This window comes from Taudactylus pleione, unplaced genomic scaffold, assembly GCF_031769625.1.
Source record: "Taudactylus pleione unplaced genomic scaffold, aTauple2 ptg000781l, whole genome shotgun sequence".
NCBI lineage: Eukaryota > Metazoa > Chordata > Amphibia > Anura > Myobatrachidae > Taudactylus > Taudactylus pleione.
The window spans coordinates 3,841,185-3,967,998 of record NW_028285183.1 but is presented as its reverse complement, the minus strand read 5'-3'; the positions used below and the strand labels follow the sequence as shown (position 1 = coordinate 3,967,998).

General features: G+C 47.4%; 1 protein-coding gene across 2 annotated transcripts; it reads right to left on the bottom strand.

Annotated features, from left to right (window-relative positions):
- Window positions 1-17,929: 17,929 nt before the first annotated feature.
- Window positions 17,930-65,761, bottom strand: LOC148475084 (protein mono-ADP-ribosyltransferase PARP14-like). 2 transcript variants are annotated; one of them, XM_088457742.1, is made up of 17 exons: window positions 65,351-65,761; window positions 57,910-58,046; window positions 54,356-54,386; window positions 53,754-53,948; window positions 51,514-51,750; window positions 48,466-50,762; window positions 47,329-47,565; window positions 46,295-46,516; window positions 43,602-43,677; window positions 43,221-43,370; window positions 40,780-40,842; window positions 35,591-35,782; window positions 34,143-34,349; window positions 30,168-30,770; window positions 25,818-25,960; window positions 24,822-24,996; window positions 17,930-20,019 (listed from the first exon to the last, which is right to left on the bottom strand). In XM_088457742.1, the coding sequence occupies exons 1-17, from the start codon at window positions 65,556-65,558 to the stop codon at window positions 19,733-19,735; spliced, it is 5,460 nt and encodes a 1,819-aa protein (XP_088313868.1). In that variant the 5' UTR covers window positions 65,559-65,761; the 3' UTR covers window positions 17,930-19,732. The 2 variants fall into 2 exon arrangements, with proteins under 2 accessions (XP_088313868.1, XP_088313869.1); XM_088457743.1 differs by lacking the exon at window positions 65,351-65,761 and adding an exon at window positions 65,052-65,139.
- Window positions 65,762-126,814: the final 61,053 nt, after the last annotated feature.

Here is a 126,814-nt window from a genome sequence, read left to right as displayed (position 1 = left end):
GCTAAGTGTACCCTCAGTTCTGTGACACCCCCATGCTAGGTGTACCCTCAGTGCTGTGACACCACCACGCTATGTATACCCTCAGTGCTGTGACACCCCCACGCTATGTGTACCCTCAGTGCTGTGACACCCCCAAGCTATGTGTTCCCTCAGTGCTGTGACACCCCCACGCTATGTGTACCCTCAGTGCTGTGACACCACCACGCTAAGTGTACCCTCAGTGCTGTGACACCACCACGCTATGTGTACCCTCAGTGCTGTGACACCCCCACGCTATGTGCACCCTCAGTGCTGTGACACCACCACGCTATGTGCACCCTCAGTGCTGTGACACCCCCACGCTATGTGCACCCTCAGTGCTGTGACACCCCCACGCTATGTGCTCCCTCAGTGCTGTGACACCCCACGCTAAGTGTACCCTCAGTGCTGTGACACCCCCACGCTAAGTGTACCCTCAGTGCTGTGACACCCCCACGCTATGTGTACCCTCAGTGCTGTGACACCCCCACGCTATGTGTACCCTCAGTGCTGTGACACCCCCACGCTAAGTGTACCCTCAGTGCTGTGACACCCCCACGCTATGTGTACCTTCAGTGCTGTGACACCACCACGCTATGTGTACCCTCAGTGCTGTGACTCCCCCACGCTATGTGTACCCTCAGTGCTGTGACACCCCCACGCTATGTGTACCCTCAGTGCTGTGACACCCCCACGCTAAGTGTACCCTCAGTGCTGTGACACCACCACGCTATGTGCACCCTCAGTGCTGTGACACCACCACGCTATGTGCACCCTCAGTGCTGTGACACCACCACGCTATGTGCACCCTCAGTGCTGTGACACCCCCACGCTATGTGCTCCCTCAGTGCTGTGACACCCCCACGCTAAGTGTACCCTCAGTGCTGTGACACCCCCACGCTAAGTGTACCCTCAGTGCTGTGACACCCCCACGCTATGTGTACCCTCAGTGCTGTGACACCCCCACGCTAAGTGTACCCTCAGTGCTGTGACACTCCCACGCTATGTGTACCCTCAGTGCTGTGACACCCCCACGCTAAGTGTACCCTCAGTGCTGTGACACCCCCACGCTAAGTGTACCCTCAGTGCTGTGACACCCCCACGCTATGTGTACCCTCAGTGCTGTGACACCCCCACGCTAAGTGTACCTACCCTCAGTGCTGTGACACCCCCACGCTATGTGTACCCTCAGTGCTGTGACACTTCCACGCTATGTGTACCCTCAGTGCTGTGACACCCCCACGCTAAGTGTACCCTCAGTGCTGTGACACCACCACGCTATGTGTACCCTCAGTGCTGTGACACCCCCATGCTAAGTGTACCCTCAGTGCTGTGACACCACCACGCTATGTGCACCCTCAGTGCTGTGACACCATCACGCTATGTGCACCCTCAGTGCTGTGACACCACCACGCTATGTGCACCCTCAGTGCTGTGACACCGCCACGCTATGTGCTCCCTCAGTGCTGTGACACCCCCACGCTAAGTGTACCCTCAGTGCTGTGACACCCCCATGCTAAGTGTACCCTCAGTGCTGTCACACCCCCACGCTATCTGTACCCTCAGTGCTGTGACACCCCCACGCTAAGTGTACCCTCAGTGCTGTGACACCACCACGCTATGTGCACCCTCAGTGCTGTGACACCATCACGCTATGTGCACCCTCAGTGCTGTGACACCACCACGCTATGTGCACCCTCAGTGCTGTGACACCGCCACGCTATGTGCTCCCTCAGTGCTGTGACACCCCCACGCTTAGTGTACCCTCAGTGCTGTGACACCCCCACGCTAGGTGTACCCTCAGTGCTGTGACACTCCCACGCTATGTGTACCCTCAGTGCTGTGACACCCCCATGCTAAGTGTACCCTCAGTGCTGTGACACCCCCATGCTATGTGTACCCTCATTGCTGTGACACCCCCACGCTAAGTGTACCCTCAGTGCTGTGACACCACCACGCTATGTGTACCCTCAGTGCTGTGACACCCCCATGCTATGTGTACCCTCATTGCTGTGACACCCCCATGCTAAGTGTACCCTCAGTGCTGTGACACCACCATGCTATGTGTACCCTCAGTGCTGTGACAACCCCATGCTATGTGTACCCTCAGTGCTGTGACACCCCCATGCTAAGTGTACCCTCAGTGCTGTGACACCCCCATGCTATGTGCTCCATCAGTGCTGTGACACCCCCATGCTATGTGCTCCCTCAGTGCTTGACACCCCCATGCTAAGTGTACCCTCAGTGCTGTGACACCCCCATGCTATGTGTACCCTCAGTGCTGTGACACTCCCACGCTGTGTACCCTCAGTGCTGTGACACCCCCATGCTAAGTGTACCCTCAGTGCTGTTACACTCCCACGCTATGTGTACCCTCAGTGCTGTGACACCACCATGCTATGTATACCCTCAGTGCTGTGACACCCCCATGTGCTGCAACACCACCACGCTATGTGTACCCTCAGTGCTGTGACACCACCATACTAAGTGTACCCTCAGTGCTGTGACACCACCACGCTATGTGTACCCTCAGTGCTGTGACACCACTACGCTATGTATACCCTCAGTGCTGTGACACCCCCATGCTATGTGTACCCTCAGTGCTGTGACACCCCCATGCTAAGTGTACCCTCAGTGCTGTGACACCCCCATGCTAGGTATTCCCTCAGTGCTGTGACACCCCCATGCTAGGTATTCCCTCAGTGCTGTGAAACCACTACGCTATGTATACCCTCAGTGCTGTGACACCCCCATGCTATGCACCCCCCTCACTATTGCGGTATCCCCATGCTATGTGTACCCTCAGTGTTGTCACACCCGCACCCCACCCCCACGCTAGATGTATATTTTCAGTACTGTAACACACCCATGCTTGGTGTACCCTCAGTGCTGTGTCACACCAAACTCAGCAACACCACCCCTCCACCACTTTGTAGCTATTACTTTGGGGTTACTGTTCTCACTGCAGTGACACATTACTGTCTTCCTGCTTCCAATACATGACACCACCCCCAACAGAGCGGAATGCCCTTGGTGAGCTTTTCCTCACAGCTTTCCTCAAGGGCTATCTTCCCCACCACACACCTGCACCCTCATCCTCCATCACACTCACAGCCTCCCAGTCACATGACTCCCTCCCTCATCTCACACAGGCTTCCCAAGGTGGTGTGAGCTACATGGTGCCCTCTGCCTGAGGCCCTGAGCTGTGGCTCGAGCCTTTCTCTGCCCCCTTCACTGCGTGTCCCTCCTGCATAGCTTGTTCTAGGGAATCCAGACTTGTCGTTTTCTCTTGTCTCCTCAACGGGTGTCCCCCAGTGCAGAGACGACTACATCGGTAAGGAAGTATAATGTTGGTGGCATGGGGCGCTCATTTTTCAATCTTCACTACCCCTACTGCCAGATGCTGGCTAGGCCATTGGAAGGGGGCCAGAGCATTGATGGCATATAAAGAGGCATGAGGTGGCTCTGGCACATTAGTGATAAATAAAGAGGTATGAGCTGTCTCTTATGGCATATGAGGAGGCCGATGCCATATAAAGGGGCATGAGGGGCTCTGGCAAACATAGGGTCATGATTGAGGAGTATCTTATAGCATATGAGCGGGCATTAATGGGTTCTGATGCATATAAAGGGGTATGAGGAGTCTCATGGCATATGAGCGGGCATTAATGGGCTCTTAGGCATATAAAGGGGTATGAGGAGTCTCATGGCATATGAGCGGGCATTAATGGGCTCTGAGGCATATAAAGGGGTATGAGGAGTCTCATGGCATATGAGCGGGCATTAATGGGCTCTGAGGCATATAAAGAGGTAGGAGGAGTCTCATGGCATATAAGCGGGCATTAATGGTCTCTGACGCATATAAAGGGGTATGAGGAGTCTCATAGCATATGAGCGGGCATTAATGGGCTCTTAGGCATATAAAGGGGTACGAGGAGCCTCATGGCATATGAGCGGGCATGAATGGGCTCTGAGGCATATAAAGGGGTATGAGGAGTCTCATGGCATATGAGCGGGCATTAATGGGCTCTGAGGCATATAAAGGGGTACGAGGAGCCTCATGGCATATGAGCGGGCATTAATGGGCTCTGAGGCATATAAAGGGGTACGAGGAGTCTCATGGCATATGAGCGGGCATGAATGGGCTCTGAGGCATATAAAGGGGTACGAGGAGCCTCATGGCATATGAGCGGACATTAATGGGCTCTGAGGCATATAAAGGGGTATGAGGAGTCTCATGTCATATGAGCGGGCATGAATGGGCTCTGAGGCATATAAAGGGGTGTGAGGAGTCTCATGGCATATGAGCGGGCATGAATGGGCTCTGACGCATATAAAAGGGTATGAGGAGTCTCATGGCATATGAGCGGGCATGAATGGGCTCTGAGGCATATAAAGGGGTATGAGGAGCCTCATGGCATATGAGCGGGCATGAATGGACTCTTAGGCATATAAAGGGGTATGAGGAGTCTCATGGCATATGAGCGGGCATTAATGGGCTCTGAGGCATATAAAGGGGTAGGAGGAGTCTCATGGCATATAAGCGGGCATTAATGGTCTCTGACGCATATAAAGGGGTACGAGGAGCCTCATGGCATATGAGCGGGCATTAATGGGCTCTGAGGCATATAAAGGGGTATAAGGAGCCTCATGGCATATGAGCGGGCATTAATGGGCTCTGAGGCATATAAAGGGGTACGAGGAGCCTCATGGCATATGAGCGGACATTAATGGACTCTGAGGCATATAAAGGGGTATAAGGAGCCTCATGGCATATGAGCGGGCATTAATGGGCTCTGAGGCATATAAAGGGGTACGAGGAGCCTCATGGCATATGAGCGGACATTAATGGGCTCTGAGGCATATAAAGGGGTATGAGGAGTCTCATGTCATATGAGCGGGCATTAATGGGCTCTGAGGCATATAAAGGGGTGTGAGGAGTCTCATGGCATATGAGCGGGCATGAATGGGCTCTGACGCATATAAAAGGGTATGAGGAGTCTCATGGCATATGAGCGGGCATGAATGGGCTCTGAGGCATATAAAGGGGTATGAGGAGCCTCATGGCATATGAGCGGGCATGAATGGACTCTTAGGCATATAAAGGGGTATGAGGAGTCTCATGGCATATGAGCGGGCATTAATGGGCTCTGAGGCATTTAAAGGGGTAGGAGGAGTCTCATGGCATATAAGCGGGCATTAATGGTCTCTGACGCATATAAAGGGGTACGAGGAGCCTCATGGCATATGAGCGGGCATTAATGGGCTCTGAGGCATATAAAGGGGTATGAGGAGTCTCATGGCATATGAGCGGGCATGAATGGGCTCTGACGCATTTAAAGGGGTATGAGGATAATATCCAAAATGAAATGGTATGCACTTCCTCAGCCAGGCACTTGTTCAATTCACTACCTGAACCCAGTGACATGTTCTCATCATTTGACCCCACTAATGAAGATGAAGTATCTACATTCTTCTCATCCTCCTACTCTACTACCTCTCCTCTTGATCCTATGCCCTCACAAATCAGTAAAGCTCTGTCTCCTGTGCTCATCCCACGCTTAACTAAAATCTGTAATCTCTCTTTCTCTACTGATATATTTCCATCACTTTTGAAGCATGCAGTGATCACTCCTATTTTGAAAAAAAAAAATTCTGACCCTAACACTCTCTCAAATTACCGTCCTATCTCCCAGCTCCCATGCCCCTCCAAGCTACTGGAGAGACTTGCCTACACTCGCCTCACACACTTTCTTAACACCCACAACTTATTGGAACCACTTCAGTCTTGCTTTCGTTCCCAACACTCCACAGAGACAGCACTGACTAAGGTAGTAAATGATCTGGTCACTGCCAAGGCTAAAGGCCATTATTCACTTCTAATTCTTCTAAATCTCTCTGCTGCCTTTGACACTGTTGACCACTCTCTCCTCATACAAACACTACAATCCCTAGGTCTTCAAGACACAGCCCTTTCTTGGTTCTCTTCATACCTATCTAATCGTTCTTTCACAGTTCGCCTTTCTGATTCTACCTCCACTTCGCTACCTCTATCAGTGGGAGTACCACAAGGCTCAGTATTAGGTCCTCTGCTTTTCTCAATCTATACCACCTCTCTTGGCAAACTAATTAGCTCTTTTGGTTTTCAGTATCATCTGTACGCGGACGATACTCAAATTTACTTACCCTCCCCAGATTTGTCATCATTCATGCTGGTCCGTGTCACTGACTGTCTCTCTGCCATTTCATCTTGGATGTCATCTCACCACCTCAAACTTAATATATCCAAAACAGAATTAATTATATTTCCACCAGCCAATTGTAGTTACCAACCTGATATCTCTATCACTGTTGACAACTGGACAATCAACCCCACCCCACAAGCTCGCTGCCTAGGTGTCATCCTTGACTCTGAACTGTCTTTTGTTCCCCACATTCAATCTGTCTCTAAATCCTGTTGCATACATCTAAAAAACATATCCAAAATTCGACCATATCTTACGCAAGCAACTGCAAAAACTCTAATACATGCACTCATTATTTCCCGCATTGATTATTGCAATAGTCTGCTTATTGGTCTTCCCAAAAACAGGCTCTCCCCACTACAATCCATTTTGAATGCAGCTGCGAGGTTGATCTTTCAAACGTTCAGTGTCTGCTGATCCATTCTGTCAGTCCCTCCATTGGCTGCCGGTCTTCTACCGTATTCAATTTAAAATACTTACACTCACGAATAAAGCTATTAACCAAACCACACCAACATCTCTTCACTTATCTCAAAATATCTTCCAACCCGACATCTCCGCTCTGCACAAGATCTGCGTCTCTCATCCCGCGCATTACTTGTTCCCATGCACGGTTACAGGACTTTTTTCGGGCTGCACCAACCCTGTGGAATGCCTTACCACGCACAATAAGACTTTCCACTAGTTTCCAAACATTCAAGCGTTCTCTAAAAACTCACTTCTTCAGACAAGCTTATCGGATTCCAGAACCGCCCACCTAACCTTTTTATAGCATCCCTATCTAACTCTCTTCTCATAGTAAACACCCATCACATCTTCTCCTTCTTCAATCTTACTTCCTTCTAACCCTAGGCCAACTTTCCAGTGTGATTGGATCATACAGCCCACCAAGAACATCTGCAATCAGGCTGGACCAATTTGCAATATATAGCACCTATCCTTGTGTATCAACACCTATTTCCCTACAGATTGTAAGCTTATGAGCAGTGCCCTCTTACCCTTATGTATGTGTCTTACGTATGTCATGTATGTATGTCTTTTACAACCCAGTAAAATGTTAATGTTGATTCAAATTGTAAAGCACAAAGAAATTTGCTGCGCTATATAAGAAACTGTTAATAAATAAATAAAAATAAATGAGGAGTCGCCTCATGGCATATGAGTGGGCATTAATGGGCTCTGAGGCATATAAAGGGGTATGAGTGTAACACCCAGCTGAGTGTGTAGGGTACTAAGAGTGATGTGTTCTTCCCAAGTTTACCAATTTTATTACTCCTTCGACTGCTTCGGTTCAAGTACAGTAAGAATCAGACACTTAGGTTACCGACTAGTGTTTGAAGAACATTGTGAATTTATTCACAATTTTTTTTAAAAAAAGAGTAATATTACACATTAAGGGCTCAATTTATTAACATTATTTTTACTAAAATAAAGTGAAAAAGGGTGTTTTCACACCCTTTTCACATTATTTTAGTTTCACCTGTAGTTATTACAGGGCAATTGGAGTAGAATTAGTAAAATTCTACTCCAACCCCCAGTATCACTTATTTTTAGTAAAGAAGATCGCATTTCCCATAATTGTAATGGGAAATGTGATCCGACCACAGTTACTAAAAATAAATTGTAAAAAAATACCGGGGGAAGCCCTGTGATAATAACGCCACCTGGAGGTGGCGTTATCCAGGGTCTCCCCCGGTTACCGGGCTCCCACTCTGCTCTAACGGGGAGAGCAGAGGCGGGAGCCGGTACCAGTAATCAGCTATGTGGTCTAAATAGACCGCAAGCTGATTGCTGTAAAAAAAAAATTAAACATTTTTTTTTTACTTACCTGAATCCAGGGACCGGTGATCGGGCCTCCGGTGATGGCTCCTCTCCGGTCAGCTGGTCTCCCATAGTACACTGGGGCCCGGTCATCAGTTGATCGGGCCCCAATGCAGTATGGGAGATCACCTGATCGGGAAGCCCGGAGAAGATCACCGGAGGCCAGGAGGATGCAGGTAAGTGTAATGAAGGGAGGGGGTGTCGCGGGGGTCCACGATCGCAGGGGGCGGGGCTTAGCACCAGGGGCGGGGCTTAGCGTCGGTGGGGGTGTAGTAGCGGTGGTCGGTCGGCGCATGCGCGGGCTCTTAGTCGCGGTATTTTTCCCGAAAATACCGCGACTAGAGTGCGGATGGGATCCGCAGGGACAGAGCTTTATCGCAAGCTCTGTCCCTGCAAGGGATTTATAGTAAATCCCTGTGATATTGCCTGAATTCGCAATGCGAATTCACTCGGTAATATCACACTACAATCCGCATTCAATATGCGGATTGTAGTAAATAGAGCCCTAAGTAACACATCAATAAAATACATTACAGTACATTACATACATGAGAATACAATAAATACACTCTGTTCCTAGCGAGAGTTTATTAATCTGGAACACTTCTGTCTTTAGGCTGAAAAGAAGGTTATTAGATCATACATGTAGAATATCAACTAACAATCTACAAAACATCGGTGGCCAATGAAAATAATTATCTCAATCACTGACTCTGAACCCCGTCAGTGACCAAATATTACTGTATGCAAATAACAGTCTTAGGCATTCTCAGTTTCCATTAAGGTCTGGACAATACCCCTTGCGTTGGTGCACGTTAGTGTAGTAGCTACTTTGTCACTTTTTCTCCCTGATTCCTGAAGGTAAGTATGTAGATTACACTAGCTCAGGTGCTGTTACTGATGTTGACGCTTGTACGTGGCAAGCCCGGGCCTGTTAATTCCTTTGGATATTGTAGGTGGTTGCGGTCCCTGAGACTGTCTGTCATTTACTATTAAGAATAGACTCCTGCAGTTAACACTAGAGATGGCTGACTCAGCCTAGCTTTGGTGTAAAATCCTGACCTGTCTCCCGGCTCTTGTCTTAGTACGTTGAAGCCTGTCTGAAACTCAATTATTTATTTGCAACTTTAAATAATTCCATCCCTTCCAATAGCTGCATGAGGTGTTTAGTCTCACTAAGTCGGCTGGGTTTCCTCCCTGTACTGTCCTTAACTCCAAGCCCTGTTCAGTTAATGTCTATCCTCTGCTCTCTATTATTCCTGGTAACAATGGCCCTGATTCAGAGCCGGACGCAATTAGCGCTCGCTCGTTCAGAAAAAAGGGGTGGCTATTCAAATGACCCATACGCTCGTTGCGGTCTGTTGCCGCCTCCATGTCTGAACGAGCGAGCAAAACATACGCTCGTTTATTTGATAAAAACGCCCCCTGGCCGCTCGCATCATACGTCATGTCCGCTATTTATTAGATTAATCGAGTACATCGAACAGCGTATGAACTGCTCGCTATTCTTGTGGTTGGTTTTTCCTACCGCTATTTTGCGAGCAGTTCAGAGTAAAAAAAAACAAGTGACGTGGTCAATGACGCGGCTGTATTAATTATGCACTCCCTTAAAACGCCCGTTTTGACCTTTAAGCACGCCTGCGTTCTGATCTCCACTCCCCGTTTTCAAGCACCTTCCCCTGTTACCACCCACATACGCCTCATTCTGTCACTCAAAGTAGCAGGCACTCGCTATATAGCGAACAAACGATTTTCGGCCGCACTGACTGGTTCGCGCATGCGTACTAAAAACCGTACGCATGCGCAGATGTGCAAATATCGGTCGGAACGAGCGTACTGCCGCTTACGAGCGGCTCTGAATGAGGGCCAATATCCCTGAGAAATTTCCAACTTGGCTTGGTTGTCAGATATCTAGGTTAATTGTACATGCACTAAGTCTTTATTGGGTTCCTTGCAATGCGTAGATCAAGCTGTTCTATATGAAGGACATATTTGTTTTGTGCTTCCTTAATTATACTGCAGCTCCTAATATACAGTATGTTGTGCACAACAGATTTAAGCATGCAAGTTGTGTACCTTACTAGCGGTTCTAAAGCCTGCTTTAGAAGTTTTCTCAAGGCATGCTGGGTCCTGGTGGAGCTGGGCTGGATATGCAGATGAGCAGCATCAGGGGTACCAAGCAGGTGTCTCTTGAGCAGTCAGTAGTAGGGGGCGGAGTCTCACAACTGAGCTGCGAGAGCTTCCTATAACTGCGGCTGAGCTGCGAGGGCTTCCTATAACTGTGGCTGAGCTGCGAGGGCTTCCTATAACTGCGGCTGAGCTGCGAGGGCTTCCTATAACTGCGGCTGAGCTGCGAGAGCTTCCTATAACTGTGGCTGAGCTGCGAGGGCTTACTATAACTGCGGCTGAGCTGCGAGGGCTTCCTATAACTGCGGCTGAGCTGCGAGGGCTTCCTATAACTGCGGCTGAGCTGCGAGGGCTTCCTATAACTGCGGCTGAGCTGCGAGGGCTTCCTATAACTGCGGCTGAGCTGCGAGGGCTTCCTATAACTGCGGCTGAGCTGCGAGGGCTTCCTATAACTGTGGCTGAGCTGCGAGGGCTTCCTATAACTGTGGCTGAGCTGCGAGGGCTTCCTATAACTGTGGCTGAGCTGCGAGGGCTTCCTATAAACTGCGGCTGAGCTGCGAGGGCTTCCTATAACTGTGGCTGAGCTGCGAGGGCTTCCTATACGTAGTTGTGGCTGAGCTGGATCCTCTGATAGGCAGCAATGATTACGTAGTGGCAGGGATGCAATTGGGGGAATAGTAATCTTATAGAGTAGGGAACCACTTAGGAAAACAAGAGGGACTGGGCTGCTTTTACCTTTCAGCAGTCACTACAAAGACTGCAGGGCAGACTGGGCTTTATTACTTTTATTAGCCAGTAACAGAAGGCTATACCTAGGGGCAAGACTTGTGGAGCAGTCACTTAACCAACAAGGGCTTTGGGGCTGGGCTGACTGATAGGTGGGCAGAAGGGCAATGCGCCGGTATTGGGAATCCTTCCTCACCCAGCTGTTGTCACTGAGATGCGGCTTCACATACACAGGCACAGTCGTCAGCAGCACCGCAGCCAGTCCATTCAGCGGGCACCTCAGAACTTCCCGGTGCTTCAGCTCTAACAGCCGACAAGTCACTGCCCGCACTGCCACCCTGACAGGCGGCACTCTGGCAGCGCAGCTCCTGCTGCTCAGAAGGTCACCTCAGCTCTCCCCTCAGGGTCAGTGAGAGCTACTCTATATAGCCTCTGGCCAGGTGCCAGGATGTTTCCCGCCCACAGCACAAGCAGGTTCAAATTTTCTCTCAGCCCAACTGTCAATGCCCCCCCCCTGCAGAGTATCTCACAGCAACATGTCCCTAATGCAGCTCTCACACTACAGTTTATTCAAAGCAGAGAAAGTACATGTATATATAGGGAAGCCATACAAGTTCCTTTTTCAGTATGAGAGTGGTACCACATTGTATATAAAACAGATAGTCCTGGGTTGGGGTACCACATGAGGAGCCTCATGGCATATGAGCGGGCATTAATGGGCTCTGAGGCATATAAAGGGGTATGAGGAGCCTCATGGCATATGAGCGGGCATTAATGGGCTCTTAGGCATATAAAGAGGTACGAGGACTCTCATGGCATATGAGCGGGCATGAATGGGCTCTGACGCATATAAAGGGGTATGAGGAGTCTCATGGCATATGAGCGGGCATGAATGGGCTCTGAGGCATATAAAGGGGTACGAGGAGTCTCATGGCATATGAGCGGGCATGAATGGACTCTTAGGCATATAAAGGGGTACGAGGAGCCTCATGGCATATGAGCGGGCATTAATGGGCTCTGAGGCATATAAAGGGGTACGAGGAGCCTCATGGCATATGAGCGGGCATGAATGGACTCTGAGGCATATAAAGGGGTACGAGGAAACTATTACAGTGTTAAGAAAATGAAATCTGACAAATAAAATAGGGCCTAATGAGAGTTGTACAGTATTGCAGAGCTGCAGGGAAGCGGCTGTACAATCCAATACAACTAATATGCTCATGCCTGCAGGGAAAACGACGCCTCCTGCTGGCATTGCAGTTCCGAGTGCTGAGTCCTAAAACGCAGAATCGGATCATCTGCGAGACCATCGGCCATCTGAGTAACTCTCAATTGACTCAGATTGGCCCTTGCAGCCCTATAGCTGAGGCCGGGAACGCAGACTGTGGACCCAGCACTGAGGCGCGGTGTCTAATGTAATGGCGGTATTCACCAGGGACCCCGGCAAAGGAGATTTGGAGTTAGCTGCGTCTGGCACGCAGGTCGCGGCCCTCAGACTTGGTTCCCTTATACAGCTGCTGGCGTTCTTCTGGCATACTAGCAGGCGTACTACCAGGGGTGTATTTATAATGGGTGAAGTGTGTGTGGGGCACACAGGCCCCTGGGTCCAGGGGGGACCCGCACCGCACACCCTGCACCCATATTATACTCACCTCTCCAGAGTCCCACATCGTCGCCGGTGTCTGCACATGTGCAGTACAGGGAAAATGGCCGCCGTGGTCATTTTCCCAGTGACCTGCGCATGTGCTATAGAGTCTGGGCACACTCTAGTACCCAGAGTCTATAAGAGCGGTGCTGGCCACGCACCGCTCAGTGAGCTGCCGCCCGCAGGACGGAGAGGAGGGGCTCCGTGTCCAGTCTCTGTCACGGGCCCCCTCCTCAGGGGCTCTCTAGCTGGGTCAGAACGGACAAGACGGTACCAAGGAGAAGACGTAAACAGGTCACAAGGTTGAAACTGGAATACCAAGTACCAGGACGGAGATGAAGTCAGGTCAGGTCACAAACAAAGCCAAAACTCAGCAACCAGTAAATGTATTCACTGGAACGCTGGAGTAAGGTTTGCGAGCCTATAATCTGGCATCTGTCTAGTGCCCAGAGACCCCATTATATAGTGAGTTCGATTCTCATGTCAAACGTGTCTGCGCCTATCTCTTAAAACTCCTTAAAGGTCAGTGCGCGCACCCCTAGGGGGAGCCGCGGCTGCCTGCACACAGTCACCAGGAGGAGAGGAGACGCCGAGACACTGTGAGACCTGGGTTCAGCTGCGCTGTGACAAGTGTTTCCCATCCTGAATCACGGTGCCATAGAGTATCAGCATTTTATTCACGGCACAGTAAATTGTGTTTAAACTCTGTATTAAGATTGTAAGCAATTGTATACAGGGTCTGGTGGCTGCCTGAAATTACCACCTTGTGGCAGCTTGATTCAGGAATTTAAGTAGTAAGCAGGAAAGTGGGTAATATAAACAGGATATTAAGAGACAAATAATAATTTGGCTCCAATGACGGAGCGGTCTGGATTCTTGACACAAGGCTATGGAGGTCTCTCAGCAGCCCAAATCCACCCAGGCTGGCTTCAACCTGTACATCTGCTTCCTGGTGGCCGAAACTTCCGCAGGGAGCAGCCATCTTATTACAGGATCAGATTTGGGATGATTCTCCCTGCCCCCTTCCCCTTTAGGTCAATTATTATGCACTGTGCACGCATACGCATCACAGGGCGCGTGAGCGAACCAGCCTCTGCGATCGGCAGGGCCAGCTCCAGGGGTCGGATCACCCTGTGCCGGCTCTTAAGAGTTACCGAAAATGGGTGTGTGGCCTAATTACCATAGGCCACGCCCCCTACGTGTCATTACTTGTTGACGTGCCCATATGGCACGCCTCCAAATAACGTCAGGCTGGGGGGGAGCCTCACTAGTTGGCCTTCCCCCAGCCCTCTCCCGTCACTGAATGGACGCCGTGTGCATGCGTGCAGCATCCACTCAGACTCCGGGGTCCGGCACTGCCGGGAGTCCCCAACCTCCCAATTTGGCCATCCGCGGCCCACGGCCCACGGGGTGGAACACCCCTGTGCGACCGCACTGGTCGAACACCACTAGAGCCAGCCCTGGTGATAGGGACTGCGATCGCAGAGGCTACATAGACCCATTGCAGAGTGATTGACAGGAAGTGTCATTTGTTGGTGGTGACGGGGGGTGGTCATGCGAATGCAGGCCTGCCAGTGCGTTCCAACGCCGTTACAGGGGCGTGCATAAATTATCCACTGCGGTGCCATATGCAGCCTGAGCTCTTATAGCGTGCAATTCCAGAGTAAGTGTGCGTGAGGCTGCGATGGTACTCGCTGTTACCAATGGTTTCGCTATTCTGCTAAGTATTACGGATGTGTGTATGGTAAAGTGGGCGTCCTTATGTAGCGCTGAGTTTGCATTGCGAGCACAGTGGAGTGGCTTGCTATCGCATTTGAACTGCATGCGCACGCAGGATTGCGATCCGTGGTGAATCAGGTCCAGAGTCATTTATAGAAATGATAAAGGTAGAGCAAGATGTTCCACCAAATACCCCCCTAAATATTACGTTATTACAGTCAGTTTCACACACAGTGAATATAGATTGGAAAAAACACTTTCAGGGGAAATCAGTTTTTTGACACCATCAACTCCATTTTATAGCGTTATTATGGTTGTATATCTTGGGATAAGTAATGTTGCAGCACTTTGTCACACTCTACCTAACACTCCGCTATCACTACAGGTGACAGCTGCATTTAACTGAAAACATTGTGGACATTATTTTGCCTTATAAGATTCACTTTTGACATTAAGGCGATATTTTCAATATTCTGTAACAACTGTATGGTGGTCATTGAAATGCTCTCTGTATTGTATGATCGGCACTAGAATGTCTTCCTTCCTGAATGGTGGCCATTTGGAAGCACTCTGTATTGAATGGCAGCATGTGCATCTATATTCTATGGTGATTACTGGGATGCTATCAGTATGGTATGGCTGTAACCAGGATGCTCGCTGTATGGTATGGCTGTAATTAGATTGCTCCCAGGATTGCAAGGCGGTCTCTGTGAAGCTTCTTGCATTGTATATAAGCCTCTAAATGCCTGTGTGCATTCCCCGTCCAGGGACTCCTCCTCTCTCCCCGGCGGTCGGCAGTGGACTGACCGCAGCAGTAGACTCGGGGCCCAGAGTCTACTGCGCATGTGCAGGTCACGGGGAAAATGGTGCTGCCGCCATTTTCCCAGCGATATACCCACTGCGCATGCGGAAAACACTGGGAAAATGGTGGATGCGGCTATTTTCTCGGCCTTTTTTTGCAGGGTGGCTACAGCCGATGCAGGACTTCAGAGAGGTATTAAAAAATATGGGTGCAGGGTTTGCAGTTTGGGCCCTGCCCGCCATTATTGTAGTTCGTCTCTTCTAGCGCCAATGTGGTTAGAAATACGGGTGTGCAAACCCCAACCACTTTTGTGCTGGCTCTGCCTTCAGTTGGTTTGGTACCCACCTACATGAGGCCATTTAACAGTTATTTTTAGGGGCACTTTATGTTTCCAACGCACCTCTGTATGGGTCTGGACTGCCCTCAGAAGATCTCCAGTCCAGCTTCTCACTGTGCTTTGAATATTTGGGGACTTTGGATTTTTTTAATTGTATTATAACCATTTATATTTGTAATTTAAGTTGTCATAAATGCTACACTACATGACCACTCCCCTTTCCCTGTATTTGAGATACTCAGGCAAAGACTAATTCCTGAGAGGATACACTAATGCATTTGGATGACAGAATAATACAGATAAGCTTGAATTATTATCGAATTGGTTCTATGACATCTGCATTTTATTGAGCAGAATAATTACTTCAATTATGTGAAAATATTACATTACAGTATATGATACCTATATATATATATATATATATATATATATATATATATATATATGTATACATACATACACGGGGCCGTAACTAGGGTAGTGCAACCAGTGCCATGGCACAGGGCACCGCAGGGCAGGGAGTGCTGTTTGGGCCTGTCAGTTTTCCTGTTTATTATCATTCTCACTTGTAGCTTCCTCTTATTTTATCCCCAGCATCTCCTGGCCTACCCTATCTCTTCCCTGGCCCTTCCCCATGAGGCCATGACCCTCTCTCAGGTGCACTATATTATGTCGCTATTTATCCCCAGCATCTCCTGGCCTCTCCTATCTCTTCCCTGGCCCTTCCCCATGAGGCCATGGCCCTCTCTCAGGTGCACTATATTATGTCCCTATTTATCCCCAGCATCTCCTGGCCTCCCCTATCTCTTCCCTGGCCCTTCCCCATGAGGCCATGGCCCTCTCTCAGGTACACTATATTATGTCCCTATTTATCCCCAGCATCTTCTGGCCTCTCCTATCTCTTCCCTGGCCCTTCCCCATGAGGCCATGGCCCTCTCTCAGGTGCACTATATTATGTCCCTATTTATCCCCAGCATCTCCTGGCCTCCCCTATCTCTTCCCTGGCCCTTCCCCATGAGGCCATGGCTCTCTTTCAGGTGCACTATATTATGTCCCTATTTATCCCCAGCATCTCCTGGCCTCCACTCTCTTCCCTGGTCCTTCCCCATGAGACCATGGTCCTCTCTCAGGTGCACTATCTTATGTCCCTATTTAGAAAAATAGGGGGGGACAATGCTCTCTCTGACACACAGGGCACATAAATGTCTAGTTACGGCTCTGTATATATAGGGGAGGTTCAATAAGTGAGGTAACGATACTTCTCATGTGTGTAATGTTTTCTATTTCATTCTAATTTCCCGCTAGGCCAGAGCAGGTAGACCATTACTTCCCCTCACAGCCATTACACTGCACCTCCTATCAGTCATACTGTCCCAGTATCAGATGTAAGATGGCGGGGTTGGCAGGAATATGGTCACACATTGAGGTGCGTAGTGTGATCAGATTTCTGTGTCTAAAGGGCTCATCAGCAGCTGAAATTCATCGCCGACTTGTCACCGTGTTGAACAAGAAAAACAGGTTTGGGTTTGGTGCGCTGCCTTTGATAACAACAGGACAGAAGTTCAAGATGAGCAGTGACCCGGCCGGTCAACACGTCCACCACATATGACAATGTGTGCCGCACTGAAGGTCTGATTCAGGAGGGCAGACGCATTTGTGTTAGTGATATTGCTGACGCACAGAACGTCTCAGTGGGTGCTGTGCACAACGTCGTTCATGAGCAACTGGGGTACAGGAAACAGTGTACACGCTGGGGACCGAAGCAACTCCCAGAAGTGCTCAAACCAATAGGATGGGATCGTCTCTCTCGTGCACGTGACGCGGTACCATGAGGAGGGAGTGCAGATTCTGTAGCGTATTGTTACAGGCGATGAAACGTAGGTGCATCATTTGACACCGAAGATGAAGCCAGCATCCATGACATGGAAACACGCATTGTCCCCACCATCAAAGAAATTCAAAACCACTCCATCAGCGAAGAAGGTCATGGCGACCGTGTTCAGGGACCACAAGGGTGTATTTCTTGTTGATTTCCTCACCAAAGAGAGATACTGTAAATGTTGTCCGCTATTGTGACACATTGAGCTGGTTGCATAGGGCAATTCTTCGAAAACTACCTGGGTTGCTGCGAACAGGCGTCATATTGCTGCATGATAACGCCGGGCCACATTCAGCCAACCGCACACGTGAGTTGAAACGGCGCTACAATTGGGAGGTATTGGACCATCCTCCCTACAGGGCTGACCTGGCACCAAGTGATTTATTTGGACCATTGAAGAAGCACCTGGGTGAAAGGCAACTGAAGGTGAAGGTCAGCAAGACGTCATGTCCTGGCTTCAGGGACTTGACACTGATTTAGTTTTTTAGTATATACATACATATACACACACATTTAATTTAGATACACTAAGATTAATTCTTTCGTTTGCTAATTTGATTTTTTTTTTTTTGCACCTTAATTACTTTAACACAATGAGCTGAAGTAATGATTGCAGAACACGTTATTAGATTTAATGGACATTACATTACAGTGTGATTTACAGTCATTGCAAATTTGCACAAGTCATACCCATTGTTTTAATACAGACATTACAAGTGCTGCTTCTGGCGTACATACTCAGAGTATGTAACTATGTTCGGCCACAAAATAATGTAAGAAAGTGTCATATACACAGGAGAATATTTAACGTGAACTGTCCTTATTGAGAAGTGCAACAAGCGCGCTATTGTGAGTGTAACTGGCCATATTTTGTGCTAGCCATAACTCTATGCTTTGAATGGGGCATAAATCATTGTAATAAAGCTCTGGAACGTGATAAACTGGAGAGTGATAAACTACCAACCAATCAGGTCCTGTCATTTTTCAAACACAGCCAGTAACATGGCAGTTAGGAGCTGAATGGCTGGTCGTTTATCACTTTCCAGAGCTTAGTGCATCTCCCTGTGAACTGGACTCAACATATGCATGTAATGAGTATTTTTTTTTCCCATGCTCGTTCTGAGCGCACAAAATATTCCACGAATGGCGAAAACACACAAGTCCATGAGCTTATCACGGATCCTATGTGTTTTCGTCCATGAATATCCTATTTTTTCATCCAAAATAATTGGATATGGGGAGAAACATCAGCAAAACGGGGATTATCAGCAAAAAATCCCCATTTCTGACCCTGAAAAATATTGGAGGCTAATTGGATACCCCCTTTAGTGTCTAGTGTAGATGTAATAATGGCTTATGATGCCGCCTGGTGATACGGGCATTGGCACCCAGCTTTCAGTGTGGTTCTATGTGGTGCAACTGTAAGAAATAAACACAGGCCTGATTTTGTATAGTATTTTATGTACACATTACACCCATATTGTTACATTGCATCAGCTGGGCAGTGAGTAACATTAGGACTGGCAGTAAGACAATACCTGAGTATTTCAATATAAAATGGCGGCTGTTACCACAGCAACGAGCTCGAGATCTCCTGTCACTTTCTAAACTGCCGAAATAAAAATCACACAATCCGATTGGCTGCTAATTGTAAACAAAGCACAACGGTTTCAAGTAAATCCCTATGGCAGGATCCATACCAGATGCAGCAGTGGATTAGACATGGCGTCCACTTCTGATGCACGCACCGGTTACTATAGTACAGCGTCTGTTTACCTAATTATTAGAGATATTGTACTTGTTACGGTGCCTGTAATCTCTGTGAGATTGTACCAGACACATTAAGATCCGGCCTCTGAGCACTCTGGCCAGATCCTGGAAGGCACAGTTGGCGTAGTGAAGTGATGCTGGGATGCGCGGTCAGATGATGTCACTGCCTGAGCGGATTTACCAGCCGTCCCATCCAATGCTGCAACCAGTCCCCAGTTATAAGCAATGTAATTGGCCGGTAAGACTGCAGCATATACACTATGGTAACCTTTAGTCGCTCAGTCTGAGACGCCGCTTGGCGTAACCAGTCAGACCTTTGTGTAAGTTGACGTTGCGCGATCTGACAAAGGATGGACACTAAAAGTTTACAAATTGTACTAAAACAACTAAATGACTAATGGATAATTTCCTCGTAGCATTTTCTATTGCCATTATATTGTGATTCAATGTGACAAGTTGAAGTGTGGGTTCATATATATACTGCACTTTAGGTGATAGAGAACCAATAAAATAGTTGCAACGTAAGTATATAATCTCTGTGTGGGATATAATAATAATAATAATAATTTATACACAGACTGATCCTTTCCTCACCTATTAGGCTGGGCTATTTGGCAGAGTTACAGAGTTAAACAGCAGATGATTAACTAAAAGTGATGTGATATTCGGGATAAGCCTGAATGTCATTAAATATCACGAACATTGAAGGGCCGGCAGGGTTATCGGTTACGCTGTCATACAGGTCGGTGGGGTTTGCTGGGTTCTTGGCTGGAGGGGCCACCATTCCTGCGCGCCCATTGCAGAAGGCTCCAGTAAGGACGAGGGCCAAGTACATATGCTTCTGTCCACTTGGGTCAGGTTTGGCATAAGCTGCGTTAGCAGAGTAATTTGCATTTACCGCAAAATATGTTCCGTTTCCATACATAGCAGCTGTGTAAAAAGTAACATGGAAAATGTTAGATGTATCTAATGCAAATACAATGACCAGGCTGAGACAGGGAACTAAAATATAGATGTCATAGCTGTAATACATTGACACGTAGGACTCTACATCCAATAAGTCTCCTGAACATGAAAATGTGGGTGAAAGAAATGGGTAAGTCGTGTTGTCCAGCAGACTGGGACGTGAATGCAGTTATTTGCGCTGACACTGTCTACAGCAGGGATGGGCAAAAACACGCCGATGGGGTGGGGGCACTGTCCCTACACAGCTTGTATGTGGCCCACTGAACTACACTGCACAGCGCAGTCATCTGAGGACCTGCGCTGTGGGCACATTATTAACATGACCTCTTCCTCTACACAACACAGTGAGTCAGGGCCAGTGGGGAGTGTTATTCTCTAGTGTGGGACACAGGTAGAATATTTGCTGTTCCATCTTTCTGCATGGGCTACCGCAGCAAAGCTAAATGGGGGGGGGAGTGGGTATATTTCAACTAGAAAGACCATCCAAAGGTTGCCGATTCCCTTTAAGGGCTTGTAGAGGAAATAGGATTTTGGTACTTACCGTTATATCTGTTTCTCCAAATTCACAGGGGACACTGGAGTTACACTGGGGTATAGACGTTGATCCGTGGAGCCTGGCACTTTAATTTTCTTAAGAAGAAAGTTGGCTCCTCCCCCTCTATACCCCACAGGACTCAGTTAAGATTAAACAAGAGCTACTGAGAGAAACCAGTAGAGAAAAGGACAGAACACCGGAGGAGGAACCAACGGTGGTGAGAGGGGTTGTCTCTCACCTGAATTACCCACATTCTGGTGGATTCAGCTCCCTCCAAGGGAGGCTGGAGTGAAACCTGTGCGTTCTGCATTAGCAGTGGAGGTGTGGAATTCCAGGGTTTCACATTTACACAGACCCAGCTGGAATAATCACTGGAGCACAGGAAGGGTTTAAAACTCTCACAAACCTGATGGTCGTTGCCCTGATGCTGAGTAGCAGCCAGGAAGTAGGGACACAGTGTTGTAGTGCCAGGGCCCAAGGGCTATGCTGGGAGAGCATGCCCAAATTGTGGCTGCAAGCCACTGCTGACTGATTAGCACAAGGAGTGCTGAGACTTTTATGTTTGTTTATATTTGTGTTATGTTCCTGTATGTGTGCAGGCCTAAACCTCACGTATGCTAAGGTGCAGTGTTTGCTGCTACTAAAAAGCTACTGCTTTACAAAAAAATACCTGCCTGTGTGGAATACTCATTTCAATACCGTGTGTAATACTACCGAAATAACGGTGTAAGAACCGAAAAACACACAAACTGCAACAACATGCAGACAACAGAAAACCATGGCAAAACAACAGCGAAGGCAGGGTGTCCAGTGTCCCCTATGGATTCTGAGAAACAGATTTAACTGTAAGTAACAAAATCCCATTTTCTCCTTCATCCACCAGGGGACTCTGGAGTACACTAGGGATGTCCCAAAGCTCCCCCCCCCCGGTGGGAGAGCGCTGAGGCTCCTGCAAAACCCTGCGACAAAACTGGACTCAGAGAATGCAAAAGGTATCAAAACAATAAAAACAAAAAAGTGGTAACCCTGGACCAATTGGCTGCACGGCAAAGCTGCGACGCAGCAGTACCTCTGCAAGCAACCCAGGAAGCACCAACAGAGCGCGTGGAATGCCCCGAGATGAAAGAAGACGAAGGTCTGCCGCTAGCCACATACGCCTGACGCATGACCAAACGAATCCACCTAGCCAAGGTCTGTTTGGAAGCAGGCCATCCCCGTCGGACGGCATCATAAAGCGCAAAAAAAAAAAAAGGAGTTCAATATCCGCAGTTTCTTGGTCCGGGCCACATAGATTCGAAGAGCTTACACCACATCCAGGGATGCAGAAGAACCATCGACCTCCGACAAAACTGGCACCACCAGACGTTGGTTTATGTGAACGGCGGAAACCAGCTTTGGCAAGAAAGATGGCCTCGTCTGAAGCTCCGCCCTGTCATCATGGAAGATAAGATATTGGGAGCGACAGGATAACGCTCCCAGCTACGAGACAGGTCGTGCAGACGCCAGACCTAACAAAAGCACAGTCTTCCAAGACAGAAACTTGAGATCCACCTCCTCTAGGTGCTCAAATACTGACGACTGAAGAAAGGTCAACACCAAGTTGAGATCCCTAGTCTGAGTAGGAGGCACGAAAGGAGGCTGAACACGAAGAACCCCCTGTAAGAAAGTTTTCATTTCTGGAAGCAAGGCAAAACGTTGCTGAAAAAAAATGGATAAGGCAGAGACCTGTACCTTTCTCTAATCTTAACCCTGCCTCCAATTGTAACAAGAGAAGTAGAAGGGACAGTCGGATGGAAACCAAGTCACAAAAGACCTCCAGATTCAATGATAATGAGCCTCCGTAACTGGCTTCCTGGCCCGAAGAATGGTGGGAATAACCTCTGCCGGAATACCCCTGCATTTTAAGATCCCGGCTTCGACAGCCACATGCAGAGGCGGTAACCCGAGGTGAAAGAATGGACCCTGTTGAAGAAGGTTCCGGTCTGAGTGGTAGGGGCCACGGGTCGTCTGCGAGGAGACGTAGAATGTCGGAACACAAGGGGCAGGCGCGGCCAATTTGGGGCCACCAGGATGACTGACGGATTTGTGCTTGAGGCGTTTTAGCAGCCGCGAGAGAAAAAGAAAGGGTAGAAAAAGGTAAACCAGACTGTATAGTCACGGAGCGGAAACGTGTCCACTAACTCCGCTGCTGGATCCCTCGTCCGGGAACAGTACTGTGGGAGCTGGTGGTTCAGATGAGAGGCCATGAAGCCAATCTAAGGTCTGCCCCACCGCTGCAGAAAAACCTCTGGATTAGGGGCCCATTCTCCGTGATTGAGATCCTAGCAATTGAGGTAGTCTGCTTCCCAGTTTTCAATGCCGGCAATGAACACGACAGAAATAGCGCTGGTGTGGTGTTCGCCCACAGCAGTACGCGCCTGAACTCCTGCATGGCCAACAGACAGAGTTCCGCCCTGACGATTTATATATGCTACAGCTGTGGCGTTGTCTGATTGCACACGGACTGGTTGTCCCTGTAGAAGATAGGACGCCGCTCAAAAGGCATTTACAGTCAGGTGCATAAATATTGGGACATTGACAGCATTTTCATATTTTGGCCTCTATTCACCACCACAATGGTTTTGAAATGAAACAAACAAGATGTGCTTTAACTGCAGACTTTCAGATTTAATTTGAGGGTAATTACATCCAAATCACGTGAACGGTGTAGGAATTACAATGGTTTCTATATGTGCTCTCCACTTTTTAAGGGGCCAAAAGTAATGGGACTATCAACTCAAAAGCTATTTCATGGACAGGTGTGGGCTATTCCCTCATTATTTCATTATCAATTAAGCAGGTAAAAGGTCTGGAGTTGATTCTAGGTTGAATCAGTTGCCGTCGACTCTCAATATGAGATCCAAAGAGCTGTCACTATCAGTGAAGCAAGCCATCATTAGGCTGAAAAATCAAAACAAACCCATCAGAGAGATAGCAAAAACATTAGGTGTGGCCAAATCAACTGTTTGGAACATTCTTAAAAAGAAAGAACGCAGCACCTGACTGTATACAGCTCTGAGCTCCAATACATTGATAGGAAGGAGCACCTCCTGGCGTGACCAGCAACCTTGAAATTGAGTGTTCAGTACCACCGGCCCCAAGCCCTGAAGGCTGGCATTCGTGGTCAGAAGAATCCAATCCCAGATTCCGAATCCGCGACCCACTGTGAGATGATCCGTCTGGGGCCACCAGAGCAGAGACACCGGGATTCGAGAGGACAGCCGAACCATTCTGTGCATTTGAAGATGTGATCCCGACCACTGGAATAGAAAATCCAGCTGGAAAATCCGGGAGGAATTTGCCAAACTGAATGGCCTCGAAAGAGGCCACCATCTTTCCCAGCAGGCAAATGCAGAAATGAACAGACACTTTCTTCGGTTTGAGAACCATGTAATGTGCTCAGCTAGGGAAAATAGTTAAGGACATGGATCATTTTACTTAATGGCTTCCACCACCTGCTCCACCCACTTCTCCACAGCCTTGTTCACCCATGCCCCGACTAAAGCCGGTTTGAGGGACATACCTGCTGCTGCATAGATGTATTTTAAGGTGTTATGGACAAGACCCCTGGAACAGGGAGCGCTGTCTTCCTGGATAGTCGAGATATAGATGGGTCCACCTGAGGACTTGTCTCCCATTTAGCCCTGTCAGAAGAAGAACGTCAACAGGGAAGGGAAAAGTAAACCTGAGCCCAGCAGGCTATATAGAGAGAGTTCCCAGGGTAACTCACTGTCCCTGGGAAGGAATACCTCTGTGGTGTAGCTGGCTGTTGCTGCTCTTGCTGCCGCTGGCGTCTACTGCAGAGAGAAGATGGCTCAGCCGTGTGCAGAGCGCTTTAACAGAGGAGGAGGGGAAGGTCTCCATTGCTGAGAAGACCTGTTACCAATGGGATGTTTATATAGAAACATCTCAGCAGGTCTTCCACTGGCTGCGGGATTGGATGGATCACTGTCAAGCCCCGCCCCCAGCCCGTCAGAGCCAAAATGAGCACTTCCGAAGTGCTACCCGACCGGCCTTTAATGGTGTGGTGCGTGCGAAAACTGCCATCTCTTTATTCAACGCATGCGCAATCTACTGATAATTGCGCAGTGCGGCTGCTTTTGAACTCAGAACCAGGTCCATAGGATATAGCAAACAGATTAATATTCCCGGAATCAGAGGGGGCTGTGCTTATTACAGGCTGAATTCTCACCGTTTCGCCCAGCGTAGCTCCTGTTGAATCCGTTATGAATCACGTTTTGTACGGAAGTAAAGTCGGTCCCGTGGAAGAGCTGCCGCTCGTTGTTAGTGGATGGGTTCTTAGTGTTGATGCTCTGTTTCTTTATCTCATAATTCATCCACAGATCCTTGTTCTGTATCCTCTCAATCTGTGAGGACGGAGCACAAAGAGAAAGGGAACAGCTGCTCCCATCACAATATTTACCCCATAACAGCCAGACATTAAACCTTCAACATATAAATCTGTGTCTATAATTACACAAAGGGAATCGGACAAAACAGCCAATTACACCAGTACAAACAGATGCAAAACAATTCCACAGCTTTACACCATTACATAGTTACAGTGCCAATGGTATAATTAGGTAGAGGAGACATCGGGGAGGGGACCCTGCTTGCAGGAGCTTACAAACTGGTGGACAGAGACTGCAGAGTCAGGAGGAGGAGTGGTAAGCTAGGGCACAACATTGGAAAGCTGGATGGCATGTGGGAGGGCATTCCAGAGGTTGGGAGTATCCCCAGGAACAATCCTGAGGGCGAGATTGGGATGTGGAGATCAGGGAGGTACACATTGGTGTAGTAGTTACTCTTCATCAAGCAACCTGAGCGGGCTTACTCTGCCACTCCTGGGGTATAGGCTTTACCTTCTCACCGTCACTATCCGCCTCTTACTGACTCCTCCCACTGCGTCATGAATAGGGAACCCACTACCACCACCAGGCGTCTACACCGGCACCTGGAACTGATGGTTCCCAGAGGTTCCAGCCCAGGTTTCTACAGTGGGACCTGGAACCACTTATTTCTGGGTGGCATCGGCTAATTCCCCACTAGCTACTTCCCAAAGACCATTGCTGCGCTTGGTAGTGGTAATGGGAATACTGGTCTCACCCAAGAGAAATCCTTTCACAAACTGCAGTATTGCCTGAAAATGTGGCCTAGATACTGGGTCAGACTATACTGGAACCATTACCTTCAGTATTGTGTTTCTGCAGGTTTGTGCAAATTTCTGCTGAACACCTGAATATTCAGCAGATCCGGCAGGAACATCCACCACCGTCACAAGACTCTTACCCATCGGCTGCCAATGTTTTGGTAATCCGAGTGATGATTGTTCTAAAGAAAACAAAAAAAAAGTGTTATTGGTAATCTTATAATGTCCATCCCAGCCTGTATCACACTCGTCACCAGATTTAGAGGAGCCGGTTATAACTTGGAAAAACCGCAATTTGGTTGTTTTGGGTGACATTATTTCCTTTTTGCCTGGGCCAGTTAAGTTCATTCACTGAATCTCATTGCGTGTGGCCTTCACAAGTGAGAGAACCTGTAGGTGCGGGGCACTAAGGGGCACATTTATTAATTATCGGGGTTTTTGACCCAATAATTATAATTTATTTTGGGCGTTATTTGGCACACTAACAAATAATCTTCCATCCAGATGTGCTATTGTATACAGTATATGAAGTTACTGGGGCTCCAATCAGTTTACCTTTAGTTTTCTGGGGCCACCGCACTACTGCGCATAAGTGGTCTGCTGCTGAGTACGCACAAGTGGTGAGAGCCGGGGAGGGATCCTACAAATCCCTCACCCAGTATTATCTGTGATCTGTAGCCTGTAGGCTACAATGGCTATCTGCTGCGGTTCCCTACTGAATATACATTTGGGGGATATCCCACAAATAATTGATAAAAAGACACCCAAATCTGTAAAACGCAATAAAGGACAAATGTTTGGCTTCCCCAAGAGTACCGTATATACTCGAGTATAAGCCGACCCGAATATAAGCCGAGGTACCTACTTTTACCACAGAAAACTGGGAAAACTTATTGACTCGAGTATAAGCCTAGTGTGGGAAATGGCAGCAGCTGGTAGTGCCCCCAGTAGTAATTCCCCCTGGTTGTGCCCCCAGTAGTAATCCCTCCTGGTAGTGCCCCCAGTGGTAATCCCCCCTTTCAGTGCCTCCAGTAGTAATCCCCCCCTGGTAGGTACCCCCAGTGGTAATCCCCCCTTTTAGTGCCCCCTGTAGTAATCCCCCACTGGTAGTGCCCCCTGTAGTAATCCTCCCCTGGTAGTTCCCCCAGTGGTAATCCCCCCCTGTAGTAATCCCCCCCTGGTAGTGCTCCCTGTAGTAATCCCCCCCTGGTAGTTCCCCCAGTGGTAATGCCCCCTTTCAGTGCCCCCTGTAGTAATCACCCCCTGGTAGTGCCCCCTGTAGTCCCCCCCCCCAGTAGAGAGAGACGTGATAAGAATAATAAAAAAAAAAATTACTTACCTGAAACTCCCGCTCCTGGTCCCGCCGCTATCCGCTCCTCCGGCCGCTTTGCATGGGAGAGATGTCGTCATGACGACGTGTCTCCCATCACCCACTGCGGGAGCCGGAAGATGGCTCCCGCAGTGGGAGCAGCAGCAGCCGCTGAGAGTCTGACAGACTCTCAGCGGCTGCTGATTACACCAAACACGCAGCTGCCGGCTCCGGCGGCTGTGTGTTTGGCAGTGTGTAGCGCTGACCGAACTCCGTCCGGTCAGCGCTACACTTGACTCGAGTATAAGCCGAGGGGGTACTTTTTCAGCACATTTTTTGTGCTGAAAAACTCGGCTTATACTCGAGTATATACGGTAACTACTTTCCTAACCACTATTCAACCACTTATTTAGTCCTCCAACCAATGATGATGGGGGCGTGGTATAAGAGATAGACAGTAAAAAGATAGACACCAGATATCAGACTGTCAATAGGTAGACTTTGACAAAAGGTCGACACGTACAAAAGGTCGACACAAAAATGGTCGGCACATTTTTTTAGTTTTCTAGCCCTAATCTTCACCCTAACCCTCCCCATGGCATCTAACCTTAACCCTTCCTCCTGGTGCCTAACCCTAACCGTCGGGGTAGGTGCCTGACCCTAACCATCCCTTCTAGTGCCTAACCCCAGGGCCATAACTAGGGTGGGGCGGCCGGTGCGCCCACACAAAGCGTACATGATCTGTGGGTGGAACTGGCTGCCTCCACCCACGATTTCCCCCTCTAATGCACCGACAGCAGCTGCCCGCTGCAATGTATAATAGTAACTGTGTGCCCGGCTACTATTGCACATAAGTGGGCAGCGCTGCAGCTGCCTGCCCCCTCAGCTCCGCCCCCTCCCAGTCTTGTGTAGCAGCTTCAAGGAATGGGAGAGACTTCATGACGTCTCTCCCACTACAGCCCCATAATCCCCTGTGCCGAGGAGGGACGGAGACTGCGGCTTCCCCCAGCTCCCACAGTGATGCAGGTAAGTGCTGTGAGACCCGGGGGGCTTTATACTGTGTGGCACAATGTGCAAAGGAGAGAGTGGGGTGAAGTTGTACTTTGTGTGGGATAATGTGTAGGGGGAAGGGGAGGGGTTGTACTGTGTGGTATAAAGTGTAAGGAGGAGTTGTACTGTGTGGCATAATGTGTAAGGGAGGAGAGGGGTGAAGTTGTACTGTGTGGCATATTGTGTCAGGGAGGAGTTGTACTGTGTAACAATGTGTAATGGGGGAATTTGTATTGTGTGGTATAATGTGTAATGGGGGGTTATGTACTGTGTGGCATAATGTGTAATGGGGGAATTTGTACTGTGTGGCATAATGTGTAATGGGGGAATTTGTACTGTGTAACAATGTGTAATGGGGGAATTTGTACAGTGTGGTATAATGTGTAATGGGGGAATTTGTACTGTGTAACAATGTGTAATTGGGGAATTTGTACTGTGTGGCATAATGTGTAATGGGGGATATGTACTGTGTGTCATAATGTGTATTGGGGGAATTTGTACTGTGTGGCATAATGTGTAATGGGGGGATATGTACTGTGTGGCATAATGTGTAATGGGGGAATTTGTACTGTGTGGTTTAATGTGTAATGGGGAATATTTACTGTGTGGTTTAATGTGTAATGGGGGATATGTACTGTGTGGTATAATGTGTAATGGGGGAATTTGTACTGTGTAACAATGTGTAATGGGGGAATTTGTACTGTGTGGCATAATGTGTATTGGGGGAATTTGTACGGTGTCATAATGTGTAATGGGGGAATTTGTACTGTGTGGTATAATGTGTAATGGGGGGATTTGTATTGTGTGGTATAATGTGTAATGGGGGAATTTGTACTGTGTGGTATAATGTGTAATGGGGGGAATTTGTACTGTGTGGTATAATGTGTAATTTGGGGGAATTTGTACTGTGTGGTATAATGTGTAAGGGGGTAATTTGTACTGTGAGGTATAATGTGTAATGGGGGTAATTTGTACTGTGTGGCATAATGTGTATTGGGGGAATTTGTACTGTGTGTCATAATGTGTAATGGGGGAATTTGTACTGTGTCTCATAATGTGTAATGGGGAATTTGTACTGTGTGTCATACTGTGTAATGGGGGAATTCGTACTGTGTGTCATACTGTGTAATGGGGGAAATTGTACTGTATGTCATAATGTGTATTGGGGGAATTTATACTATGTGGCATAATGTGTATTGGGGGAATTTGTACTGTGTGGTGTAATGGGGCAATTTGTACTGTGGGCATAATGTGTAAGGGGCACTACTACAATTTAGCATAATGTGTATAAGGGGCACTACTATAGGTATGTAGTGTAATGTAAATAAGGGGCACTACTGTGTGGCATAATGTGTATAAAGGGCACTACTGCAGGTATGTATTGTAATGTAAATAAGGGGCACTACTGTGTGGCATAATATGTATAAGGGGCACTACTGCAGGCATGTAGTGTAATGTAAATAAGGGGCACTACTGTGTTGCATAATGTGTATAAAGGGCACTACTGCAGGTATGTATTATAATGTAAATAAGGGGCACTACTGTGTGGCATAATATGTATAAGGGGCACTACTGCAGGCATGTAGTGTAATGTAAATAAGGGGCACTACTGTGTGGCATAATGTGTATAAAGGGCACTACTGCAGGTATGTATTGTAATGTAAATAAGGGGCACTACTGTGTGGCATAATATGTATAAGGGGCGCTACTGCAGGCATGTAGTGTAATGTAAATAAGGGGCACTACTGTGAGGCGTAATGTTAATTAGTGTGGCCACACCCTTTCCCTACGAGACTATGCCCTTTTTTTGGCCTGCGCGCCTGTGGTGCGCTCTATCCCCATTTACGATTGGGAAAAGCACGTGACAACCATTTTTGTGTCGACCTTTTGACCATAGTACATGTCGACCTTTAGTGTGTCGACCTTTTGACTAACATCTGGTGTTTACCTAGACATTGTCGACCTTTTTACTGTCTATCTACAGTCCGGAACCTGATGGAGGGAGAGCTCAGGCAAGAAAGTGTCATTACCGTGTTTCATGACTCGCTGGATCTTCACTGTCTTCCCATGTTTGTCGCTAGCGGTCTCCTTTTGTAAGTTCACCGTGAATTCCTTTCCTTGGGTCTGGACTGTAATTTGTGATTTATTCCCATTTTTCGCCTCTTCCAGTTCCAGATTTGCCATCTTGTCAAACGAACTCATATTAGAGCCACTCTCGTACCTCCACTCCACCAGATTCCCCGTGAGCTCCGCCGCCCTCTCTCTGGTTTTACGGTCCCTTACGCCATTTATGATCTTTTGGATTTCAGTAGACGCATTCATGACATCCCTAGTGAGGCCGGAAATATAAATGGACGGGTCGGGCGGTTTGTAAGTCACGGAGACCTGGAACTTTTTCTGGAGATCTGATATTTTGTGCTCCTCGGTAGCCTCCAGCTCTGAGATCCACTCCTCGGTGAGAACCGTCTCAGCCTGCTCAGATTCTATGTGTTGTTGGAGCCAAGTCTTCGTCCTCTCCACATTTCTCTTTTCTTCAGCACAGAAACTGAAAGTCACCGGCTCAATGTTGTCCATTAACTGAAAGGCCGTCAGCTTCTGAACCTGCTTCTTAGGTTTCAGAGGAAAAATAAAGTCTAGGAAAGAAAAGTCAAACGTTATTTCGCAGGAACTTTACATTTCGGAAGAACTTTTAATTTTATAAAATGGTTATAAATTTATTTCTGGATTGTAACACTCCTGAGTGTCTTTGTGCCATGTGGCGCGAGACACCCGGTGTAACTGAGATGCTAGGCTGCGACTTTACTCGCACCGGAATTGGTATAATACACGCACAAAAGTATGTAATTTTGTCATTTCTGCTTGTTTTAATTATGCTATTTAAATTGCACATTTTGAGCATATAGAAAAATGCGCTGGGCGCGGCCACACCGCATAGAGCCTGGTGCGCTGGAGGGGCAATTTGGTGCAACTTCAGCCACAGTGTACGAGAACACATATGTTGCAGCATGAACTCCATATTCTATGTGTAATATTACATGTTTGGCCAATGAGATTATACCAGCCGTGGTACAAGGAAATCAGGTGCTCGCTTCAGGGGGCCCAGTGGCTGGATGTCTTCATTCCGCCACACAGCTCATGCCCCAGGTGGCCTCATGTGTTGGCCTGGCATTTCATGTCCTACTCTCAGCATATAGATGGAGTACTGATCTACAGTTGTGATAAGACACGTTTTGCACCATTAAGAGAAATTTACAACTGAAAAAGCAGCAAAACAGCGTATTTTCACTAGGGGTGTGCAGGCTCGGATTAGTTCGGATTTTCCCGCCAAAAATCGGATCTCAGAAAGAGGCAAAACGTCATCTTTCATGGACAAACATCATCATACCTGGACAAAAGTCCATGAAAGATGATGTTTGTCCATGAAAGATGACGTTTTGCCTCTTTCCGAGACCCGATTTTTGTCGGGAAAAATCTGAATTTAGCGGGAAAATCCGACCTACTCCGAGCCTGCACATCCCTAATTTTCACCCATATGTAAAGTTTGAGGTGCATTCCGGTTGACAAAAGTAGTATAAATGTCTGCTTAAAGCATGATAGGAAGGCAATCACCAATCAGTGTCAGCTAGCATGGCAAACAGCCAACCACAAGCAGTTCAGAAGCGCGGGCAATCACCATAACCATCGGCTATTTCTACATGCCTCTGACTGCGTGCACTAAATATGGCTCTGCGTCTGCTCACAATAGCGGAGACAACCCCTCCACTACTGTTACCCTCCAGTCTACTCAGCTGTCGAAGCCGGATGATTGGCTGAGACCAAATCTTTAAATATCTGGCGACGCCATTTTGCTTCCTCAGTACGATACCATTGGTACGATGCTATATTTGATTATTAGCGTTGTGCGTCTGTTTTGCTACCGCATAATGTTGAAAGTCCAATCAAAACCTATACGCACATTAGATAATACATATATAACATACAAGGCGCACAACGCATAGTTGCGCTGTACATCAAAACAGATGAGCACAAAACACATAGACGCACAACACATACTAGCGAATTTACACAATATTCTCATGCCATCACTTATAACAAGGTTCCTTCATATTAAGCTTAATATTAGAGGTTTTATTAGCAAATACTTATGTTGTGAAATGTAATGTATATGATATTTAGGGTACATAGCTAGTAGACATGTCATGTTTGGTACCATTCTAAAATCACTGTTTATTTGCAGATCTCTGGTTCTATCGGCAAGGAGATCGCATCATGTGTCTGCAAGTTATGGAGTATAGGAAATTAGTGGTTAGAATGTAAAGCTGTATGTAGTGTCTTTTGACTAGTTTAAACCAGTTCTTCGGCGGGAAAACCACACAAAGCAACATCTGAGAAAACAAGAGATATGGTAAGAACTTACCTTTGTTATCTCTGTTGCTACGAAGTCCATAGGGTCCACAGGGTGACCTTTGGGGTATAGCTGGATCCTGGATCCTCGGGCACCACGGAGTTAAAGCTTTCAGTTGCTCCCAGGATGCACTTGGGTCCATCCTCCTCTATACCCCGTCCCCGAGCCACAGGCACCTCAGTTTAAGCGTCTCCGGCAGCAGTCCCGGGGGAAACCAGAGTCCGGCTAGTACAGACTCTGGCTTCCCCCGCCGCGATCCCCAGTGCAGTACTGGCGTCGCGGCGCCAGCAGGGAGAAAGGGCGGCAGCGTGGGCGTCTGTACAGACAGCCCATCGCTGCCGCTCTGGAGAAAAAAACTGTAGTAAAAAAAATAAATAAAATTAACTAAGTTAAAAAATAAAAAGCCCCCCCCTGCAGGGTGACCCGACTCCGGCCGGGCACCAGCTTAAACAGAGGTGCCTGTGGCTCGGGGGCGGGTATAGAGGAGGATGGACCCAAGTGCATCCTGGGAGCAGCTGAAAGCTTTAACTCCGTGGTGCCCGAGGATCCAGCTATACCCCAAAGGTCACCCTGTGGACCCCTATGGACCCTGAAGTAGAAACTGGGACATACCCCCAGTGATGCTGTATGAACTGTCCAATGACCTGCATCGTACCAGAATGTCCAGGAGCAAGACCCAATAGAAATCTGTCAACTAGTTTCTTTGTCCTGTAAGGTATATAACCGGAGTACTGATTATACTATGCAGCCATTCTTCTTGGATGACCACAGACTTCTGGACTGATGACTGTATACTGGGACCAGTGCGCACGCGTATGTATCGGCTTGTACCTTTGTATTTACTTGCTTTTTGCGCTAATTGTCTAGATCACAGCCCGTTATACTTTTCAGTGAACAATATAACTTTTTGTGCTTTGGAACCACAATTGGATTGGAAAGCGATTATTTCTTTTGCGACTTGTAGCGCTAAATAGCGACATTTGGGTACAGAGATTTAGGGGCATTAATACAGCCTTCATGAGAACGCCAGCATACATCGCCTCGCCCAGTACAAGTAGGTGTAAATAGTAGAGTCATGCATTATTATAATGTTCCTTAATTTATAGTGTACCACAAAGGGGACGCAGCGTTGTACACAGGGCCTGGTTCAGCTGCAGACGGATTGCAGAGCCGCACACAAGCAGCTAATGCTAACGCTGCAGGAGGCGGCTAAGGAGAAGAGACGCCTCCTGTCAGCATCTGCTATCCCAGCGGTGCCACCGAGTGATCTAATGGTGATGGTGAAGACAGGTCGCAGACTGGGTTCACCATCACCATTGCATCCACTCACAGCATCTTAAGGCAATGCATTACCGCAACGTTACGCCCGCAATAAGATGCAACATCTGCGTGCGCCGGACTTGCCACCCCATTACCTCCCAGGAACGCTCCATACACTACCTACATACATCTTTGTCAGTGCACTGGAATCTGTATAACACGTCTCTGTGCGCAGGGAGACTCCGATGCACGCACAAACGGAAAACATTGAGCGTTTCCCCGAATATCGGCAAAGCGCGCAATTGTGAATCGGGCCCACATGGTCATGCACAGAACTCACCGGTGAGCTTAGTGAGGAATGATTTGGGCCCAGACAAGGCCGTCCCTTCTTTCTTCTTCATGCTCATATAGAAATCATTCAACATATTTTGCTGGAAAATAACCACTTTCACCTTCCGAAGTGATTTTGCCGATTTGGAGCTGATAAAATTCACCACCGCATCTAGAATTGCATCAGCCACCACCGTAGCGGATAATCTACCTGCACCTGCGTGACGGGAACAGAAACAATTAGACTTAATATGAAGCCGCAAATTAGTGCAAGAAACGATCAGAATTCTTTAGAAATATATTTACAGTAGAGTCATGTAATAGCAGAAAGTATGGAATCACATTGATACACTTTTATTGGCTATTATAATTGATCTGAAATTCTGGCTCTCAGGACAACTTAACATTTTGCATCAGGCAACTCTCAGTCTGTGGCCTCCTGCTGCCTCCATTCCTCTCCTCACATCATGTCACTGCCCCTGTCACATGCAGCCCTGTGCTCACTAACACATCACTCATCTCCTGATATACTCTGTGCTGCTGGGGACCCTGCTCCTCCCACTATATAACTATCAGTCTCTCTCCGTCTGTGGCCTCCTGCTGCCTCCATTCCCCTCCTCACTCATGTCACTGCCCCGAACCCTGCTCCTCCCACTATATAACTCTCAGTCTGTAGCTTCCTTCTGGCTCCATTCCCCTCCTCACATCATGACGCATGCAGCCCTGTCCTCACTAACAGATCACTCATCTCCTGATATACTCTGTGCCGTAGGGACCCTGCTCCTCCCACTATATAACTCTCAGTCTGTGGCTTCCTGCCGCCTCCATTCCCCTCCTCACATCATGACGCATGCAGCCCTGTCCTCACTAACACATCACTCATCTCCTGATATACTCTGTGCTGCTGGGGACCCTGCTCCTCTCACTATATAACTCTCAGTCTGTGACTTCCTGCTGCCTCCATTCCCCTCCTCACATCATGTCACTGCCCCTGTCACATGCAGCCCTGTCCTTACTAACACAATCACACGAATGGACAATCCATTGCCTCAATCAAGATCAGTGAATTCAGCCCCTAAAACACTCTGTGCTGATGTGAGCATTCTGATAATTTCTTTGGCTACAATGGTGTTCTATGTCCGCTCACTTCTCCATACTGGAGGAAAAGATGTTGCATATTATGTACATATGGTGGCCGGACCCTTGTATAAATCACTTTGTAAATGAGGACACTGATTGAATACCTCCATGTACGAGACAGCTATTCCCATGTATGAAAGTGATCACCAGGTACGGCCCTCGCAGTACTACCAGCAAATTGTGGATAGAGGACTGCAGTTAAAGTTAAGGGGATAGTTGATAAGGAGATGCCGCAAGAAGGGGGCAGTATCCTGTTACAAGCCCTTAGCTGTCATGTGACATCACCCTCAAAGCTGACATCCGCTGTCCCCTTTATACCTGTTCCCAGGGCGGGGAAAGCCACCGAAGACGCCTTATTCTTCTCACATTCCTGCAGACAGTCCAGGACGCTTTTTGTGATATCTGCTGGCTGCTTTGGGCCAACCACATGGAAGATCCACTTACAGAGGCTGTTATGCAGTACCAGGTTTCCAGGTGGCGTGAGAATATAACCATTGTGGGGCTGGGAGCCTGGAAAGAGAAATAGACAGTAATACATTGGGGTCAATACAACTAGGTATGAATCGCGAGGTGCTATTTTCTCTTCAAATTCACATAGCAAATTCATTTTGCAATCCAATTAGCAACTCGCACTGAACCAGTCAGACTGAATTCGCATCTTTCCATTCGCACCTCCCTGACGGTGAGAGATGGAAAGGAAAATCTTTATTTTAAGGTTAAAATGTCGGAACACGGCCCTTTTTTACCTTTATGTGTTTTCCTACAGTCCTCCTTTCCCTTTCTTGATTTGTTTTATTTTTTATTTCTTTATGTCATTTTCGAAAAATTTATTCACAATGTGTTTGATTTTATGTTTTATATAATTATTATTTGATTGTCTTTGTGACTGTTAATAAACATTGAATACACAAACGAAAAAAAAAAAATGTTGGGACACTGTGCTGAACCCCTTGGACTCCCCTCAAATTACTAAATTAGGCAATTGGAAGTTTCCAATTAGCTTAATTAGTCCAATAATTACGTCATTTTTTGGGGGTAAAAAAAAAAAATTGTCCTCAAATTACCCCAAAATCAACTTTTTCGCTAGTTTAGGCACCACAAATGTAATTGCCTTCAAAGTACTCCAAAATCACCGTTTTTTCCCCAATTTTTTTTTTTGTGCATTTTTCGTTTAATTCGTTTGAGATTAAATGAAAAAGTTTTTTTTTAAAAAAAACAAAAACAAAAAAAAAACCATACAAATCTGCCATTTGACACCATTTAAAAACCTACAGTACCTTCCTAATGCCCACAAACAGTCTTCTATACGGTCCTGCTAAGCAAATTATCAATTTTGTGGGGTCCAAGATGGTCTTCCGACTTTTTCATGCGCTGCTCTCAAATCTCATTTGGCAGTCAATTCGCATCCCTACGCTGCAGGGATGCAGTCATAAAGCAGATGGTTGAAATGCAGACCGCTGGCTGCCCGACTGTCTAATCCTGGCAGGGGTCTAATGCCAGGCGTCGAAAGTCCGACGCCTGTCATTTTACCTACACCGGAAGCCTGACGGCCGTCATACCGATCGAAGGTAAGCCGGGCGCGGACAGCCGCGGGGATTAGGTTAGGCACCCCCGGGGGAAACTTAGGGTTAGGCACCCCCCCCAGGAGGATTAGGCTACGGTAAGGGGGGGGGTTAGGGTTAGGCACCCCCTGGAGACTTAGGTTTGGGCCGCGGGGAATGGAGGTGTTAGGTTTAGGTGCTTACAGGGGGGATTAGGCACCCCTAAGGGAGGGTTAGGGGGGGGTAGGTTAGGAATAGTTTACATACTCACCTGTCGGGATCTTCACTGCCGGTCTTGCGGCGTCTGGATTTGAACCGCTGGACATGCATCCGGCGCTATTTCATACCGATCCCACGCTGCAAGTAGTGCGAATAGACATTTTTCATTGGATTGGAGAATTCTCTGGAGCGCGCTTCAATGCTAAGTGTGCGAGTTTCAAGAAACAAACTCGCTGCTCGCAATTCGCACCTAGTAAGATTGACCCCATTGTGTTCTCGGCAGCTCTGTGTATTGTCACGTTCTGCTCAACGTCCTCAGCCAGTAAATATCGCACAACGTAACAGCTGCGCAGGTTCCACGTCCAGGACCTCTGGGTCCACTCTGTACACAGGGCCTGATTCAGCAAGGATCGCAACTGCGATTACCCACGCAATCGGCCAATTGTTGCACTCTGTGCATGGATAGCAGTGTGCGTGCGCGAACCAGCCGCTGCGATTGGGACTGTGATCGCAGTGACTACACAGACCCATGGCAGAGTGATTGACAGGAAGTGCTGTTTGCGATGGGTGGTGAAGGGGGGGGGGGGGTTGGTGAAAACACAGGCGTGCCAGTGTGTTTGAACGCCGTTGCAGGGGGCGTGCATAAGCTATTCACTGTGATGCCATACACAGCTTGGGCTTTCACTGCGTGTGAGGAGGTTAGTAATTCCTGAGTAAGGTCAGAGCCTGTGTAAGTGTGTGTGAGGATGTGATGGTACTCCATGTTACTGATGGTATCTCAGTCTTGTGTAATCACTGTGTGTGATGAGGTTAGTAATTCCTGAGTAAGGTCAGAGCCTGTGTAAGTGTGTGTGAGGCTGCGATGGTACTCCATGTTACTGATGGTTTCTCAGTCTTGTGTAATCACTGTGTGTTATGAGGTTAGTAATTCCTGAGTAAGGTCAGAGCCTGTGTGTTTGTGATGCTATTATGGTACTCCATGTTACTGATGGTATCTCAGTCTTGTGTAGTCACTGTGTGTTATGAGGTTAGTAATTCCTGAGTAAGGTCAGAGCCTGTGTAAGTGTGTGTGAGGCTGTGATGGTACTCCATGTTACTGATGGTCTCTCAGTCTTGTGTAGTCACTGTGTGCGCTGAGGTTAGTAATTCCTGAGTAAGGTCAGACCCTGTGTAAGTGTGTGTGAGGATGTGATGGTACTCCATGTTACTGATGGTTTCTCAGTCTTGTGTAGTCACTGTGTGTTATGAGGTTAGTAATTCCTGAGTAAGGTCAGAGCCTGTGTAAGTGTGTGTGAGGCTGTGATGTTACTCCATGTTACTGATGGTCTCTCAGTCTTGTGTAGTCACTGTGTGTGATGAGGTTAGTAATTCCTGAGTAAGGTCAGAGCCTGTGTAAGTGTGTGTGAGGCTGTGATGGTACTCCCTGTTACTGATGGTCTCTCAGTCTTGTGTAATCACTGCGTGTGATGAGGTTAGTAATTACCGAGTAAGGTCAGAGCCTGTGTAAGTGTGTGTGAGGCTGCGATGGTACTCCATGTTACTGATGGCATCTCAGTCTTGTGTAATCACTGCGTGTGATGAGGTTAGTAATTCCTGAGTAAGGTCAGAGCCTGTGTAAATGTGTGTGAGGCTGTGATGGTACTCCATGTTACTGATGGTGTCTCAGTCTTGTGTAATCACTGCGTGTGATGAGGTTAGTAATTCCTGAGTAAGGTCAGAGCCTGTGTAAGTGTGTGTGAGGATGTGATGGTACTCCATGTTACTGATGGTCTCTCAGTCTTGTGTAATCACTGCGCGTGATGAGGTTAGTAATTCCTGAGTAAGGTCAGAGCCTGTGTAAGTGTGTGTGAGGCTGTGATGGTACTCCATGTTACTGATGGTCTCTCAGTCTTGTGTAATCACTGCGTGTGATGAGGTTAGTAATTCCTGATTAAGGTCAGAGCTTATGTAAGTGTGTGTGAGGCTGCGATGGTACTCCATGTTACTGATGGTTTCACAGTCTTGCAAAGTATTACGGATGTGTGTAAGGTAAGGTGGGCGTCCTTATGTTGTGCTGCGACGGCATAGTAATATGATTGCAGTTGCCATCCGTACTGAATCGGTCAGTGTCTCCAGAAGCTGCCCCCCGTCCGCTCTCATTCAGTAACACTGAGCAGGCAAAGGGGCTCCCTGAGAATTCTTATCACCAATCAGTTAAGCTAGTTACAGGATCCAGTCGCAGTAATAGAATAATAGATTATGGGGCGTTTCTAGTCTTAAAAGCCACATTTTATACAGTATTTTGTCTTTAAATGGAGTATTGGGGGCTATTCTTCTAGATCTCCCCTTATCTCCTCATGCAGCAGTGATACAAGGACTAATGCTGCCCATCCATTACACGATGCGAGGACGACGGCACGATTACGACGCCATTGTCTCCCGCGGGGTGAAGTGCATACACTGAACGTTCAGTGTATGCAGATCAATCATCCCCAAACATGGCAACCTGACGGCGGTCGTCAGGTTGACTGTCATGTTCGGGCGATGATTGATGTTAAAAACGTCCAGCGGGCTCGCGCATCGCTGGTCGTTTTTAACCTTTTACTGCCCGACCGTCATTATCGCTCCATCGTTAGGTTTAATCGCCTAGTGGATGGGCAGCATAAGCTTTGGGGATGACCTCCCTGCAGCTTCTCTCTACATTCAGAGCTTGGGTGTATGATATAATAATAATAATCCCATTTTCTCCAAAAGGACAGAAAGAATTCTATATTAACAGGAAATAAAGCCATATTACAAAGCAGGCAGCCATCTTGGGCGCACCAACAATGGTTACAGTGGTCGTATACAACATATGAATTACAAAGTACAGGGCCCCCAAGGAATCATTCGTTCTGTTGACTGTTCAATCACCCGTCAGCCATCTTGGGTGCACTACATAGGTTACAATGGGCGGGGATAAGCTTAAACGTTGGTGAAACTGCAGAAGGGGGGGGGGGGGGGGAATCAAATGTAACAACATTCGGCAAATTCCAACTGTGTATTATTATGGGAGCTCACTGCTTGTAGCACTTAGGACCTCATTCAGAGGCGGTCCACCCAAAGTGATCGACAATATGCAAAACGAGCGCTCAGTCGCAACGTACATCGTAAGCGCGGAAACACCCACAACAATGAAAGGACACCTCCTATCTCTACGGCCTAATTCAGAGTCGGTCGCAGGCGGCAACCTACGTCAGCACGATTAACACCTGTTACATTGTTAATTGCCTACAAACATCGGTTGAGGCAGAAACCATCGCCTGCACTCGCAATGCTTAAGGTGAACCCTGGGCTACCCTTAGCACTGCGAGCAGTAGCGTCGTTATTGCAACGAGATGACGTGTGTGATGACTCGCTCAGTAATATATGCACGCACTTAAAACGCCCTTTTTAAGGTCACCCACGCCTGCGTGCGCACCACCACACCCCCGTTCACGAGCACCTTCCCCTGGAACCACCCACAAACGGCACGAAATGTCAATCGCAGCTACGACCTCGTAGTGACTAGCGAGCAAGAGGATTGTGGTCGGAAAGACAGGCTTGTGCATGCACACTGCCAGGAACACGCATGCGCAGTTGAAAAAAACATCGCTCGCTACGACCAATCGCTCCGTGCGACCGCCTCTGAATGAGGTCCTTAGTGTGGACACGGGGAACATATACATAATGTAGCACTGACAGATGAGAGGGGAACTGGAACGGAGATTAAAACATCCTGAATTTTACCTAATGTGTTGGCGGTGGCTTCAATGGCCGATCCAGCTGCTTCCAGAATTGCTTTAGAAACTCCTACAAATGACAAGATGGTACAGTGTGAGAGCAGTAGGGGAATATCTATATTTACTGCACCTAATGCTGTACGTGGCATTACTCAGTTCATAGGAGAACATCCTCCCTCCCTCCCTCCCCCCACCCCAAATGTAGAATTTATGTTTTCCGTGATCCCTACCTGCTGACTCAGTGGTCTTCCCCTATGTGATGTGCTATAAGTGATTATAGAGTAACCTAGCACGGTCCTATATAGCACAGTACACTTTGTAGTATGCCGGGGAGGCAGTGAAGCAACATGTAAGCATAAATAGCAAACCCATACAATGATGAATTGAGCAATCAGAGAGCTGCAGAGAGCTGAGAGGTTCCCGATGCTGTGCGTTACAGAGAACGTGCTTACAGAAGGCTGCAGCCAAGAGGAGAGCCGCGAGGTTCCCGATGCTGTGCATTACAGAGAACGTGCTTAGAGGGCTGCAGCCAAGCAGAGAGCTGAGAGGTTCCTGATGCTGTGCGTTACATAGAACGTGCTTACAGAAGGCTGCAGCCAAGAGGAGAGCTGAGAGGTTCCCGATGCTGTGCGTTACATAGAACGTGCTTACAGAAGGCTGCAGCCAAGAGGAGAGCTGAGAGGTTCCCGATGCTGTGCGTTACATAGAACGTGCTTACAGAGGGCTGCAGCCAAGCAGAGAGCCGGGTGGTTCCCGATGCTGTGCGTTACATAGAACGTGCTTACAGAAGGCTGCAGCCAAGAGGAGAGCTGAGAGGTTCCCGATGCTGTGCGTTACATAGAACGTGCTTACAGAAGGCTGCAGCCAAGAGGAGAGCTGTATGGTTCCCGATGCTGTGCGTTACATAGAACGTGCTTACAGAAGGCTGCAGTCAAGCAGAGAGCTGTATGGTTCCCGATGCTGTGCGTTACATAGAACGTGCTTACAGAAGGCTGCAGCCAAGAGGAGAGCCGCGAGGTTCCCGATGCTGTGCGTTACATAGAATGTGCTTACAGAAGGCTGCAGCCAAGAGGAGAGCTGAGAGGTTCCCGATGCTGTGCGTTACATAGAACGTGCTTACAGAGGGCTGCAGCCAAGCAGAGAGCCGGGTGGTTCCCGATGCTGTGCGTTACATAGAACGTGCTTACAGAAGGCTGCAGCCAAGAGGAGAGCCGCGAGGTTCCCGATGCTGTGCGTTACAGAGAACGTGCTTAGAGGGCTGCAGCCAAGAGGAGAGCTGAGAGGTTCCCGATGCTGTGCGTTACATAGAACGTGCTTACAGAAGGCTGCAGCCAAGAGGAGAGCTGAGAGGTTCCCGATGCTGTGCGTTACATAGAACGTGCTTACAGAAGGCTGCAGCCAAGAGGAGAGCTGAGAGGTTCCCGATGCTGTGCGTTACATAGAACGTGCTTACAGAGGGCTGCAGCCAAGAGGAGAGCCGCGAGGTTCCCGATGCTGTGCGTTACATAGAACGTGCTTACAGAAGGCTGCAGCCAAGAGGAGAGCTGAGAGGTTCCCGATGCTGTGCGTTACATAGAACGTGCTTACAGAGGGCCGCAGCCAAGCAGAGAGCCGGGTGGTTCCCGATGCTGTGCGTTACATAGAACGTGCTTACAGAAGGCTGCAGCCAAGAGGAGAGCCGCGAGGTTCCCGATGCTGTGCGTTACAGAGAACGTGCTTACAGAAGGCTGCAGCCAAGCAGAGAGCCGGGTGGTTCCCGATGCTGTGCGTTACAGAGAACGTGCTTACAGAAGGCTGCAGCCAAGAGGAGAGCTGAGAGGTTCCCGATGCTGTGCGTTACAGAGAACGTGCTTAGAGGGCTGCAGCCAAGAGGAGAGCCGCGAGGTTCCCGATGCTGTGCGTTACAGAGAACGTGCTTAGAGGGCTGCAGCCAAGAGGAGAGCTGAGAGGTTCCCGATGCTGTGCGTTACAGAGAACGTGCTTACAGAAGGCTGCAGCCAAGCAGAGAGCCGGGTGGTTCCCGATGCTGTGCGTTACAGAGAACGTGCTTACAGAAGGCTGCAGCCAAGCAGAGAGCCGGGTGGTTCCCGATGCTGTGCGTTACAGAGAACGTGCTTACAGAGGGCTACAGCCAAGAGGAGAGCCGCGAGGTTCCCGAGGCTGTGCGTTACAGAGAAAGATTAGCGACAGCCAGAACAGGGAACATGCCTGCATGCTGGGAGGGGCTGTGGATCTGCAGAGTCCAGTTAGACCCCCGCTCCCTACATCCCAGTTATGTAGGACCCCCGCTCCCTACATCCCAGCTACGTAGGACCCCCGCTCCCTACATCCCCAGTGTAAAGCAGATTAGTCAAGTTGGGTTATTTGCTGTGCATGACACAGAATATACCAGAAAACAAGATGATAACAGACAACTTAAACATTTTGGAACTAAAGCGATTGAGTCACCTGTACGGAGAGTAAAGTCCTGGTTTGAGGAATTGACAACGACTTGAGCCTGTTCCTTGGTTATATCTCCTGTTTTCACCTTGTAACAGACAGGTCCGATTGTCATTTTATGAACCCCGAGAGATGGGTTTGTGACAGTCCCACAGAAAACTGCATAATAGAGACAATAAATAGGAAATTAAAGCAGCGCTCTCATTAGAACATTATTCCTCTATATCTGGCCATTATGCAGAAATACGTCTGACTGCTGCAATGGCTGGTTTTGGTCTAGCGGTTTATATGGAGTCTGCAGTAACTAATAAGAGCCACATGTGGTAAGTTTTGGAGATTTTCAAACAGAATCATACTAATGAGGAGCCTCTTATATACTGTTAAACCTACTTGAGCCGGTCCCGGATGGGTGTCTGGTGCTTGCCGCAGTTAGATTAGTGCAGGTTGCCAGCTGACTTGAAAACGCCTGGTAACAAATGACGGAAAGTGAATTACATGGAGGATAAAGGCGACAGAAAACTACAATAACCTGAAATGAAGCACATGCTTAATAATATTGCACTAAAGAAATTATATTAGTACTGGGGTCTATAAGATATCTGCTTTATGCATCCCTACGTGTGTAGGATATGCAGAGCTGTCTGCATGGGTGCGTGTAGGATATGCAGAGCTGTCTGCATGGGTGCGTGTAGGATATGCAGAGCTGTCTGCATGGGTGCGTGTAGGATATGCAGAGCTGTCTGCATGGGTGCGTGTAGGATATGCAGAGCTGTCTGCATGGGTGCGTGTAGGATATGCAGAGCTGTCTGCATGGGTGCGTGTAGGATATGCAGAGCTGTCTGCATGGGTGCGTGTAGGATATGCAGAGCTGTCTGCATCGGTGCGTGTAGGATATGCAGAGCTGTCTGCATCGGTGTGTGTAGGATATGCAGAGCTGTCTGCATCGGTGTGTGTAGGATATGCAGAGTTGTATGTATCACTACGTGTGTAGGATATGCAGAGCTGTATTCATCTGTGTGTGTAGGATATGCAGAGCTGTATGCATCTGTGTGTGTAGGATATGCAGAGCTGTATGCATCTGTGTGTGTAGGCTATGCAGAGCTGTATGCATCTGTGTGTGTAGGATATGCAGAGCTGTATGCATCGCTATGTGTAGGATATGCAGAGCTGTATGCATCGCTATGTGTAGGATATGCAGAGCTGTATTCATCTCTACGCATGTGGGATATGCACCTGGTTTGTTACGTCATCATCCTCAGTGCGCACCTGCATTGTACGTGGTGCAAAAGATGCGCCTCCTAACAGGAGTATTTTCGCTAACTTGCTGAATAAGACGCATTTGTGTGAATAAGCCCTTCCTGATCTTCACGTACATGACAGCGCCTCTTCACATCCCTGTTCTGTGTACTTACAGGTGTAAGTGTAAGATGAGATCAAAATGCGTATGGCTCAGAGTATGGCTCAGATACTGCACCTGCATGCCCGTATATTCTGAGAATGCGCACAACACGCTCTGCAAATAGACATAGATACAATTCTGCACCAGTGAGGGCGCGTGCAGCCGCAACACCGCATTCAGAAGGGTAATAGACACACAGGACCTGAGGGCCTGATTCAGAGCCGGACGCTCTGACAAGAGCGCTCGCTCTGAATCAGGGCCGTCCTAGCTCAAATTGGAGCGGCCTCCTGGCCGCTCGCATAGCTGTGGGTGACCACCCACAGCTTATGCGAGCGGCCAAAAAGATGGACCATCGGGCTTGCGACGAGACCCTTGCAGTAGGGTCTCGTCTGCCGCAAGCCCGGAGTGCTTTTGGCTCTATCAGAGCCAAAATCACTCCCACTGACATCACTAGTGATGTCAGTGGGGCCGGATCCAGACGGTAGGCGTTCCCATGGGAACGCCTCCGTCTGGGCAGCCACGCCCCCGGCACGCCCACCAAAGGGGGCGTGCTGTCAATCACCATTGACAGCACGCCCCCTTTGGTGCGAGACCCCGAGCAACGGCTTCCCCGTCGCTCGCCGGGTCTCGCGTATGCGCACGACGGAGCAGCCTCCGTCGTGTGCATGCCCATTTGGGAAACATCGACCCGCTTGCGAGCGTACAGCGCTCGCGAGCGAGTCTGAATGAGACCCTGAGTCGGATGCAGACGCGTCTTTCTCTGCATCGCTTACCTATGCTAATACCGCGGCCGATGTTCAGTGTTGGACATACATGTAAATAATACGCAGTTCGTATAGGCTGCACCTAGCCTAGGCGGTATCTAGTGTAGGTATGAGGGCACCTAATATAGGTTATAGGGACACCTACTGTAGTATAGGTATAGGGGTATCTAGTATAGGGATAGGGGGCACCTAACATTCTCATTGGGGGCATCTAGCCCACGGATAGGGCCACCTAGTATAGGGATAGGGGCCACCTAGTATAGGGATAGAGGCCACCTAGCATAGGGATAGAGGCCACCTAGCATAGGAATAGGACACACCTAGTACAGGGATAGGGGGCACCTAACATTCTCATTGGGGGCATCTAGCCCACGGATAGGGCCACCTAGTATAGGGATAGGGGACACCTAGTATAGGGATAGAGGCCACCTAGCATAGGAATAGGACACACCTAGTACAGGGATAGGGGGCACTTAACATTCTCATTGGGGCATCCAGCACACAGATAGGGGCCACGTAGTATAGGAATAGGATAAGTACAGGGATAGGACATGCCTAGCCCAGGGGACACGACACGCCTAGCATAGGGATAGGGGGCACCTAACATTCTCATTGGGGGTATCTAGCATATGCATTGGTGGTACCTAGTATAGGGCTAGACGGCACCTACTATAGGGGCACCTAGTATAGGTATAGGGGACACAGAGCATACGGAAAGATGTGTACAACCCTGCATATGGGGAGGATAACCGGGAGCACCTATGGGCGACTATTATTCAACTCAATACCGCCTCACAGTATAAGTACCCCCTTATATCTGCTTCACAAGATCACCAACCCGCTGGTCATTACCCCCAGACTCATGGCACAAATTGCCGCCGGGTGGTTACCTGCCATAGTTACGAGATTGCTGCTCTTACCTTGATTGTGTCTTTGTCCTTCGGGTGTAGAACCAAGTTTATTTCTTTCAGGTTTTGCATTTTGTGTGCAGCGCTAAACTGGAAAATCTCATCTAACATCACAGACGCTACCACATCCTTAGGATAACTAAGGTTGCCAGTCCCGATGGCCGGGAACGATATGGATTTCCACCCGTGTTGTTCCGTCAACGTCAGGCAATCTTTAATGATTCCCCGAAATGCCTATTCACAGAAACAGAAGACTTGTAAGAGACAACGATGTATGCCAGTATAGTGGTGGGCACGGATTACTTTGATGACCATTTTCTTAAAATAGAATATAACTGTGTGATATTTGTAGGACATTTTTACAGTTCATATAGATATGACAGTTTTATTTTTAGCATTACCGTTATGAATCTTCTGTTCAGAGCCGTAACTAGACTATTTGGTGCTCTGTGCCAGAAAGAGCGCTGGCGCCCCCTCATTTTTCAAAGGGACATAATGCACCCAAAAAAGGGGAATGGCCTAATGGGTAAGGGCCAGGGAAGAGATAGGGGAGGCCAGGAGATGCTGGGGATAAATAGAGACATAATATAGTGCACCTGAGAGAGGGCCATGGCCTCATGGGGAAGGGCCAGGGAAGAGATAGGGGAGGCCAGGAGATGCTGGGGATAAATAGGGACATAATATAGTGCACCTGAGAGAGGGCCATGGCCTCATGGGGAAGGGCCAGGGAAGAGATAGGGGAGGCCAGGAGATGCTGGGGATAAATAGGGACATAATATAGTGTACATGAGAGAGGGCCATGGCCTCATAGGGAAGGGCCAGGGAAGAGATAGGAGAGGCCAGGAGATGCTGGGGATGAAATAAGAGGAAACTACAAGCAAGAATGATAATAAACAGAAATTTGACAGGCCCAAATAGCGCCCCCTGACCTGTGGTGCCCTGTGCGATGGCACCGGCTGCACTACCCTAGCTACGGCCCTGCTTCTGTTCATTTACTAATTATAATTAATATCGCACCGCTTACTTCGTATCAGGTCAGGAATTACCGTTTCTGTAGCCCCTTGTCCTTTGTCCCACTGTGGGGTCACAACGTGAAGAACCTTCTTACAGCGGAGATTGCAGCCGTCAGTTTTATACACGGACCCTTCCGCCACCTGCGTGCCCACACTCTCCATGTTCAGAAGCTGCTGGAGTTCAGCGCCAGCCCGGGCGCACAACGCCTTGGAAACGCCACCGCTTAGAAGGTTCAGGTCACCTCCTACACTGTTCACTATCACGTCGGCCTGCGAGGGTGAGGGGCACAACGGTGAGGCAGAACAACAAGGCGCCATGATACATTTTAGCGCAGACAATAATAAGACAGGAATTGTGCGTCACTGAACATCACGATAACGTAAAAATAAGATTCCTTGTTGATTTAATTCAGAAATAGATACAAAGTATCATGAAAGGGCTGTGATTGCCAGAGTACACTTAATACATTTCGGAGCTTGATTCTGAGTCAGGGGCAGCAGCGATTTTTTGTATGCGCGCGCATCTGAGCTGCACCGACCATGCTTCCCGATTTTGCACGTACATAGACGCAGTACAGATTTGAACGCACGATAGCAGAGACATGAGGGGCGTCCCTGGGAGGTGACTGGATGGCGGAGGTGGCTAAATAGATGCACGGATATATTGCGTCTAATGGGAGTGTCGCTGGAAGCGGTTGCATACAAAGCCTCTGAATCGTGCACATAGGAGGCCATACTCAGAGAGAATGCACCTGCCATGGGGCTGGTGCACGTTTCGATGGCGCAACCGATGATGGTGTCTTAGCCGCACCAAGCGGTATTTCAGTGTCTACGAACGCAGACAGTGGGCATCTCAGTCGGGGCATATTCACACGCACAAATTTACAGCAGGGAAGGACTTTGTTGCGGAATTAGCATAAAGACGCAAATGCCCCAATAGATGCAGCCACGGCCGTATCTGCGCCTGATCCAGAAGCAAACCCTTTAACGTTATAGCGATTCCGATGATTTAGCCCATCCTAAATTCGCCTTTTAAATAATTGCCAATTTAGGCTAAATTGCCGGAATCATATTACATATATCGGAGAGGTTGTGATATGCGCTATTAGTAAGAACTGATTATTTCCCCTCCTGGTAGGTAGTGTTACATTTCTGATTAAAGATACATACCGTGGCGTCTTCGATATTCTTCTGAACCAGTGTGACGATCACCCCTTCTTTAGTCATCACGGTTTCCTTGTTAACGCTGCCCGAGCTGGCGGAAGGCTGGGGCCCAGCAGCAGAAGCAGAGCTGCTTTGGCCTCCAACGCTGCCCGAACTGGTGGAACGTGGGGTCTCAGCAGCCGAAGCAGCGCTGCTTTGGCCTCCAAATGTGGCTTTTGCCACTTCAGAGAAATTCTTAACGGTCTCCAAATTCGTATCAACAAGATGTATCCTCTGCAAACTGCTCCGCTCTCCCTGGGTCTCCACATAGTCTTTTATGGCTTCCATTATAGTTTCAACACAAGGTTTTAGAGGATATCCAAAAACCCCAGAGCTGACGGCTGGAATGGCCACTGAACTGTGAGCGTTCCCTGCAGCCAGCTCTAAACTGCTCCTTATCGCTTTCCGTAGAAGTTGTCCACATCTAGATCCTGAGTTTTGGTTCCAGCGGGGTCCCACTGTATGTATAATCTGTTTGCAAGGCAGGTTACCGGCGTCTGTAACGACTGCATGACCGACCGACAACTGACCCTCCTTCCTGACAATGCGGTCACAATCATCTTGGAGTTTGGATCCAGCCGCATTCAGAATGGCCAGTGCCAGACCCCCGATGTGCTTCAAGTCCTCATTGGCTGCGTTAATGATCACGTCTACATTGTGGTGACACAGGTCATCTTTATATACCGCGATGGTCATCCCATTTCTCAGTTTTATTTGGAATTGGTGGTTACCTGTTGGTGTGTCATCTCCACCCATCTCTAAATGAATGACACAATCGAATTTGGTCTTTGCTGTAGTGGCATGCATCTCCTGGTTGTTCCTACAGAATTTATTGGCCCCGGGCTTAACGATGCGCAGCGTGTCGCAATGGAGCAAGGACAGAACATTACGGGTGAGGGTCGCTGCTTCCTCAACCTGCTTCCTTGGACCAGACAGGGATACCTTCTTCTGATTCAACCCCACTTTTACATTTTTCGTTTTAAGAATTTCCCAAAACGGCTTCTTTTCCTCCACCAGGAACTGCATCATCGCACTGGATCCGACTGGAATATTTACTTCTATGGGACAGTTTGTCTCCAGAAATTCATGGACTGTTTGGTAAATCTCGTGTACAGGAGTAGAAAGACCAGCGATAACCACTTCACTCTCCGCACCGGTAGGGAATTCCTGTATCAGAACTGTGCGTCTCTCGGCATTAAATGACTTGGACAGGTGCTGAGAGAGGCTCCTCCAGTCCGGAATTTGTAGGACGCTCTTCTCTTCAACGGCAACTTGCCTACAAATTATTGCTTGTCGGATTTGTTTTTCTGCCTCTGTCAAATCTTTTGTTGTGTAGCCAATCAGTTTAACAGTGTTGTCTTCAATTTCAACCAGAGCGTTAATATTGTTACGTACAAAGAGCAGACAGGACAGTTCTTCATTATCAGAGCACATCATGAACTGGAAGACGTGTGGGTTCATCTCAATGGTTTTCGATTTCAGTTGTTGCTTAATATCGAGTATTTCACATTTGGCACATAGAACCTCCTCTCGCAGTCCAGTGAGCCTTAGATACCCTGCCGACGTGTCATATTCCATCTTCAGCTCTGGGACACCTTCCAGTATCTTTTTCTCCAGACCACTGTTGCGTATAATCTGGTAGAGGGCCGAGGACACGGATACAGTCATGGACGAGCTTTGTCTTTTTCTTTCGACCTGTCTTGTTGTTTCTTCTACCAGTTTTCTGAATGTCGTCTCAATCTTAGTAACATCCTTCGATGTGCCGGCCAGGAAGACCTTCTCCTCTTCCGAGTCTGGTTTGATCAACACTCCTTCATAGGTGGGGCTGGAGACATGTCCTCTGATGGCTTCCCAGACTGGGGGATTTATTTTACAGTCTATGACTTTGTACTTGGAAATAATAAGGGAGAACTCAGCAGAGACCTCCTCATTCCAAGTCCGAATGACCTTGGCCAGTGTCCTGAGATGTGTGGTCAGGGCTCTGGAAAGCCCAAGTTTTATGACGGGGTTTGGGCAGTTTTTACCTGGCCATGTGACCTCACAATTCCTATCCACCATCCTGATGCTTATTTCATCTTGTATCTGTTTATTATTCAAAATATATTCCAATATGTATGGGCTAATAGGGAACTCCAATGGATTGGGTATTTTTACGTCAGGTGGTATTTTCCCGTATAGAGTTATATCTTGTGATGGGTAGTATGGATACACAGTTACTGGTGTCTTATCCAGCTCATGACTCCTCTTCAAAATGGTCTTTGCAACTAGAAGAGAGAAACAGACTTCAGTTACTTCAGAGGGTGATTAAGAGAACGTCTTTATAGTATGCAGAAAGAGCAATAAATGGCAATAAACAAAGAGACCCCTATTATTCCGTCCCAGAAGATCGGTCTCTGGGGCTATTTAAACACTTTCATTAAGCTACACTGGAACACTCACTGTGCCCTAATGTAGGACACACAAGGCCTGATTCAGAAGAGGAAGACGTCAAGACTGCGACTTTATGCAAATGGCGCTACAGAGGCCTTGCGTGGTGTACATCCGTACCGCCTGCTGTCAGCGTCTATAAGCGCTTTAAGACCGCTTGGTGCGTCTTTAGATGCCATCATCGGTCGTACAATCAAACACCGTCTCATTTATGTGCCGTAGGAGATTTTAGGGATTTTCACATGCGCACAGCAGCACAAAAAACCCCCCAAAACGCTCAACTACGGGAACGTGGGAATTGCACGACGCGCTGAATCAGGCCCATAATCTAAATATAGGTCTTTCCGCCACACGAGTGACCATGGTACCGTCCCTTCCACTCGTTTAATACTAGAACCTGTCTAGAAGGTAATTCTATAATATACCGACATAGCACGTAGGGTGTAACGTATTCTCTCTGCCTGGGTTGGGCGCTAAGACTGAAGCAGTACCATGGCCAAAACATTACGCCGACACAATGTAAATTCTACACTGTGATAACAAATTCATAATGTGGCGTTACTGCATCTACCCCGATCCCCGACCTACTTTTTGCACTATGAAATGTAATCAGCGCGGCCCCTTCCTCAGGCACCATCACAGCTTCCTGAACTTTTCCTCCTCCATGTCTGGAGCTCTCGAAGTAAACGATGAGGAAGTCCTCAATTATATTTTGTGGCAAATTTTCAACCCTGATACTTCTGGTTTCCTCCAGGGGTTTCGCTACCAGTTTGTGTTGGTTCACTCTGAGGCTGGTGGAGAAGCTCCTAATAAAACTCGGGATGTCTGCAGAAGAATCAAAGTATAATATCATTACACCACGGGACTCTTGGCATCATAATGTCAAATAACTGTGGGACATAGAGCCATCATATCACATATCACACGTACGTTTTCTATTGCTCTACAGAGTGCTGAAGGCTCTAACAGTGTAGAGGGGTGTGGTATATGTTGTCGACATGGGAATGTCAACATAATCATACTGTTGACATTGACCCCGTCGAGATTAATCATGTCGACATGATTAGAATGTCGACAAAACCTCCTTGGTGGTCTAGTGGTTCGGCTGGTCCAGCTGTGTCTTCCGGGTCCGGCGATGATGAATTCTTGGGGATCCTGTGGCGCATCGGGCGGTATTGCCAAGCATAACTCCTAACCATCCCCCTAGTGCCTAACCTCCCCTTCCTCAGCCTAACCTTTAACCTCCCCCCATAGCCTAACCTTCCCCCTGGTGCCTAACCCTAACCTCCAGTTAAAAGGTCGACAATGTCTAGATAGACACCAGATGTTAGACAGGCAATAGGTAGACAGGGACGAAAGGTTGACACACTAAAAGGTCAACAGGTACACATGGTCAAAATATCAACACAAAAATGGTCAACACTTTTTTTTTTTCTAATCTTCACCCTAACCCTCCCACCTGGTGCTTAATCCGAACCATCGGGGTAGGTGCCTGACCCTAGCCATCCTTTCTAGTGCCTAACCCTAACTCCTGGTGCCTAAACCCCCACCCCTCTCAAAAATCAAATTAAAAAAAAAGTGTCGACCATTCTTGTGTCGACTTTTTGGCAATGCCAACCATTTGTACCTGTCGACCTTCTTCTATGTCGACCTCTTGCTTGCCTAACATCTGGTGTCTATCTAAACATTGTTGACCTTTTAAATAAAATAAAGGATAGCGCCACAGTGCCCATCCCGGACCTAAGAGATACACAACAATTAAAGTAAATATATAGAAAACAATTTATTATACTAGGTATGTAAATAAGTACCACATGATATAATTGGCATGATAAACAATAAATAATGAATAAGCAGCTCAATGACATCTATAATCTGCAAACATAAGAAAAAACTCTTACAAACAGACACATATAATAAATGGAAATCTCAATGAGGAGCACCAGCTGTATGCTCCAATCTTACGCAGTTTGCGCTGTTTCTTAATACAGCAGTTGCGGCATTAACAGAATCTCTCTGTTCCTCTGCGTACAGCCGCGACGGGATTTGCATCCACCGATGAACCCGGTCCACTCTCCAAACACTGTGACATTTCACTACATCACTGCTGCGCACACAGAGGACAGCGCGACTATAGCAGTTACTACCAACGCTGCCACGTCTCATCTCTACGCTATACGGGTGCAGAATTATACTGATGTGTTACATCTGACGTAACCCTGGCACATATGACGCTGCTGTACAGCGAGAACCAGCGTATCTATAATTGGTGCACGTTGTACCGCGGCCCCTGGGCCCATGTGGGCACACACCCTACACCCATGTTTAATACTTCTCTCTCTCTCCGGAGTCCTGTGTCGGCGGCGCGGCACAAATCACTGGGAAAACAACGCAGTGAACGTTTTCCCAGCAATTTGCGCACGCATAGTAGAGAAATCGCAGAGAAGATCCCAGAGACCGGCGCACAGTGCCAGAGAAGAGGGGCTCACAGGGAGACTGCAGACAAGCCCCCTCCTCTCTTAATACGCCCCTTATGGAAGCGCGTCTTTTCCTGATTATATTTGGGAGGCATAATGCATCCAATTCTACTTGAGCACCATAATTTGTGACCTTTATGCCCATAGGTGCGCACTCCAGTTACCCCCCATCGGATGAAGTAATACTTTGTACCGCGCCGTCACGGCTGTCTTGCCGCACAAAGCCATTTGCTGACCTGTAAGTAGAAATGCAGCAGAAACAGGCAGGTCGCAAAACTGTAAAAAAAATAATAGGAAACGCATTTTGCACATAAATTAGCAGATCCGCACAGGATACAGAGTTCTGCTCACCGATGTCGCAGGTGAAGGTGATGGCGGCGGAGCTGATCTCAGGAATCCTCTCCACGTAAAAGTCTCCGTCCTCGCTCCTCTCACTGATATTCCCCACCAAGAGGTCTAACATCTGAGTTGAGCAGTTTTCCTGGACGTTCTGGATCAGAACGACGGCGGCTGGAGGGTCCTCGGTCTCGTCATCGTCACACGTGCCTGTAACAATGGTAAAGACGGATAAATGCACCGGAGCCTACACTGAATGATAGGAGTACGGTACATTCATATAAAAGAACTGAGCACTATATGCAATGTGCAAAGCCATCAAATGTCACCTGCTCTTCATATTTCTGTAGGAGTTCATGCATTAACAATATGCACACTATATACTGTATATGGTGTATTGGAGATATACAGTATATATCAGTTCCCGTCGCAGACTGGGCAGATTAATGTGCAGTTCTCCAGGGTCCCACACGCTAAGGAACTTCATGACTACAGCAAGTGCGTCCTGGACGATGACTGGACAGACCGGCACAAGCAGCGTCCTCAGTGCACATTTGCAAAGTTCTCCTTAGTGTCAATTATAGCTACTGTATATACATACGAGTAATACTTCTTACCTGCCCCCGCGCTGGGTCTTGATGTTGAAGCCTAAAACAAGATGAATAGTTATGAGTCTCAATGTTCACTTGTTCCTGTCCGGTTAAATCTACAATGTTATCATTAGGGCCAGACCTTTCTGATGTAGAGGTTTACAGGTATATAGTGCTGAAAAATGAATTTAGGAAATTCAGTATGTCCAGTATTCAATAATGCAAATGTGGATTTTTTGTAATTTTTTTTTTTTTTATTAGTTGGGAATTCTTAACACATGTAATTCACATCTAATTTTATCACTAAAAGAAACAAAAAGGTGAAATTTGTGCAAATCAGGATTTAGATAATTGGCAGAAACTACTCGGAGACTTAAGCTGGGTACACACTAGACCAGTGATTCCCAACCTCAAGGCACACTAACAGTCCTGGTTTTAGTGATATCCTTGCTAAAGCACAGATGGTTAAATCAAAATAACTGAGGTACTAATTAAGTCACCTGTGCTCAAGTATGGCTATCCTTAAAACCTGGACTGTTAGTTTGCCTTGAGGACCGTGGTTGGGAACCCCTGCACTAGAAGATATATTAGACCAGAGGTTCTCAAACACGGTCCTCAGGTCAGGTTTTCCAGGTCACCCAGCAGGAGAACAGGTGTATTCATTACTCACTGACACATTTTATACGATCCACAGGTGGTGCTAATTATTTCACTTGTGATTCTGTGAGGAGACCTGGAAAACATGCACTGTTTGGTGTCCAGAGGACCGAGCTTGAGAACCTGTGTATTAGACGATTTGTCGTTTTGAGGCGAATCGGAATGTCAAATCGTCCGAATCGGGCGGTCGCTGGGTACACACTTCGTCTAGTAGTGTGTACCCAGCTGTACAGACCAAACAACTACAAAGACAGAGGTTCTAAATTAAAGAGATAGAACAGTTTTGTCAACATTCGATCACGTCAACGTTTCATCAGTATCGACAGGATGAATGTCGACCTGGTCGATGTCGACAGGCCAAGCAAAGTATAAAAATATACCATCTGAAAATGTATAGTTCATAGATCAATATTGACACTAGAGAACCTTTGTAACTCATGAGCGCCCGGTTTAAAGGGATAGTATAGTAAGCCTACTGTAGTGCCATCTACATCCACTGCTGTTGTATTCAGTACTGTAGTGTTCATCAATGGAGCACTGGCCACCCAGTGGTTAAGCTGCGTATTGCATGCCGTTGACTCTTCAGCGCCTTAATATGCCGACCCACAATATTTTCATGCCACAACTGAGACGCCTGTATGGCGTGACCAGAACAAGGACACATCTGTAGTTGGCATTTACAGCCGATGACCCATTTATTTGTGACACCGAGCTGCCATTGACTTTCTCCTCCATGTCATCCAATCTGCAGCCTTTTTCCTAATTGTCTGTTTTAGGTCTGGGGAAGACGTTTCAGTCACACGTGTTCAATTAGTGGCAAAAACGGACCTTTTTTTTTTGCCATTGGCGAAAACCGTTTTCGACAATAAAAAGGTGAAAACAGCAACAGGCGAAAAAAAACTGTAGAAAGTTTTCTCAATCCCAGACCAGGCGAAAAAAAAAAAGCAAAATCCCTATTTTTGGCTAAAAATGTGGGGATTTCTTTCAGAACCCTTTGGACAGCCCCCTAATGATAAATGACCAGAAAAAAAATAATTAAGTGGTGTACTTCGGCAAACAACGACCGTGCAAATTTTGGGAGGAAAAACCCCCCCTTGAAAATGGTTTTAACGTATTGGGTCTGATTTTCGATGGGTGGTATGCGTCGTCTTTTAAATATTGCACGCGGTCGCAGCAGGCGTTTTTTTTAACGGTTTTTAAAATTGTGTTTTTACGACAAGAAAATATACCTGCACCCATTTTAACGTACCCCCAATTTATGTGGAGTAGTACATTTTCTGGAAAAAAAAAAAAAAACTTTCAATCTTTTTTCAACTTTTTTTTCTTTTTTGTGTTGTCGTTTTTCACCAAGAAACGCAACTTACGATTTTTCTCCCTGTAATTTATAATGGGGGGGGGGGGGTCCAAAGGGTTCTGATAGAAATCCCCACATTTTTAGCGCAAAATAGGGATTTTGCATTTTTTTTCTTCGCCTGGTCTGGGATGGAGAAAACCTTCTCCAGTTTCCTTTCGCCTATTTTTTTAGCAAAAATGTCGTCGTTTGGCAAGGGTGAAAAAAACAGCCATTTTTCGACGCTAATTGAATATGGCCCACAAGTGTATAAGTCATCTAGAAGGGTTCCGGTTATGGGGCGAGCAGGAGTCTCGTCGTGTTATCATGTTTGCGTACACATTACGTGTGACATGTGTGCTGTGATAACGGGACAGTATAGGATTGGGAAGAGGAGAGGAAGTATAATAATCAGTAGTCATACATATAATTACAATAAGTACATATACAAGGTTGTTGAAAACTATACAGAAGTGAGACAGGAAGTAGAGAGTCTTCTGTTTGTCAGAGCTTATTATCTACAGAAGCTGAGGCACTTTCTCAGGTACGTGACCCCTGGGTCTGTGCCAGTCATACTGGAGCCTGTCATGTGATCGTAGACAGGCGGCACTGGGATAAACCTTTGTTTCATCCGCTTCAACAACTGGATATACCCTTCAATCTAGCACAGTCTTTGAAATGACAGCTAAGGCTCCCATACATCAGCAATCTGAAAACCACAATTGAACAATTTGAAGATTTGTTGCCCGATTTTAGGATTTCCCAATCTGTGCCCATACACTACAGATCATTTTCAGTGATTTGCAGATCGATTGCAGCAAACACAGATCTGTCAATCTTGAAAGGCTCCATCAAATTACTGGTAACGGTCTGCAAATCTGCCGATCATCTCCATACACTAGCAATCTACAGCCCCAATCCATCTGTGACATCCAACATGTTGGACAATCTGATTTAACAATTCCAATCACTTTTTGGTTGCAATCTGCGATCTGTGAAGCCCATACATGGCAGATTTTTATACACAATCGATTGCAAATTGCAGAATTGTGCCACAATCGATTGCTGATGCATGGGGGCCTTCAGAAGCTGATTATTTGCTTTGGGCAACTTCTCTACTTTATCTCTCTCCACATCTCCCCTTTAGAGATTCAATTTAAACCCTTATGTTTAAACCCTCCAAGCGTCTCGCGCCATATGGCGAACAAATGTTAGGTATGAGGACACATCCGTAGTTTATTTGTCTGGACGCTACCTTCTATAGTCACGTGCTAGTAATGTATGACAAACTGATATGCTAGATTTCCATTGTTCAATGGACTCGCTCTTTTCTTCTGATAAAAAAACCAAGGTAGAATTTGTGGGGGTACGGCATAGAACAAATTGTGATGTTCAAATTGAAATGTGACCAGCTCAGTCGTGAAAAAAAGTGGGCTCAGCAATGGGCTGAGAAGACTTCTCAGCCACGAAGGGATTAAGAGAGAGAAGTCGGCTTGGAGGAGGCTATCGCCCCGACGCCAGCTGGCACACATGCCCCGGGTTCATTGCTGCTCAGTGGAGACAATATTATATTTATATACATACACACACTCACAGTTGGTGATTCCGCTTCAGCTGAGTCCATGTTTTCCTCTGGAGTCCCGGAGTTTGGCAGTGAGATGTCCAGCTTTAACTTCTTCCCATTTGGAAGATCCATCTCATGGATTTCCTTTTGGAGAACGCGATCCCGGACTGTAGAGAAGAGACAAAATATTACCTGTTAGGAAAGTTCCTCATTTTCAGGAGAGAATTCCAGTCTCGAGACCCAGAGTAAGAAATCCCAACATCCCCGGTAACTGGAAACGAACCTCATCCATTTCCTCCAGCTGGACCCAACGCAAAAGCTGCACAATATCCCACTCATTTTCTTTTTACTTTTACTGCGGTAACCTGGGCTACACGGAACATTTTGGACAACATTTTGGTGGGGTTTCTTGTACACAATATCCTCCGGGTCCTTCCCCCTGATAATACATGCTCACACACATCGGTATCAAAAGTTCTCCATAAATGTAACTTAAAGTGGTCAGTACGAAGGGCAAAGACCAGCGTGGTTGTGTTCACGCAACTGCAATCCAATTAGACTGGACACATAAGTATATGCCCCTGTTTGGACAGGTATCACTTGCAGATGTTGATGACAATGGGTAGCATTACCTAGCTGCTTCTGATTGGCTGATTACATACTGGCACAGTGTCTCCTCTGCCCTAGGGGAGAGATGAGGTGGGGGGAGGGGAGAGGGGTGGCATACAGAAACTGCCCCAGGCTTTTTATTTATTTTTTGTAGCCATATTTCCCCTGGTATATTCTGTGCATGTATTTGTCCACATCTCTGCGAGCCCCTTAATGCTAATAAGCACCTTTTAATACCAATTATTTAATTCAGACAGATGAAAAATAATTGCGACACATTCACAAAGAAAAACCACGTGTCCACGTGCATTAAACGGTTCCTATTTTCGCTGAGTCGTCGCACATATATCGGCGCCTGCCCCAATTTGGCACTGCCAATCAGAGCAAATACTTGGACAATACGGTGGCCCGGAGCCATGCACATTTCTAGACAAATCTGCCGACGGCCGCAAAAAGCGGCGCTCCTTCATTGTGCGACATCATCAGCGCTCCCATCACGTGGTAATATCCCAGATTGAGGAACAGCATATTTGTCCTAGGTGACCTCCCCACTTTCTGGGTCATATGAGTTCATGTAGTAGGTGCGCATCACTGAAAGGGCCCCATCTTACCGCGCTTTTTAACGCATACAGCTTCATCTGAAAAGGTAGCAATAAAAAACCATAATAAAGTAATAATAGTATCGCACTTATGGGCCTTAAGCTGGCCACACAGTAGACCAACTTACATCCAACCAGCCAACTAGTTGATAGGTTGGAATGAAAATCTGGTAACGTATGGGAGCAAATGACAATCAGCAATTTGCTCCCAAACGCCAGAAAATGGACAAAAACTGTTGTTTGAACAAATTATTTAGATCAAACATTTAACAAACTTGTCTGACGCCATTTTCATCTGTTTTCTGGCATTTAGGAGCAAATTGCTGATCATCAGTTACTCCCATACGTTACCAGGTTTTCATTCCAACCAATCATCTAGTTGGCTGTTTGGATGTAAGTTGGTCTAGTGTGTGGCCAGCTTTACTCTCTCCAGTTATAAATGATCCCCAGTGCGCCCCATTTGGAGGCTCATACAAGGCCAGTCCAGAGCTACTTTTGCACTGCGGAGTGGGTGAGTTAATGAGAAAGTTTACGGTACACAGGGCTGGGACTTTGTATCACAAGACAGAGATTTACATAAAGAGCTGACGTGCACAGATCACAACTTTCACTCTGCGCTGACTGGTACATGGCGATGATCGCATTAGCGGAGGAGTACAGAAAATAAACCACCTGTAAGATATATAATGGCCCAGAATACCAGTGCAGGGCGTGTGCGCGGGACCACAGCACAAATACAGAAATATTTTTAAAGCTCAGGGACGTCTGTCTGCTCTTAAAGGTGATATAATATGTGATATACTGTATTTATAGGTGAGCAAGATTGGGAGCTACACACAGTACAATATGTCCCTGTATATAGGATTCTCACCCCATCTATGGGCCTGACTCACCACGGATCGCAACTGCGATTGCGCACACAGTTCAACTGCGATAGTATGCTAATCCATTGCGATCGTTATGCCGTTGCAGCACTACACAAGGACGCCCACCTTACCTTACACACATCCGTAATACTTAGCAAGACGGCGAAACCATCGGTACCATCGCAGCCTCACGCACACTTGCACAAGCTCTGACCTTGCTCAGAAATTGCTAACTTCAGCGCACGCCATGAGTAATCAGGCTGCGTATGGCATTGCAGTGGATAATTTATGCACACCCATGCAGCAGCGTTCAAACGCACTCGCTTGCCTGCGTTTCGCCGACCATCCACCCGTCACCACCCCCAAACGGTAATTCTTGTCAATCACGCTACGATGGGTCTGTGTAGTCACAGTCCCCCATCGCAGTGGCTAGTTTGTGCATGCGCAGATCGCAACAATCGCCCGATTCAGTGCGTAATCACAGTTGCGATCGGTAGTGAATCGGGCCCTCTGTACACAGGATTTGCACCTCATTTATGAATATAGAAGGCAACGCACCCCATATCTGTACATAGGCTTATCACCCCCATATCTTTATATAGAAGGAATCTCACCCCATATCTGTACATAGGCTTATCACCCCCATATCTTTATATAGAAGGAATCTCACCCCATATCTGTACATAGGTTTATCACCCCCATATCTGCAAATAGAAGGTGTCTCACACCATCACCCCAGCTGAACAAAACGCTCTCTATCCCCGGCTGAACGCTCTCTTTCCATGGTTGAACGCTGTCTTTCCATGGCTGATTGTTCTCTCACCCCGGCTGAACGCTCTCTTTCCATGGCTGATTGTTCTCTCACCCTGGCTGAACACTCTCTTTCCATGGCTGATTGTTCTCTCACCCCGGCTGAACGCTCTCTTTCCATGGCTGATTGTTCTCTCACCCCGGCTGAATGCTCTCTTTCCATGGCTGATTGTTCTCTCACCCTGGCTGAACACTCTCTTTCCATGGCTGATTGTTCTCTCACCCCGGCTGAACGCTCTCTTTCCATGGCTGATTTGTTCTCTCACCCCGGCTGAATGCTCTCTTTCCATGGCTGATTGTTCTCTCACCCCGGCTGAACGCTCTCTTTCCATGGCTGATTGTTCTCTCACCCTGGCTGAACGCTCTCTTTCCATGGCTGATTGTTCTCTCACCCCGGCTGAACGCTCTCTTTCCATGGCTGATTGTTCTCTCACCCCGGCCGAACGCTCTCTTTCCATGGCCGATCGTTCTCTAACCCCGTCTGAACGCTCTCTTTCCATGGCCGATTGTTCTCTAACTCCGGCTGAACGCTCTTTCCTCTTTCCATGGCCGATTGTTCTCGCACCCTGGCTGAACGCTCTCTTTCCATGGTTGATTGGTCTCTCACCCCGGCTGAACGCTCTCTGGGCCCAATTCTGAAACTTACGCAATGCTGATGTTTTCTCAGATGGAAAGATTGTTTGCTATTACGAATGCGCGAAAGCCATCCTCAGCATGCACAGTGATTGCAATGCAATTACGGCCGCAGAGAGGAACCACCCGCAAAGTAAGATAGTCAGCGTTTGGAGGTGGTAACAGGTTGTTAGAAAAACGCAGACGTGTCTAACTAAATTAGTTATTGTGATCTCCTTCACAGTATGAGAGCGCTCTGCGTGCCAAGAGAGGTACAGCGTTTGCGGCTGGTCAGACCTGACTTACATGCTGTGTGACTGGCCGATGTTTACATTGTTGCGCGTCGTCAGACTGATATGCTCGGCTGTGTTTTTCAAAGACATTATCATATTTTAGCTACTACGATGCGTGAAAGAACGCTGTACACAGTCCTGGGTGTCCCTCTCTGTGGATTTGCATCCTCTCAGCCCACTCTTGTCACAGTCCCCTTTTTCAGCGCCTCTCTTGCACCACATGAAAATGGCGACCAGAGGGCACATACACAGACATAATGTACCCTAGTGCCCACTTAAGCTGGCCACACACTAGACCAACTTACATCCAACCATCCAACTATTTGATTGGTTGGAATGAAAACCTGGCAAGGTATGAAAGCAAATGACAATCAGCAATTTGCTCCCAAACGCCGGAAAATGGACAAAAACTGTTGTTTGAACAAATTGTTTAGATCAAACATTTAACAAACTTGTCTGACGCCATTTTCATCTGTTTTCTGGCATTTAGGAGCAAATTGCTGATCATCAGTTACTCCCATACGTTACCAGATTTTCATTCCAACCAATCAACAAGTTGGCTGGTTGGATGTAAGTTGGTCTAGTGTGTGGCCAGCTTAAGAAGTCCTACAGCCCCCACACACCCCCTCCTACTGTCTGATGTGTAATCACCAACACCCCCCAGTACTCACCCGGTTACCTGCTGTCACCCCACACACCCCCTCCTACTGTCTGATGTGTGATCACTGACACCCCCCAGTACTCAGCCTGTTACCTGCTGTCATCCCACAGCCCCCCACACCCCCTCCTACTGTCTGATGTGTAATCACCAACACCCCTCAGTACTCACCCGGTTACCTGCTGTCACCCCACACACCCCCTCCTACTGTCTGATGTGTGATCACTGACACCCCCCAGTACTCAGCCTGTTACCTGCTGTCATCCCACAGCCCCCCACACCCCCTCCTACTGTCTGATGTGTAATCACCAACACCCCTCAGTACTCACCCGGTTACCTGCTGTCACCCCACACACCCCCTCCTACTGTCTGATGTGTGATCACTGACACCCCCCAGTACTCAGCCTGTTACCTGCTGTCACCCCACACACCCCCTCCTACTGTCTGATGTGTGATCACTGACACCCCCCAGTACTCAGCCTGTTACCTGCTGTCACCCCACACACCCCCTCCTACTGTCTGATGTGTGATCACTGACACCCCCCAGTACTCAGCCTGTTACCTGCTGTCACCCCACACCCCCTCCTACTGTCTGATGTGTGATCACTGACACCCCCCAGTACTCACCCGGTTACCTGCTGTCACCCCACACACCCGCTCCTACTGTCTGATGTGTGATCACTGACACCCCCCCAGTACTCAGCCTGTTACCTGCTGTCATCCTACAGCCCCCACACCCCCTCCTACTGTCTGATGTGTGATCACTGACACACCCAGTACTCGGCCTGTTACCTGCTGTCACCCCACACACCCCCTCCTACTGTCTGATGTGTGATCACTGACACCTCCAGTACTCAGCCTGTTACCTGCTGTCATCCTACAGCCCCCCACACTCCCTCCTACTGTCTGATGTGTGATCACTGACACCCCCCAGTACTCAGCCTGTTACCTGCTGTCATCCCACAGCCCCCCATACCCCCTCCTACTGTCTGATGTGTGATCACTGACACCCCCAGTACTCAACCGGTTACCTGCTGTCACCCCACACACCCCCTCCTACTGTCTGATGTGTGATCACTGACACCTCCAGTACTCAGCCTGTTACCTGCTGTCATCCTACAGCCCCCACACCCCCTCCTACTGTCTGATGTGTGATCACTGACACCCCCAGTACTCAGCCTGTTACCTGCTGTCACCCCACAGCCCCCACACCCCCTCCTACTGTCTGATGTGTGATCACTGACACACCCAGTACTCAGCCTGTTACCTGCTGTCACCCCACACACCCCCTCCTACTGTCTGATGTGTGATCACTGACACCCCCCAGTACTCAGCCTGTTACCTGCTGTCACCCCACACACCCCCTCCTACTGTCTGATGTGTGATCACTGACACCCCCCAGTACTCAGCCTGTTACCTGCTGTCATCCCACAGCCCCCCACACCCCCTCCTACTGTCTGATGTGTAATCACCAACACCCCTCAGTACTCACCCGGTTACCTGCTGTCACCCCACACACCCCCTCCTACTGTCTGATGTGTGATCACTGACACCCCCCAGTACTCAGCCTGTTACCTGCTGTCACCCCACACACCCCCTCCTACTGTCTGATGTGTGATCACTGACACCCCCCAGTACTCAGCCTGTTACCTGCTGTCACCCCACACACCCCCTCCTACTGTCTGATGTGTGATCACTGACACCCCCCAGTACTCAGCCTGTTACCTGCTGTCACCCCACACCCCCTCCTACTGTCTGATGTGTGATCACTGACACCCCCCAGTACTCACCCGGTTACCTGCTGTCACCCCACACACCCGCTCCTACTGTCTGATGTGTGATCACTGACACCCCCCCAGTACTCAGCCTGTTACCTGCTGTCATCCTACAGCCCCCACACCCCCTCCTACTGTCTGATGTGTGATCACTGACACACCCAGTACTCGGCCTGTTACCTGCTGTCACCCCACACACCCCCTCCTACTGTCTGATGTGTGATCACTGACACCTCCAGTACTCAGCCTGTTACCTGCTGTCATCCTACAGCCCCCCACACTCCCTCCTACTGTCTGATGTGTGATCACTGACACCCCCCAGTACTCAGCCTGTTACCTGCTGTCATCCCACAGCCCCCCATACCCCCTCCTACTGTCTGATGTGTGATCACTGACACCACCAGTACTCAACCGGTTACCTGCTGTCACCCCACACACCCCCTCCTACTGTCTGATGTGTGATCACTGACACCTCCAGTACTCAGCCTGTTACCTGCTGTCATCCTACAGCCCCCACACCCCCTCCTACTGTCTGATGTGTGATCACTGACACCCCCAGTACTCAGCCTGTTACCTGCTGTCACCCCACAGCCCCCACACCCCCTCCTACTGTCTGATGTGTGATCACTGACACACCCAGTACTCAGCCTGTTACCTGCTGTCACCCCACACACCCCCTCCTACTGTCTGATGTGTGATCACTGACACCCCCCAGTACTCAGCCTGTTACCTGCTGTCACCCCACACACCCCCTCCTACTGTCTGATGTGTGATCACTGACACCTCCAGTACTCAGCCTGTTACCTGCTGTCACCCCACACACCCTCCTACTGTCTGATGTGTGATCACTGACACCTCCAGTACTCAGCCTGTTACCTGCTGTCATCCCACATCACCCCCCTTCTGTCTCACGTGTAATCATTGACACCCCCCAGTACTCAGTTTCTTACCTGCTGCCATCCTACAGCCCCCCAACCCCCTCCTGTGTTATCACTGACACCTCCAGAGAGGAATTGGGTCACAGTCTGATACGTGCTGTCATCCCACAGCCCCCTCCTATCACACCCCCTCTGTATGAAGGGTCTGCTGATTTGTCCCCCTCCTCAAGCATCACCATCTGAAGTGTTTCCTGGAACAACATCCCCCCCAGGCCCCACCCCTCCCCACGAGTGTTTCCCTGATCCCCCCCTCCTGTATGAGAGGTAATCTCTGACAGTCCCCCCTCCCCAGTCCTCCTCAGTATACTCACCCTCCTCCTGCTTGAAGTGTATGAGGACGTTCCCCTGGCTGCACCCCGGCTCCCGGTTCCGGTCCTGCTCCCGGATCTCACACTCTCCCCCCTGAGACCTCTTCTTGCTCTGGAAATACAGCAGAAGTTTGTTCCTCAGCTGTCTCAGTCTCTCTGGCCCCTCGTCCCACCTGAGGGCCACAGGGAACTGGTAGTTGCTGTCCCCCATGCTGAGGGCCGGAGTGTGAGTGTGAGTGTGAGTGAGGCTGGAGCCCCATACAAGTCACCCGCAGCCTGTAATGTCTGACAATAAACACACAGGGAGGAGGGAGCAGCTGCCTGTAATTCACTTTCTGTTTCGTTTCTGTCTTACAAATAATTCTCCTCACTTCTAGGAAAGTCCCAGTGACCTCACTGAGGCCTCACCCATTCTCCCCCCCCCACACAGCTGGGCACAGGAGCTTACACTCAGTTACTTTCATAGTGACCACGCCTGTGTAATTAGTGTGTAAGCACAGGTACAGATCTATACATACACTATAAATATATATATATATATATATATATATATACACACACACTAAGAAAATTTCCTATAGCGACTCCCATGAATTACACAGGTTCTGTGACTGGCTGACTTTAAGGGCCGTATTCAATTAGTTCCGAAAAGTCAGTTTCTGTGGAAAAGTATCACCGGTGACGTCATTTCGCCAGGCAAAAATTTATCCCCGTATTCAATTCCAAAGACTTTTCGCCGTTGCGGAAAATCTGCGCATAGGAATCAGCAGAAAAGATTCGCCTATGAAAGCAGGCGAAAAAAAAAGTGCAGAATCTGAGTTTTGGGATGCAAGCGTCAGGAAACCACTCTGCACCCTTGGGACAGCCCCCCCAAAGCATAACTGCGTCAAAAAAAATCCTAAAAAAAAAAAATGATTAACGGACTCGAAAAATAACTTAGAAAAAGGCATGCGCTAAAGTACAAAGCTGGGGTACAAACTTAAAAACTAGCGAAATAAGCTTTTTGGGGGGGTCTGCAAGTATGGGGGAGTTGTTTTTTTTATTGCAGGTGCTTGCTGAAGGTGCGTTTTCTGGTGGCGGAGTTGGTGTCTGGCGGGGGGCTTTGGCTGCGCGTTGTGCGGCCCTGTTGTCACTCTGCGCTGGTGAGGCCTGGCGGCGTCTCCGTTCCGTTTGGCATGGGCGTCGCCATCTTGCCTTCTGGCCATGTGATGCGGCTGGCCAATCCTGGTGAGTCACATGTTCCCTCCGGCCAGTAACAGCACTGCATGGGGTATTTAAGAAGGGTCAGTGCCTTCCTTCTTTGCCAGTGCAACGTGTATCTCAGCCTAGCTGAGAGGGAGTTCTCTGTGCTTTCCTGTTCCTGTGAAACCAGTCTGCCTGTCAGCTCCTAGCTCCCACTGGACTACCCCGCTTCCTCCATCACCCTTGCCCATACCTGAGTGCCTGAGCCTGCTGACATCCTGCGCTTCAGTTCACTACCTGCAAACCGGGCTTGATTATTTTCAGTTCACTACCTGCAAACCTGGCTTGATTATTTTCAGTTTCACTACCTGCACACCTGGACAGCTCTAATTGATTCTACTTGGACATTAACCCTTTTGCTCCCACCACAGAACTCTTGTGCACATTTATATTTTCCTGGACTTTTATTTACTGCCACATTATATGTCTACTCAAGCACTTATTAAAAATCCTAGTTTTATTTTCAAATCTGCTTCTGTGATCGCTCCTGCTACCACCCCGGGTCCACAAACAACCCAGAACATAACAGTTTGCACTGGCCCCATGGAGCCGGCCACGGATCAGGAGTCAGGAGTGGATTTGTTCCGGTGCATTTCTGGTCGTTTAGAAAATCTGGAAAACATGCAGCATCAGATGGCTCAATTTCTGCAAGAGATGTCCAAGCGACAGGATAGTTTGCAAACTTCCTTTTCTACCCCTGAAGTACCAGCATCTACATCCGCATCAGCGTCTGGGAATACAGGAGGCAGATCATCTCCCCGCTTACATCTTCCTTTACCAAGTAAATTTGATGGCAATCCTAAACTCTGCCGAGGATTCCTAAATCAGTGTGACATACATTTTACCCTGCAGCCTGACAACTTTCCAACTGCAAGAACTAAAGTGGCTTATATAGTCTCTCTGTTATCCGGCCAGGCCTTGGAATGGGCTTCCCCACTCTGGGAGCGCTCAGATCCGCTGCTGGATAATTACGCAGGCTTTGTGTCATCCTTCAGGAGGATTTTCGATGAACCTGGGCGTGCTGTATCAGCATCATCAAACATCATGACACTGAGACAAGGGGTCCGTCCTGTCAGTCAATATGCCGTGCAATTTCAAATTTTAGCATCAGAGCTCAAATGGAATGAGGAAGCCCTCACCTCGGCCTTCTGGCATGGGTTGTCAGACCGACTAAAGGATGATCTTGTCACTCGAGAGCTTCCTACTAATCTGAACGACATGATTTCGTTGTGTATCAAAGTTGACCTATGCTTCAGGGAACGTCAGGCTGAAAAAAATAGAACTGACCGGCAAAGGTCACTTACCCCCCTCCATTTCTTCCCGACCCATTCCTTCTCCTACTGAAGAGGAGCCCTGCATACACACCTCTCCAAAGAAGAACTTCAGAGAAGAATGCAAAAGAACCTCTGTATGTACTGCGGAGAGTCCGGTCACCTGCTGATCTCCTGCCCCCGTAAACCGGGAAATGCCAAATCCTAACTGACCCTGGAGACATCAAGTTAGGAGTTATGAACCCGTCTCCAAAAATTTAAGATTTCACGATTACCCTAGCCTTTGATCTTAAACCCAAACCTGTCTTTGCTACTGCTCTACTTGACTCAGGAGCAGCCAGAAATTTCATAACGTCTAGTTTCATTAGATAAATTTCAGATTCCTTGTTTGTCTCTCAACCATGCCATCTCTCTGACCTCTATAGACGGACGCCCTCTAACTAACGGGATAGTCACCAAAGAGACTCAACCAGTATTGGTTCGAATTGGAGCACTTCATTCTGAGTCCTTAAAATTCCTGGTGATATCAGAGGCCTCTCAAGAAGTGGTTCTTGGTCTACCCTGGCTACGTCAACATAATCCCAGGATTGATTGGAGTTCTATGCAGATTCTGTCATGGGGTATGGACTGTCAGAAATCCTGTCTTCTAAAAATTCGACCTGTGAAAAAGACAGTTCCATTAGTTTCTTCTGCCATTCCCAAGGAATATCAGATGTTCGCCGACATGTTCTCTGAGCAACAAGCAAATATCTTACCCCCTCATAGGGAATGGGACTGTCCAATTGAATTGATACCTGATAAGATACCACCTCGTGGTCGTACCTATCCGCTGTCCTTGCCTGAGACTCAAGCCATGACCGAGTACATCCGGGACAACCTGGCAAAGGGGTTCATTCGCCCCTCTACTTCACCTGCCAGAGCTGGGTTTTTCTTCGTTGGCAAGAAGGACGGTGGTCTAAGACCATGTATCGATTATCGAGGCGTTAATGACATTACTGTAAAGAATCGATACCCTCTTCCCCTGATTACTGAGTTGTTTGATAGGGTCAAGGGCTCTGTAATTTTTTCTAAATTAGATCTGAGAGGGGCTTACAACCTCATTCGTATCCGAGCTGGCGATGAATGGAAGACCGCTTTTAATACCAGAGATGGACATTTCGAGTATTTAGTAATGCCTTTTGGATTGTGTAACACCCCTGCTGTCTTTCAAAGTTTCGTTAATGAGATTTTCCGGGATCTGTTATATGTTTCGGTTGTTGTCTATCTGGATGACATACTGATTTTTTCACCCTCTGTGGCTAAACATCAAGAACATGTTAAAGAAGTTCTGACCCATTTGAGAGAAAACCACCTTTACTGCAAACTGGAGAAGTGCGTCTTTGGAGTGCCCAGTGTACCTTTTCTCGGCTATGTAATATCTGGCTCCAGTTTAGAAATGGACCCCAAGAAGGTACAAGCAATTCTGGATTGGACCCGACCTCAGACATTGAAGGCCATCCAGAGATTGTTGGGCTTCGCCAATTATTATAGACGCTTCATTAAGGGATTTTCTACACTGCTGGCTCCCATTACAGCCTTGACCCGCAAAGGTGCTAATCCTGCCCCATGGTCACCTGAGGCAGAGTCTGCCTTTCATCTTCTAAAACAGGCCTTTATCTCAGCACCAGTTCTTCGACAACCAGATCTGGACAGGCCTTTTTTGTTGGAAGTGGATGCATCATCTGAAGCTGTGGGAGCAGTCTTGTCTCAACGTTATGAGGACAACCGAGTCCATCCGTGTGGGTTCTTTTCTAAAAAATTCTCACCTGCCGAAAGGAACTACGCCATAGGTGAGCAAGAACTACTAGCTGTAGAGTTGGCGTTGAAGGAATGGAGATATTTGCTAGAAGGCGCCAAGTTTCCATTTACTGTATTTACGGACCATAGAAATCTCCTATTTCTCAAAAACCTCCAATGTGTGAGTCCTCGTTTGGCCCGCTGGGCAATATTCTTTGCCAGATTTCAGTTCACCCTGACCTTCCGGTCTGGAGCACTTAATCAGAAGGCTGATGCCCTATCGAGATCTCTCTGTGATGATCAATCTGAAAATCAAAGCAATACCCCTGTCTTGGAATCAAGAGTTTTTGCCGCATTACAAGTTCAGCCTCCTACGGGAAAATCATTTGTGGCCCCGGAATTAAGGAAGCAGCTTCTCACTTGGGCACATTCCTCTCGCTTCGCAGGGCACTCGGAAGACCTTGGAGTTCCTGAAAAGACACTATTGGTGGCCTTCTATGAAGGCAGATATAATGGAGTTTATCTCTTCCTGCTCCTCCTGTGCCCAGCATAAATCATCACGACAAGCTCCAGCTGGGGAATTGCTTCCATTGCCTACTCCATCACGTCCTTGGATGCATCTCTCCATGGATTTCGTCACAGACCTGCCAGTCTCTCAAGGTTTCAACACTATCTGGGTTGTAATAGACCGATTTTCTAAGATGGTCCACTATATACCGTTGAAGTTACCTTCTGCCCCTGACCTAGCACAGTTGTTTGTCCAACACATATTTCGTCTACATGGCCTTCCTGCTGAAATTGTCTCTGACCGTGGTGTGCAATTTACTGCAAAATTCTGGAGGGCTTTGTGTTCTGTTCTTCAAGTGAAGTTAAACTTTTCCACGGCCTACCATCTGCAAAGCAACGGCTCCACCGAGAGAGTTAATCAAGATCTAGAGACTTTCTTAAGAATTTTTATGTCATCTTCCCAGGACAATTGGGCTGCCGTGGGCTTAGTTTGCACATAATGCTTCCTACCACTCGTCAACTAACCAAACACCATTTCAGGTTGTATATGGCCTTCATCCTCGTGTTCCCGAATTTCGAAGCCTGCCTGTTTTCAATGTTCTGGCCGTGGAGGACACGGTGCGGAATTGTGCTGCCATCTGGACTCAAGTACGGTCTGATTTGTTGAAGGCATCCTCTCGCTATAAGACCCAGGCCGATAGAAAGCGTAGAATAGTTCCACGCATGCAAGTAGGAAACCAGGTCTGGTTGTCTACTCGGAACCTTTGTCTAAGAGTTCCGTCTATAAAATTCGCACCCCTCTTCATCGGTCCCTTCACCATAACAGAAGTCATTAATCCAGTGGCCTACCATTTACAGTTACCCCCATACCTAAAAATTCCCAATTCCTTCCATGTTCCCTTATTAAAGCCCCTAGTCCTGAATAAGTTCCATAATGCTCCACCTGCTTCTCCTCGAGTCCAGACGGAGAGAGGAGTTGAGTTTGAAGTCGCCCAGATCTTGGACTCTCGTCTGCGCAGAGGTCATCTTCAGTATTTGTTGGACTGGAAAGGTTACGGTCCAGAGGAACGTTGCTGGACCGATGCTCGTGATGTCCACGCTCCCACGCTCATCAGGAGATTACATTCTGCCCATCCGGAGAAGCCTGGTGAGTGTCCTGAGGCCACCCCAAAAGGTGGGGTATTGTCACGGCCAGGGTATTTCAGCATGGCTCTAGGCGGGTGTTACCTGTGAGGTCGTTGTGGCGCGGGCTGTCTGGTGGCGGAGTTGGTGTCTGGCGGGGGGCTTTGGCTGCGCGCGTTGTGCGGCCTTGTCACTCTGCGCTGGTGAGACCTGGCGGCGTCTCCGTTCCGTTTGGCATGGGCGCCGCCATCTTGCCTTCTGGCCATGTGATGCGGCTGGCCAATCCTGGTGAGTCACATGTTCCCTCCGGCCAGTAACAGCATGGCATGGGGTATTTAGGAAGGGTCAGTGCCTTCCTTCTTTGCCAGTGCAACGTGTATCTCAGCCTAGCTGAGAGGGAGTTCTCTGTGCTTTCCTGTTCCTGTGAATCCGCTGTCTGCCAGTCTGCCTGTCAGCTCCTAGCTCCCACTGGACTACCCCGCTTCGTCCATCATCCTTGCCCATACCTGAGTGCCTGAGCCTGCTGACATCCTGCGCTTCAGTTCACTACCTGCAAACTTGGCTTGATTATTTTCAGTTCACTACCTGCAAACCTGGCTTGATTATTTTCAGTTTCACTACCTGCACACCTGGACAGCTCTAATTGATTCTACTTGGACATTAACCCTTTTGCTCCCACCACAGAACTCTTGTGCACATTTATATATTCCTGGACTTTTATTTACTGCCACATTATGTCTACTCAAGCACTTATTAAAAATCCTAGTTTGATTTTCAAATCTGCTTCTGTGATCGCTCCTGCTACCACCCCGGGTCCACAAACAACCCAGAACATAACAGCTCTAGCGTCTCAGTCCAGGTGCCCATGCTGCGTGACCATAGGGTTAGTCACATGGGCGATTATCAGAGAACCTGCGTATGGGCTGGCAATGTGTATGGCAGATTCCGGGCTTAGGCTTTTTTGTCAAAGTGATATTGACCAGGTGTCCCATCATATTTATGTAAGATAGCTATGTCATTTTCTGTAGACACAGGTGGACAGGACAGAGACTCCTTGAACATTGTCAGGGATAGCTATTGGTGGGTTAACCACTGATGTCATGAAACCATCAACGGAAACCATTGATGGTTTCGCCCATCAATAGACTTCCCTGCTCTGTTACTCACCAGACACCGCGCCAATCAGGGGATTCAAGAGTCAAGACATGCTGGGCAGTGGCCAATCAGAAGTGGCGTTGAGGCTTTACGGATCACATTGGGGGTGGGGCTTATTTGTTGTCCTGATGGCAGGGGAAAAGAGAAAAAAAACATGCCCGGGCTCTTCTTCATTGATGGCAAAACCATCAATGGTTTTTAAGCATTGATGGTCGATGGCCGTCCCTATCATCGGGTATCTGGTATCTAGGGCAAACTTTGTTAGGCTTAACTTTAACACAAATATACGGAGGACTGTTTCCCCTGAAGACCAATGTACTGCTTGGTACTTTGTGAAAGTTTTCCAAATTAATAATGATCACTCCAAAGTTATTGTAATTAATGGTTGAGGATGGAGAGCCTTGTGTCGACATTAACCCGATAGTCTAGAGAACACCTCCCAGATACTCCCGTGCCGTACTTCTTGCCCCGTGAAAACACCCTGGGCAACGGTAATTAGTGCTACCACCCAGCTTACAGACTAGCCAGATGCTGCAGTCTAGTGACTTTAACCCCAAGCAGGATATCCCCTATATTTTCTACAATCTACCAATCAGTTATCAGTTGTTTTTTTTGGTTGTATCAACAAGACCTGCTCATTCATTTATTATTATTTTTTAATATTTTTACTCTTTTAGTAAGGGGACTGTGTTCATCTTTATTCCCCCTTTTTCTTTTCCCCATATTCTGCAATTTAGTTTGCCCGTTTGGTTACATAACTTTCACTCTAGGTATATATATACTGTGTCATCTGACCCAACAACGTACACAATAGCCATTTTGTTCACAGTCAAATCTAATATATGGACATTTTTGTGCAAAATCAATCATGCTTATTTTGAATCTGCTGTTTTCTTTGTCAAGTCCACAATTTATATTGTACACTTTGGCAATTTCATTTCATTGATTAGTAAAGTAGTTATTTATTACATCCTTGTTTTTCTACTGCTTATTTACATACACAGGAGGGTTTTTTTGAGCAAATGTATTCCTCATTATTTTTTACAAAAGTAGGCAAGTATGGCACATTGTAGTGCTGCCAGTACACTCTATGCCACACAGTGCCTTCAGCTCACATTATGCCACACAGAGGGTGGGAACCAACCAGCTCCTTCCTGAGGGGATACTTCCTAATGCAGCAAATTCCACTTTGTGTGGAGAACTTCGTAATTCAGGCACATTGTACCTTTCTTGGACAGTCCTAATCCCGTAGCTCAATCCCCACCCACCAGCTGTACAAAGGCTGTAGAGAAGCCTCCTCTCCGGCAGTGTGGGCCTTACTGATTAGCTCAACTGTGCCTGTGGGATTGAGACAGGAGTGTGGGAGATGGGTCATATCAGTGTGGAGTGGGTCATATCAGTGTGGGAGATGGATCATATGAGTGTGGGAGATGGGTCATATCAGTGTGGGAGATGGGTCATATCAGTGTGGGAAAGGGTCATATCAGTGTGGGGGAGATGGGTCACATCAGTGTGGGGGAGATGGGTCACCAGTGTGGGGGAGATGGGTCACATCAGTGTGGGGGAGATGGGTCACATCAGTGTGGGGGAGATGGGTCACATCAGTGTGGGAGATGGGTCACATCAGTGTGGGAGATGGGTCACATTAGTGTGGGAGATGGATCACATCAGTGTGGGAGATGGATCATATCAGTGTTGAGTGGGTCATATCAGTGTGGGAGATGGATCATAGTGTGGAGTGGATCACATCAGTGTGGGAGATGGATCATATAAGTGTGGAGTGGGTCATATCAGTGTGGGAGATGGATCATATCAGTGTGGAGTGGGTCATATCAGTGTGGGAGATGGATCATAGTGTGGGAGATGGATCATATCAGTGTAGGAGAAGGATCATATCAGTGTAGGAGATGGATCACAACAGTGTTGGAGATGGATCACATCAGTGTGGGAGATGGATCTTATCAGTGTGGAGATGGATCATATCAGTGTGGGAGATGGATCATATCAGTGTGGGAGATGGATCATATCAGTGTGGAGTGGGTCATATTAGTATGGGAGATGGATCATATAAGTGTGGAGTGGGTGATATCAGTGTGGGAGATGGATCATATCAGTGTGGAGTGGGTCATATCAGTGTGGGAGATGGATCATATCAGTGTGGGAGATGGATCATATCAGTGTGGGAGATGGATCATATCAGTGTGGAGTGGGTCATATCAATGTGGGAGATGGATCATATCAGTGGAGTGGATCATATTAGTGTGGGAGATGGATCACATCAGTGTGGGAGATGGATCATATCAGTGTGGTAAAAGGGTCATATCAGTGTGGGAGATGGGTCATATCAGTGTGGGAGAAGGATCATATCAATGTGGGAGATGGGTCATGTCAGTGTGGGAGATGGATCAAGTCAGTGTGGGAGATGGGTCATATCAGTGTGGGAGATGGGTCATATCAGTGTGGAGTGGATCATAGTGTGGGAGATGGATCATATCAGTGTAGGAGATGGATCACATCAGTGTGGGAGATGGTTCATATCAGTGTGGAGATGGATCATATCAGTGTGGGAGATGGATCATATCAGTGTGGGAGATGGATCATATCAGTGTGGAGTGGGTCATATTAGTATGGGAGATGGATCATATCAGTGTGGAGTGGATCATATCAGTGTGGGAGATGGATCATATCAGTGTGGGAGATGGGTCATATCAGTCTGGGAAAAGGGTCATATCAGTGTGGAGTGGGTCATATCAGTGTGGGAGATGGGTCACATCAGTGTGGAAGATGGGTCACATCATTGTGGAGATGGGTCACATCAGTGTGGGAGATGGGTCACATCAGTGTGGGAGAAGGGTCACATCAGTGTGGGAGAAGGACCATATCAGTGTGGAGTGGGTCATATCAGTGTGGGAGATGGATCATATCAGTGTGGGAGATGGATCATATCAGTGTGGGAGATGGATCATATCAGTGTGGGAAAAGGGTCATATCAGTGTGGGAGATGGGTCTTATCAGTGTGGGAAAAGGGTCACATCAGTGTGGGAAATGGGTCACATCAGTGTGGGAAATGGGTCACATCAGTGTGGGAGATGGATCATATCAGTGTGGGAGATGGAGCATATCAGTGTGAGAGATGGATCATATCAGTGTGGGAGATGGATCATATCAGTGTGGAGTGGGTCATATCAGTGTGAGAGATTGATCATATCAGTGTGGGAGATGGGTCATATCAGTGTGAGAGATGGATCATATCAGTGTGGGAGATGGATCATATCAGTGTGGAGTGGGTCATATCAGTGGGGGAAAAGAGTCATATCAGTGTGGAGTGAGCCATATCAGTGTGGGAGATGGGTCATATCAGTGTGGAGATGGGTCATATCAGTGTGGGAGTTGGGTCATATCAGTGTGGGAGATGGGTCATATCAGTGGGGGAAAAGAGTCATATCAGTGTGGAGATGGGTCATATCAGTGTGGGAGATGGGTCATATCAGTGTGGGAGATGGGTCATATCAGTGTGGGAGATGGATCATATCAGTGTGGGAGATGGGTCATATCAGTGTGGGAGAAGAATCATATCAGTATCGGAGATGGATCATATCAGTGTGGAGTGGGTAATATCAGTGTGGGAGATGGATCATATCAGTGTAAAGTGGATCATATCAGTGTGGGAGATGGATCATATCAGTGTGGAGTGGATCATATCAGTGTGGAGTGGATCATATCAGTGTGGGAGATGGATCATATCAGTGTGGAGTGGGTAATATCAGTGTGGGAGATGGATCATATCAGTGTGGAGTGGATCATATCAGTGTGGGAGATGGATCATATCAGTGTGGGAGATGGATCATATCAGTGTGTAGTGGATCATATTAGTGTGGGAGATGGATCATATAAGTGTGGTAAAAGGGTCATATCAGTGTGGGAGATGGGTCACATCAGTGTGGGAGATGGGTCACATCAGTGTGGGAGATGGGTCACATCAGTGTGGGAGATGGATCACATCAGTGTGGGAGATGGGTCACATCAGTGTGGGAGAAATGGGTCACATCAGTGTGGGAGATGGATCATATCAGTGTGGAGTGGGTTATATCAGTGTGGAGTGGGTCATATCAGTGTGGGAGATGGATCATATCAGTGTGGAGTGGGTCATATCAGTGTGGAGTGGGTCATATCAGTGGGGGAAAAGAGTCATATCAGTGTGGAGATAGGTCATATCAGTGTGTTAGATGGGTCATATCAGTGTGGGAGATGGGTGATATCAGTGTGGGAGATGGAATATATCAGTGTGGGAGATGGGTCATATCAGTGTGGGAGATGGATCATATCAGTGTGGGAGATGGGTCATATCAGTGTGGGAGATGAATCATATCAGTGTCGGAGATGGATCATATCAGTGTGGAGTGGGTAATATCAGTGTGGGAGATGGATCATATCAGTGTGAAGTGGATCATATCAGTGTGGGAGATGGATCATATCAGTGTGGAGTGGATCATATCAGTGTGGGAGATGGATCATATCAGTGTGGGAGATGGATCATATCAGTGTGGAGTGGATCATATCAGTGTGGGAGATGGATCATATCAGTGTGGAGTGGATCATATCAGTGTGGGAGATGGATCATATCAGTGTGGAGTGGGTAATATCAGTGTGGGAGATGGATCATATCAGTGTGGAGTGGATCATATCAGTGTGGGAGATGGATCATATCAGTGTGGGAGATGGATCATATCAGTGTGGAGTGGATCATATTAGTGTGGGAGATGGATCATAAAAGTGTGGTAAAAGGGTCACATCAGTGTGGGAGATGGGTCACATCAGTGTGGGAAATGGGTCACATCAGTGTGGGAGAGATGGGTCACATCAGTGTGGGAGATGGGTCACATCACTGTGGGAGATGGATCATATCAGTGTGGAGTGGGTCATATCAGTGTGGAGTGGGTCATATCAGTGTGGGAGATGGATCATATCAGTGTGGAGTGGGTCATATCAGTGTGGGAGATGGATCATATCAGTGTGGAGTGGATCATTTCAGTGTGGGAAATGGATCATATCAGTGTGGAGTGGGTCATATCAATGTGGGAGATGGATCATATCAATGTGGGAGATGGATCATATCAGAGTGGAGTGGATCATATTAGTGTGGGAGATGGATCATATCAGTGTGGTAAAAGGGTCATATCAGTGTGGGAGATGGATCATATCAGTGTGGGAGATGGGTCAAATCAATCAGTGTGGGAGATGGGTCATATCAGTGTGGAGTGGATCATAGTGTGGGAGATTGATCATATCAGTGTAGGAGATTGATCATATCAGTGTAGGAGATAGATCACAAAAGTGTGGGAGATTGATCACATCAGTGTGGGAGATGGATCATATTAGTGTGGAGATGGGTCATATCAGTGTGGGAGATGGATCATATCAGTGTGGGAGATGGATCAAATCAGTGTGGGAGATGGGTCATATCAGTGTGGGAGATGGGTCATATCAGTGTGGAGTGGATCATAGTGTGGGAGATTGATCATATCAGTGTAGGAGATGGATCACAACAGTGTGGGAGATGGATCACATCAGTGTGGGAGATGGATCATTTCAGTGTGGAGATGGATCATATCAGTGTGGGAGATGGATCACATCAGTGTGGGAGATGGATCATATCAGTGTGGAGTGGTTCATAATAGTATGGGAGATGGATCATATCAGTGTGGTAGATGGGTCATATCAGTGGTAGATGGGTCACATCAGTGTGGGAGATGGGTCACATCATTGTGGGAGATGGGTCACATCAGTGTGGGAGATGGATGACATCAGTGTGGGAGATGGATCACATCAGTGTGGGAGATGGGTCACATCAGTGTGGGAGATGGATCATATCAGTGTGGAGTGGGTCATATCAGTGTGGAGTGGGTCATATCAGTGTGGGAGATGGATCATATCAGTGTGGAGTGGATCATTTCAGTGTGGGAAATGGATCATAGTGTGGAGTGTGTCATATCAATGTGGGAGATGGATCATGTCAGTGTGGAGTGGATCATATCAGTGTGGGAGATGGATCATATCAGTGTGGGAAAAGGGTCATATCAGTGTGGGACATGGGTCATATCAGTGTGGGAAAAGGGTCACGTCAGTGTGGGAAATGGGTCACATCAGTGTGGGAGATGGATCATATCAGTGTGGGAGATGGGTCATATCAGTGTGGGAGATGGAGCATATCAGTGTGGGAGATGGAGCATATCAGTGTGGGAGATGGATCATATCAGTGTGGGAGATGGGTCATATCAGTGTGGAGTGGGTCATAGTGTGGGAGATGGGTCATATCAGTGTGGGAGATGGATCATATCAGTGTGGGAGATGGATCATATCAGTGTGGGAGATGGGTCATATTAGTGGGGGAAAAGAGTCATATCAGTGTGGAGATGGGTCATGTCAGTGTGGGAGATGGATCATATCAGTGTTGGAGATGGGTCATATCAGTGTGGGAGATGGGTCATATCAGTGTGGGAGATGGAATATATCTGTGTGGGAGATGGGTCATATCAGTGTGGGAGATGGATCATATCAGTGTGGGAGATGGGTCATATCAGTGTGGGAGATGAATCATATCAGTGTCGGAGATGGATCATATCAGTGTGGAGTGGGTAACATCAGTGTGGGAGATGGATCATATCAGTGTGAAGTGGATCATATCAGTGTGGGAGATGGATCATATCAGTGTGGGAGATGGATCATATCAGTGTGGAGTGGATCATATTAGTGTGGGAGATGGATCATATCAGTGTGGAGTGGATCATATCAGTGTGGGAGATGGATCATATCAGTGTGGAGTGGGTAATATCAGTGTGGAGTGGATCATATCAGTGTGGGAGATGGATCATATCAGTGTGGGAGATGGATCAAATCAGTGTGGGAGATGGGTCATATCAGTGTGGGAGATGGGTCATATCAGTGTGGAGTGGATCATAGTGTGGGAGATTGATCATATCAGTGTAGGAGATGGATCACAACAGTGTGGGAGATGGATCACATCAGTGTGGGAGATGGATCATATAAGTGTGGAGATGGATCATATCAGTGTGGGAGATGGATCATATCAGTGTGGGAGATGGATCATATCAGTGTGGAGTGGGTCATAATAGTATGGGAGATGGATCATATCAGTGTGGTAGATGGGTCATATCAGTGGTAGATGGGTCACATCAGTGTGGGAGATGGGTCACATCATTGTGGGAGATGGGTCACATCAGTGAGGGAGATGGATGACATCAGTGTGGGAGACGGATCACATCAGTGTGGGAGATGGGTCACATCAGTGTGGGAGATGGATCATATCAGTGTGGAGTGGGTCATATCAGTGTGGAGTGGGTCATATCAGTGTGGAGTGGGTCATATCAGTGTGGGAGATGGATCATATCAGTGTGGAGTGGATCATTTCAGTGTGGGAAATGGATCATAGTGTGGAGTGTGTCATATCAATGTGGGAGATGGATCATGTCAGTGTGGAGTGGATCATATCAGTGTGGGAGATGGATCATATCAGTGTGGGAAAAGGGTCATATCAGTGTGGGAAAAGGGTCATGTCAGTGTGGTAAATGGGTCACATCAGTGTGGGAGATGGATCATATCAGTGTGGGAGATGGGTCATATCAGTGTGGGAGATGGAGCATATCAGTGTGGGAGATGGATCATATCAGTGTGGGAGATGGATCATATCAGTGTGGGAGATGGGTCATATCAGTGTGGAGTGGGTCATAGTGTGGGAGATGGGTCATATCAGTGTGGGAGATGGATCATATCAGTGTGGGAGATGGATCATATCAGTGTGGGAGATGGGTCATATTAGTGGGGGAAAAGAGTCATATCAGTGTGGAGATGGGTCATGTCAGTGTGGGAGATGGATGATATCAGTGTGGGAGATGGATCATATCAGTGTGGGAGATGGGTCATATCAGTGTGGGAGATGGGTCATATCAGTGTGGGAGATGGAATATATCAGTGTGGGAGATGGAATATATCAGTGTGGGAGATGGGTCATATCAGTGTGGGAGATGGATCATATCAGTGTGGGAGATGGGTCATATCAGTGTGGGAGATGAATCATATCAGTGTCGGAGATGGATCATATCAGTGTGGAGTGGGTAACATCAGTGTGGGAGATGGATCATATCAGTGTGAAGTGGATCATATCAGTGTGGGAGATGGATCATATCAGTGTGGGAGATGGATCATATCAGTGTGGAGTGGATCATATTAGTGTGGGAGATGGATCATATCAGTGTGGAGTGGATCATATCAGTGTGGGAGATGGATCATATCAGTGTGGAGTGGGTAATATCAGTGTGGAGTGGATCATATCAGTGTGGGAGATGGGTCATATCAGTGTGGAGTGGATCATAGTGTGGGAGATTGATCATATCAGTGTGGGAGATGGGTCATATCAGTGTGGAGTGGATCATAGTGTGGGAGATTGATCATATCAGTGTAGGAGATGGATCACAACAGTGTGGGAGATGGATCACATCCGTGTGGGAGATGGCTCATATTAGTGTGGAGTTGGATCATATCAGTGTGGGAGATGGATCATATCAGTGTGGAGTGGGTCATATTAGTATGGGAGATGGATCATATCAGTGTGGAGTGGATCATATCAGTGTGGGAGATGGATCATATCAGTTTGGAAGATGGGTCATATCAGTGTGGGAAAAGGGTCACATCAGTGTGGGAGATGGGTCACATCAGTATGGGAGATGAGTCACATCAGTGTGGGAGATGGATCATATTGTAGTGCTGCCAGTACACTTTATGCCACGCAGTGGGTGGGAACCCACCAGCTCCTTCCTGAGGGGATACTTCGTAATGAAGAAAATTCCACTTTGTGTGGAGAACTTCTTAATTCTGGCACATTGTACCTTTCTTGGACAGTCCTAATCCCGTAGCTCAATCCCCACCCATCAGCTGTACAAAGGCTGTAGAGAAGCCTTCTCTCCGGCAGTGTGGGACTTACTGATTACCTCAGCTGTGCCTGTGGGATTGAGACAGGAGTGTGGGAGATGGGTCCTATCAGTGTGGAGTGGATCATACTGTGGGAGATGGATCATATCAGTGTAGGAGATGGATCATATCTGTGTAGGAGATGGATCATATCAGTGTGGGAGATGGATCTTACCAGTGTGGGAGATGGATCTTACCAGTGTGGGAGATGGGTCATATCAGTGTGGGAGATGGGTCATATCAGTGTGGAGTGGATCATAGTGTGGGAGATTGATCATTTCAGTGTAGGAGATGGATCTCATCAGTGTGGGAGATGGATCATATTAGTGTGGAGATGGGTCATATCAGTGTGAGAGATGGATCATATCAGTGTGGAAGATGGATCAAATCAGTGTGGGAGATGGGTCATGTCAGTGTGGGAGATGGGTCATATCAGTGTGGAGTGGATCTCAGTGTGGGAGATGGATCATATTAGTGTGGAGATGGGTCATATCAGTGTGAGAGATGGATCATATCAGTGTGGGAGATGGATCAAATCAGTGTGGGAGATGGGTCATGTCAGTGTGGGAGATGGGTCATATCAGTGTGAAGTGGATCATAGTGTGGGAGATTGATCATATCAGTGTAGGAGATGGATCATATCAGTGTAGTAGATGGATCACAACAGTGTGGGAGATGGATCACAACAGTGTGGGAGATGGATCACATCAGTGTGGGAGATGGATCACATCAGTGTGGGAGATGGATCATATCAGTGTGGGAGATGGATCATATCAGTGTGGGAGATGGATCATATCAGTGTTGAGTGGGTCATAACAGTGTGGGAGATGGATTATTTCAGTGTGGAGTGGATCATATCAGTGTTGGAGATGGGTCATATCAGTGTGGGAAAAGGGTCATATCAGTGTGGGAGATGGGTCATATCAGTGTGAGAGATTGATCATATCAATGTGGGAGATGGATCATATCAGTGTGGAGTGGATCATATCAGTGTGGGAGATGGACCATATCAGTGTGGGAGATGGATCATATCAGTGTGGAGTGGATCATATTAGTGTTGGAGATGGATCATATAAGTGTGGTAAAAGGGTCATATCAGTGTGGGAGATGGGTCATATCAGTGTGGGAGATGGATCATATCAGTGTGCGAGATGGGTCATATCAGTGTGGGAGATTTGGTCATATAACTGTGGAGATAGATCATATCAGTGTGGGAGATGGATCATATCAGTGTGGGAGATGGATCATATCAGTGTGGAGGGGGTCATATTAGTATGGGAGATGGATCATATCAGTGTGGAGTGGATCATATCTGTGTGAGATGGATCATATCAGTGTGGTAGATGGGTCATATCAGTGTGGGAAAAGGGTCATATCAGTGTGAAGTGGGTCATATCAGTGCGGGAGATGGATCATATCAATGTGGAGTGGATCATATCAGTGTGGGAGATGGGTCATATCAGTGTGGGAGATGGGTCATATCAGTGTGGGAAAAGGGTCATATCAGTGTGTGAGATGGGTCATATCAGGGTGGGAGATGGGTCACATTAGTGTGGAGATGGGTCACATCAGTGTGGGAGATGGATCACATCAGTGTGGGAGAGGGGTCACATCAGTGTGGGAGAGAAGGGTCACATCAGTGTGGGAGATGGGTCACATCAGTGTGGGAGATGGATCATATCAGTGTGGAGTGGTTCATATCAGTGTGGAGTGGGTCATATCAGTGTGGGAGATGGATCATATCAGTGTGGAGTATGTCATATCAGTGTGGGAGATGGATCATATCAGTGTGGAGTGGATCATATCAGTGTGGGAAATGGATCATATCAGTGTGGAGTGGGTCATATCAATGTGGGAGATGGATCATATCAGTTTGGAGTGGATCATATTAGTGTGGGAGATGGATCATATCAGTGTGGTGAAAGGGTCATATCAGTGTGGGAGATGGGTCATATCAGTGTGGGAGATGGATCATATCAGTGTGGGAGATGGGTCATATCAGTGTGGGAGATGGATCAAATCAGTGTGGGAGATGGGTCATATCAGTGTGGGAGATGGGTCATATCAGTGTGGAGTGGATCATAGTGTGGGAGATTGATCATATCAGTGTAGGAGATGGATCATATCAGTGTAGGAGATGGATCACAACAGTGTGGGAGATGGATCACATCAGTGTGGGAGATGGATCATATTAGTGTGGAGATGGATCATATCAGTGTGGGAGATGGATCATATCAGTGTGGAGTGGGTCATATTAGTATGGGAGATGGATCATATCAGTGTGGAGTCGATCATATCAGTGTGGGAGATGGATCATATCAGTGTGGTAGATGGGTCATATCAGTGTGGGAAAAGGGTCATATCAGTGTGGAGTGGGTCATATCAGTGTGGGGGATGGGTCACTTCAGTGTGGGAGATAGGTCACATCAGTGTGGGAGATGGGTCACATCAGTGTGGGAGATGAGTCACATCAGTGTGGGAGATGGATCATATTGTCATGCTGCCAGTACACTTTATGCCACACAGTGCCTTCAGCTCACATTATGCCACACAGAGGGTGGGAACCAGCCAGCTCCTTCCTGAGGGGATACTTCCTAATGCAGAAAATTCCACTTTGTGTGGAGAACTTCTTAATTCAGGCACATTGTACCTTTCTTGGACAGTCCTAATCCTGTAGCTCAATCCCCACCCACCAGCTGTACAAAGGCTGTAGAGAAGCCTTCTCTCCGGCAGTGTGGGCCTTACTGATTAGCTCAGCTGTGCCTGTGGGATTGAGACAGGAGTGTGGGAGATGGGTCATATCAGTGTGGAGTGGATCATGCTGTGGGAGATGGATCATATCAGTGTAGGAGATGGATCATATCAGTGTGGGAGATGGATCATATCAGAGTGGGAGATGGCTCATATCAGTGTGGGAGATGGATCACATCAGTGTGGGAGATGGATCATCAGTGTGGGAAAAAGGTCATATCAGTGGGGAGATGGGTCATATCAGTGTGGGAGATGGATCATATCAGTGTGGGAGATGGGTCACATCAGTGTGGGAGAGATGGGTCACATCAGTGTGGGAGATGTATCATATAAGTGTGGAGTGGGTCATATCAGTGTGGAGTGGGTCATATCAGTGTGGAGTGGATTACATCAGTGTGAGAGATGGATCGCATCAGTGTGGGAGATGGATCATATAAGTGTGGAGTGGGTCATAACAGTGTGGGAGATGGATCATATCAGTGTGGAGTGGGTCATATCAGTGTGGGAGATGGATCATATCAGTGTGGAATGGATCATATCAGTGTGGAGTGGGTCATATCAATGTGGGAGATGGATCATATCAGTGTGGAGTGGATCATATTAGTGTGGGAGATGGATCACATCAGTGTGGGAGATGGATCATATCTGTGTTGTAAAAGGGTCATATCAGTGTGGGAGATGGGTCATATCAGTGTGGGAGATGGGTCATATCAGTGTGGGAGATGGGTCATATCAGTGTGGGAGATGGGTCATATCAGTGTGGGAGATGGATCATATCAGTGTAGGAGATGGATCATATCAGTGTAGGAGATGGATCACAACAGTGTGGGACATAGATCATATCAGTGTGGAGTGGGTCATATCAGTATGGGAGATGGATCATATCAGTGTGGAGTGGATCATATCAGTGTGGGAGATGGATCATATCAGTATGGTAGATGGGTCATATCAGTGTGGGAAAAGGGTATTATCAGTGTGGAGTGGGTCATATCAGTGTGGGAGATGGGTCATATTAGTGTGGAAGATGGGTCACATCAGTGTGGGAGATGGGTCATATCAGTGTGGGAGATGGGTCACATCAGTGTGGGAGATGGGTCACATCAGTGTGGGAGATGGATCATATCAGTGTGGAGTGGGTCATATCAGTGTGGGAGATGGATCATATCAGTGTGGAGTGGATCATATCAGTGTGGGAGATGGATCATATCAGTGTGGGAGATGGATCATATCAGTGTGGGAGATGGATCATATCAGTGTGGGAAAAGGGTCATATCAGTGTGGGAGATGGGTCATATCAGTGTGGGAAAAGGGTCATATCAGTGTGGGAGATGGGTCATATCAGTGTGGGAGATGGAGCATATCAGTGTGAGAGATGGGTCTTATCAGTGTGGGAGATGGATCATATCAGTGTGGAGTGGGTCATATCAGTGTGAGAGATTGATCATATCAGTGTGGGAGATGGGTCATATCAGTGTGGGAGATGGATCATATCAGTGTGGGAGATGGATCATATCAGTGTGGAGTGGGTCATATCAGTGTGAGAGATGGATCACCTCAGTCTGGGAGATGGATCATCTCAGTGTGGAGTGGGTCATAGTGTGGGAGATGGGTCATATCATTGTGGGAGATGGATCATATCAGTGTGGGAGATGGATGATATCAGTGTGGGAGATGGGTCATATCAGTGTGGGAAAAGAGTCATATCAGTGTGGGAGACGGGTCATATCAGTGTGGGAGACGGGTCATATCAGTGTGGGAGATGGGTCATATCAGTGTGGGAGATGGGTCATATCAGTGTGGGAGATGGATCATATCAGTGTGGGAGATGGCTCATATCAGTGAGGGAGATGAGTCATATCAGTGTCGGAGATGGATCATATCAGTGCGGGAGATGGATCATATCAGTGTGGAGTGGGTAATATCAGTGTGGGAGATGTATCATATCAGTGTGGAGTGGATCATATCAGTGTGGGAGATGGATCATATCAGTGTGGGAGATGAATCATATCAGTGTGGAGTGGATCATATTAGTGTGGGAGATGGATCATATCAGTGTGGTAAAAGGGTCATATCAGTGTAGGAGATGGGTCATATCAGTGTGGGAGATGGATCAAATCAGTGTGGGAGATGGGTCATATCAGTGTGGGAGATGGGTCATATAAGTGTGGAGTGGATCATAGTGTGGGAGATGGATCACATCAGTGTGGGAGAGATGGGTCACATCAGTGTGGGAGATGGATCATATCAGTGTGGAGTGGATCAAATCAGTGTGGGAGATGGATCATATCAGTGTGGAGTGGGTCATATCAATGTGGGAGATGGATCATATCAGTGTGGAGTGGATCATATTAGTGTGGGAGATGGATCATATCAGTGTGGTAAAAGGGTCATATCAGTGTGGGAGATGGGTCATATCAGTGTCGGAGATGGATCAAATCAGTGTGGGAGATGGGTCATATCAGTGTGGAGTGGATCATAGTGTGGGAGATTGATCATATCAGTGTAGGAGATGGATCACATCAGTGTAGGAGATGGATCACAACAGTGTGGGAGATGGATCACAACAGTGTGGGAGATGGATCACAACAGTGTGGGAGATGGATCACATCAGTGTGGGAGATGGATCATATCAGTGTGGAGTGGGTAATATCAGTGTGGGAGATGGATCATTTCAGTGTGGAGTGGATCATATCAGTGTGGGAGATGGATCATATCAGTGAGGGAGATGGATCATATCAGTGTGGGAGATGGATCATATCAGTGTGGGAGATGGATCACAACAGTGTGGGAGATGGATCACATCAGTGTGGGAGATGGATCATATCAGTGTGGGAGATGGATCATATCAGTGTGGGAGATGGCTCATATCAGTGTCGGAGATGGATCATATCAGTGCGGGAGATGGATCATATCAGTGTGGAGTGGGTAATATCAGTGTGGGAGATGGATCATATCAGTGTGGAGTAGGTCATATCAGTGTGAGAGATGGATCACCTCAGTGTGGGAGATGGATCATCTCAGTATGGAGTGGGTCATAGTGTGGGAGATGGGTCATATCAGTGTGGGAGATGGGTCATATCAGTGTGGGAGATGGATCACAACAGTGTGGGAGATGGATCACATCAGTGTGGGAGATGGATCATATCAGTGTGGAGATGGATCATATCAGTGTGGGAGATGGATCATATCAGTGTGGAGTGGGTCATATCAGTATGGGAGTTGGATCATATCAGTGTGGGAGATGGATCATATCAGTGTGGGAGATGGATCATATCAGTGAGGGAGATGAGTCATATCAGTGTCGGAGATGGATCATATCAGTGTGGGAGATGGATCATATCAGTGTGGAGTGGGTAATATCAGTGTGGGAGATGGATCATATCAGTGTGGAGTGGATCATATCAGTGTGGGAGATGGATCATATCAGTGTGGGAGATGGATCATATCAGTGTGGAGTGGATCATATTAGTGTGGGAGATGGATCATATCAGTGTCGTAAAAGGGTCATATCAGTGTGGGAGATGGGTCATATCAGTGTGGGAGATGGTTCGTATCAGTTTGGAGATGGGTCATATCAGTGTGGGAGATGGATCTAATCATTGTGGGAGATGGGTCATATCAGTGTGAGAGATGGGTCATATCAGTGTGGAGTGCATCATAGTGTGGGAGATTGATCATATCAGTGTAGGAGATGGATCACAACAGTGTGGGAGATGGATCACATCAGTGTGGGAGATGGATCATATAAGTGTGGAGATGGATCATATCAGTGTGGGAGATGGATCATATCAGTGTGGAGTGGGTCAAATTAGTATGGGAGATGGATCGTATCAGTGTGGAGTGGATCATATCAGTGTGGGAGATGGATCATCAGTGTGGGAAAAAGGTCATATCAGTGGGGAGATGGGTCATATCAGTGTGGGAGATGGATCATATCAGTATGGGAGATGGGTCACATCAGTGTGGGAGAGATGGGTCACATCAGTGTGAGAGATGGATCACATCAGTGTGGAAGATGTATCATATAAGTGTGGAGTGGGTAATATCAGTGCGGGAGATGGATCATATCAGTGTGGAGTGGGTAATATCAGTGTGGGAGATGTATCATATCAGTGTGGAGTGGATCATATCAGTGTGGGAGATGGATCATATCAGTGTGGGAGATGAATCATATCAGTGTGGAGTGGATCATATCAGTGTGGGAGATGGATCATATCAGTGTGGAAAAAAAGGGTCATATCAGTGTGGGAGATGGGTCATATCAGTGTGGGAGATGGATCAAATCAGTGTGGGAGATGGGTCATATCAGTGTGGGAGATGGGTCATATAAGTGTGGAGTGGATCATAGTGTGGGAGATGGATCACATCAGTGTGGGAGAGATGGGTCACATCAGTGTGGGAGATGGATCATATCAGTGTGGAGTGGATCAAATCACTGTGGGAGATGGATCATATCAGTATGGTAGATGGGTCATATCAGTGTGGGAAAAGGGTATTATCAGTGTGGAGTGGGTCATATCAGTGTGGGAGATGGGTCATATTAGTGTGGAAGATGGGTCACATCATTGTGGGAGATGGGTCATATCAGTGTGGGAGATGGGTCACATCAGTGTGGGAGATGGGTCACATCAGTGTGGGAGATGGATCATATCAGTGTGGAGTGGGTCATATCAGTGTGGGAGATGGATCATATCAGTGTGGAGTGGATCATATCAGTGTGGGAGATGGATCATATCAGTGTGGGAGATGGATCATATCAGTGTGGGAGATGGATCATATCAGTGTGGGAAAAGGGTCATATCAGTGTGGGAGATGGGTCATATCAGTGTGGGAAAAGGGTCATATCAGTGTGGGAGATGGGTCATATCAGTGTGGGAGATGGAGCACATCAGTGTGAGAGATGGGTCTTATCAGTGTGGGAGATGGATCATATCAGTGTGGAGTGGGTCATATCAGTGTGAGAGATTGATCATATCAGTGTGGGAGATGGGTCATATCAGTGTGGGAGATGGATCATATCAGTGTGGGAGATGGATCATATCAGTGTGGAGTGGGTCATATCAGTGTGAGAGATGGATCACCTCAGTCTGGGAGATGGATCATCTCAGTGTGGAGTGGGTCATAGTGTGGGAGATGGGTCATATCAGTGTGGGAGATGGATCATATCAGTGTGGGAGATGGATGATATCAGTGTGGGAGATGGGTCATATCAGTGTGGGAAAAGAGTCATATCAGTGTGGAGTGAGTCATATCAGTGTGGGAGATGGGTCATATCAGTGTGGGAGACGGGTCATATCAGTGTGGGAGATGGGTCATATCAGTGAGGGAGATGGGTCATATCAGTGTGGGAGATGGATCATATCAGTGTGGGAGATGGCTCATATCAGTGAGGGAGATGAGTCATATCAGTGTCGGAGATGGATCATATCAGTGCGGGAGATGGATCATATCAGTGTGGAGTGGGTAATATCAGTGTGGGAGATGTATCATATCAGTGTGGAGTGGATCATATCAGTGTGGGAGATGGATCATATCAGTGTGGGAGATGAATCATATCAGTGTGGAGTGGATCATATTAGTGTGGGAGATGGATCATATCAGTGTGGTAAAAGGGTCATATCAGTGTGGGAGATGGGTCATATCAGTGTGGGAGATGGATCAAATCAGTGTGGGAGATGGGTCATATCAGTGTGGGAGATGGGTCATATAAGTGTGGAGTGGATCATAGTGTGGGAGATGGATCACATCAGTGTGGGAGAGATGGGTCACATCAGTGTGGGAGATGGATCATATCAGTGTGGAGTGGATCAAATCACTGTGGGAGATGGATCATATCAGTGTGGAGTGGGTCATATCAATGTGGGAGATGGATCATATCAGTGTGGAGTGGATCATATTAGTGTGGGAGATGGATCATATCAGTGTGGTAAAAGGGTCATATCAGTGTGGGAGATGGGTCATATCAGTGTCGGAGATGGATCAAATCAGTGTGGGAGATGGGTCATATCAGTGTGGGAGATGGGTCATATCAGTGTGGAGTGGATCATAGTGTGGGAGATTGATCATATCAGTGTAGGAGATGGATCATATCAGTGTAGGAGATGGATCACAACAGTGTGGGAGATGGATCACAACAGTGTGGGAGATGGATCACAACAGTGTGGGAGATGGATCACATCAGTGTGGGAGATGGATCATATCAGTGTGGAGTGGGTAATATCAGTGTGGGAGATGGATCATTTCAGTGTGGAGTGGATCATATCAGTGTGGGAGATGGATCATATCAGTGTGGGAGATGGATCATATCAGTGAGGGAGATGGATCATATCAGTGTGGGAGATGGATCATATCAGTGTGGGAGATGGATCACAACAGTGTGGGAGATAGATCACATCAGTGTGGGAGATGGATCATATCAGTGTGGGAGATGGATCATATCAGTGTGGGAGATGGCTCATATCAGTGAGGGAGATGAGTCATATCAGTGTCGGAGATGGATCATATCAGTGCGGGAGATGGATCATATCAGTGTGGAGTGGGTAATATCAGTGTGGGAGATGGATCATATCAGTGTGGAGTGGGTCATATCAGTGTGAGAGATGGATCACCTCAGTGTGGGAGATGGATCATCTCAGTATGGAGTGGGTCATAGTGTGGGAGATGGGTCATATCAGTGTGGGAGATGGGTCATATCAGTGTGGGAGATGGATCACAACAGTGTGGGAGATGGATCACATCAGTGTGGGAGATGGATCATATCAGTGTGGAGATGGATCATATCAGTGTGGGAGATGGATCATATCAGTGTGGAGTGGGTCATATCAGTATGGGAGTTGGATCATATCAGTGTGGGAGATGGATCATATCAGTGAGGGAGATGAGTCATATCAGTGTCGGAGATGGATCATATCAGTGTGGGAGATGGATCATATCAGTGTGGAGTGGGTAATATCAGTGTGGGAGATGGATCATATCAGTGTGGAGTGGATCATATCAGTGTGGGAGATGGATCATATCAGTGTGGGAGATGGATCATATCAGTGTGGAGTGGATCATATTAGTGTGGGAGATGGATCATATCAGTGTGGTAAAAGGGTCATATCAGTGTGGGAGATGGGTCATATCAGTGTGGGAGATGGTTCGTATCAGTTTGGAGATGGGTCGTATCAGTGTGGGAGATGGATCTAATCATTGTGGGAGATGGGTCATATCAGTGTGAGAGATGGGTCATATCAGTGTGGAGTGGATCATAGTGTGGGAAATTGATCATATCAGTGTAGGAGATGGATCACAACAGTGTGGGAAATGGATCACATCAGTGTGGGAGATGGATCATATAAGTGTGGAGATGGATCATATCAGTGTGGGAGATGGATCATATCAGTGTGGAGTGGGTCATATTAGTATGGGAGATGGATCATATCAGTGTGGAGTGGATCATATCAGTGTGGGAGATGGATCATATCAGTGTGAGAGATTGATCATATCAGTGTGGGAGATGGGTCATATCAGTGTGGGAGATGGATCATATCAGTGTGGAGTGGATCATATCAGTGTGGGAGATGGATCATATCAGTGTGGGAGATGGATCATCTCAGTGTGGAGTGGGTTATAGTGTGGGAGATGGATCATATCAGTGTGGGAGATGGATCATATCAGTGTGAAGTGGATCATATCAGTGTGGGAGATGGGTCATATCAGTGTGGGAGATGGATCATCAGTGTGGGAAAAAGGTCATATCAGTGGGGAGATGGGTCATATCAGTGTGGGAGATGGATCATATCAGTGTGGGAGATGGGTCACATCAGTGTGGGAGAGATGGGTCACATCAGTGTGAGAGATGGATCACATCAGTGTGGGAGATGTATCATATAAGTGTGGAGTGGGTAATATCAGTGCGGGAGATGGATCATATCAGTGTGGAGTGGGTAATATCAGTGTGGGAGATGTATCATATCAGTGTGGAGTGGATCATATCAGTGTGGGAGATGGATCATATCAGTGTGGGAGATGAATCATATCAGTGTGGAGTGGATCATATCAGTGTGGGAGATGGATCATATCAGTGTGGAAAAAAAGGGTCATATCAGTGTGGGAGATGGGTCATATCAGTGTGGGAGATGGATCAAATCAGTGTGGGAGATGGGTCATATCAGTGTGGGAGATGGGTCATATAAGTGTGGAGTGGATCATAGTGTGGGAGATGGATCACATCAGTGTGGGAGAGATGGGTCACATCAGTGTGGGAGATGGATCATATCAGTGTGGAGTGGATCAAATCACTGTGGGAGATGGATCATATCAGTATGGTAGATGGGTCATATCAGTGTGGGAAAAGGGTATTATCAGTGTGGAGTGGGTCATATCAGTGTGGGAGATGGGTCATATTAGTGTGGAAGATGGGTCACATCAGTGTGGGAGATGGGTCATATCAGTGTGGGAGATGGGTCACATCAGTGTGGGAGATGGGTCACATCAGTGTGGGAGATGGATCATATCAGTGTGGAGTGGGTCATATCAGTGTGGGAGATGGATCATATCAGTGTGGAGTGGATCATATCAGTGTGGGAGATGGATCATATCAGTGTGGGAGATGGATCATATCAGTGTGGGAGATGGATCATATCAGTGTGGGAAAAGGGTCATATCAGTGTGGGAGATGGGTCATATCAGTGTGGGAAAAGGGTCATATCAGTGTGGGAGATGGGTCATATCAGTGTGGGAGATGGAGCACATCAGTGTGAGAGATGGGTCTTATCAGTGTGGGAGATGGATCATATCAGTGTGGAGTGGGTCATATCAGTGTGAGAGATTGATCATATCAGTGTGGGAGATGGGTCATATCAGTGTGGGAGATGGATCATATCAGTGTGGGAGATGGATCATATCAGTGTGGAGTGGGTCATATCAGTGTGAGAGATGGATCACCTCAGTCTGGGAGATGGATCATCTCAGTGTGGAGTGGGTCATAGTGTGGGAGATGGGTCATATCAGTGTGGGAGATGGATCATATCAGTGTGGGAGATGGATGATATCAGTGTGGGAGATGGGTCATATCAGTGTGGGAAAAGAGTCATATCAGTGTGGAGTGAGTCATATCAGTGTGGGAGATGGGTCATATCAGTGTGGGAGACGGGTCATATCAGTGTGGGAGATGGGTCATATCAGTGAGGGAGATGGGTCATATCAGTGTGGGAGATGGATCATATCAGTGTGGGAGATGGCTCATATCAGTGAGGGAGATGAGTCATATCAGTGTCGGAGATGGATCATATCAGTGCGGGAGATGGATCATATCAGTGTGGAGTGGGTAATATCAGTGTGGGAGATGTATCATATCAGTGTGGAGTGGATCATATCAGTGTGGGAGATGGATCATATCAGTGTGGGAGATGAATCATATCAGTGTGGAGTGGATCATATTAGTGTGGGAGATGGATCATATCAGTGTGGTAAAAGGGTCATATCAGTGTGGGAGATGGGTCATATCAGTGTGGGAGATGGATCAAATCAGTGTGGGAGATGGGTCATATCAGTGTGGGAGATGGGTCATATAAGTGTGGAGTGGATCATAGTGTGGGAGATGGATCACATCAGTGTGGGAGAGATGGGTCACATCAGTGTGGGAGATGGATCATATCAGTGTGGAGTGGATCAAATCACTGTGGGAGATGGATCATATCAGTGTGGAGTGGGTCATATCAATGTGGGAGATGGATCATATCAGTGTGGAGTGGATCATATTAGTGTGGGAGATGGATCATATCAGTGTGGTAAAAGGGTCATATCAGTGTGGGAGATGGGTCATATCAGTGTCGGAGATGGATCAAATCAGTGTGGGAGATGGGTCATATCAGTGTGGGAGATGGGTCATATCAGTGTGGAGTGGATCATAGTGTGGGAGATTGATCATATCAGTGTAGGAGATGGATCATATCAGTGTAGGAGATGGATCACAACAGTGTGGGAGATGGATCACAACAGTGTGGGAGATGGATCACAACAGTGTGGGAGATGGATCACATCAGTGTGGGAGATGGATCATATCAGTGTGGAGTGGGTAATATCAGTGTGGGAGATGGATCATTTCAGTGTGGAGTGGATCATATCAGTGTGGGAGATGGATCATATCAGTGTGGGAGATGGATCATATCAGTGAGGGAGATGGATCATATCAGTGTGGGAGATGGATCATATCAGTGTGGGAGATGGATCACAACAGTGTGGGAGATAGATCACATCAGTGTGGGAGATGGATCATATCAGTGTGGGAGATGGATCATATCAGTGTGGGAGATGGCTCATATCAGTGAGGGAGATGAGTCATATCAGTGTCGGAGATGGATCATATCAGTGCGGGAGATGGATCATATCAGTGTGGAGTGGGTAATATCAGTGTGGGAGATGGATCATATCAGTGTGGAGTGGGTCATATCAGTGTGAGAGATGGATCACCTCAGTGTGGGAGATGGATCATCTCAGTATGGAGTGGGTCATAGTGTGGGAGATGGGTCATATCAGTGTGGGAGATGGGTCATATCAGTGTGGGAGATGGATCACAACAGTGTGGGAGATGGATCACATCAGTGTGGGAGATGGATCATATCAGTGTGGAGATGGATCATATCAGTGTGGGAGATGGATCATATCAGTGTGGAGTGGGTCATATCAGTATGGGAGTTGGATCATATCAGTGTGGGAGAAGGATCATATCAGTGTGGGAGATGGATCATATCAGTGAGGGAGATGAGTCATATCAGTGTCGGAGATGGATCATATCAGTGTGGGAGATGGATCATATCAGTGTGGAGTGGGTAATATCAGTGTGGGAGATGGATCATATCAGTGTGGAGTGGATCATATCAGTGTGGGAGATGGATCATATCAGTGTGGGAGATGGATCATATCAGTGTGGAGTGGATCATATTAGTGTGGGAGATGGATCATATCAGTGTGGTAAAAGGGTCATATCAGTGTGGGAGATGGGTCATATCAGTGTGGGAGATGGTTCGTATCAGTTTGGAGATGGGTCGTATCAGTGTGGGAGATGGATCTAATCATTGTGGGAGATGGGTCATATCAGTGTGAGAGATGGGTCATATCAGTGTGGAGTGGATCATAGTGTGGGAAATTGATCATATCAGTGTAGGAGATGGATCACAACAGTGTGGGAAATGGATCACATCAGTGTGGGAGATGGATCATATAAGTGTGGAGATGGATCATATCAGTGTGGGAGATGGATCATATCAGTGTGGAGTGGGTCATATTAGTATGGGAGATGGATCATATCAGTGTGGAGTGGATCATATCAGTGTGGGAGATGGATCATATCAGTGTGAGAGATTGATCATATCAGTGTGGGAGATGGGTCATATCAGTGTGGGAGATGGATCATATCAGTGTGGAGTGGATCATATCAGTGTGGGAGATGGATCATATCAGTGTGGGAGATGGATCATCTCAGTGTGGAGTGGGTCATAGTGTGGGAGATGGATCATATCAGTGTGGGAGATGGATCATATCAGTGTGAAGTGGATCATATCAGTGTGGGAGATGGGTCATATCAGTGTGGGAGATGGGTCATATCAGTGTGGGACAATGGTCATATCAGTGTGGGAAATGGGTCACATTAGTGTAGAGATGGGTCACATCAGTGTGGGAGATGGATCACATCAGTGTGGGAGATGGGTCACATCAGTGTGGGAGAGATGGGTCACATCAGTGTGGGAGATGGATGATATCAGTGTGGAGTGGATCATATCAGTGTGGGAGATGGATCATATCAGTGTGGAGTGGGTCATATCAGTGTGGGAGATGGATCATATCAGTGTGGTAGATGGGTCATATCAGTGTGGGAAAAGGGTCATATCAGTGTGGAGTGGGTCATATCAGTGTGGGAGATGGATCATATCAGTGTGAAGTGGATCATATCAGAGAGGGAGATGGGTCATGTCAGTGTGGGAGATGGGTCATATCAGTGTGGGAAAATGGTCATATCAGTGTGGGAGATGGGTCATATCAGTGTGGGAAATGTGTCACATTAGTGTGGAGATGGGTCACATCAGTGTGGGAGATGGATCACATCAGTGTGGGAGATGGGTCACATCAGTGTGGGAGAGATGGGACACATCAGTGTGGGAGATGGATCATATCAGTGTGGAGTGGATCACATCAGTGTGGGAGATGGATCATATCAGTGTGGAGTGGGTCATATCAATGTGGGAGATGGATCATATCAGTGTGGAGTGGATCATATTAGTGTGGGAGATGGATCATATCAGTGTGGTAAAAGGGTCATATCAGTGTGGGAGATGGGTCATATCAGTGTGGGAGATGGATCATATCAGTGTGGGAGATGGATCATATCAGTTTGGAGTGGGTCATATCAGTGTGAGAGATGGATCTCCTCAGTGTGGGAGATGGATCATCTCAGTGTGGAGAGGGTCATAGTGTGGGAGATGGGTCATATCAGTGTGGGAGATGGATCATATTAGTGTGGGAGATGGATCATATCAGTGTGAAGTGGATCATATCAGTGTGGGAGATGGGTCATATCAGTGTGGGAGATGGGTCATATCAGTGTGGGAAAATGGTCATATCAGTGTGGGAGATGGGTCATATCAGTGTGGGAAATGGGTCACATTAGTGTAGAGATGGGTCACATCAGTGTGGGAGATGGATCACATCAGTGTGGGAGATGGGTCACATCAGTGTGGGAGATGGATGATATCAGTGTGGAGTGGATCATATCAGTGTGGGAGATGGATCATATCAGTGTGGAGTGGGTCATATCAGTGTGGGAGATGGATCATATCAGTGTGGGAGATGGGTCATATCAGTGTGGGAAAAGGGTCATATCAGTGTGGAGTGGGTCATATCAGTGTGGGAGATGGATCATATCAGTGTGAAGTGGATCATATCAGTGTGGGAGATGGGTCATGTCAGTGTGGGAGATGGGTCATATCAGTGTGTGAAAATGGTCATATCAGTGTGGGAGATGGGTCATATCAGTGTGGGAAATGTGTCACATTAGTGTGGAGATGGGTCACATCAGTGTGGGAGATGGATCACATCAGTGTGGGAGATGGGTCACATCAGTGTGGGAGAGATGGGACACATCAGTGTGGGAGATGGATCATATCAGTGTGGAGTGGATCATATCAGTGTGGGAGATGGATCATATCAGTGTGGAGTGGATCATATTAGTGTGGGAGATGGATCATATCAGTGTGGTAAAAGGGTCATATCAGTGTGGGAGATGGGTCATATCAGTGTGGGAGATGGATCATATCAGTGTGGGAGATAGATCAAGTCAGTGTGGGAGATGGGTCTTATCAGTGTGGGAGATGGGTCATATCAGTGTGGAGTGGATCATAGTGTGGGAGATTGATCTTATCAGTGTAGGAGACGGATCATATCAGTGTAGGAGATGGATCACAACAGTGTGGGAGATGGATCACAACAGTGTGGGAGATGGATCATATCAGTCTGGAGATGGATCATATCAGTGTGGGAGATGGATCATATCAGTGTGGGAGATGGATCATATCAGTGTGGAGTGGATCATATCAGTGTGGTAGATGGGTCTGATCAGTGTGGGAGATGGGTAACCTCAGTGTGGGAGATGGGTCACATCAGTGTGGTAGATGGATCACATCAGTTTGGGAGATGGATCACATCAGTGTGGGAGATGGATCACATCAGTGTGGGAGATGGATCATATCAGTGTGGAGTGGGTCATATCAGTGTGCGAGATGGATCATTTCAGTGTGGAGTGGATCATATCAGTGTGGGAGATGGGTCATATCAGTGTGAGAGATGGGTCATATCAGTGTGGGAAGAGGGTCATATCAGTGTGGAAGATGGGTCATATCAGTGTGGAGATGGGTCACATCAGTGTGGTAGATGGGTCAGATCAGTGTGGGAGATGGGTCACATCAGTGTGGTACATGGATCACATCAGTTTGGGAGATGGATCACATCAGTGTGTGAGATGGATCATATCAGTGTGGAGAGGGTCATATCAGTGTGCGAGATGGATCATTTCAGTGTGGAGTGGATCATATCAGTGTGGTAGATGGGTCAGATCAGTGTGGGAGATGGGTCACATCAGTGTGGTACATGGATCACATCAGTTTGGGAGATGGATCACATCAGTGTGTGAGATGGATCATATCAGTGTGGAGAGGGTCATATCAGTGTGCGAGATGGATCATTTCAGTGTGGAGTGGATCATATCAGTGTGGGAGATGGGTCATATCAGTGTGGGAGATGGGTCATATCAGTGTGGGAAGAGGGTCATATCAGTGTGGGAGATGGGTCATATCAGTGTGGAGATGGGTCACATCAGTGTGGGAGATGGATCACATCAGTGTGGGAGATGGATCACATCAGTTTGGGAGATGTATCATATAAGTGTGGAGTGGGTCATATCAATGTGGAGTCGGTCATATCAGTGTGGGAGATGGATCATATCAGTGTGGAGTGGATCACATCAGTGTGGGAGATGGATAACATCAGTGTGGGAGATGGATCATATCAGTGTGGAGTGGGTCATATCAGTGTGGGAGATGGATCATATCAGTGTGGAGTGGATCATAGTGTGGGAGATTGATCATGTCAGTGTAGGAGATGGATCACGTCAGTGTAGGAGATGGATCACATGAGTGTGGGAGATGGATCATATCAGTGTGGGAGATGGATCATATCAATGTGGGAGATGGATCATATCAGTGTGGAGTGGGTCATATTATATGGGTGATGGATCATATAAGTGTGGAGTGGATCATTTCAGTGTGGGAAATGGATCATAGTGTGGAGTGTGTCATATCAATGTGGGAGATGGATCATGTCAGTGTGGAGTGGATCATATCAGTGTGGGAGATGGATCATATCAGTGTGGGAAAAGGGTCATATCAGTGTGGGACATGGGTCATATCAGTGTGGGAAAAGGGTCACGTCAGTGTGGGAAATGGGTCACATCAGTGTGGGAGATGGATCATATCAGTGTGGGAGATGGGTCATATCAGTGTGGGAGATGGAGCATATCAGTGTGGGAGATGGAGCATATCAGTGAGGGAGATGGATCATATCAGTGTGGGAGATGGGTCATATCAGTGTGGAGTGGGTCATAGTGTGGGAGATGGGTCATATCAGTGTGGGAGATGGATCATATCAGTGTGGGAGATGGATCATATCAGTGTGGGAGATGGGTCATATTAGTGGGGGAAAAGAGTCATATCAGTGTGGAGATGGGTCATGTCAGTGTGGGAGATGGATCATATCAGTGTGGGAGATGGATCATATCAGTGTGGGAGATGGGTCATATCAGTGTGGGAGATGGAATATATCAGTGTGGGAGATGGAATATATCTGTGTGGGAGATGGGTCATATCAGTGTGGGAGATGGATCATATCAGTGTGGGAGATGGGTCATATCAGTGTGGGAGATGAATCATATCAGTGTCGGAGATGGATCATATCAGTGTGGAGTGGGTAACATCAGTGTGGGAGATGGATCATATCAGTGTGAAGTGGATCATATCAGTGTGGGAGATGGATCATATCAGTGTGGGAGATGGATCATATCAGTGTGGAGTGGATCATATTAGTGTGGGAGATGGATCATATCAGTGTGGAGTGGATCATATCAGTGTGGGAGATGGATCATATCAGTGTGGAGTGGGTAATATCAGTGTGGAGTGGATCATATCAGTGTGGGAGATGGATCATATCAGTGTGGGAGATGGATCAAATCAGTGTGGGAGATGGGTCATATCAGTGTGGGAGATGGGTCATATCAGTGTGGAGTGGATCATAGTGTGGGAGATTGATCATATCAGTGTAGGAGATGGATCACAACAGTGTGGGAGATGGATCACATCAGTGTGGGAGATGGATCATATAAGTGTGGAGATGGATCATATCAGTGTGGGAGATGGATCATATCAGTGTGGGAGATGGATCATATCAGTGTGGAGTGGGTCATAATAGTATGGGAGATGGATCATATCAGTGTGGTAGATGGGTCATATCAGTGGTAGATGGGTCACATCAGTGTGGGAGATGGGTCACATCATTGTGGGAGATGGGTCACATCAGCGAGGGAGATGGATGACATCAGTGTGGGAGACGGATCACATCAGTGTGGGAGATGGGTCACATCAGTGTGGGAGATGGATCATATCAGTGTGGAGTGGGTCATATCAGTGTGGAGTGGGTCATATCAGTGTGGAGTGGGTCATATCAGTGTGGGAGATGGATCATATCAGTGTGGAGTGGATCATTTCAGTGTGGGAAATGGATCATAGTGTGGAGTGTGTCATATCAATGTGGGAGATGGATCATGTCAGTGTGGAGTGGATCATATCAGTGTGGGAGATGGATCATATCAGTGTGGGAAAAGGGTCATATCAGTGTGGGAGATGGGTCATATCAGTGTGGGAAAAGGGTCATGTCAGTGTGGGAAATGGGTCACATCAGTGTGGGAGATGGATCATATCAGTGTGGGAGATGGGTCATATCAGTGTGGGAGATGGAGCATATCAGTGTGGGAGATGGATCATATCAGTGTGGGAGATGGATCATATCAGTGTGGGAGATGGGTCATATCAGTGTGGAGTGGGTCATAGTGTGGGAGATGGGTCATATCAGTGTGGGAGATGGATCATATCAGTGTGGGAGATGGATCATATCAGTGTGGGAGATGGGTCATATTAGTGGGGGAAAAGAGTCATATCAGTGTGGAGATGGGTCATGTCAGTGTGGGAGATGGATGATATCAGTGTGGGAGATGGATCATATCAGTGTGGGAGATGGGTCATATCAGTGTGGGAGATGGGTCATATCAGTGTGGGAGATGGAATATATCAGTGTGGGAGATGGAATATATCAGTGTGGGAGATGGGTCATATCAGTGTGGGAGATGGATCATATCAGTGTGGGAGATGGGTCATATCAGTGTGGGAGATGAATCATATCAGTGTCGGAGATGGATCATATCAGTGTGGAGTGGGTAACATCAGTGTGGGAGATGGATCATATCAGTGTGAAGTGGATCATATCAGTGTGGGAGATGGATCATATTAGTGTGGGAGATGGATCATATCAGTGTGGAGTGGATCATATTAGTGTGGGAGATGGATCATATCAGTGTGGAGTGGATCATATCAGTGTGGGAGATGGATCATATCAGTGTGGAGTGGGTAATATCAGTGTGGAGTGGATCATATCAGTGTGGGAGATGGGTCATATCAGTGTGGAGTGGATCATAGTGTGGGAGATTGATCATATCAGTGTGGGAGATGGGTCATATCAGTGTGGAGTGGATCATAGTGTGGGAGATTGATCATATCAGTGTAGGAGATGGATCACAACAGTGTGGGAGATGGATCACATCCGTGTGGGAGATGGCTCATATTAGTGTGGAGTTGGATCATATCAGTGTGGGAGATGGATCATATCAGTGTGGAGTGGGTCATATTAGTATGGGAGATGGATCATATCAGTGTGGAGTGGATCATATCAGTGTGGGAGATGGATCATATCAGTTTGGAAGATGGGTCATATCAGTGTGGGAAAAGGGTCACATCAGTGTGGGAGATGGGTCACATCAGTATGGGAGATGAGTCACATCAGTGTGGGAGATGGATCATATTGTAGTGCTGCCAGTACACTTTATGCCACGCAGTGGGTGGGAACCCACCAGCTCCTTCCTGAGGGGATACTTCCTAATGAAGAAAATTCCACTTTGTGTGGAGAACTTCTTAATTCTGGCACATTGTACCTTTCTTGGACAGTCCTAATCCCGTAGCTCAATCCCCACCCATCAGCTGTACAAAGGCTGTAGAGAAGCCTTCTCTCCGGCAGTGTGGGACTTACTGATTACCTCAGCTGTGCCTGTGGGATTGAGACAGGAGTGTGGGAGATGGGTCCTATCAGTGTGGAGTGGATCATACTGTGGGAGATGGATCATATCAGTGTAGGAGATGGATCATATCTGTGTAGGAGATGGATCATATCAGTGTGGGAGATGGATCTTACCAGTGTGGGAGATGGATCTTACCAGTGTGGGAGATGGGTCATATCAGTGTGGGAGATGGGTCATATCAGTGTGGAGTGGATCATAGTGTGGGAGATTGATCATTTCAGTGTAGGAGATGGATCTCATCAGTGTGGGAGATGGATCATATTAGTGTGGAGATGGGTCATATCAGTGTGAGAGATGGATCATATCAGTGTGGAAGATGGATCAAATCAGTGTGGGAGATGGGTCATGTCAGTGTGGGAGATGGGTCATATCAGTGTGGAGTGGATCTCAGTGTGGGAGATGGATCATATTAGTGTGGAGATGGGTCATATCAGTGTGAGAGATGGATCATATCAGTGTGGGAGATGGATCAAATCAGTGTGGGAGATGGGTCATGTCAGTGTGGGAGATGGGTCATATCAGTGTGAAGTGGATCATAGTGTGGGAGATTGATCATATCAGTGTAGGAGATGGATCATATCAGTGTAGTAGATGGATCACAACAGTGTGGGAGATGGATCACAACAGTGTGGGAGATGGATCACATCAGTGTGGGAGATGGATCACATCAGTGTGGGAGATGGATCATATCAGTGTGGGAGATGGATCATATCAGTGTGGGAGATGGATCATATCAGTGTGGGAGATGGATCATATCAGTGTTGAGTGGGTCATAACAGTGTGGGAGATGGATTATTTCAGTGTGGAGTGGATCATATCAGTGTTGGAGATGGGTCATATCAGTGTGGGAAAAGGGTCATATCAGTGTGGGAGATGGGTCATATCAGTGTGAGAGATTGATCATATCAATGTGGGAGATGGATCATATCAGTGTGGAGTGGATCATATCAGTGTGGGAGATGGACCATATCAGTGTGGGAGATGGATCATATCAGTGTGGAGTGGATCATATTAGTGTTGGAGATGGATCATATAAGTGTGGTAAAAGGGTCATATCAGTGTGGGAGATGGGTCATATCAGTGTGGGAGATGGATCATATCAGTGTGCGAGATGGGTCATATCAGTGTGGGAGATTTGGTCATATAACTGTGGAGATAGATCATATCAGTGTGGGAGATGGATCATATCAGTGTGGGAGATGGATCATATCAGTGTGGAGGGGGTCATATTAGTATGGGAGATGGATCATATCAGTGTGGAGTGGATCATATCTGTGTGAGATGGATCATATCAGTGTGGTAGATGGGTCATATCAGTGTGGGAAAAGGGTCATATCAGTGTGAAGTGGGTCATATCAGTGCGGGAGATGGATCATATCAATGTGGAGTGGATCATATCAGTGTGGGAGATGGGTCATATCAGTGTGGGAGATGGGTCATATCAGTGTGGGAAAAGGGTCATATCAGTGTGTGAGATGGGTCATATCAGTGTGGGAGATGGGTCATATCAGTGTGGGAGATGAATCATATCAGTGTCGGAGATGGATCATATCAGTGTGGAGTGGGTAACATCAGTGTGGGAGATGGATCATATCAGTGTGAAGTGGATCATATCAGTGTGGGAGATGGATCATATTAGTGTGGGAGATGGATCATATCAGTGTGGAGTGGATCATATTAGTGTGGGAGATGGATCATATCAGTGTGGAGTGGATCATATCAGTGTGGGAGATGGATCATATCAGTGTGGAGTGGGTAATATCAGTGTGGAGTGGATCATATCAGTGTGGGAGATGGGTCATATCAGTGTGGAGTGGATCATAGTGTGGGAGATTGATCATATCAGTGTGGGAGATGGGTCATATCAGTGTGGAGTGGATCATAGTGTGGGAGATTGATCATATCAGTGTAGGAGATGGATCACAACAGTGTGGGAGATGGATCACATCCGTGTGGGAGATGGCTCATATTAGTGTGGAGTTGGATCATATCAGTGTGGGAGATGGATCATATCAGTGTGGAGTGGGTCATATTAGTATGGGAGATTGATCATATCAGTGTGGAGTGGATCATATCAGTGTGGGAGATGGATCATATCAGTTTGGAAGATGGGTCATATCAGTGTGGGAAAAGGGTCACATCAGTGTGGGAGATGGGTCACATCAGTATGGGAGATGAGTCACATCAGTGTGGGAGATGGATCATATTGTAGTGCTGCCAGTACACTTTATGCCACGCAGTGGGTGGGAACCCACCAGCTCCTTCCTGAGGGGATACTTCCTAATGAAGAAAATTCCACTTTGTGTGGAGAACTTCTTAATTCTGGCACATTGTACCTTTCTTGGACAGTCCTAATCCCGTAGCTCAATCCCCACCCATCAGCTGTACAAAGGCTGTAGAGAAGCCTTCTCTCCGGCAGTGTGGGACTTACTGATTACCTCAGCTGTGCCTGTGGGATTGAGACAGGAGTGTGGGAGATGGGTCCTATCAGTGTGGAGTGGATCATACTGTGGGAGATGGATCATATCAGTGTAGGAGATGGATCATATCTGTGTAGGAGATGGATCATATCAGTGTGGGAGATGGATCTTACCAGTGTGGGAGATGGATCTTACCAGTGTGGGAGATGGGTCATATCAGTGTGGGAGATGGGTCATATCAGTGTGGAGTGGATCATAGTGTGGGAGATTGATCATTTCAGTGTAGGAGATGGATCTCATCAGTGTGGGAGATGGATCATATTAGTGTGGAGATGGGTCATATCAGTGTGAGAGATGGATCATATCAGTGTGGAAGATGGATCAAATCAGTGTGGGAGATGGGTCATGTCAGTGTGGGAGATGGGTCATATCAGTGTGGAGTGGATCTCAGTGTGGGAGATGGATCATATTAGTGTGGAGATGGGTCATATCAGTGTGAGAGATGGATCATATCAGTGTGGGAGATGGATCAAATCAGTGTGGGAGATGGGTCATGTCAGTGTGGGAGATGGGTCATATCAGTGTGAAGTGGATCATAGTGTGGGAGATTGATCATATCAGTGTAGGAGATGGATCATATCAGTGTAGTAGATGGATCACAACAGTGTGGGAGATGGATCACAACAGTGTGGGAGATGGATCACATCAGTGTGGGAGATGGATCACATCAGTGTGGGAGATGGATCATATCAGTGTGGGAGATGGATCATATCAGTGTGGGAGATGGATCATATCAGTGTGGGAGATGGATCATATCAGTGTTGAGTGGGTCATAACAGTGTGGGAGATGGATTATTTCAGTGTGGAGTGGATCATATCAGTGTTGGAGATGGGTCATATCAGTGTGGGAAAAGGGTCATATCAGTGTGGGAGATGGGTCATATCAGTGTGAGAGATTGATCATATCAATGTGGGAGATGGATCATATCAGTGTGGAGTGGATCATATCAGTGTGGGAGATGGACCATATCAGTGTGGGAGATGGATCATATCAGTGTGGAGTGGATCATATTAGTGTTGGAGATGGATCATATAAGTGTGGTAAAAGGGTCATATCAGTGTGGGAGATGGGTCATATCAGTGTGGGAGATGGATCATATCAGTGTGCGAGATGGGTCATATCAGTGTGGGAGATTTGGTCATATAACTGTGGAGATAGATCATATCAGTGTGGGAGATGGATCATATCAATGTGGGAGATGGATCATATCAGTGTGGAGGGGGTCATATTAGTATGGGAGATGGATCATATCAGTGTGGAGTGGATCATATCTGTGTGAGATGGATCATATCAGTGTGGTAGATGGGTCATATCAGTGTGGGAAAAGGGTCATATCAGTGTGAAGTGGGTCATATCAGTGCGGGAGATGGATCATATCAATGTGGAGTGGATCATATCAGTGTGGGAGATGGGTCATATCAGTGTGGGAGATGGGTCATATCAGTGTGGGAAAAGGGTCATATCAGTGTGTGAGATGGGTCATATCAGGGTGGGAGATGGGTCACATTAGTGTGGAGATGGGTCACATCAGTGTGGGAGATGGATCACATCAGTGTGGGAGAGGGGTCACATCAGTGTGGGAGAGATGGGTCACATCAGTGTGGGAGATGGGTCACATCAGTGTGGGAGATGGATCATATCAGTGTGGAGTGGTTCATATCAGTGTGGAGTGGGTCATATCAGTGTGGGAGATGGATCATATCAGTGTGGAGTATGTCATATCAGTGTGGGAGATGGATCATATCAGTGTGGAGTGGATCATATCAGTGTGGGAAATGGATCATATCAGTGTGGAGTGGGTCATATCAATGTGGGAGATGGATCATATCAGTTTGGAGTGGATCATATTAGTGTGGGAGATGGATCATATCAGTGTGGTGAAAGGGTCATATCAGTGTGGGAGATGGGTCATATCAGTGTGGGAGATGGATCATATCAGTGTGGGAGATGGGTCATATCAGTGTGGGAGATGGGTCATATCAGTGTGGGAGATGGATCATATCAGTGTGGGAGATGGGTCATATCAGTGTGGGAGATGAATCATATCAGTGTCGGAGATGGATCATATCAGTGTGGAGTGGGTAACATCAGTGTGGGAGATGGATCATATCAGTGTGAAGTGGATCATATCAGTGTGGGAGATGGATCATATCAGTGTGGGAGATGGATCATATCAGTGTGGAGTGGATCATATTAGTGTGGGAGATGGATCATATCAGTGTGGAGTGGATCATATCAGTGTGGGAGATGGATCATATCAGTGTGGAGTGGGTAATATCAGTGTGGAGTGGATCATATCAGTGTGGGAGATGGGTCATATCAGTGTGGAGTGGATCATAGTGTGGGAGATTGATCATATCAGTGTGGGAGATGGGTCATATCAGTGTGGAGTGGATAATAGTGTGGGAGATTGATCATATCAGTGTAGGAGATGGATCACAACAGTGTGGGAGATGGATCACATCCGTGTGGGAGATGGCTCATATTAGTGTGGAGTTGGATCATATCAGTGTGGGAGATGGATCATATCAGTGTGGAGTGGGTCATATTAGTATGGGAGATGGATCATATCAGTGTGGAGTGGATCATATCAGTGTGGGAGATGGATCATATCAGTTTGGAAGATGGGTCATATCAGTGTGGGAAAAGGGTCACATCAGTGTGGGAGATGGGTCACATCAGTATGGGAGATGAGTCACATCAGTGTGGGAGATGGATCATATTGTAGTGCTGCCAGTACACTTTATGCCACGCAGTGGGTGGGAACCCACCAGCTCCTTCCTGAGGGGATACTTCCTAATGAAGAAAATTCCACTTTGTGTGGAGAACTTCTTAATTCTGGCACATTGTACCTTTCTTGGACAGTCCTAATCCCGTAGCTCAATCCCCACCCATCAGCTGTACAAAGGCTGTAGAGAAGCCTTCTCTCCGGCAGTCTGGGACTTACTGATTACCTCAGCTGTGCCTGTGGGATTGAGACAGGAGTGTGGGAGATGGGTCCTATCAGTGTGGAGTGGATCATACTGTGGGAGATGGATCATATCAGTGTAGGAGATGGATCATATCTGTGTAGGAGATGGATCATATCAGTGTGGGAGATGGATCTTACCAGTGTGGGAGATGGATCTTACCAGTGTGGGAGATGGGTCATATCAGTGTGGGAGATGGGTCATATCAGTGTGGAGTGGATCATAGTGTGGGAGATTGATCATTTCAGTGTAGGAGATGGATCTCTTCAGTGTGGGAGATGGATCATATTAGTGTGGAGATGGGTCAAATCAGTGTGAGAGATGGATCATATCAGTGTGGAAGATGGATCAAATCAGTGTGGGAGATGGGTCATGTCAGTGTGGGAGATGGGTCATATGAGTGTGGAGTGGATCTCAGTGTGGTAGATGGATCATATTAGTGTGGAGATGGGTCATATCAGTGTGAGAGATGGATCATATCAGTGTGGGAGATGGATCAAATCAGTGTGGGAGATGGGTCATGTCAGTGTGGGAGATGGGTCATATCAGTGTGAAGTGGATCATAGTGTGGGAGATTGATCATATCAGTGTAGGAGATGGATCATATCAGTGTAGTAGATGGATCACAACAATGTGGGAGATGGATCACAACAGTGTGGGAGATGGATCACATCAGTGTGGGAGATGGATCACATCAGTGTGGGAGATGGATCATATCAGTGTGGGAGATGGATCATATCAGTGTGGGAGATGGATCATATCAGTGTGGGAGATGGATCATATCAGTGTTGAGTGGGTCATAACAGTGTGGGAGATGGATTATTTCAGTGTGGAGTGGATCATATCAGTGTTGGAGATGGGTCATATCAGTGTGGGAAAAGGGTCATATCAGTGTGGGAGATGGGTCATATCAGTGTGAGAGATTGATCATATCAATGTGGGAGATGGATCATATCAGTGTGGAGTGGATCATATCAGTGTGGGAGATGGACCATATCAGTGTGGGAGATGAATCATATCAGTGTGGAGTGGATCATATTAGTGTTGGAGATGGATCATATAAGTGTGGTAAAAGGGTCATATCAGTGTGGGAGATGGGTCATATCAGTGTGTGAGATGGATCATATCAGTGTGCGAGATGGGTCATATCAGTGTGGGAGATTTGGTCATATAACTGTGGAGATAGATCATATCAGTGTGGGAGATGGATCATATCAGTGTGGGAGATGGATCATATCAGTGTGGAGGGGGTCATATTAGTATGGGAGATGGATCATATCAGTGTGGAGTGGATCATATCTGTGTGAGATGGATCATATCAGTGTGGTAGATGGGTCATATCAGTGTGGGAAAAGGGTCATATCAGTGTGAAGTGGGTCATATCAGTGCGGGAGATGGATCATATCAATGTGGAGTGGATCATATCAGTGTGGGAGATGGGTCATATCAGTGTGGGAGATGGGTCATATCAGTGTGGGAAAAGGGTCATATCAGTGTGTGAGATGGGTCATATCAGGGTGGGAGATGGGTCACATTAGTGTGGAGATGGGTCACATCAGTGTGGGAGATGGATCACATCAGTGTGGGAGAGGGGTCACATCAGTGTGGGAGAGATGGGTCACATCAGTGTGGGAGATGGGTCACATCAGTGTGGGAGATGGATCATATCAGTGTGGAGTGGTTCATATCAGTGTGGAGTGGGTCATATCAGTGTGGGAGATGGATCATATCAGTGTGGAGTATGTCATATCAGTGTGGGAGATGGATCATATCAGTGTGGAGTGGATCATATCAGTGTGGGAAATGGATCATATCAGTGTGGAGTGGGTCATATCAATGTGGGAGATGGATCATATCAGTTTGGAGTGGATCATATTAGTGTGGGAGATGGATCATATCAGTGTGGTGAAAGGGTCATATCAGTGTGGGAGATGGGTCATATCAGTGTGGGAGATGGATCATATCAGTGTGGGAGTTGGGTCATATCAGTGTGGGAGATGGATCAAATCAGTGTGGGAGATGGGTCATATCAGTGTGGGAGATGGGTCATATCAGTGTGGAGTGGATCATAGTGTGGGAGATTGATCATATCAGTGTAGGAGATGGATCATATCAGTGTAGGAGATGGATCACAACAGTGTGTTAGATTGATCACATCAGTGTGGGAGATGGATCATATTAGTGTGGAGATGGATCATATCAGTGTGGGAGATGGATCATATCAGTGTGGAGTGGGTCATATTAGTATGGGAGATGGATCATATCAGTGTGGAGTCGATCATATCAGTGTGGGAGATGGATCATATCAGTGTGGTAGATGGGTCATATCAGTGTGGGAAAAGGGTCATATCAGTGTGGAGTGGGTCATATCAGTGTGGGGGATGGGTCACTTCAGTGTGGGAGATAGGTCACATCAGTGTGGGAGATGGGTCACATCAGTGTGGGAGATGAGTCACATCAGTGTGGGAGATGGATCATATTGTCATGCTGCCAGTACACTTTATGCCACACAGTGCCTTCAGCTCACATTATGCCACACAGAGGGTGGGAACCAGCCAGCTCCTTCCTGAGGGGATACTTCCTAATGCAGAAAATTCCACTTTGTGTGGAGAACTTCTTAATTCAGGCACATTGTACCTTTCTTGGACAGTCCTAATCCCGTAGCTCAATCCCCACCCACCAGCTGTACAAAGGCTGTAGAGAAGCCTTCTCTCCGGCAGTGTGGGCCTTACTGATTAGCTCAGCTGTGCCTGTGGGATTGAGACAGGAGTGTGGGAGATGGGTCATATCAGTGTGGAGTGGATCATGCTGTGGGAGATGGATCATATCAGTGTAGGAGATGGATCATATCAGTGTGGGAGATGGATCATATCAGAGTGGGAGATGGCTCATATCAGTGTGGGAGATGGATCACATCAGTGTGGGAGATGGATCATCAGTGTGGGAAAAAGGTCATATCAGTGGGGAGATGGGTCATATCAGTGTGGGAGATGGATCATATCAGTGTGGGAGATGGGTCACATCAGTGTGGGAGAGATGGGTCACATCAGTGTGAGAGATGGATCACATCAGTGTGGGAGATGTATCATATAAGTGTGGAGTGGGTCATATCAGTGTGGAGTGGGTCATATCAGTGTGGAGTGGATTACATCAGTGTGAGAGATGGATCGCATCAGTGTGGGAGATGGATCATATAAGTGTGGAGTGGGTCATATCAGTGTGGGAGATGGATCATATCAGTGTGGAGTGGGTCATATCAGTGTGGGAGATGGATCATATCAGTGTGGAATGGATCATATCAGTGTGGGAGATGGATCATATCAGTGTGGAGTGGGTCATATCAATGTGGGAGATGGATCATATCAGTGTGGAGTGGATCATATTAGTGTGGGAGATGGATCACATCAGTGTGGGAGATGGATCATATCTGTGTTGTAAAAGGGTCATATCAGTGTGGGAGATGGGTCATATCAGTGTGGGAGATGGGTCATATCAGTGTGGGAGATGGGTCATATCAGTGTGGGAGATGGGTCATATCAGTGTGGGAGATGGATCATATCAGTGTAGGAGATGGATCATATCAGTGTAGGAGATGGATCACAACAGTGTGGGAGATAGATCATATCAGTGTGGAGTGGGTCATATCAGTATGGGAGATGGATCATATCAGTGTGGAGTGGATCATATCAGTGTGGGAGATGGATCATATCAGTATGGTAGATGGGTCATATCAGTGTGGGAAAAGGGTATTATCAGTGTGGAGTGGGTCATATCAGTGTGGGAGATGGGTCATATTAGTGTGGAAGATGGGTCACATCAGTGTGGGAGATGGGTCATATCAGTGTGGGAGATGGGTCACATCAGTGTGGGAGATGGGTCACATCAGTGTGGGAGATGGATCATATCAGTGTGGAGTGGGTCATATCAGTGTGGGAGATGGATCATATCAGTGTGGAGTGGATCATATCAGTGTGGGAGATGGATCATATCAGTGTGGGAGACGGGTCATATCAGTGTGGGAGACGGGTCATATCAGTGTGGGAGATGGGTCATATCAGTGTGGGAGATGGGTCATATCAGTGTGGGAGATGGATCATATCAGTGAGGGAGATGAGTCATATCAGTGTCGGAGATGGATCATATCAGTGCGGGAGATGGATCATATCAGTGTGGAGTGGGTAATATCAGTGTGGGAGATGTATCATATCAGTGTGGAGTGGATCATATCAGTGTGGGAGATGGATCATATCAGTGTGGGAGATGAATCATATCAGTGTGGAGTGGATCATATTAGTGTGGGAGATGGATCATATCAGTGTGGTAAAAGGGTCATATCAGTGTAGGAGATGGGTCATATCAGTGTGGGAGATGGATCAAATCAGTGTGGGAGATGGGTCATATCAGTGTGGGAGATGGGTCATATAAGTGTGGAGTGGATCATAGTGTGGGAGATGGATCACATCAGTGTGGGAGAGATGGGTCACATCAGTGTGGGAGATGGATCATATCAGTGTGGAGTGGATCAAATCAGTGTGGGAGATGGATCATATCAGTGTGGAGTGGGTCATATCAATGTGGCAGATGGATCATATCAGTGTGGAGTGGATCATATTAGTGTGGGAGATGGATCATATCAGTGTGGTAAAAGGGTCATATCAGTGTGGGAGATGGGTCATATCAGTGTCGGAGATGGATCAAATCAGTGTGGGAGATGGGTCATATCAGTGTGGAGTGGATCATAGTGTGGGAGATTGATCATATCAGTGTAGGAGATGGATCACATCAGTGTAGGAGATGGATCACAACAGTGTGGGAGATGGATCACAACAGTGTGGGAGATGGATCACAACAGTGTGGGAGATGGATCACATCAGTGTGGGAGATGGATCATATCAGTGTGGAGTGGGTAATATCAGTGTGGGAGATGGATCATTTCAGTGTGGAGTGGATCATATCAGTGTGGGAGATGGATCATATCAGTGAGGGAGATGGATCATATCAGTGTGGGAGATGGATCATATCAGTGTGGGAGATGGATCACAACAGTGTGGGAGATGGATCACATCAGTGTGGGAGATGGATCATATCAGTGTGGGAGATGGATCATATCAGTGTGGGAGATGGCTCATATCAGTGTCGGAGATGGATCATATCAGTGCGGGAGATGGATCATATCAGTGTGGAGTGGGTAATATCAGTGTGGGAGATGGATCATATCAGTGTGGAGTGGGTCATATCAGTGTGAGAGATGGATCACCTCAGTGTGGGAGATGGATCATCTCAGTATGGAGTGGGTCATAGTGTGGGAGATGGGTCATATCAGTGTGGGAGATGGGTCATATCAGTGTGGGAGATGGATCACAACAGTGTGGGAGATGGATCACATCAGTGTGGGAGATGGATCATATCAGTGTGGAGATGGATCATATCAGTGTGGGAGATGGATCATATCAGTGTGGAGTGGGTCATATCAGTATGGGAGTTGGATCATATCAGTGTGGGAGATGGATCATATCAGTGTGGGAGATGGATCATATCAGTGAGGGAGATGAGTCATATCAGTGTCGGAGATGGATCATATCAGTGTGGGAGATGGATCATATCAGTGTGGAGTGGGTAATATCAGTGTGGGAGATGGATCATATCAGTGTGGAGTGGATCATATCAGTGTGGGAGATGGATCATATCAGTGTGGGAGATGGATCATATCAGTGTGGACTGGATCATATTAGTGTGGGAGATGGATCATATCAGTGTCGTAAAAGGGTCATATCAGTGTGGGAGATGGGTCATATCAGTGTGGGAGATGGTTCGTATCAGTTTGGAGATGGGTCATATCAGTGTGGGAGATGGATCTAATCATTGTGGGAGATGGGTCATATCAGTGTGAGAGATGGGTCATATCAGTGTGGAGTGCATCATAGTGTGGGAGATTGATCATATCAGTGTAGGAGATGGATCACAACAGTGTGGGAGATGGATCACATCAGTGTGGGAGATGGATCATATAAGTGTGGAGATGGATCATATCAGTGTGGGAGATGGATCATATCAGTGTGGAGTGGGTCATATTAGTATGGGAGATGGATCGTATCAGTGTGGAGTGGATCATATCAGTGTGGGAGATGGATCATCAGTGTGGGAAAAAGGTCATATCAGTGGGGAGATGGGTCATATCAGTGTGGGAGATGGATCATATCAGTGTGGGAGATGGGTCACATCAGTGTGGGAGAGATGGGTCACATCAGTGTGAGAGATGGATCACATCAGTGTGGGAGATGTATCATATAAGTGTGGAGTGGGTAATATCAGTGCGGGAGATGGATCATATCAGTGTGGAGTGGGTAATATCAGTGTGGGAGATGTATCATATCAGTGTGGAGTGGATCATATCAGTGTGGGAGATGGATCATATCAGTGTGGGAGATGAATCATATCAGTGTGGAGTGGATCATATCAGTGTGGGAGATGGATCATATCAGTGTGGAAAAAAAGGGTCATATCAGTGTGGGAGATGGGTCATATCAGTGTGGGAGATGGATCAAATCAGTGTGGGAGATGGGTCATATCAGTGTGGGAGATGGGTCATATAAGTGTGGAGTGGATCATAGTGTGGGAGATGGATCACATCAGTGTGGGAGAGATGGGTCACATCAGTGTGGGAGATGGATCATATCAGTGTGGAGTGGATCAAATCACTGTGGGAGATGGATCATATCAGTATGGTAGATGGGTCATATCAGTGTGGGAAAAGGGTATTATCACTGTGGAGTGGGTCATATCAGTGTGGGAGATGGGTCATATTAGTGTGGAAGATGGGTCACATCAGTGTGGAGATGGGTCACATCAGTGTGGGAGATGGGTCATATGAGTGTGGGAGATGGGTCACATCAGTGTGGGAGATGGGTCACATCAGTGTGGGAGATGGATCATATCAGTGTGGAGTGGGTCATATCAGTGTGGGAGATGGATCATATCAGTGTGGAGTGGATCATATCAGTGTGGGAGATGGATCATATCAGTGTGGGAGATGGATCATATCAGTGTGGGAGATGGATCATATCAGTGTGGGAAAAGGGTCATATCAGTGTGGGAGATGGGTCATATCAGTGAGGGAAAAGGGTCATATCAGTGTGGGAGATGGGTCATATCAGTGTGGGAGATGGAGCATATCAGTGTGAGAGATGGGTCTTATCAGTGTGGGAGATGGATCATATCAGTGTGGAGTGGGTCATATCAGTGTGAGAGATTGATCATATCAGTGTGGGAGATGGGTCATATCAGTGTGGGAGATGGATCATATCAGTGTGGGAGATGGATCATATCAGTGTGGAGTGGGTCATATCAGTGTGAGAGATGGATCACCTCAGTCTGGGAGATGGATCATCTCAGTGTGGAGTGGGTCATAATGTGGGAGATGGGTCATATCAGTGTGGGAGATGGATCATATCAGTGTGGGAGATGGATGATATCAGTGTGGGAGATGGGTCATATCAGTGTGGGAAAAGAGTCATATCAGTGTGGAGTGAGTCATATCAGTGTGGGAGATGGGTCATATCAGTGTGGGAGACGGGTCATATCAGTGTGGGAGATGGGTCATATCAGTGAGGGAGATGGGTCATATCAGTGTGGGAGATGGATCATATCAGTGTGGGAGATGGCTCATATCAGTGAGGGAGATGAGTCATATCAGTGTCGGAGATGGATCATATCAGTGCGGGAGATGGATCATATCAGTGTGGAGTGGGTAATATCAGTGTGGGAGATGTATCATATCAGTGTGGAGTGGATCATATCAGTGTGGGAGATGGATCATATCAGTGTGGGAGATGAATCATATCAGTGTGGAGTGGATCATATTAGTGTGGGAGATGGATCATATCAGTGTGGTAAAAGGGTCATATCAGTGTGGGAGATGGGTCATATCAGTGTGGGAGATGGATCAAATCAGTGTGGGAGATGGGTCATATCAGTGTGGGAGATGGGTCATATAAGTGTGGAGTGGATCATAGTGTGGGAGATGGATCACATCAGTGTGGGAGAGATGGGTCACATCAGTGTGGGAGATGGATCATATCAGTGTGGAGTGGATCAAATCACTGTGGGAGATGGATCATATCAGTGTGGAGTGGGTCATATCAATGTGGGAGATGGATCATATCAGTGTGGAGTGGATCATATTAGTGTGGGAGATGGATCATATCAGTGTGGGAGATGGGTCATATCAGTGTCGGAGATGGATCAAATCAGTGTGGGAGATGGGTCATATCAGTGTGGGAGATGGGTCATATCAGTGTGGAGTGGATCATAGTGTGGGAGATTGATCATATCAGTGTAGGAGATGGATCATATCAGTGTAGGAGATGGATCACAACAGTGTGGGAGATGGATCACAACAGTGTGGGAGATGGATCACAACAGTGTGGGAGATGGATCACATCAGTGTGGGAGATGGATCATATCAGTGTGGAGTGGGTAATATCAGTGTGGGAGATGGATCATTTCAGTGTGGAGTGGATCATATCAGTGTAGGAGATGGATCATATCAGTGTGGGAGATGGATCATATCAGTGAGGGAGATGGATCATATCAGTGTGGGAGATGGATCATATCAGTGTGGGAGATGGATCACAACAGTGTGGGAGATAGATCACATCAGTGTGGGAGATGGATCATATCAGTGTGGGAGATGGATCATATCAGTGTGGGAGATGGCTCATATCAGTGAGGGAGATGAGTCATATCAGTGTCGGAGATGGATCTTATCAGTGCGGGAGATGGATCATATCAGTGTGGAGTGGGTAATATCAGTGTGGGAGATGGATCATATCAGTGTGGAGTGGGTCATATCAGTGTGAGAGATGGATCACCTCAGTGTGGGAGATGGATCATCTCAGTATGGAGTGGGTCATAGTGTGGGAGATGGGTCATATCAGTGTGGGAGATGGGTCATATCAGTGTGGGAGATGGATCACAACAGTGTGGGAGATGGATCACATCAGTGTGGGAGATGGATCATATCAGTGTGGAGATGGATCATATCAGTGTGGGAGATGGATCATATCAGTGTGGAGTGGGTCATATCAGTATGGGAGTTGGATCATATCAGTGTGGGAGAAGGATCATATCAGTGTGGGAGATGGATCATATCAGTGAGGGAGATGAGTCATATCAGTGTCGGAGATGGATCATATCAGTGTGGGAGATGGATCATATCAGTGTGGAGTGGGTAATATCAGTGTGGGAGATGGATCATATCAGTGTGGAGTGGATCATATCAGTGTGGGAGATGGATCATATCAGTGTGGGAGATGGATCATATCAGTGTGGAGTGGATCATATTAGTGTGGGAGATGGATCATATCAGTGTGGTAAAAGGGTCATATCAGTGTGGGAGATGGGTCATATCAGTGTGGGAGATGGTTCGTATCAGTTTGGAGATGGGTCGTATCAGTGTGGGAGATGGATCTAATCATTGTGGGAGATGGGTCATATCAGTGTGAGAGATGGGTCATATCAGTGTGGAGTGGATCATAGTGTGGGAGATTGATCATATCAGTGTAGGAGATGGATCACAACAGTGTGGGAAATGGATCACATCAGTGTGGGAGATGGATCATATAAGTGTGGAGATGGATCATATCAGTGTGGGAGATGGATCATATCAGTGTGGAGTGGGTCATATTAGTATGGGAGATGGATCATATCAGTGTGGAGTGGATCATATCAGTGTGGGAGATGGATCATATCAGTGTGGGAGATGGATCATATCAGTGTGGTAGATGGGTCATATCAGTGTGAGAGATTGATCATATCAGTGTGGGAGATGGGTCATATCAGTGTGGGAGATGGATCATATCAGTGTGGAGTGGGTCATATCAGTGTGAGAGATGGATCACCTCAGTGTGGGAGATGGATCATCTCAGTGTGGAGTGGGTCATAGTGTGGGAGATGGATCATATCAGTGTGGGAGATGGATCATATCAGTGTGAAGTGGATCATATCAGTGTGGGAGATGGGTCATATCAGTGTGGGAGATGGGTCATATCAGTGTGGGACAATGGTCATATCAGTGTGGGAAATGGGTCACATTAGTGTAGAGATGGGTCACATCAGTGTGGGAGATGGATCACATCAGTGTGGGAGATGGGTCACATCAGTGTGGGAGAGATGGGTCACATCAGTGTGGGAGATGGATGATATCAGTGTGGAGTGGATCATATCAGTGTGGGAGATGGATCATATCAGTGTGGAGTGGGTCATATCAGTGTGGGAGATGGATCATATCAGTGTGGTAGATGGGTCATATCAGTGTGGGAAAAGGGTCATATCAGTGTGGAGTGGGTCATATCAGTGTGGGAGATGGATCATATCAGTGTGAAGTGGATCATATCAGAGAGGGAGATGGGTCATGTCAGTGTGGGAGATGGGTCATATCAGTGTGGGAAAATGGTCATATCAGTGTGGGAGATGGGTCATATCAGTGTGGGAAATGTGTCACATTAGTGTGGAGATGGGTCACATCAGTGTGGGAGATGGATCACATCAGTGTGGGAGATGGGTCACATCAGTGTGGGAGAGATGGGACACATCAGTGTGGGAGATGGATCATATCAGTGTGGAGTGGATCACATCAGTGTGGGAGATGGATCATATCAGTGTGGAGTGGGTCATATCAATGTGGGAGATGGATCATATCAGTGTGGAGTGGATCATATTAGTGTGGGAGATGGATCATATCAGTGTGGTAAAAGGGTCATATCAGTGTGGGAGATGGGTCATATCAGTGTGGGAGATGGATCATATCAGTGTGGGAGATGGATCATATCAGTTTGGAGTGGGTCATATCAGTGTGAGAGATGGATCTCCTCAGTGTGGGAGATGGATCATCTCAGTGTGGAGAGGGTCATAGTGTGGGAGATGGGTCATATCAGTGTGGGAGATGGATCATATTAGTGTGGGAGATGGATCATATCAGTGTGAAGTGGATCATATCAGTGTGGGAGATGGGTCATATCAGTGTGGGAGATGGGTCATATCAGTGTGGGAAAATGGTCATATCAGTGTGGGAGATGGGTCATATCAGTGTGGGAAATGGGTCACATTAGTGTAGAGATGGGTCACATCAGTGTGGGAGATGGATCACATCAGTGTGGGAGATGGGTCACATCAGTGTGGGAGATGGATGATATCAGTGTGGAGTGGATCATATCAGTGTGGGAGATGTATCATATCAGTGTGGAGTGGGTCGTATCAGTGTGGGAGATGGATCATATCAGTGTGGTAGATGGGTCATATCAGTGTGGGAAAAGGGTCATATCAGTGTGGAGTGGGTCATATCAGTGTGGGAGATGGATCATATCAGTGTGAAGTGGATCATATCAGTGTGGGAGATGGGTCATGTCAGTGTGGGAGATGGGTCATATCAGTGTGGGAAAATGGTCATATCAGTGTGGGAGATGGGTCATATCAGTGTGGGAAATGTGTCACATTAGTGTGGAGATGGGTCACATCAGTGTGGGAGATGGATCACATCAGTGTGGGAGATGGGTCACATCAGTGTGGGAGAGATGGGACACATCAGTGTGGGAGATGGATCATATCAGTGTGGAGTGGATCATATCAGTGTGGGAGATGGATCATATCAGTGTGGAGTGGGTCATATCAATGTGGGAGATGGATCATATCAGTGTGGAGTGGATCATATTAGTGTGGGAGATGGATCATATCAGTGTGGTAAAAGGGTCATATCAGTGTGGGAGATGGGTCATATCAGTGTGGGAGATGGATCATATCAGTGTGGGAGATGGATCAAATCAGTGTGGGAGATGGGTCTTATCAGTGTGGGAGATGGGTCATATCAGTGTGGAGTGGATCATAGTGTGGGAGATTGATCTTATCAGTGTAGGAGACGGATCATATCAGTGTAGGAGATGGATCACAACAGTGTGGGAGATGGATCACAACAGTGTGGGAGATGGATCATATCAGTCTGGAGATGGATCATATCAGTGTGGGAGATGGATCATATCAGTGTGGGAGATGGATCATATCAGTGTGGAGTGGATCATATCAGTGTGGTAGATGGGTCTGATCAGTGTGGGAGATGGGTAACCTCAGTGTGGGAGATGGGTCACATCAGTGTGGTAGATGGATCACATCAGTTTGGGAGATGGATCACATCAGTGTGGGAGATGGATCACATCAGTGTGGGAGATGGATCATATCAGTGTGGAGTGGGTCATATCAGTGTGCGAGATGGATCATTTCAGTGTGGAGTGGATCATATCAGTGTGGGAGATGGGTCATATCAGTGTGAGAGATGGGTCATATCAGTGTGGGAAGAGGGTCATATCAGTGTGGAAGATGGGTAATATCAGTGTGGAGATGGGTCACATCAGTGTGGTAGATGGGTCAGATCAGTGTGGGAGATGGGTCACCTCAGTGTGGGAGATGGGTCACATCAGTGTGGTACATGGATCACATCAGTTTGGGAGATGGATCACATCAGTGTGTGAGATGGATCATATCAGTGTGGAGAGGGTCATATCAGTGTGCGAGATGGATCATTTCAGTGTGGAGTGGATCATATCAGTGTGGGAGATGGGTCATATCAGTGTGGGAGATGGGTCATATCAGTGTGGGAAGAGGGTCATATCAGTGTGGGAGATGGGTCATATCAGTGTGGAGATGGGTCACATCAGTGTGGGAGATGGATCACATCAGTGTGGGAGATGTGTCACATGAGCGTGGGAGAGATGGGTCACATCAGTGTGGGAGATGGATCACATCAGTTTGGGAGATGTATCATATAAGTGTGGAGTGGGTCATATCAATGTGGAGTCGGTCATATCAGTGTGGGAGATGGATCATATCAGTGTGGAGTGGATCACATCAGTGTGGGAGATGGATCACATCAGTGTGGGAGATGGATCATATCAGTGTGGAGTGGGTCATATCAGTGTGGGAGATGGATCATATCAGTGTGGAGTGGATCATAGTGTGGGAGATTGATCATGTCAGTGTAGGAGATGGATCACGTCAGTGTAGGAGATGGATCACATGAGTGTGGGAGATGGATCATATCAGTGTGGAGATGGATCATATCAGTGTGGGAGATGGATCATATCAATGTGGGAGATGGATCATATCAGTGTGGAGTGGGTCATATTATATGGGTGATGGATCATATAAGTGTGGAGAGGGTCATATCAGTGTGGGAGATGGATCATATCAGTGTGGAGTGGGTCATATCAGTGTGGGAGATGGATCATATCAGTGTGGAGTGGATCATATCAGTGTGGGAGATGGATCATATCAGTGTGGAGTGGGTCATATCAATGTGGGAGATGGATCATATCAGTGTGGAGTGGGTCATATCAATGTGGGAGATGGATCATATCAGTGTGGAGTGGATCATATTAGTGTGGGAGATGGATCACATCAGTGTGGGAGATGTATCATATCAGTGTGGTAAAAGGGTCATATCAGTGTGGGAGATGGGTCATATCAGTGTGGGAGATGGATCATATCAGTGTGGGAGATGGGTCTTATCAGTGTGGGAGATGGATCAAATCAGTGTGGGAGATGGGTCATATCAGTGTGCGAGATGGGTCATATCAGTGTGGAGTGGATCATAGTGTGGGAGATTGCTCATATCAGTGTAGGAGATGGATCACATCAGTGTAGGAGATGGATCACAACAGTGTGGGAGATGGATCACATCAGTGTGGGAGATGGTTCTTATCAGTGTGGAGATGGATCATATCAGTGTGGGAGATGGATCATATCAGTGTGGGAGATGGATCTTATCAGTGTGGAGTGGATCATATCAGTGTGGGAGATGGATCATATCAGTGTGGGAGATGGGTCATATCAGTGTGGGAAAAGGGTCATATCAGTGTGGAGTGGGTCATATCAGTGTGGAAGATGGGTCATATCATTGTGGAGATGGGTCACATCAGTGTGGGAGATGGGTCACATCAGTGTGGGAGATGGATCACATCAGTGTGGGAAATGGATCATATCAGTGAAATGTGGGTCATATCAGTGTGGGAGATGGATCACAACAGTGTGGGAGATGGATCACATCAGTGTGGGAGATGGTTCTTATCAGTGTGGAGATGGATCATATCAGTGTGGAGATGGGTCACATCATTGTGGTAGATGGGTCACATCAGTGTGGGAGATGGATCACATCAGTGTGGGAAATGGATCATATCAGTGAATTGTGGATCACATCAGTGTAGGAGATGGATCACAACAGTGTGGGAGATGGATCACATCAGTGTGGGAGATGGTTCTTATCAGTGTGGAGATGGATCATATCAGTGTGGGAGATGGATCATATCAGTGTGGGAGATTGATCATATCAGTGTGGAGTGGGTCATATCAGTATGGGAGATGGATCATATCAGTGTGGAGTGGATCATATCAGTGTGGGAGATGGATCATATCAGTGTGGGAGATGGGTCATATCAGTGTGGGAAAAGGGTTATATCATGGTGGAGTGGGTCACATCAGTGTGGGAGATGGATCATATCAGTGTGGGAGATGGGTCATATCAGTGTGGGAAAAGGGTCATATCAGTGTGGAGTGGGTCATATCAGTGTGGGAGATGGATCATATCAGTGTGTGAGATGGGTCATATCAGGGTGGGAGATGGGTCACATTAGTGTGGAGATGGGTCACATCAGTGTGGGAGATGGATCACATCAGTGTGGGAGAGGGGTCACATCAGTGTGGGAGAGATGGGTCACATCAGTGTGGGAGATGGGTCACATCAGTGTGGGAGATGGATCATATCAGTGTGGAGTGGTTCATATCAGTGTGGAGTGGGTCATATCAGTGTGGGAGATGGATCATATCAGTGTGGAGTATGTCATATCAGTGTGGGAGATGGATCATATCAGTGTGGAGTGGATCATATCAGTGTGGGAAATGGATCATATCAGTGTGGAGTGGGTCATATCAATGTGGGAGATGGATCATATCAGTTTGGAGTGGATCATATTAGTGTGGGAGATGGATCATATCAGTGTGGTGAAAGGGTCATATCAGTGTGGGAGATGGGTCATATCAGTGTGGGAGATGGATCATATCAGTGTGGGAGATGGGTCATATCAGTGTGGGAGATGGATCAAATCAGTGTGGGAGATGGGTCATATCAGTGTGGGAGATGGGTCATATCAGTGTGGAGTGGATCATAGTGTGGGAGATTGATCATATCATTGTAGGAGATGGATCACATCAGTGTGGGAAATGGATCATATCAGTGAATTGTGGGTCATATCAGTGTGGGAGATGGATCACAACAGTGTGGGAGATGGATCACATCAGTGTGGGAGATGGTTCTTATCAGTGTGGAGATGGATCATATCAGTGTGGAGATGGGTCACATCAGTGTGGTAGATGGGTCACATCAGTGTGGGAGATGGATCACATCAGTGTGGGAAATGGATCATATCAGTGAATTGTGGATCACATCAGTGTAGGAGATGGATCACAACAGTGTGGGAGATGGATCACATCAGTGTGGGAGATGGTTCTTATCAGTGTGGAGATGGATCATATCAGTGTGGGAGATGGATCATATCAGTGTGGGAGATTGATCATATCAGTGTGGAGTGGGTCATATCAGTATGGGAGATGGATCATATCAGTGTGGAGTGGATCATATCAGTGTGGGAGATGGATCATATCAGTGTGGGAGATGGGTCATATCAGTGTGGGAAAAGGGTTATATCATGGTGGAGTGGGTCACATCAGTGTGGGAGATGGATCATATCAGTGTGGGAGATGGGTCATATCAGTGTGGGAAAAGGGTCATATCAGTGTGGAGTGGGTCATATCAGTGTGGGAGATGGATCATATCAGTGTGTGAGATGGGTCATATCAGGGTGGGAGATGGGTCACATTAGTGTGGAGATGGGTCACATCAGTGTGGGAGATGGATCACATCAGTGTGGGAGAGGGGTCACATCAGTGTGGGAGAGATGGGTCACATCAGTGTGGGAGATGGGTCACATCAGTGTGGGAGATGGATCATATCAGTGTGGAGTGGTTCATATCAGTGTGGAGTGGGTCATATCAGTGTGGGAGATGGATCATATCAGTGTGGAGTATGTCATATCAGTGTGGGAGATGGATCATATCAGTGTGGAGTGGATCATATCAGTGTGGGAAATGGATCATATCAGTGTGGAGTGGGTCATATCAATGTGGGAGATGGATCATATCAGTTTGGAGTGGATCATATTAGTGTGGGAGATGGATCATATCAGTGTGGTGAAAGGGTCATATCAGTGTGGGAGATGGGTCATATCAGTGTGGGAGATGGATCATATCAGTGTGGGAGATGGGTCATATCAGTGTGGGAGATGGATCAAATCAGTGTGGGAGATGGGTCATATCAGTGTGGGAGATGGGTCATATCAGTGTGGAGTGGATCATAGTGTGGGAGATTGATCATATCAGTGTAGGAGATGGATCATATCAGTGTAGGAGATGGATCACAACAGTGTGGGAGATGGATCACATCAGTGTGGGAGATGGATCATATTAGTGTGGAGATGGATCATATCAGCGTGGGAGATGGATCATATCAGTGTGTAGTGGGTCATATTAGTATGGGAGATGGATCATATCAGTGTGGAGTCGATCATATCAGTGTGGGAGATGGATCATATCAGTGTGGTAGATGGGTCATATCAGTGTGGGAAAAGGGTCATATCAGTGTGGAGTGGGTCATATCAGTGTGGGGGATGGGTCACTTCAGTGTGGGAGATAGGTCACATCAGTGTGGGAGATGGGTCACATCAGTGTGGGAGATGAGTCACATCAGTGTGGGAGATGGATCATATTGTCATGCTGCCAGTACACTTTATGCCACACAGTGCCTTCAGCTCACATTATGCCACACAGAGGGTGGGAACCAGCCAGCTCCTTCCTGAGGGGATACTTCCTAATGCAGAAAATTCCACTTTGTGTGGAGAACTTCTTAATTCAGGCACATTGTACCTTTCTTGGACAGTCCTAATCCCGTAGCTCAATCCCCACCCACCAGCTGTACAAAGGCTGTAGAGAAGCCTTCTCTCCGGCAGTGTGGGCCTTACTGATTAGCTCAGCTGTGCCTGTGGGATTGAGACAGGAGTGTGGGAGATGGGTCATATCAGTGTGGAGTGGATCATGCTGTGGGAGATGGATCATATCAGTGTAGGAGATGGATCATATCAGTGTGGGAGATGGATCATATCAGAGAGGGAGATGGCTCATATCAGTGTGGGAGATGGATCACATCAGTGTGGGAGATGGATCATCAGTGTGGGAAAAAGGTCATATCAGTGGGGAGATGGGTCATATCAGTGTGGGAGATGGATCATATCAGTGTGGGAGATGGGTCACATCAGTGTGGGAGAGATGGGTCACATCAGTGTGAGAGATGGATCACATCAGTGTGGGAGATGTATCATATCAGTGTGGAGTGGGTCATATCAGTGTGGAGTGGGTCATATCAGTGTGGAGTGGATTACATCAGTGTGAGAGATGGATCGCATCAGTGTGGGAGATGGATCATATAAGTGTGGAGTGGGTCATATCAGTGTGGGAGATGGATCATATCAGTGTGGAGTGGGTCATATCAGTGTGGGAGATGGATCATATCAGTGTGGAATGGATCATATCAGTGTGGGAGATGGATCATATCAGTGTGGAGTGGGTCATATCAATGTGGGAGATGGATCATATCAGTGTGGAGTGGATCATATTAGTGTGGGAGATGGATCACATCAGTGTGGGAGATGGATCATATCTGTGTTGTAAAAGGGTCATATCAGTGTGGGAGATGGGTCATATCAGTGTGGGAGATGGGTCATATCAGTGTCGGAGATGGATCATATCAGTGTGGAGTGGATCATAGTGTGGGAGATTGATCATATCAGTGTAGGAGATGGATCATATCAGTGTAGGAGATGGATCACAACAGTGTGGGAGATAGATCATATCAGTGTGGAGTGGGTCATATCAGTATGGGAGATGGATCATATCAGTGTGGAGTGGATCATATCAGTGTGGGAGATGGATCATATCAGTATGGTAGATGGGTCATATCAGTGTGGGAAAAGGGTATTATCAGTGTGGAGTGGGTCATATCAGTGTGGGAGATGGGTCATATTAGTGTGGAAGATGGGTCACATCAGTGTGGGAGATGGGTCATATCAGTGTGGGAGATGGGTCACATCAGTGTGGGAGATGGGTCACATCAGTGTGGGAGATGGATCATATCAGTGTGGAGTGGGTCATATCAGTGTGGGAGATGGATCATATCAGTGTGGAGTGGATCATATCAGTGTGGGAGATGGATCATATCAGTGTGGGAGATGGATCATATCAGTGTGGGATATGGATCATATCAGTGTGGGAAAAGGGTCATATCAGTGTGGGAGATGGGTCATATCAGTGTGGGAAAAGGGTCATATCAGTGTGGGAGATGGGTCATATCAGTGTGGGAGATGGAGCATATCAGTGTGAGAGATGGGTCTTATCAGTGTGGGAGATGGATCATATCAGTGTGGAGTGGGTCATATCAGTGTGAGAGATTGATCATATCAGTGTGGGAGATGGGTCATATCAGTGTGGGAGATGGATCATATCAGTGTGGGAGATGGATCATATCAGTGTGGAGTGGGTCATATCAGTGTGAGAGATGGATCACCTCAGTCTGGGAGATGGATCATCTCAGTGTGGAGTGGGTCATAGTGTGGGAGATGGGTCATATCATTGTGGGAGATGGATCATATCAGTGTGGGAAATGGATGATATCAGTGTGGGAGATGGGTCATATCAGTGTGGGAAAAGAGTCATATCAGTGTGGGAGACGGGTCATATCAGTGTGGGAGACGGGTCATATCAGTGTGGGAGATGGGTCATATCAGTGTGGGAGATGGGTCATATCAGTGTGGGAGATGGCTCATATCAGTGTGGGAGATGGCTCATATCAGTGAGGGAGATGAGTCATATCAGTGTCGGTGATGGATCATATCAGTGCGGGAGATGGATCATATCAGTGTGGAGTGGGTAATATCAGTGTGGGAGATGTATCATATCAGTGTGGAGTGGATCATATCAGTGTGGGAGATGGATCATATCAGTGTGGGAGATGAATCATATCAGTGTGGAGTGGATCATATTAGTGTGGGAGATGGATCATATCAGTGTGGTAAAAGGGTCATATCAGTGTAGGAGATGGGTCATATCAGTGTGGGAGATGGATCAAATC

Coding starts and splice junctions, on each gene's coding strand:
- LOC148475084 (XM_088457742.1), bottom strand. CDS start 65,558: ATGGGGGACAGCAACTACCAGTTCCCTGTGGCCCTCAGGTGGGACGAG. Junction 47,566..48,465: donor AGAATATCGAAGACGCCACG/GTATGTATCTTT, acceptor TCACCCTCGCAG/GCCGACGTGATAGTGAACAG. Junction 25,961..30,167: donor CCAGCGAGTCATGAAACACG/GTAATGACACTT, acceptor TGTTTTCTTTAG/AACAATCATCACTCGGATTA.